The sequence below is a fragment of the Bos javanicus genome, chromosome 6 (genome assembly GCF_032452875.1).
Source record: "Bos javanicus breed banteng chromosome 6, ARS-OSU_banteng_1.0, whole genome shotgun sequence".
NCBI classification, from domain to species: Eukaryota; Metazoa; Chordata; class Mammalia; order Artiodactyla; family Bovidae; genus Bos; species Bos javanicus.
This window is the reverse complement of record NC_083873.1, coordinates 22,114,730-22,258,908: the sequence shown is the minus strand read 5'-3', so window position 1 is coordinate 22,258,908 and position 144,179 is coordinate 22,114,730. Positions and strand designations below refer to the sequence as shown.

General features: G+C 40.1%; 4 protein-coding genes across 24 annotated transcripts in view; all 4 read right to left on the bottom strand.

Annotated features, from left to right (window-relative positions):
- The window catches only part of SLC9B1 (solute carrier family 9 member B1), a 69,785-nt gene extending 26,091 nt beyond the window's left edge, over nucleotides 1–43,694 (bottom strand). The window contains exons 1-7 of one of the 15 annotated variants that reach the window (XM_061419521.1): nucleotides 43,547–43,692; nucleotides 43,156–43,214; nucleotides 19,383–19,453; nucleotides 18,753–18,822; nucleotides 16,773–16,911; nucleotides 1,887–2,057; nucleotides 327–469 (exon numbers count right to left, since the gene is read on the bottom strand). In XM_061419521.1, coding sequence (XP_061275505.1) covers nucleotides 327–469; nucleotides 1,887–2,057; nucleotides 16,773–16,911; nucleotides 18,753–18,821 — 522 coding nt within the window. In that variant the 5' untranslated portion in view covers nucleotide 18,822; nucleotides 19,383–19,453; nucleotides 43,156–43,214; nucleotides 43,547–43,692. The other 14 variants (XM_061419519.1, XM_061419522.1, XM_061419530.1 and 11 more) reach the window with 14 other exon arrangements.
- Nucleotides 43,695–48,742: 5,048 nt separating this feature from the next.
- SLC9B2 (solute carrier family 9 member B2) lies at nucleotides 48,743–114,373 on the bottom strand. Of its 6 annotated transcripts, none has more exons than XM_061419489.1 (14): nucleotides 113,318–114,372; nucleotides 112,843–113,125; nucleotides 111,417–111,507; nucleotides 97,266–97,400; nucleotides 96,434–96,611; nucleotides 91,670–91,840; nucleotides 84,384–84,526; nucleotides 83,411–83,538; nucleotides 81,162–81,337; nucleotides 76,472–76,578; nucleotides 74,446–74,595; nucleotides 59,455–59,563; nucleotides 56,217–56,353; nucleotides 48,743–53,482 (listed from the first exon to the last, which is right to left on the bottom strand). In XM_061419489.1, the coding sequence occupies exons 4-14, from the start codon at nucleotides 97,353–97,355 to the stop codon at nucleotides 53,264–53,266; spliced, it is 1,608 nt and encodes a 535-aa protein (XP_061275473.1). In that variant the 5' UTR covers nucleotides 97,356–97,400; nucleotides 111,417–111,507; nucleotides 112,843–113,125; nucleotides 113,318–114,372; the 3' UTR covers nucleotides 48,743–53,263. The 6 variants fall into 6 exon arrangements, with proteins under 6 accessions (XP_061275473.1, XP_061275475.1, XP_061275476.1 ...); XM_061419491.1 differs by having other exon boundaries at nucleotides 112,843–112,984; XM_061419492.1 differs by having other exon boundaries at nucleotides 112,843–112,917.
- Nucleotides 76,829–77,756, bottom strand: LOC133249304 (malate dehydrogenase, mitochondrial). The gene has a single exon (XM_061419498.1). The coding sequence runs from the start codon at nucleotides 77,697–77,699 to the stop codon at nucleotides 77,004–77,006; it is 696 nt and encodes a 231-aa protein (XP_061275482.1). The 5' UTR covers nucleotides 77,700–77,756; the 3' UTR covers nucleotides 76,829–77,003.
- A 1,636-nt stretch (nucleotides 114,374–116,009) lies between the features above and the next one.
- BDH2 (3-hydroxybutyrate dehydrogenase 2) lies at nucleotides 116,010–143,486 on the bottom strand. 2 transcript variants are annotated; one of them, XM_061419495.1, is made up of 11 exons: nucleotides 143,372–143,486; nucleotides 141,087–141,288; nucleotides 140,067–140,158; nucleotides 138,948–139,026; nucleotides 136,888–136,984; nucleotides 134,371–134,479; nucleotides 125,633–125,693; nucleotides 124,325–124,438; nucleotides 119,433–119,491; nucleotides 118,754–118,846; nucleotides 116,010–116,363 (listed from the first exon to the last, which is right to left on the bottom strand). In XM_061419495.1, exons 3-11 carry the CDS (start codon nucleotides 140,136–140,138, stop codon nucleotides 116,310–116,312), a joined length of 738 nt encoding a protein of 245 aa, XP_061275479.1. In that variant the 5' UTR covers nucleotides 140,139–140,158; nucleotides 141,087–141,288; nucleotides 143,372–143,486; the 3' UTR covers nucleotides 116,010–116,309. The 2 variants fall into 2 exon arrangements, with proteins under 2 accessions (XP_061275479.1, XP_061275480.1); XM_061419496.1 differs by lacking the exon at nucleotides 141,087–141,288 and having other exon boundaries at nucleotides 143,372–143,470.
- Nucleotides 143,487–144,179: the final 693 nt, after the last annotated feature.

The window sequence follows — 144,179 nt, the reverse complement described above, 5'->3', positions numbered from 1 at the left end:
ATCCTCTGTTAACTGAAAAGTAAAGAGCTCTCCACAGAAAAGCTGTAACTCCAAAATAATACAAATGTTGCATAAGGGACATCTATCTCTATGTAAATAATTAAAGACTATTACTAATAGAGATCTTACATCACAGTGATTTCTTCTCATATTAGTAATATGATCAGAAGTAGACACTAAGGCGCCAATATTTCTGCAAAATCTTTGTTCTTTGTCTTAGTTTTGCTCTACCTGAAACAACTGTAAGAAAAATTCTGCCTATTTTTCTTTTCCATAAGCCTCTAATATTTAAAATAACCATATTCAAGGTGTAATTGGAAATCTACCTGTGGATCGAGTCCAAGCCCAGCTCGCACTAGAATAATGGTAAGGGCGGTATTTCTTAAAGTTGAAGACAGTTCATTACTAATATAGGTGATATCACTGAGGAATGGAACATTCCTAACAGCAAAACCAGCCAGTAACATCCCTTAGAAGAAAAAAAAATAAACCATGTCTGATTCAGTTCATTTTTGTAAGACAGAAATCAGAAATGTTTAATATCCCTTCTTCAAACACACTGTATCTCTCATTACTTTGGTGAAGGATAGGTTACATACAAGTAGAGGAGACAGCATAAAGGAATGGAGATAAGAAATGATATACCTCAATGGTGTGAAACAAGTAATTCAGTATTGATGGAACATTAAGGACTAGTTGGGAGTGGGGAATGGGCAGGAGGGGCCAGATCATGGAAAGCTTCCTTTACTCCCTACTTTCCCTGGTTTTGGCAGAGTAAAGCACTGAGGGTAAGTTTTAGGCAGGAAGTGAGATAACGAGTGTTGCATTGTCTATGTGATGGTACTGGTAAATGAGATAGACATAAAACTAAGGAGGGACCAGAAAAAAGGCTCTGCCATAGTTCATGGAATAGTTAGAAACTAATAGCCTGAGCTAGGACTAGAGTGGAAGCTTTGGAGAAGTGGAAAAGAGATCCAGTAAATACTTGCGAGGTGCTGAAGGGTGTTATGAACACAGAAAGGGTGTTAGAGATAGGATGGAGTGATTACCTCTTTTGGCAGTAACTAAATATTAGAATGTATTGAATACTTAGAAGATATAAAACACCTCTAAAAGAAGTTTTTCTGCTAATTTTCCTCTTGTCTACCTGGAGAGTTACATAGCAATGGTGATGAAGAAATAGGATGTAACATTGTTTAGGCAGATGATACACCAATGAATATACATAGTGGAGATGCCCAAGGAACTCACCCAAGAACTATAAAACATTTTGGTGCCCTAGTCATGATAGTATTTGAATCTTGTAATTGTATTTGAGGGCCTCCCAGGTGGCTCAGTGGTAAAGAATACACCTGCCAATCAGAAGACGCAGGTTCGATCCCAGGATTGGGAAGATCCCCTGCAGTAGGAAATGGCAACCGACTCCAGTATTCTTGCCTGGGAAATCGCATGGACTTCTAGAGAAGACTTGTGGGCTATAGTCCATGGGATTGCAAAGAGCTGAACATGACTTAGTGACTAAACAACAACAAATTTTATTTGAGTTAGGTTATCTATAGAAAAATTTAGTTTCTTTCAAATTTTTCCTTTTCTATAAAAAATGTAAAAGTTAATTTAAAAATGTCCTATTAAATGATAAAGCAACAACAATCATATATTGAGCATATTTAAATTATTTAAGAACATATTTCAGGAAAAATCTGTGTATGGAGAATAAATACTTCTATAAGCAAGCTATATATACACATATATAGTAAGTACACATATAAAAAAGCTATATAGATCATATTACATTGAAATAGTTCTAAATTATATCTACTCTGACTAGAATATAGTCATAATTTACATATAAGTTAATGACAAATAAAAGCTAATTATTCACTTACCAAGAAGAGGAGGAATTTCAGGCACTGAAGGTAGTCTAATGACTTCTAAAAGTTTCCCCCCAATAAGGGCACAATAAAAGATAACTAACAGTCCAAATAAACTTCCATTAGGAAGAACTTCAGGGCCTGAGAATGCCCAGACTACACACCATATCATAAAAAGTATAGCTCCTGAAATATAAAAAAGCACATATTGATATATCTATCTAGACATAGATAATATACAGTAAGACATGAATCATAAATTACAAAGTCTTTGTCAACTTAAAAGAAGTATTTTTATTAAGAAATATTTTAAAACTATATGTGAATACTTAAAAGTGATAAACTTTCTCATTTGACTTTTTAAAAATGTCATAGCAATATGATGAGGTTTACTTCATTTTATATTTTACAGTAGTTTTTTCACAAGGAATAAGGTGATTGGTCATAATATGAATTCTCAAATTCATTAAAGTGCAGAGTGGCAGGGTGCCACATTTTTTAATGGCAGAAAACTAAATATCTATATTGAATGGATAACTCAGTTGGTGTTTGATACAAATTATTAAAGGGGATAATATGTGAGGTCTGATGGCTGGGCTCCCCTGGTGGCTCAGACAGTAAAGTAAAGAATCCACCTGCAATGCAGAGACCCAGCTTTGATCCCTGGGTCAGGAAGATTCCCCTGGAGGAGGATATGCCAATCCACTCCAGTATTCTTGCCTGGAGAATCCCAAGGTCAGAGGAACCTGGCAGGCCACAGTCCATAGGGTCGAAAAGAGTCAGACACATACACTGAAAGTTTAGCTCTCATGTATCCTTTCTTTTAGGCAGTTACTTGAGGATGTACACTAATAAAACCAGGAGGAAACCAGCAAAAGTGAAAGATTTTAATCTTGGAAACAGGGGACTGAAATCAGGAGAGCATTGAAAGCTCTAGAATACAGTTTTCCACAGACCTAGAAAACAACCACAAAGGTGGAAGCAGAAAAATGAAGGTCTCTGAGAGGAAAGTCTCCAAGAATAAGGAGGAATTTTTTAAAGTTTACAAAACTATGGAACAAATCAGTGGTTGCCAGGGGATTCCAGGATGAAGGAGGAATGAATAAGTAGAGCACAGGAAAATTTTAGAGCACTGAAACTATTATGTATGCATATCATTAAATACATATGTTAAAACCCAAAGAATGTATAATATGAAGAGTTAGGGTTAGGGTTATAAGTCATGTGAAGGTAACGTACAGCATGGTGACTACAGTTAGTCACACTGCATTGCATTTTTGAAAACTGCTAAGAGAATAGACCTTAAAAAGTTTTAATCCCAAGAAAAAATATTTTAACCACGTATGACAGATGTATTGTAGTGATCATTTTGTAATATGTACAAATATCAAATCACTGCTATGCACCTGAAACTAATCTAATGTTATATGTTAAATGTACTTCAATTTTTAGACATTTTCAGACAAATAAAAGCTGAGAGGATTAACTGCTAGAATAACTACACAACAAGAAATACTAAAGGAAGGTTTTTAGGCTGAAGGTAAAGTATACCATATGGAAGCTCAGACTGCCAGAAAGAAATGTAAAGAATCAGAGAATATGTGGAAAAATATAAGGGATTGTTTTAACTTAAAAAAAGAAAAAGACTTTTGCCTTTTTAAGTAAAAATAATACAAATGTAGAAGTAAAATATATGATAAATCTAGCACAAGAGCAGAAATGCAGTTCAGTTCAGTCACTCAGTCGTGTCCGACTCTTTGCGATCCCATGAACCACAGCACACCAGGCCTCCCTGTCCATCACCAACTCCAGGACTTTACCCAAACTCATGTCCATTGAGTCAGTGATGCCATCCAACCGTCTCATCCTCTGCTGTCCCCTTCTCCTCCTGCCATCAGTCTTTCCCAGCATCTGCTGCTGCTGCCAAGTCGCTTCAGTCATGTCCGACTCTGTGGGACCCCATGGACTGCAGCCTACCAGGCTTCTCCATCCATGGGATTCTCCAGGCAAGAACACTGGAGTGGGTTGCCATTTCCTTCTCCATTCCCAGCATCAGGGTCTCTTAAAATGAGTCAGCTCTTCTCATCAGGTAGCCAAAGTATTGGAGTTTCAGCTTCAACATCAGTCGTACCAATGAACACCCGGGACTGATCTCCTTTAGGATGGACTGGTTGGATCTCCTTGCAGTCCAAGGGACTCTCAAGAGTCTTCTCCAACATCACAGTTCAAAAGCATCAAGTCTTTGGCGCTCAGCTTTCTTTAGAGTCCAACTCTCACATCCATACATGACCACAGGAAAAACCATAGCCTTGACTAGATGGACCTTTGTTGGCAAAGTAATGTCTCTGCTTTTCAATACGCTATCTAGGTTGGTCATAACTTTTCTTCCAAGGAGTAAGCATCTTTTAATATCATGTCTGCAATCACCATCTGCTGTGACTTTGGAGCCCCCCAAAATAAAGTCAGCCACTGTCTCCACTGTTTCCCCATCTATTTCCCATGAAGTGATGGGACCAGATGCCATGATCTTCGTTTTCTGAATGTTGAGTTTTAAGCCAACTTTTTCACTCCCCTCTTTCACTTTCATCAAGAAGCTCTTTAGTTCTTCTTCACTTTCTGACATAAGGGCGGTATCATCTGCATATCTGAGGTTATTGATATTTCTCCTGGAAATCTTGATTCTAGCGTGTGGTTCTTCCAGCCCAGCATTTCTCATGATGTACTCTGCATAGAAGTTAAATAAGCAGGGTGACAATATACAGCCTTGACGTACTCCTTTTCCTATTTGGAACCAGTCTGTTGTTTCATGTCCAGTTCTAACTGTTGCTTCCTGACCTGCATACAGGTTTCTCAAGAGGCAGATCAGGTGGTCTGGTATTCCCATCTCTTTCAGAATTTTCCACAGTTGATTGTGATCCACACAGTCAAAGGCTTTGGCACAGTCAATAAAGCAAAATTAGATGTTTTCTGGAACTGGACGACGGTTCATGACATTGTACAGGAGACAGGGATCAAGACCATCCCCAAGGAAAAGAAATACAAAAAGGCAAAATGGCTGTCTGAGGAGGCCTTACAAATAGCTGTGAAAAGAAGAGAAGCGAAAGGTAATGGAGAAAATGAAAGATATACACATTTGAATGCAGAGTTCCAAAGAATAGCAAGGAGAGATAACAAAGCCTTCCTCAGTGATCAGTGCAAAGAAATAGAGGAAAACAACAGAATGGGAAAGACTAGAGAGCTCTTCAAGGAAATCAGAGATACCAAGGGGACATTTCATGCAAAGATGGGCTCAATAAAGGACAGAAATGGTTTGGACCTAACAGAAGCAGAAGATATTAAGAAGAGGTGGCAAGAATACACAGAAGAACTGTACAAAATGATCTTCATGACCCAGATAATCACAATAGTGTGATCACTCACCTAGAGCCAGACATCCTGGAATGTGAAGTCAAGGGGCTTAGGAAGCATCACTACGAGCAAAGCTAGTGGAGGTGATGGAATTCCAGTTGAGCTATTTCAAATCCTGAAAGATGATGCTGTGAAAGTGCTGCACTCAATATGCCAGCAAATTTGGAAAACTCAGCAGTGGCCACAGGACTGGAAAAGGTCAGTTTTCATTCTAATTCCAAAGAAAGGCAATACCAAAGAATGCTCAAACCACCGCACAATTGCACTCATCTCACACGCTAGTAAAGTAATGCTCAAAATTCTCAAAGCCAGTCATCAGCAATACGTGAAGCGTGAACTTCCTGATGTTCAAGATGGTTTTAGAAAAGTCAGAGGAACCAGAGACCAAATTGCCAACATCCACTGTATCACTGAAAAAGCAAGAGAGTTCCAGAAAAACATCTATTTCTGCTTTATTGACTATGCCAAAGAGCAGAAATGGGATCAGTAAAGTCATATTGTGCAAAGCTCTTTTATGTTATCTTCATCTGAGTGATCACTTTCCACTGCATATATTTGTCTACATTCATGGAGGTGTGTACACTTCCAAGATTTGTACACTTCTGGTATGTTGACTATAATTCAGTAAAGTACCATTAACAAGAAAAAGTTTATGAGATGATGGACAGTTTGGAAGAAACAGGAGTATGATGCTGACAAATTGGTTAAGTGTTAGCATTCCCCAAAATTCTGGAAGTTATGGACAAAGCTGTTATAAACATTTGTGTGCAGGTTTTTGTGGGCAAAATGTTTCAGCCCATTTGTGTAAAAAATACCAAGGAGAGTGACTGCTGAATCATATAGTTAGGGTATATTACGTTTTGTTAAAAACTGCCAAACTGTCTTCCAAATTGGCTGCACCATTTTGTGTTCTTAGCAGTGATGAATGAGAGTTCCTGTAGTTCTGTCTCCTCACCAGCATCTGGTGTCAGTGTTTTGGATTTCTGGCCATTCTAATGGGTGTATAGTGGTATTTTACTGTTGTAATTTGCAATTCAGTAATGACATATGATGTTGGGAACATTATTATATGCTTATTTGCCATCTGTATATTTTCTTCAATGAGGTGCCTTTTAAGGTCTTTGGTCCATTTTTAATCAGGTTGTCTGTTTTCTTATTATTGAGTTTTAAAAGTTCTTGATATATTTTATTTACAAATAGTAAATGCTAGAGAGGCTGTGGAGAAAAGAAAACCCTCCTACACTGGTAGTGGGAATGCAAACTGGTACAGCCACTATGGAGAACAGTATGGAGGTTCCTTAAAAAACTAAAAACAGAGCTACCATACAATCCAGAAATCCCACTCCTAGGCATATATCTAGAGAAAAGCATAATTGAAAAGATACATGTACCCTAATGTTCACTGCAGCCCTATTTATAATAGCCAGGATATGGAAGCAATCTAAATGTCCATCAACAGAGGAATAGATAAAGAAGATGTAGTACATATACAGAATGAAATATTATTCAGCCATAAAAAAGAATGAAATAATGCCACTTGCAGCAATATGGATGGGCCTAAAGAATGTCATAATGAAGTAAGCCAGACAGAGAAAGACAAATATCATATGATATTACTTATATGTAGAATCTAAAAAAAGTCTACAAAGGAACTTATCTACAAAACAGAAGGAGGGGATGGCAACCCACTCCAGTGTTCTTGCCTGGAGAGTCCCATGGACAGAGAAGCCTGGAGGGCTGCAGTCAGACACGACTGAAGAGACTTAGCACACATGTAAGCACAAAAGAGAAATAGAGTTATAGAGGTAAAAAATAAACTTACGGTTACTGGGGAGTAAGGGTGTGGGGAGGGATAAAGTGGTAAGATTAGGATTGAGATACACATACTACTATTAATATACATAAAATAAATAACTAATAAGGACCTACAGTATAGCACAGGGAACTCTACTCAATACTCTACAATGGCCTATACAAGAAAACAATTTTTAAAAGAGGGGATACATGTATATGTATAACAGATTCAGTCTGTTGTATATATGAAACCAACAGAACATGGTAAATCAACTATAACCCAATAAAAGTTAAAAAAGTAAGTTCTTGGTATATTTTGTGTATTTATCAGGTGTGTTTTGTAAATATTTTTTTCCCAGTTTGTGGCTTGTGTGCTCAATCTCTTGACATTGTTTTCACAGAGCAGAATTTTTCAATGTTAAAGAAGTTCAATTTACCAATTACTTATGGATTTCCTGTTTTTCCTAAGTAATCACCATAACTAAGGTCATCTAGATTTTCTCCTATGTTACCTTCTATGAGTCTCATTGTTATGCATTTTACATTTAGGTCTATGATCCACTTTGAGTTAATTTTTATCAAGGGCATAAGGTCTGATCTAGATTAATTTGTTTTGCATAAGTATGTCCAATAGTAGATCTACCATCAGACTATCTTTCTTCCACTGGGTTGCCTTTGCTGCCTTGTCAAATACCAGTTGACTATGTTTATGTGGATCTACTTCTGAGCCCTTTATTCTGTTCCATTAATATATGGACTTCACGTTAACCGAATCACACTGTCTTGATTACTTCAGGTTTATAGTAAGTCTTGCAAGTGAGTAGGGTCTGTTCTCCAATTTTTAATTTTTCTCCTTCAATACTGAGCTAGTTGTTCTTGGTCTTTTGCATATCTATATAAATTTTAGAATGAGCCTGTTGATATCCATGAAACAACACGTGGGAATTTTGATTGGAGTTACATTGAACCTATAGATCAAGTTGAGATGAGCTAACACCGTGACAATATTGAGTCTTCCATGAACACGGGAAGTCTATACATTTAACTTTTTCTTTAAATTCTTTCTTCAGAATTCTGCAGTTTTCCTCATGTAGCTATTATACACATTTTGTTAGATTATATGAAGGTGTTTCATTTTGGGGAGTACTAGTGTAAACGGTGGTATGTTTTTCACTTCAAATTCCATTTGATCATTGTTTGTAATTAGGGAAAAAAACCCTGAATTTGGCATATTAACCCTGTATCCTGCAATCTTATTACACTCACTATTTAGTTGTTACAGGAGTTTTCTTCCCTTGATTCTTTGGATTTTCTACACAGACGATCATGGCATCTGTGAACAAAGGCTGTTTTATTTCTTCTTTCCCAATCTGTATGCCTTGTATACCCTTTTAACGCTTTTCTTGTCTTATTGTATTAGCTAGGACTTCCAATACAATATTGAAAAGGAGTGGTGAGAGGACATTCTTGCAGGGAAAGCTGTTTTCTCAAGATTAATTATGATGGCAGCTGTAGATTTTTAGTTGATGTTCTTTGTCAAATTGAGGAAGTTCTCCTCTGTAATTTGTTGAAAGTTTTTATCATGAATGAATGCTGGATTTTGTCAAATGCTTTTCCCACATCTATTGATATGATCATGTGATTTTTCTTCTTTATCTTTTTGATGTGATGGATTACATTAAATTATTTTCAAATGTGAGCCAAACTTGCATACCTATGATAAATCCCACATGGTTGTGAAGCATAATTCCTTTTATATGTTGTTGAGCTCTATTTGTTAATAGAGAATTACATCACTGAGAATTTCTGCATCTATGTTCATCAGAGGTACTGGTCTATAGTTTTGTGTTTGTTTTTTTTTTTTCCCTGTAATGTCTTTGGTTTTGGTAGGAGAGTACTGCTAGACTCATGAGTTGGCAAGCTTCCCTCTGCTTCTATATTCTGGAAAAGACTGTAGAAAATAGGTATAATTTCTTCCTTAAATGTTCAGTAGAATTCACCAGTGAAATCATCTGAGCCTGATCCTTACTGTTTGGGGAGGTTATTAATCATTGATTCAATTTCTTTAACTGACATAGTCTTATTCCAATTTCCTATTTCTTTTTGTGTGCATTTTGGCAAACGAGTCCTTCAAGGCACTGGTCCACTTCTTCTAAATTATCAGATTTGTGGACACAAAGTTGTCTGTAGCATTCCTTTATTAACCTTTCAATGCCCATAGGATCTATAGTGATGTTCCATTTCTCTGCTATTAGTGATTGTGCTTTCTTTTTTCTTTGGAGAAGGAAATGGCAACCCACTCCAGTATTCTTGCCTGGAAAATCCCATGGACAGGGGAGCCTGGTAGGCTACAGTCCATGGGGTCGCAAAGAGTCGGACACAACTGAATGCCTTCACTCACTTTCTTTTTTCTTGGCCTAGTGAAAGGCAATCAGTTTTACTGATCTTTTCAAAGAACAAGCTTTTTGTTTCATTGATTTTCTCTATTTCTTGTTTTCAATTGTATTGATACCTTCTTTAATTTTTATTATTTCTTCTCTTTTGCTTAACTTGAATTTATTTTGCTTCTTTTTCTACTTTCCTAAGGTGGAGGCTTGATTCTCTGGTGGCTCAGTGGTAAAGAACCTGCCTACCAATGCAGGACATGCGGGGTTTGATCCCTGGATTGGGAAGATACTCTGGAGAAGGAAATGGCAACCCACTCCAGTATTCCTGCCTGGGAAATCCCATGGACAGAAGAGCCTGATGGGTTACAATCCATGGGGTCGCAGAGTCGGACATGACTTAGCAACTAAACAGCAACAAGGTGGAAGCTTAGATGGATTTTTAGATTTTTCTTCTTTTCTAATATATGCATTAAATGCTATTCTTTTCCCTCTTAGCACTGTTTTCAGTGTATCCCACAAACTTTGGTAAGTTATAGCTTCACTGTAATTTAGCTCAAAATATTCAGAAATGTCTCCTTTCTTTTTTGACTTGTGTTGTTTAGAACACATGTTATTGGTTAATCTCCAAGTATTTGGGGATTTTCCATCTGCCTTTCTGTTAACAAATTATACTTTAAGTCTACTGTGGTCTGAGAGCATACATTGTATGATTTTTATCTTTTAAGTTTATTAAGGTGCATTGTATGTCCCAGAATGTGGGCCTTCTTGAGCCTCCCTATTCTGAGACACAACATTACTGAAATTAGGCCAATTAATTACTCTACAGTAATCTCCAAGTACTCAAGTGAAAGGAAGAGTCACAGGTCTCCCATTTTAAATCAAAAGTTAGAGAGGAAGGCACGTTGAAAAGCCTAACCCATGAAGGCCCATGATGGGCCTCTTTTACCAGTTAGCCAAGTTCTAAATGCAAAGGAAAGGTTCTTGAAGGAAATTAAAAGTGCTACTCCAGCAAACATGCCAATGATAAGGAAATTAAACAACCTTGTTGCTTATGTGGAGAAAGTTTTAGTGGTCTGGATAGAAGATGAAACCAGCCAGCCATGTGTGTGTGTGTCTGTTCTTAGTCCTGTCTGACTCTTTGCAGCCCCATGGACTGTAGCCCGCCAGGCTCCTCTGTCCATGGAATTTTCCAGGCAAGAATACTGCAGCGGTTGCCATTTTCTACTCCAGGGGGTCTTCCTGACCCAGTAATCAAAACTGTGTCTCTTGTGCCTCCTGCACTGGCAGGCAGATTCTTTACCACGGTGCCACCTGGGAGCCCTCAAACAAGCCACAACATTCCCATAAACCAAAACCTAATAGAGCAAGACCCTATCTCTTTCCAAGTCTATGAAAGCTGAAAGAGATGAGAAAGCTGCAGAAGAAAATTTTGAAGCTGGTAGAGGTTTGTTCATGAGTTTTAAGGAAAGACACCGTGTCCATCACATCAGAGTGCAAGGTAATGCTGATACAGAAGCTGCTGCAAGTTATGCAGACTATTGAGCTAAAATAATTAAATGACAATGACTAAATGAAACAACAGATTTACAGTGCAGATAAAACAGTCTTCTATTGGAAGAAGACACCATCTAGCACTTTCATGGTTAGAGAGAAGTCAATACCTGACTTCAAAGGACAGGAGGAACTTAAGGGCTAATGCAGCTGGTGACCTTAAGTTGAAGCCAATTTTCATTTACCATTCCCAAAGTCCTAGGGCCGTTAAGAATAATGCTAAATCTAATCTTGAACAACAAGGCCTGGATGACAGCACATTTGTTTACAACATTTTTTTGTTTACTCAACATTTTAAGCCCCCTGTTAAGACCAACTGCTCAGAAAAGATTTCAAAATAATACTGCCCATTGACGATGCAAATAGTCACCCAAGAGCTCAGTTGGAGAGATACAATATATTCATGCCTGCTAACACAACATCTATTCTGCAGCTCATGTATCAAGGAGTAATTTCTCTTTTCAAGTCTTATTTAAGAAACACATTTTATTGATGCCATTGATAGTGATTTCTCTGATGGATCTGGGCAAAGTAAATTGAAAAGCTTCTACTCCTAAAAAGGATTCACCATTCTAGATGCCATTAAGAACATTGATGATTCACTGGAAAAGGTCAACATATTAACATTCACAGGAGTTTCGAAGTTGATTATAGCTTTAAATGGATGACTTTGAGGGGTTCAAGACTTTAGTGGGGAAAGAAACTGCAGATGTAGTGGAAATAGCAAGAGAGCTAGAAGTGGAGCCTGAAGATGTGAAGGAATTGCTACAATTTCCTGATAAAACTTGAACAGATGAGGAGTTGCTCCTTATGAATGAGCAAAAAAAAAGGCGGGGGGTGGGGGTGGGGGTTGGGGTTGGTTCTTAAGATGGAAACTACTCCTGGTGAAAATGCTGTGAATACTACTTTTGTACATCTGAGTTTCTGACCTATATCATTTCCTTCTCTCTGAAAAACGTTTAAAACTTTTGCAAGGCAGGTATACTGGCAACAAATTCTCTCAATTTTGTTAATCTGAGAATGCCTTTATTTCTCTCTCACTTTTGAAGGATAATTTCATAGAATACAGTTGGTGTGTATGTGTGTTTTGTCTCAACACTTTAAATATTTCACTTTTTGCTTACATAGTTTCTGAGAATAAACTAGATGTAACTTTTACCTTTGTTTCTCTATGGGTAAGGTATTTTTTCCTCTAACTTCTTTCAAGATGTTTTCTTTATCTTTCATTTTCTCCAGTTTGAGTATACTACACAGTTAAGTATAGTGTTTGAAGTTTTTTTAAAATAACTTATTCTGCTTCATGTACTCAAGCTTCCTGGGTCTATGGTTTGCTATTTGACATTAATTTGGAGAAAATTCTCAGTCATTATTACTTTATATATCTCTTCTGTTGTTTTCTTTCTGGCATTCCTATTACCCATATGTCACAACTTTTGTAGTTGTGCCATCGTTCTTGGATATTTGTATTTTTTTCCCCAATTTTTTCTCTGCTTACCAGTTTTGAAAGTTTCCACTGACAAATCCGAAGCGCAGCAATTCTTTCCTCAGCTGTGTATAATCTCCTAAAGAACCCATCGAAGGCATTCATTTCTGTTAAGTGTTTTTAGTTTCTAGCATTTCTGTTTTGCTTCTTAGAATTCCCATCTCTCTGTTTGTATTACCCATCTTTACTTACATGTTGTCTACCTTTCCATTGGAGCCCTTAGTGTATCAGTCAGAGTTGTTTTAAATTCATGGTCTGATAATGCCAACACCCTTAGCATATCTGGGTCTGGTTCTGATGGTTTCTCTGTCTCTTCCAACTGTGTTCTGTGCTTTTTAATACATGCTATATATTTTTGTTTAAAGGGGAACATGACGTCCTGTATAAAAGGACCTGTGGTAACGTGGTGGTTAGTTGTAGGGGAAGAAGAAGAGTTCTCTAGTCCTGTGATTAGGCCTCAGTCTTTTAGTGAGCCTGTGCCTCCTGAGCTAGAAATTTCACAAGTGCTCCTCAGGGTTGTTTTTTTTTCTTTTCTCATCCCCTTAGGTTGTGTGGGATGGCTAGAAAGGGCTGAAGTTGGGTATTTTTCTTCTCAGTTGGTTAGGCTAATAAAAGTCCCTAGAGGTGGTACTCTGATAAAATAATTTCTCTGAGGGCAGTTCTTGTTAAGCACAGAATGCTCTGTTGCTGAAAGTAGTTACTTTTTCTCTCCCTTTGACAGAAAGATCTTCAAGGTAAAACTCACATAAGAATATCCCCCCAACACCACAACAGGGCTACCCTTGGAGTCATTAACTCTCAGACTTGCCCACATTGAGCCTCCAGCTAATTTGTTAATTACATTTTATGTTTTCCTACCCTCAGCTAGAGAGGTTTCTCCTCTGTTAAACTATGATTCTCTGTATCAATCTCAGTTCAGTTCAGTTCCTCAGTCATGTCCGACTCTTTTTATCTGGGTTGTGAAGATCTTTTTTGTACAGTTCTTCTGTGTATTCTTGCCACCTCTTCTTAATATCTTCTGCTTCTGTTAGGTCCATACCATTTCTGTCCTTTATTGTGCCCATCTTTGCATGAAATGTTCCCTTGGTATCTGTAGTTTTCTTGAAGAGATCTCTAGACTTTCCCATGCTATTGTTTTCCTCTATTTCTTTGCACTGATCACTGAGGAAGGCTTTGTTATCTCTCCTTGCTATTCTTTGGAACGCTGCATTCAAATGCATATATCTTTCATTTTCTCCTTTGCCTTTCGCTTCTCTTCTATTCAGAGCTATTTATAAGGCCTCCTCAGACAGCCATTTTGCCTTTTTTGCATTTCTTTTCCTTAGGGATGGTCTTGATGCCTGCCTCCTGTACAATGTCATGAACCTCTCTCCATAGTTCTTCAGGCACTCTGTCTATCAGATCTAATCCCTTGGATCTATTTCTCACTTCCACTGTATAATTATAAGGGATTTGATTTAGGTCATACCTGAATGGTCCAGTGGTTTTCCCTACTTTGTTCAGTTTAGGTCTGAATTTGCCAGTAAGGAGTTCATGATCTGAGCCACAGTCAGCTCCTGGTCTTGTTTTTGCTGTGTAGAACTTCTCCATCTTTGGCTGCAAAGAACATAATCAATCTGATTTTGGTACTGACCATCTGGTGATGTCCATGTGTAGAGTTTTCTCTTGTGTTGTTGGAAAAGGGTGTTTGCTATGACCAGTGCATTTTCTTGGCAAAACTCTATTAGCCTTTGCCCTGCTTCATTCTGTACTCCAAGGCCAAATTTGCCTGTTACTCCAGGTAATTCTTGACTTCATACTTTTGTATTCCAGTCTCCTATAATGAAAAGGACATCTTTTTGGGGGTATTAGTTCTAGAAGGTCTTGGAGGTTATCATAGAACCGTTCAACTTCAGCTTCTTCAGCATTACTGGTTGGGGCATAGACTTGGATTACTGTGATATTGAATGGTTTGCCTTGAAGGCGAACACAAATCATTCTGTCGTTTTTGAAATGCATCCAAGTACTGCATTTCAGACTCTTTTGTTGACCATGATGGCTACTCCATTTCTTCTAAGGAATTCTTGCCCACAGTAGTAGATATAATGGTCATCTGAGTTAAAGTCACCCATTCCGGTCCATTTTAGTTTGCTGATTCCTGAAATGTTGATGTTCACTCTTGCCATCTCCTGTTAGACCACTTCCAATTTGCCTTGATTCATGGACCTAACATTCCAGGTTCCTATGCAATATTGCTCTTTACAGCATCAGACTTTACTTCCATCACTAGTCACATCCACAACTGGGTGGTGTTTTTGCTTTGGCTCCGTCTCTTCATTCTTTCTGGAGTTATTTCTCCACTGATCTCCAGTAGCATACTGGGCATGTACTGACCTAGGGAGTTCATCTTTCAGTGTCCTATCTTTTTGCCTTTTCATACTGTTCATGGGGTTCTCAAGGCAAGAATACTGAAGTGGTTTGCCACTTCCTTCTCCAGTGGACCATGTTTTGTCAGAGCTCTCCACCATGACCCATCCATCTTGGGTGGCCCTACACCACATGGCTCATAGTTTCACTGAGTTAGACAAGGCTGTGGTCCACGTGATCAGATTGGTTAGTTTCCTGTGACTGTGGTTTTCATTCTGTCTGCCCTCTGATAGAGAAGGATAAGAGGCTATGGAAGCTTCCAGATGGGAGAGACTGACTGAGGGGGAAGCTGGGTCTTGTTCTGATGGACGGGGCCAAGTTCAGTAAATCTTTAATCCAATTTTCTATTGATGGGTGGGCCTGTGTTCCCTCTCTGTTATTTACCAGAGGCCAAACCATGGTGGCTTCCCTGGTGGCTCAGATGGTAAAGCATCTGCCTGCAATGCGGGAGACCCGGGTTTGATCCTTGGGTAAGGAAGATCCCCTGGAGAAGGAAATGGCAACCCACTCCAGTACTCTTGCCTGGAAAATTCCATGGATGGAGGAGCCTGGTAGGCTACAGTCCATGGGGTCGCAAAGAGTCAGACATGACTGAGCAACTTCACTTTCACTTTCACACTATGATGGAGGTAATGAAGATAATGGCGACTTCCTTCAAAAGGTCCCATGCATGCACTGCTATACTCAGTGCCCCCAGCCCTGCAGCAGGCCACTGCCGACCCACGCCACAACCAGAGACTCCTGGATACTCATGGGCAAGTCTGGGTCAGTCTCTTGTGGGGTCACTGCTCATTTCTCCTGGGTCCTGGAACACACATGGTTCTGTTTGTGCCCACCAAGAGTTTGTTTCCCAGTCCTATGTAAGTTCTGGTGGCTCTGTGGTGGGGTTAATGGCGACCTCCTCCAAGGGGGCTTATGCCATACCCAGGTCTGCTGCATCCAGAGCCCCTGCAGCAGTCCACTTTTGACCTGTACCTCCACAGGAGACACTGACACACAGTTCTGTCTCAGTCTCTGTGGGGTCTCTGGGTCCTGGTGTGCACAAGGTTTGTCTGAGCCCTCTGAGTGTTTCTGGCGGGTATGGGGTTTGATTCTAAACACATTTTTGCTCCTCCTATCTGTATCAATCTGACTATCCCTAATTTGGGGGGCAGTGATTTGCCCTGTGACCTCAGTTCTTGGATGGAACTAAGAAGTGTTGATTTGTTGAATTTTCAATTTGTTCAGCTCTTTATTTGTTGTTAGGATAGAGTGATGATGTTGGACCAGAAACTGAAAGTATCTGCGATATTAACCTTTTATAAATATTTGGTGACAATGAAATGTTCTAAAATTTTAGTAGGGAAGCTAAGTTTTATACAACTTTTAAAGGCAACAGCTGTTTGAAAATTTGGGGCTTAAGTTTAATAAGAACATTAATATTGCCAGAAGTATAATGTTCCTTCTAGCTACCTTAAAACTAAATGTCAAAAGTAGGTTTTAAATAAAAATCTATTAATTGTTTCTAATTTCCAAAATTTGACATCAACAGTCATGACAAATACTAAAATATAGATCTGTTAAGCAGTTATTATATTTGACACATTCAAGGAACTATTTCCTCTTTGTCCACATATTGCTTATAAATATGAGCTGCTCGTGTGATTTGGAGTGTATAGATTAAGCAGCAGCTTTGGTGGCTTATTGGAGAAGGAAATGGCAACCCATTCCAGTATTCTTGCCTGGAGAATCCCCATGGACAGAGGAGCCTGGCAGGCTACAGTCCATGGGGTCGCCAAGAGTTGGACACGACTAAGTGACTTTCGCTCTTCTAATATTTATCAAATCCACATTTCTCATTTTCTACCCATTCACATTTCTTATTTCACATACCATTTGTAATAGCTTTATTCAGTGTTCCTTGTGGAGGACAAGAGCCCTTCTTTTCCATCTGTGGTTTTGTTTCCTCTGTGTCTGGCAAGATGGTTTCCTTAGTTTCTTCATGTTCATTAGCACTGGTAGCTTTGAGGATCTGAAGTAAAACAAAAAAGCTTCTTAAGAAATATACTTTCCCCCTCAGAGTCCAAAAGTCTGTTCTTTACATCTGTGTCTCTTTTGCTGTCTCACATATAGGTTCATGATTACCATCTTTCTAGGTGAGGGTGGGATGATTTGAGAGAATAGCATTGAAACATGTATATTATCATACGTGAAATAGATTGCCAGTCCAGTTTCAATGCAGGGTGCTCAGGGCTGGTGCACTGGGATGACCCTGAGGGATGGGATGAGGAGGGAGGTGGGAGGGGGTTCAGGATGGGGAACACATGTACACTCACAGCTGATTCATGTGAATGTATGGCAAAAACCACCACAATATTGTAAAGTAATTAGCCTCCAACTAAAATAAATAAATAAATTAAAAAGAAATATACTTTCATACAATTTTATGAGTGTAAGAAACCACCAAATCTCATAACTAAATTCACATTATTATTGTGAACATGGAAAATTAGATGAGCAGCCCTATTTACAAGAAATAAGTGGACAAAGAGGAAATTGTTCCATAAATTAGCTAGAAGGAACGTATCAAAGTTATTTAAACTGGATCACGACTAATCTATTGGAGTTCTGATGTAGAAATCATTTTCTGGAAGTCTGTCCAGTAGAACCATATTATTTTAAATTTTCTTATTTCAGAATTTATAATAAATTTACATAGATTAGAATGAAGTCTTTATCAGTTAAGTTCAGTCGTTCAGTCATGTCCGACTCTGCAACCCCATGAATCACAGCACGCCAGGCCTCCCTGTCCATCATCAACTCCCGGAGTTCACTCAAACTCATATCCATCGAGTCAGTGATGCCATCCAGCCATCTCATCCTCTGTCGTCCCCTTCTCCTCCTGCCCCCAATCCCTCCCAGCATCAGAGTCTTTTCCAATGAGTCAACTCTTCGCATGAGGTAGCCAAAGTATTAGAGTTTCAGCTTCAGCATCAGTCCTTCCAAAGAACACCCAGGACTGATCTCCTTTGGATGGACTGGTTGGATCTCCTTGCAGTCCAAGGGACTCTCAAGAGTCTTCTCCAGCACCACAGTTCAAAAGCATCAATTCTTTGGTGCTCAGCCTTCTTCACAGTCCAACTCTCACATCCATACATGACCACAGGAAAAACCATAGCCTTGACTAGACGGACCTTTGTTGGCAAAGTAATGTCTCTGCTTTTGAACATGCTATCTAGGTTGGTCATAACTTTCCTTCCAAGGAGTAAGCGTCTTTTAATTTCATGACTGCAATCAACATCTGCAGTGATTTTGAAGTCTTTATAGATAAAAGTAATTAAAATCAATGGTGAGTATTTTAAGTATTTTTAAAAAGGACTTTTTTTGACTCTTAAAAGCTGTAGAAACCCCTATTTTAAAAGTAAACAATTTATAATTCTAATTGTGACCAATTATTATTTAGTAAAATAAGACCAACAAAAGTTGGTCTAATGACTTACTCTAATGACTTACTCTATACACTTGCAAATATGAAAACCTGGGTCTCTTCAAATGTACAGCAGAACATTTTAATTAATTTACATTTTTCTTTACCTCTTATACTCTACTAAGTTTATTCTGGACATGGCAAGAAATAATAAGTCAAATTTCTATTATTTCTAAAATCTGCTTTAGTTCCAAAATAATCTACAGTTACCTTTTATCATGTTTTCATTCCTTTTCTTAATAGGGCCTATTAAAACTAGTTATTTTTAAATGACCACTTCTCATTTTTAAACCAAATATATGAAAAAACTTATTAACTTTAAAAAGAAATTTGAATGTTAGATAGGTTTTTACGTCATATGTTACAATATAGTTTTAAGCCTTTACCTCAGGAGTTGTAGATGACTGGACATTTTCATCCTCCAAGTGTTCATTTTGTGGTTCTTCAGTGTACATGCTAATATTTAAAAGTAATTTGAAAGAAAAAAGAAAAATACTATAAGTCCATTTGAAAACAAACATGGTTAAGTGGGATTAATTTGTTACCATAAAGTTTTATCACAGTCAAGTCAGATATCTGAATAGTCTAAATAGTCCAAATAGTTATGTTTAAAGTTATTAACCAAAGTCATGTGCATGAGTTTTAAAAATCGTAACACAAAAAATTTAATACTTCTCAGTAGCTCATAATCCTGGGCCATATCTTAAAGGCATGTATTAGAAAACTCAGTTCTTCATTTCATGCACTGAACTAGTACGTTTGAGATAATTTCCATAATCGATTTACTCTACTCAGTCAACTCCTGCAAAAAGATTTAAACTTAAAACCTACATCTATCAGAATAATGTCTTTATATGTGGTCCATTAGAAAGGTCTGTAGGTCCAACATTTAAACAAAATAAAATAGCTTTTATTTTGAATAAGAATGAACTAGGAAAAAAAAGAGTGAACTAGAACCACATCAAGGGAAGAATTATTTCTGGAAAAGCTTATTTGAAAACATCTGTTGTTTCTACCTTCTCTGTGATCTTTGCTTCTTTGAGGGAGAGTATCTTTGCCTTAAAAATATCTTTCAATTCTTGAGTTACTGTTGAGGACAAAATTAAAGATTTCAAGTTTTAATTTTAAGTACTTGATAAGAATGTGTTTCAAGTATCTATTTTTTTAAGGGCAAACAATTTTAATAATGAAAGTTTTTAATGAAATGGAACATTAACATCTGAGTAAACCATATACTAACCCATTCCAGTGTTCTTGCCTGGAGAAGCCCGGGGACAGGGGAGTCTGGTGGGCTGCCGTCTATGGGGTCGCACAGAGTCGGACACGACTGAAGTGACTTAGCAGCAGCAAACCATATGCTGGGTTCTTACAGCAACCCTATGGACCATAGCCCACCAGGCTCCTCTGTCCATGGGATTCTCCAGGCGTGAACACTGGAGTGGGTTGCCATGTCCTCCTCCAGGTAATCTTCCTGACCCAGGGATTGAACCCTTGTTTCTTATGTCTTATGCATTAGTGGGCAGGTTCTTTACCACTAGCGCCACCTGGGAAGCCCTGAATTTTAATAATGAAAGTTTTTAATGAAATGGAACATTAACATCTGAGTAGACCATATGCTGAGTGCTTACATATATTCTCACTTTAATAAAGCAAAATATTAGTGTTTAAAATCCTTAAAGAGGGGAAGGGAGGCTTAAGAGGATGGGGATATATGTATAATTATGGCTCATTTATGTTGTTATACAGCAGAAACCAACACAACATTGTAAAGCAATTATCTTTCAATTAAAAAAAATAAAATCCTGTAAGGAATCATAACTGAATTTATGACACTAAAACAGAAAATAACATTTATTTTAAAAATATGATGAAACAAATTAGATCTCTAAGTCCTTTTAAAGTAGAATTTCATTTTAAGGGAATATCAAAATTATTAGACTGACTACCTGTCATTAGCTGTTAGACCAAAATCTGAGTGTTCGTAAGCTCTGTGATCAAGAAATGTGGGTCAGTCACCTAAGCTGGGTCAAGTTCTGAAGGGATAGGCTGAGGGTTCAGTTCAGTTCAGTTGCTCAGTTGTGTCCAAATCTTTGCGATCCCATGGACTGCAGCACACAGGCCTCCCTGTCCATCACCAACTCCCAGAGTTTACTCAAACTCATGTCCATCAAGTCGGTGATGCCATCCAACCATCTCATCCTCTGTTGTCCCCTTCTCCTCCTGCCTTCAATCTTTGCCAGCATCAGGGTCTTTTCAAATGAGTCAGTTCTTCGCATCAGGTGGCCAAAGTATTGGAGTTTCAGCTTCAGCTTCAGCATCAGTCCTTCCAATGAATATTCAGGACTGATTTCCTTTAGGATGGACTGGTTGGATTTCCTTGCAGTCCAAGGAACTCTCAAGAGTCTTCTACAACACTGTAGTTCAAAAGCATCACTTCATTGGTGCTCAGCTTTCTTTACAGTCCAACTCTCACATCCATACATGACTACTGGAAAAACCATAACCCTGACTAGATGGACCTTTTTTGGCAAAGTTATGTCTCTGCTTTTTAATATGCTGTCTAGGTTGGTCACAACTTTTCTTCCAAGGAGTAAGCGTCTTTTAATATCATGTCTGCAATCACCATTTGCAGTGATTTTGGAGCCCCCCAAAATAAAGTCTGATACTGTTTCCACTGTTTCCCCATCTATTTCCCATGAAGTGATGGGACCAGATGCCATGATCTTAGTTTTCTGAATGTTGAGCTGTAAGCCACTTTTTCACTCTCCTCTTTCATTTTTATCAAGAGGCTCTAGAGTTCTTCTTCGCTTTCTGCCATAAGGGTGGTGCATTTGCATATCTGAGGTTATTGATATTTCTCCCAGCAATCTTGATTCCAGCTTGTGCTTCTTCCAGCCCAGCGTTTCTCATGATGTACTCTGCATATAAGTTAAATAAGCAGGGTGACAGTGTACAGCCTTGATGTACTCCTTTTCCTATTTGGAACCAGTCTGTTTGTTCCATGTCCAGTTCTAACTGTTGCTTCCTGACCTGCATACAGATTTCTCAAAAGGCAGGTCAGGTGGTCTGGTATTTCCATCTCTTGAAGAATTTTCCAAAAATTCTTTGGCTGAGGATTAGCACCATTAAAATATTTGAGCTCCAGTGCACATAAGTCATTAGGTCAGGGCACAAAGTTCACCCACTTAATAATTTCTGAATGTTACTCTTCTGGACTCTGAAGGTTAAAGCAGCAAAACAAAACAGGAATATAGGTTTCTGCTCTCATGGAGCTTACAGGAATATAGGTTTCTGCTCTCATGGAGCTTATATTCTATAGAGGGTAAGGGAAAAATAGTATTTTCAGACTGCAATTTAATACTGAAGAAAATAAACCAGCATGATGTTACACTGATCAAGGGGACATTTCAACTGTGACCTGAATGAGGTGACACTCTTAGTTATAACTAGGCAGATGGACTAGGAACACACAAATATAACATCAAGAATCATACAAGGATACATCAAGAATCATATCAAGAGACCAGGGAGCATATTTTAAGATCTGCAACTATGTCATCATTAGGACTGCGCTTCCCAGGTGGCACTGGGCTTACCTGGTGGCTCAGATGGTAAAGAATCTGCCTGCAAAGCAGGAGACCCGGATTTAGTCCCTGAGTCGGGAAGATCCCCTGTAAAGAGACTGGCTACCCACTCCAGTATTCTTGCCTGGAGAATTCCATGGACAGAGGAACCTGGTGGGCTACTGTCCATGGGGTCACAAAGAATCAGACACAGTTGAGTGACTAACATTTTTTTACTTTCCCACTGGTGGCACCAGTGGTAAAGAATCTGCCTGCCAATTCAGGAGACATAAGAGACTCGGGTTTGATCCCTGGGTCAGGAAGATCCCCTGGATAAGAAAATTGCAATCTACTCCAGTACTCTTGCCTGGAGAATCCCAAGGACAAAGGAGCCTGGCAGGCTGCAGTCCATAGCGTTATAAGGAGTTGGATACAACTGAAGTGACTTAGCACACATGCACCCACATGATTAGGATAGCAGGACCTGGGATCCAGGGGAGCAAACATTAGAACTTTAAAACCTAGATAAGGAGTCTGAATAATAAATGTACAGGTTAGAAGCTATAACAGAAACTTGGTATTTTTAAAGCAATATTTGTGCCTGGCAATTACTCAATGGTGTTTATGGTGAAAGTCACGCTCAGTCGTGTCCGACTCTTTGCGACCCCATGCACTATACAGTCCATGGAATTCTCCAGACCAGAATACTGGAGTGGGTAACCTTTCCCTTCTCCAGGGGATCTTCCCAACTCAGGGATCAAACCCAGGTCTCCCATACTGCAGGCAGATTCTTTACCAGCTGAGCCACAAGGGAAGCCCAATTATTCAATACTCTTTAAATATTTATCAAAAGTAGAACTGATAGGTCATATGCAAAGCAAGAAATTTGGAGCTGAGATAGAAGTGATTTATTTCCCTAGGCCTCAATTTCCTTATCTGTAAAATAATGGTATAATATTGCTTAATTTATTGGTTATTGTGAGGATTAAAAGATAACAGCTGACACAAGCTGTACTGTGCTAAACATTTAACATGAATCATCTCATTCGATTCTCATAACTCTATGAATTATTTACTATTATTATCCTTATTTTACAGATGTGAAAACTGAGACCCAGGAAAGTTAAGTAATTTTCCCAAAGTCACACAGCTAGCAAGTGGCATAGCTGGAATTTGAACCAAATACTCTTGAGTATTATTCAAATCCTCGTTAACTCTGGTATCATCTGTCTCTTTTAGTTATTCTGGTGATACTGCATTGCGGATTTGTTACATTTTCTTGATGACCAATATATTTCATATATTTATTGGCCATTTAAATATCTTCCTTAGTAAAGTATCTATTTAACTCACTTAATCCACTTAAAAAGTGAATTGGTTGACTTTTTCTAACTGATTTGTTGGGAACTCTTCATGTAGTCTAGAATGGATCTTTTCTTGAATATATAAATACCCATTTATATAGTCTCTGTGGCTTGCATTTTCACTCTGATGATGTCTTTGAATTAACAGAAGTTTTTAACTTAGTCCAATTTATTCTTTTCTTCCTTTATGGCTAGAGCTTTATTTTAGAAATCTTTGCCAACCCTGAGATCATAAAGGTATTCTCTTTACATATTCTTCTAGAAGCATTAGTGTTGTGTCTCTCACATTTAGGTCTATAATTCATTTGGAATTGATTTTTCTGTATAGTGTGAGGAAGAGATGAAAGTTCATTTTTTTCCCTTATGATATCTAATTGACTCAGCATGGCTCAGATGGTAAAGAATCTGCCTGCAATGTGGAAGACCTGGGTTCCATTCTTGGGTTGGGAAGATCCCCTGGAGGAGGGCATGGCAATCACTCCAGTGTTCTTGCCTGGATAATCCCCATGGACTGAGAAGCCTGGCAGGATACAGTCCATGGGGTCACAAAGAGTCAGACACGACTGAGCGATGACACGCAGCACAGCACATTCATTTAAAATACCATCTTTACCCATCACAATGCAGGGTCACCTCTATTGTAAATCAGATGACCACATATGTGTGAATTTATCTGGGGATTCTATTCTAGTCCACTGGCCTAGTTTTCTATCATTACGCAACACTACATTAGTCCATGTATAATACATATTGAGAGAGTTGGACTGACTTTTTGCATTTGCGTATAAATTTTAGAATCAAGTTGTCAAATCACAAATACACACACGTGCATGCACACACACACATGCACACATATACAACCTGCTGGAATTCTGTCTGAAATTGCACTGAATCTACAGATTAATTTGGGGAGAACTGATATTTTTTTTCCTTTGGTCACACTGTGAGGTTTGTGGGACCTTAATTCCCCGACCAGGGATTGATCCTGTGCTCTTGGCCAGGAAAGCACAGAGTCTTAACTGCTGGACCACCAGGAAATTCCCAGAATTGACATCTTAATAGTATCGAGTCTTCCAATCCTTGGACATTGTATATCCTTCCAGTTATTTAGATTTTCTTTAACATTTTGCAATTTTCAGAAGGTCTTGCACATCTTTCATTAGGCTTATTTCTAGGTAGGTTTATTTCTAGGCATTGATGCTTTTTTCAATATTACCAAAATAGTATCATTTTAGAAATTCATTATTTGTATTTACTAATATAATGCAGGCCTTAAAATTCACTTTATTCTAATAATCTGTAGATTCTTTTGGATTTTTTAAGTATAAACTATGTTGCTGGCAAATATGTTTTATTTATGCATTTAATCTCTTTTTCTTTCTTTCTTACAACCAATTGCACGTGTTGTAACCTGTCTTTATGTTGCCTCATATTCTTATTGACCTTGGTATTGTCTGTTTTCATGCTTTCCCTGTTTAACTATAGATTTGTTGGTAATAAAGCCTTACATTATTTATTCATCTGAAATGTCTTAATTTCACCTTCACCTTCACTTTCACCTTTCACTTTTACCTTCACTTTTGAAGGGGATTCTCACTGGATACAGAATTCTAGAAGTTATTTTCTGTAAGCATTTAAAAAATGTTCCACTGTATTCTGGGTCCCATAATTTCTGCTGAGAATTAAACTATCACTTTTACCATGGTTCCTTTGAAGATAATGTATTTTCCCTCCCTTTGGCTGATACTAATTAATCATAGTTACTATTTTAATTTTAATAAAAAATACATGATATAAAATTAACCACTTTAAAGGGATTAAGTACATTCACACGGGCTTCCCTGATGGCTCAGTGGTAATAGAAACCACCTGCTAATGCAGGAGACGTGGGTTCAATCCTTGGGTCAAGAAGATCCCCTAGAGTAGGAAATGGCAACCCACTCCAGCATTTTTGCCTGGAAAATCCCATGGACAGAGGAACCTGGCGGGCTACAGTCCATGGGGTTGCAAAAGAGTTGGATACAACTTAGTGACTGAGGAAGAACAACAAAATACATTCACATTGTTAAACAAACATCACCACTCTCCATCTCCAGAACTTTTTCATCATCCTAAACCAAAATTCTGCATCCATTAAACAATAAATCCCTATTCTTCCCTCTCCAAATCCCTTGGTAACCGCCATTCTACTTTCTGTCTCTCAAGGATTTGACTACCCTAGGTACTTCATATAAATATAATCATAAAAAATTGTTCTTTTGCATCTGGTTTATTTGACAAAATGTCTTCAAAATTCATCCATGTTGTAACAAGTTATCAGAATTTCCTTCCTTTTTAATCTGAATAATATTCCATTTGTGTATATACCACATTGTGTTTATCCCTTCGTTTATTGATGGACATTTGGGCTGTTTTCACCTTCGAAGCTATTGTGAATCCTGCTGTGATAACAAGGATGTACAAATAACTGCTCAAGTCTTTGCTGTCAGTTCTTTTGGGTACATACAAAGGAGAACTGATGGATCACATGGTTATTCTATAATTTTTTGAGGAACTGCCACACTGTTTTCCACAGTGACTATACCATTTTATATTTACATTAGTGAAACACAAGGGTTCCAATTTCTCCACACACTTGTTAATACCTGTTATTTTATTAATGGCCACCATAATGAATATGAAGTGGTATCTCACTGTGGTTTTGATTTGCATTTCCCTAATGATTTTGATGTTGAGAATCTTTTCATTGGCTATTCAAATATTTATTGGCTATTCAAATATCTCCTTTGAAGAAATGTCTATTCAAAGTCCTCTGCCCATTTTAAAACTATTTTTTTGTTGTTGTTGAATTACAGGGTTCTTTAAATACTATGGATGTTGATCATTTATCTGACATCTGGCTTGCAAACACGAATATCTTCTTTCATTCTCTGGGCTGCCTTTTAAACTCCGTTGACAGCGTCCTTCCATGTGCAAAGGTTTTTAATTTTGATGTTGTCCGATTCGTCTTTTTTCTTTTTGCCTGTACTTTGGGTATAATATTCAAGAAATCATTGCCAAATCCAAATTCATGAAGCTTCCCTCCTATTTTTCTCCCAAGACTTTTATAAAAGTTTCAGTTCTTAGAATCATAGTCATTTTAACCTATCTGTCTCCTAACTCAAAAATCTGGGTCATTTTTTAATCTGTTTCTATTTTCAATGTTCTGTCTTGGTTTGTGGTCATATAGTATTGTCTAATAGCTGGCATGGCTAATCATTTTTATTGAAAACTTGACATTTTGTATAAGAAATGATACAGTGTCTAAATGATATCTTCTTCCAGAGAGAATGTATGGAGCTGGGGAGTGCTGGTCACTTTAAGCAAATCAGGGACTGAGCTCAGTAGTGGTAGCTTCGTAACATTCAGTTCTACTTCTGCTCTAGTTCCTAGGGAATAGTTCTCTAGGTATTTTGCCTGAGATGATGCTCCCAACAAATTATGATAGTCACACTTATTTTTCCTAGATCTGAGATACATTACCATGTTCCCTTGGTTCACCCCTATTGTCTATGCCTTCCTGTCCCGGAATAATTGAATTAATTTTTCCAGGGTCACACAGCTATAAATAATGGAAGTGGGTCCAAAACCAGGCAGCTTGGTTCCCAAGCCCACACTCTTAAAACTAAAGTGCTTATACTATATCAGACAGTGTGCCAGATATAGACTAAAACTCTCACAGGCTTTAGATGCTCCCATTTAGAAAATGGCCATTGTAACTTAAATCTGTTTTTAAAAAGAAAGAGAAAAAAAATATATCAAATATCTAACTTTATGGCTTTTCTGTTTTAGAAAAGGAAGTATTAAAAATAAAGACCTTAGGGGGGCTTCCTGGTAGTCAAGTGGTTAAAAATCTGCCTGCCAACGCAGAGGACATGGGTTCAATCCCTAGTCCAGGAAGATTTCACATGCCATGGAGCAACTAAATCTGTGTGGCACAATTACTGAAGCCCGCACACCTAGAGTCTGTGCTCGGCAACAAGTGAAGCAACTGCAGTGAGAAACCTGAAAACATAATGAAGAGTAGCCCGCACTCACTGCAACTAGAGAAAGCCCTGAGCAGTAACAAAGATCACTAAGGTATCAACATACGAAATTAGGGTGGACACAAACACATAATTCATGGCAACGACCCACAGGATTCTGCATAGTGTTGTCCTTGGGTCCCCCTCAAGCCTAATTTCATACCATCCCACATTCATTTTTTTCACTTCTTGCCACTGTGTTTTTATGTTTCTACAGTTCCTAGAAATGGCTAGATTCCTTCTGCAGAGCCTTGTGAGTATGTGCTTAGTCACTCAGTAGTGTCCGACTCTGTGTGACCCCTTGGACCGTAGCCTGCCAGGCACCTTTGTCTCTAGGCAAGAATACTGGAGTGGATTGCCATGCCCTCCTCCAGGGGATCTTCCCAACCCAGAGATCGAACCCAGGTCTCCCACATTGCAGGCAGATTCTTTACCATCTGAGCCACCAGGGAAGCCCAATATACTTGCTTTCCCCTCCAACTGAAACACTCTGCACTACAAACTTCCCTTCATCTGGTTAACTCCTTTTTACCCTTCTGCTCAAGGACCATATCCTCAGAGAAATATTTATGACACCACCTCTGACCCTAGGCTAAGTAAGGTCAAGTATTTTATGTTCTTAAAGAATTTTGATCATTTTTTTTTTCAGAGTATTATCTCAGTTCGTAACCATGTATTCATTAGAGTGACTGTTTCATGTGTTTTTCTCATTAGACTACAGACTCTGTAATAGTGTCCTACAGGTCCTTGAAACTGTTCATTTTATTTTTCAATCTTTTTTTCACTTTATTCTTCAGATTGAACAATTTCTATTTATCTGTCAAGTTCACTGATTCTTTCCTAGTTCATTTCCATTCTGCTATTGAGTCCATTCAGTGAATGTTTTATTTCAGATACTGTATTTTTTAGTTTAAAATTTTTTACTTCTTTTTTAACTGTTTTTATTTTTCTGCTGTTAATATCTTTCCATTTATTATGACTATGCTTATCTTTACCAGCTGAAACACAGCTGCTTCGCCATTTTTATCTGATAATTCCAACATCTGTGTCATTTTTTGCTTGGCCTCTGTTGATTTTTTTATCATGTTCTGTCTCTTTATACGTCAAGTACTCCTGGAGTATATCCTGGACATTTTGTTGCACAGATTTTGGGTCTTACTAAAATCCTCCGAGGAATACTTTTTTGTTTGTTTTAGCAGACAATCAACTTGAGTTGGTACAGATCATAAGCTCTCCCTTACTTTCTGTGGGCATGTTCCAATTTCAGTTGTTTCCAAGCCTTTTCTATACTCTCATTAGTTTGCCGCATGAAGCTACTCAGGGGTTGGGCATTCAGCCACTGTGACTTGGGCAGTGTTTTTTTTGTTTGTTTTAAAAATTCTTATGTCAGTTTTTAAAGCCATTGCTATGCTGCTTTGGGCCTATCTCATTCATGCACAGCTGGAGGTGACACAAGACGTTTGGTTGGGTTCAAACACAGAATTAAGGAGCCCTATTCTCCAGCTTTCTCCTCTCCTGAATCCATACCTCCTCCCAATTCTATTTCTCTCAAGGTCTCTTTCCCTGGTTTCTCTAGTCAGAAGCTGAGGCTTTTCTCTGAGTTTTAGCTGTCCATAATTCCATAAATAGTGCCTGCCCTTGGGGAAAAGCCAAAAATCGAAAACAACTGTGATAACAATGATTCCTCACACTCACTTTGGACTATAGGGTCCATTTCCCAGATCTTCAGGCAATAAAAGTAGGTTTTCTATTATAGTTTTTGGCCTCCAGTGTGGGCCTTAAATAGCTGAATGACTGAGGCCTACCTTCAGGTTAAAGCCACAAGAGCAAGAGAAATTGACCTTCATAGTTTCGACTCTCCTTCCCAATCTACCTGCTTTTGTTTACTTTCTGAGTCCTCAGGTAGTTGCTCTTTGCATTTCCTTCAGTTTTGGGTCATGAGCAGTGAAAAAGAGGTTGTAGTGGACTTAACTCCATCTTGAATGGAACTGGAAGCCTCCGTACTTCAGGACAGTAGGGACCATATGGGGTTTTTTACCCTTGATCTTCTGGAGAAGGCAATGGCAACCCACTCCAGTACTCTTGCCTGGAAAATCCCATGGATGGAGGAGCCTGGTAGGCTGCAGTCCATGGGGTCACTGAGTGGGACATGACTGAGCGACTTCACTTTCACTTTTCACTTTCATGTATTGGAGAAGGAAATGGCAACCCACTCCAGTGTTCTTGCCTGGAGAATCACAGGGACGGGGGAGCTTGGTGGGCTTCTGTCTATGGGGTCGCACAGTTGGATACAACTGAAGCGACTTAGCAGCAGCAGCAGCAGCAGCACCCTTGATCTTCACAATACTTGATAAATGGAAGGCACTCAATAAATATTTGTGGAATGAACTGAGAATAAAAGTATACCAGATACTGAAAATACAACAAAAACATTCTGCATGGTTAACAGGAAGGACATCTTTGAAAGAAAAGAGATTCTAATATCAATCATAAGCATTTCAAATACATTAAGAAAAATAAAGATCCTTAAAGACTAAGATAAGAATAAGATCCTTAAAGACTATGCTGTAAAGATAGATAAGAAGTTAACAGGACAACTAAGAAAAAGATTCTGGTCCTACAGAACAAAAACTTAAAAGATTGGAACTTTTGAAGAACTAAGACTCTGCCTAGGATAGATTTTTGGCATAACTTTAATGGGGCAAGTTGAAGGGGAAAAACCAAATATGTGAGGAATGTAGGGATCAGAAGCTGACTGGGCAGAACACATGGGCCTTAGATCTCACCCCATTTTCCCTTCCCCCCTTTTTAATATTGTGCCTGTCTGCTTTCTTCTTTGCTCTAGATAGCTCCTTATCTCTATTTTCCTTTGGACTTCTCACTTTCCCTGGACACATCTTTTTTTTCTGACACTTTAAAAAATGCCTATTTCCTTAAGATGAATTTTGTAATTTAAAATGCAGATAAATTAATGAATTTTACCTTTCTCTTAACAGTTGGTTTTTGGGGGAGTTGAAATTTCTTGATAGAAAAACTCCTGTTAACAGTTCTGTGCAACTATCTGAAATAAACTTGACATAAGCAAAAGCCTTGTTGTGTAATTTAGAAGTAACTGTGGTAATCCAAGTGTCTGATGGTTATAGTGAATGTCTTCTTGTTAGGAGTGAAACCAGGCAGGACCCTGCAGGGCCTTTGCAGGCACAAACCACCAGCACCATGTCCTCCACTCCTTGATTGTAAAAAAGCTTTAGCCTCCTAGGCCTTCAGCAAGTTCCAAAGAGCGTACTTAATCACAGAAGTGAGAAAATACAGAAACAGAGGAAAACAGTCAAGCAAGATAAAGTAATAATAGTTTAGCCGTAAAACAAAGTAAAAGACCCTTAGTTCTTCCTCAAAGGCTACAGATAATATTCTGAGCCATATCCTTGAGTTGTTTTGCAGATACTAAACCCACTCCAGGATTGGGAAAATGGCAACCCACTCCAGAATTCTTGCCTGGGAAATCCCATGGACTGAGGAGCTTGGTGGGCTACAGTTCATGAGGTTGCAAAGATTCAGACATGACTCAGCAACTAAACCACCACCACCAAAACCACTACCAGGTGAAAGAAGTTAACAGCATGCTGCCCACAAGTTCACAGACCCAGACTGACTGCAACAAGACTGATGATGCCAACTCCCAAAGTACCACCCTGTTACCTCACCACCAACCAATCAGAAGGATGTACATAAGCTGACTACGTACCATTGACCATTACCTCACCGTGCCTTTAAAAACCCTTCCCTGAAATCCATCAAGGGGTTGGGGTCTCTTGAGCATTAGATGCCTGTTCTCCTTGCTTGGTGCCTTGCAATAAACTGTACTTTCTTTCACCACAATGCTGTGTCAGTAGATTGCCTTTACTACATATCATGTGAACAGACCCAAGCTTGGTTCGATGACAGAAGTACTCTCATTGTATATCTGGAATAGGAGTGCTCTGTGTACCTGGATAGCTGGCATAATGCAAGGAATTAGGGATTTGAAATCAGAAATATGCTATTTGTATGACCTTGGGTAAATAACAATCTTCTGTCATCTTTTAATGGGTATAGTACTATATATATACTTTTCTTACTTTGTGCTCACAGCTAGAGAAAGCAGAATCAAATTTGGGAACAATTATCCAAATTTAGGATAAAGAATCTGCCTGCAATGCAGGAGACACAGGTTCAATCCCTGGGTTGAGAGTATCCCCTGGAGAAGTAAATGGCAACCCACTTCAGTATTCTTGCCTGGGAAATCCCATGGGCAGAGGAGTCTGGTGGGCTGTGGTCCATGCGGTCAGAGTTGGACACGACTGAGCAACTAAACCACATCCAAATTTAAGTTTACTGGACATCATGCTTTTTGTAAACTAAAAGATGACTTTGTTGTAATTTTATTCCAGTATATTTATAATCACCTCAGTATTCAAAAAAAATTATGCTTTATTGAAGTAAGTTTCTTAAAATCCCTTTTGGAATGAGGTACAGTATAAATACATACATACTACATATCTTGCTATTGGGGGATAAAATGAGTTTTTTTGTTTTGTTTTGTTTTTTTAGTGAGATGTTTTTACAGCTCATAGCAAAAGTATGGTTATTCAATTGATAATTTTTATTAGAAGTATATACTATCATGATATTACTAAGCTTTGCTTTTAAAGTTGTGGAAAATTTTGATTGATTTAGAAGTTCTGTTTTCATCTGTTTTTATTACAATGTCTCTTTGTTCATATAAATAATGGACACAGCTTGTACTATAAAAGCTTGTACTATAAAAGAGCTGGGCAATCTAAGTTCTCTGCTTTAAATCTGTTACGGAGTAAATCTGTTTTATTTATTTTAATCTGTTAAATTGGAGTAAATTTCCTGGTACTTCACCTTCCTGTACTTCAATTCCAAACCTATACAATGGGGTAAGGTGGAAGGGTGTTAGATAATCTAATGCCTTTATCAGTTTTAAGTCTATGCTTCTATTCCCTTGGGCTTCCCTGATGACTCAGAGGGTAAAGCATCTGCCTGCAATGCAGGAGACCTGGGTTTGATCCCTGTGCTGGGAAGATCCCCTGGAGGAGGAAATGGCAACCCACTCCAGTATTCTTGCCTGGAGAATCCCATGGATGGAAGAGTCTGGTAGGCTACACTCCACTGGGTGGCAGAGAGTCGGACACAACTGAGTGACTTCACTTTCACTTTTCTTTCACTTTCTATTCCCTTATGGACCTACTGCAAAACAAACAGTGTGAGAAAATACCAATACATGCTGCTTGGGAACTTCACATCTTATATAAACATCATGTGTGTATACACACACACACAAACACACACACACACACACACACGTCTTCTGTCACTTAATAGAAACAACTTCTTGTCTTTCTCTTGGTGTGTGTTCCTGTAGTGTATAATGTACTTTGGGTTTATTCTTTTGGAGCAATGTTGACAATAGTGACATCTAGTGACTATACATATTATTTAGCAAAAGTTTATGGCCAAGTCTCCTGCATTGCAGGCAGATTCTTTACCATCTGAGCCACCAGGGAAGACCCTTCTAAATGTGGGTGATTCATTTTGTGACTTAGCTAAACACCTGAAACCATTCCTCATCTCTTGTCCCTACAGATTTAAGAAACATCAATTAAATTTGACAGGTGCACTAACTGGACACATAACATTTGAAGAAAATTTCTTCAAAAAATCATAATGTATACAGAATTATACATTAACTATTTTAAGAGAGATTTGAACTTTTTTCCTTCCTTTGAGAGTGGCAGTACAAGAGCTGAGTTCAGATGTGTTTCAATATGTAGTGCATGCCCTTAGCTACTAAGCATTAGTTCAGTCGCTCAGTCATTTCCGACTCTTTGCAACCCCATAAATCGCAGCACGCCAGGCCTCTTTGTCCATCACCAACTCTCAGAGTTTACCCAAATTCATGTCCATCGAGTCAGTGATGTCATCCAACCATCTCATCCTCTGTCGTCCCCTCTTCCTCCTGCCCCCAATCCTCCCAGCATTAGGGTCTTTCCAATGAGTCAACTTTTCGCATCAGGTGGCCAAAGTACTGGAGTTTCAGCTTCAGCATCAGTCCTTCCAACGAACACCCAGGACTGATCTCCTTTAAGATGGACTGGTTGGATCTCCTTGCAGTCCAAGGGACTCTCAAGAGTCTTCTCCAACACCACAGATCAAAAGCATCAATTCTTCAGTGCTCAGCTTTCTTCACAGTCCAACTCTCACATCCATACATGACTACTGGAAAAACCATAGCCTTGACTAGACAGACTTCTGTTGGCAAAGCAATGTCTCTGCTTTTGACTATGCTCTCTATGTTGGTCATAACTTTCCTTCTAAGGAGTAAGTGTCTTTTAATTTCATGGCTGCAATCACCATCTGCAGTGATTTTGGAGCCCCCCAAAATAAAGTCTGACACTGTTTCCACTGTTTCCCCATCTATTTCCCATGAAGTGATGGGCCCAGATGCCATGATCTTCGTTTTCTGAATGTTGAGCTTTAAGCCAATTTTTTCACTCTCCTCTTTCACTTTCATCAAGAGGCTTTTTAGTTCCTCTTCACTTTCTGCCATAAGGGTGGTGTCATCTGCATATCTGAGGTTATTGATATTTCTCCCGGCAATCTTCATCCCACTTTGTGCTTCTTCCAGGCCAGCGTTTCTCATGATGTACTCTGCATAGAAGTTAAATAAGCAGGGTGACAATATACAGCCTTGACGTACTCCTTTTCCTATTTGGAACCAGTCTATTGTTCCATGTCCAGTTCTAACTGTTGCTTCCTGATCTGCATACAGGTTTCTTAAGAGGCAGGTCAGGTGGTCTGGTATTCCCATCTCTTTCAGAATTTTCCACACTTTATTGTGATTCACACAAAGGCTTTGGCATAGTCAATAAAGCAGAAATAGATGTTTTTCCGGAAATCTTGCTTTTTCGATGATCCAGTGGATGTTGGCAATTTGATCTCTAGTTCCTCTGCCTTTTCTAAAACCAACTTGAACATCTGGAAGTTCACGGTTCACACATTACTGACACATATATTTGTTAAATGAACATTAGATAAAGTATATATGTCAATGTCTGGGTTCATATGTATGCCTTTAGAATCTTTGGAACTATTGCTGCCTTTCAGACAGAAGTCTTTTTGAGTTTACATCAAGATCATCAAGTGAAAACAAGTAACAGTATAATTCTTTCTGAACAAATTAATTTAAAAGTTATATTTAAGCTGTGGTACATATACACAATGGAGTATTTACTCAGCCATTAAAAAGAATACATTTGAATCAGTTCTAATGAGGTGGATGAAACTGGAGCCAATTATACAGAGTGAAGTAAGCCAGAAAGAAAAACACCAATACAGTATACTAACACATATATATGGAATTTAGAAAGATGGTAACGATAACCCTGTATGCAAGACAGCAAAAGAGACACAGATGTATAGAACAGTCTTTTGGACTCTGTGGAGGCAGGGGATGATTTGGGAGAATGGCATTGAAACATGTATAATATCATATAAGAAACGAATCGCCAGTCCAGGTTCGATGCAGGATACAGGATGCTTGGGGCTGGTGCGCTGGGATGATCCAGAGGGATGGTATGCAGAGGGAGGTGGGAGGCGGGTTCAGGAACATGTGTACACCCGTGGCAGGTTCATGTTGATGTATGGCAAAATCAATACAATATTGTAAAGTAATTAGCCTCTAATTAAAATAAATAAATTAAAAAAAATAAAAGTTATATTTAATGAGACTACCTTTTATAAAGAGCAATCAATCTAGATCAGTTTTTTTTAAGGTAATGATTAGCTAGCATTACTGTTTAATAAGGACAATACAAATCTGAACAATACTACTCCAATTCAAATGGACTCTGCCACTATTAAAATTTCTATGGATATTCAGTTCTCATTAATCAGATATTATCGTGAATTTTTATTCTTTTAAGGTGCCCAGATGTTGTCTCCACAATAAAATGGTAAGGTATTCCAGGATTCAGAGTATGTTTTATATTCTTGTCTTTTCCTTAGTACCAAACACAATGGTTTTTCTCACCTACAGTAGTAACTTACTCAGAATCAAAGGTTTTTCACAATATGGCATCAAACCATCTTGTCCGCTTTCTCTGTAGCTATTTTGACACTATATTTAAGGCAAACTGTTAACTGCTCGTCTATGTTTTATTTGTTTACTTTCATTTGCTTGGAATACCTTTCTATTGCATCTCTTTTTTTGCAAATTATATCTGTTGCTTAAGGGTTATTTCAAGAAAAGCTTCCTGCAAGGTACACCCAAAACTGGAAGTCATCTCTTTTGAACTCTCACATCATTTGGTCACTTCTCTACCCTCCCTTTCTCTCTCTAGTTGTTTATCCTTGGGCTTCTTTACAAGCTTCTTTCTATCTATCTATCCCTTAAATGTGGAAGTTCCTTGGGATTTTGCCTTATGCCCTTTTTTCTTATCACTCTATTTTTTAAGAAATTTACTTTACTCCCAATGGCTCTAATTATGACCAGTAAGCTGATGAGTCCGGGCTAGAGAAGCCCTCCTGAGATTCTATCTGGTATATTTACCAAAATATTGAATATCTCTACTTGACCACCTTTGTAAGTATCTTAAGCTCAGTCTATGCACAACTGAACCCAAGACCTTTCCCCACCAAATCTATTCCTTCTTCAGAAAATTTACTATCTCAGAGTAAAGCTACCATCTACCTAGTTGCTCAAGTTAGAAACTGAGGAGTCATTCCTTCTCCCCACTTCTCCTTTTCTGCCAACATTCAGTGAGTTACTAAATCATAACACAAGGTCCTAAATATTTAAAAATTTTTTCCACTTTTCTCCATGTAAATTGCCACTACCACAGTCCAGGCCATAAGCACCTTTCTCCCTAAACACCATAATGGCCTTTCCAATGGTTTTCCCCATTTTTCAAGCCTTGGTCCTCCCTACTGTAATTTTCATAATGCAGAGTAATCTTCTAAAATGTAGAGTGACCTGCTTAATATTCTTGAATAGCTTCCCATAGAAGAAAAACATCCAGACTCCTCAAACTCAGCTTACACAGCCCTCTGTTATAACAGCTAACTTTGTCCTTGTGTATCTCCTTATTCTTCACTTGGCATTCTAAACTTCAACTGTACTAAACTGTAGTTCTTCACTGTGGTCATGCTTTACATCTTCAAGACTTTATCAATTTTATATGTTGTCTCCTCACTCCACACCCTGGCTTTTGGCCCAGCTAATTCTACATAGTTTAAGAAGTTATTCTTGTAGAAGCTCCCTTCAGTCTGCATTCTTATGGTAGGATCCACCCCAGTATGATAACTGCATGTTTGATTACCATCCCTTTTTCACTTAATAAATATTGAGAGTACACTAAGTAACTGGCACTGTATTCTTCCTTATATAGAATTTAGTCAGTATAGGGTATTGTGGCAGAGAAGGAAATGGCAACCCACTCCAGTGTTCTTGCCTGGAGAATCCCATGGGAAGAGGAGCCTGGTGGGCTGCTGTCTATGGGGTTGCACAGAGTCAGACACAACTGAGGCGACTTAGCAGCAGCAGCAGCAGCAGGGTATTGTGGAAGCACATATGATATATGGTAGTGGTAGTTTAGTTGTTAAGTCGTGTCTGACTCTTGTGACCCCATGGGCTATAACATGCCAGGCTCCTCTGTCTATGGGATTCTCCAGGCAAGAATACTAGAGTGGGCTGTCATTTTCTTCTCCATGTACGATACATGGGATCCAAGAAATGCTTCTCAGAGACTCGCATTTTCACCTGTTTTCTCAGTAGACTGAATCAGTGCTGATTTCATAATCATTTCTGAGTTCTTTGAATTACCTAACATAATAAATGGTGGATAAATACCTAATCCCATTAACTGTTGGATTTTAAACACGTACAAAATGTTTTCACATTGTATGAGGACTCCAGGCAACCATGACTTTCTACTTAGCAGAGTTTTTCTTTGCTATCGCTTTGGATATAATGGAGTGTAAAAAGTGTAAAAGCAAACTGCTACTGTGAAAGATATGGGACTTATTATCAGAATACCATGGTTAATAATTTTGCTGCTTTCTGATTATGTGTCCTTTGTCAAGATCCTTAACCTCTCTAAGCCTCAGTTTTCTTATCCGAAAAAGGTAGTTATAAATTCAAATGAGATAAGAGAAAATGAAAGTATAACACAAAATGTAAAGGAGTATCCAGATGATATTATTATTATTGTTATTAGAAGGACTAGAGATCAGGTCTTCCTGTTATTGGCCATCTCAGCTCTATAAACAGGAGTTCCAAATCTCCTCCTTCATCTTCCCTTTAGCACCTAAAATGTTGGCTTTTGTACTTTAATAAACACATATGCATGGGAATGTTTTAAAAAACAAAGGTAAATACTGTATGATTTCACTTATAAGTGGAATCTAAAACAAACTAATGAATATAACAAAAAAGAAACAGACAGACATAGAGAACAAACTAGTGGTTACCAGTGGTGAGAGGGAAGAGGGAGGGGCAATATAGGGGTAGCAGATTAAGAGGTACAAACTACTATGTAGAAAACAAACAAGCTGCAATGATATATTGTACAGCACAGGGAATACAGCCAATGTATTGTAATAGCTATAAATGGAGTACAACGTTTAAAAATTGTGACTCACTATGCTGTACACCTGAAGCTTATATAATATCATATATCAACTATATCTCTCTAAAATAAAAGTCACATAACAAGTATTGACAATGATTTGGAGAAATAGGATCCTCCTCTACTGCTGGTGATAATGTTAAATGATACAGCCACTTTGGAAAACAATCTGGCAGTTCCTGAAATGATTTCACATAGTTACCAGATGACCTAGCAATTTTACTCTTAGGTATATTCTCAAGAAAACATATTTCCACACAGAAATCTATAAACAAATATTTATATCAGCATTATTAATAATAGCCAAAAGGCAGATCAACCCAAATATTCATCAGCAGATGAATGGATAAGCAAAATGTGGTACACCTACACAATGGAATATTATCCAGCCATTAAAAATACATGCTATGATAAACCTTGAAAACCTCATACTAAATGAAAAAAGCCAATCACAAAAGATTACATATTATCCATTTATGTGAAAGTATATAATAGGGAAATCTACAGAGACAGAAAGTAGATTAGTAGTTGGGTAGGGTTAGGAATGGAGAAGGCAATGGCACCCCACTCCAGTACTCTTGCCTGGAAAATCCCATGGATGGAGGAGCCTGGTGGGCTGCAGTCCATGGGGTCGCTAAGAATCGGGCACGACTGAGTGACTTCACTTTCACTTTTCACTTTCATGCATTGGAGAAGGAAATGGCAACCCACTCCAGTGTTCTTGCCTGGAGAATCCCAGGGACGGGGAAGCCTGGTGGGCTGCCGTCTATGGGGTCACACAGAGTCGGACACGACAGAAGTGACTTAGCAGCAGCAGCAGCAGCAGCAGGGTTAGGAATGGGGAGGACACAAAGTTTTTAGCAATAAGGCATGGGGTTTCTTTTTAAGGTGATGAAAATGTTCCAAAACCATAGTGATAGTTACTCATATCTGTGAATACACCAAAAGCACTGAAATGTATACTTTAAATAAACAAATAGTTTATGAATAGTATGATATATGAATGATAATAAATTTGATTTAAAACAAAAACAAAACACACACACACACAGATAAACAAGCCAAAACATTTAACAAGTAAATATTAAAGGGACAAAAGAGTTAGAAATACCAGTCATTGAAAATCTAGAATTTAGACATATGGAACAAAAAATATCAGGCCACAATTTTTGAGAAAATGTTAACTGGAAGTGTAGGTGGCACAAAACAGTAACAATTTGAATCATTTCTGTCAGTAAAATAGTACCACGTTATGCTAAGGCAGGATATGTGGGTTCAAGGACTAGGTTAGCCACTAACTTATCTACTGACACCCAAGTGCTGCCCACCCACCACTCTCATCTTTCAGTTTCTTGATCTCCTTGGCTCCTATGATCCTTTTTCCACCCTATCTTAGCTACACACTCACAAGGCCACAAACATCAAATGGCCACTCAATTCTGCCCAGCTATGCTACTATGCTTCTCTAGTATTGCTACAGATTGAATATTTGTATCTCCTCAAAATCCATATGTAGAAATCCTAACCCTCATTGTGATGGTGGTATTAGGAGGTGGGCCTTTGGGAGGTGATTAGTTCATGAGGGCAGAGCACACATGAATGTGATTAATGCTCTTATAAAAGAGACCCAGAGAGCTCCCTTGCCTTTTTCAGACACACATGAACCAAGAATTGAGCCCTCACCAGACACTGAATCTGCTGGCACCTTGATCTTGGACCTCTCAGCATCTAGAACCGTGAGAAAAAAATTCTGTTTGTAAGACAACCAGACTGTATTTTTCGTTGTTATTATAGCAGCTTGAACAAACTAAGACAAGTATGACTGCTTCTGTGTTCAAAATGACTATTTTTATATTTTCTCTTCACGTCTTAAAACTTTCATCCAAATGTTCCTTCTCCTACGAACTTCAGGCAGAAACTCATCTTCTGATCACTGAATCCACCCCTGTATCTGCATCTCTACCTATACTCGCTGCCTTTCTTCTCGTTACTATGTTTTATGTTCATGTTCCTAGGTCGACATTTCTACATATTCCCTGGACTCAATTCCCTCTCACTTTCTGAGAGACCCCACTTTTAAGAGATACATTTTCTCTCTTGTACAATATTTTCTCCCTCTACACTGGATCACTCCCATTAGCTTAAAAACATACTTAAGCATCCCCATGGTTAAGAATTCTACTTCGACCCCATATATGCCATTTCTCAGTTCTTCTTCATAGTGAAATATCTTGAGATATCCACGAGCTACGTCCATTTCTTCACATCACACATACTCTTTATTGCGCTTATCAAAACTCAGCAGTCATTTATTTTACATTACCTCTCAGCATGTGTCAGTACCATTAGCCATGCTTTGTCATCTTGGTTTCTTAAGTCACCACATGCTTCGGGTTTTCTTTCTATCTCACTGCTTACTCCATCTCCTTTGCTTGCTTCTTTTCCTCTGTTTTACCTCTAATCACTGGAATGCTCTCTATGAACACACTTTCCCTAGGCAGTTTTATCTATTAATTCATGCTGATGTCTCTCAACTTTGTATCTTTGGTCCCATACACAGAACTCAAAACTCAGAACTTTAGATTTTTAATAAGCAGATCAAATGTAAGGTGAGCAAAATAAAAATACTCCCCCTATACACATTTTCTTCCCAAGTTTTTACTATTTGGTAAATGGAAAAGTGTTAGTTGCTCAGTCGTGTCTGATTATTTGCAACCCCATGGACTGTAGCCCACCAGGTTCCTCTCTCCAGGGCATTTTCCAGGCAAGAATACAGGAGTGGCATTCCCTTCTCCAGGGAGGGGATCTTCCTGACTCAGGGATTGAACCCAGATCTCCTGCATTGCAGGCAGATTCTTTGATAAGTGGAAAAATCATGCACTAAAGCTCAATCAGTCCTGGGTGTTCTTTGGAAGGAATGATGCTAAAGCTGAAACTCCAGTACTTTGGGCACCTCATGCGAAGTGTTGACTCATTGGAAAAGACTCTCATGCTGGGAGGGATTGAGGGCAGGAGGGGAAGGGGACGACAGAGGATGAGATGGCTGCATGGTATCACCAACTCAATGGACGTGAGTTTGAGTGAACTCCGGGAGTTGGTGATGGACAAGGAGGCCTGGCGTGCTGCAATTCATGGGGTCGCAAAGAGTTGGACATGACTGAGCGACTGAACTGAACTGATTGAAGGCTCAATACAAAAATCCAGAAGCTTCTTTCTTTCACTCCTGTATTTAAAACATCATCAAGTCTGTAGGTTATGCCACCAAATATATCTCACACCCAATGATGTGGTTTATACCACATTAGCCAAAACTATGGTCATTCCTTCCTGGATTACCACATTCTGCTCCTACTCTTGCCCCCCATCCCCTATGGCCCATTCACCACATAACAGGTGGAACAAATCTTTATACAATAAATCAGATTGTATTACTCCCTACCAAAAAAACTCCCTGTTGGTTTCTCATCACACTTTTAATAAATAAATTCCTAGCTTATGGGTAGATCCCCATGACCGATTCAAAGCCCTACATGCTTGGGCCCCTACCTATGCTCTCCAAGCTCATCTTGTTCCACTTTTTCTACCTTCCAGCTACAGCATTCTTAATGATGTTCTTTGAAAGAGTCAAGTTCTTTCCTACCTTGGGTTTTTGCAATTGTAATTTCTTTTACCTGCAATATTCTGATCCCCAGTATTTCCTTGGCTGGCTTTTTTATGTCACTGAGGTCTCAGCACAAACATCAACTCTTCAGAGAGGCCTTCCCTAACCAATCAATCTAAAGTAACCACTCTCTGAGGTCCTCTCACTTCACACTGTTTTACTTCTTCACTGTACTCACCATTATCCAAGTTTCCTTATACATATACTGTTTACCTGTTTATTTTGTATCTTCATTAAAATGTAAGTTCCATGAGACAGGAATCTTGCCAGTCTTTTTTAACCATGATATTCACAATGCCTGGCAAATCCCCTAAAAATATCTCAGCAAGTCACTGACCTGAGCAAGTCACTCGACCTCTCCAGCTTATATTTGTGAGCTTACTATTGCTAGACTTACCTCTGGGTCTAGAGAATACAAAAGAAAATATGGTGTGGCTCCTTGAAAATCTTCCCTTTTAAATTATTTACTGAATGTATTTACTGTATATCGTACTATGTTTCAGTGTGCTGTGCTTAGTTGCTCAGTGGTGTCCAACTCTGTGACCCCCGGACTGTAGCCCGCCAGGCTCCCCTCTTCATGGGATTTTCCAAGAAAGAATACTGAAGTGGGTTGTGGTGCCCTACTCCAGGTGATCTTCCCAATCCAGGGATCGAACCCAGACCTTCCACACTGTACGCAGATTCTTTACCGTCTGAGCCTCCAGGGAAGCCTATGTTCCAGGGACGGGGAAGTACTATGTTCCAGGGACTGCCTAATCTCAGTGTTTAGTTCCCTCTTCAGTAAAATGGAGCTTTGTTAACCAACTTTATCTCACAGGTTGTATAAACAGGATGAGTATGAAAATAATGTACAAAATGGGAAGTGCAATAAAAATGTTACTTTATATATTGCTATTACTGCACCTGCCTCTATCCTTTTGTCTGGTATTGGGCAGGAGTTAAAACAAGAGAGTCAACTGACAAAACCAGTGGTATAAATTCTAGTACTCACAGAAGGTAGTAAATATGAATATCCATTTCATAGGCACAGTGACCAAAACGTCTGGGGTTTGAATTCTTTACGTGTGAGAGTAACGTGTTAATTTCCCATACTTCTGTTGCACAAATAACAATACTATTTATTCTTATGGAAAATTATTTAGTGGGGTCTGACCTTTCTCGGTGCGACCCAAGCCAATCTTTCCTCTCCATCATCCCATCTGATCTTTTATAGACTACAGGACACACACAGAGCGGCGTCGGGGGCCAGGTGCAGGCCTCTCACAAGGACTCCTACACGATAAGCCTGACACATGGTACCTGTGCAACAACAGCCCTCTATCCTTCAAAAGCACTGATCTGAAGGGCTTGTCCACGGCGATCAAAGCCGAAAGAAACAGGCGGGGTGAGGGGCGCGGGAGGAGGGAGGTGAGCCTTCCAGTATCAGCAACCAATCCTGGAGCACACCTTCAATCACAGGAGCTTGCGAACGTTCATTTGCAGATATTCACCATCTGTACGAGAGTCTGCGCTTAATAAAATTAATTTTTCTGTCAGTCTTGACTGACAAACCTCTTCTTTCTTATCTGCGAGTACTCCGTAAAATGAGAGAAAGAAATGGAAGAGGAACGGAGAGAATAGAGAGACACGTGGGGTGAGGGAGCAAAGAAACGAGTCAGAGAGAGGAGAGAAGAAATAAACATCTGTGCCTGTTTCCCTAGAGCCCGGCAAAGGAGCAGACGTACGCTCCTTAGAGCGAAGGAGACGGGAAGGCGTTCCTGGGCGCCACCGGAGAGGAAAGACCGCGGGAAACGAGGGACTAGTGCCGAAAGGGAGGGTAAAGACAAATGGGCTGTACCTACAATCTCTACAGCAGCTCCCGCTGCCCAGGGAGCGACGCGAGAGCACAGCAACCGCCGCCGGGCCCACGCGCAGCCCTGAGGCAAACGCTACAGATCGCCAGAGTATGGGCGGGGCTAATGCGAAGGGGCGGGGCTGCCGACTGCGGGCTGAGCTGACGCGTTTAAGTGGCGTCACGGTCGCCCCATCCTTGGGAGACGGAGGTTTCTGGGGCCCTCTGGAACCGCCTGGTGTGTTTTCAGTTTATTCTACCCGTTCCACGTCTCTTCAGAGTATTGACTTATTGTGTTGTAAAAGTCCGGAGATGGCGTTGACCTCAGAGGGCCGCTGAGCCAAAAAGCAACGCCACGGGATGCATGTGCCGGAAGTACCTTGTCAAAACTTTAGACGGTGTTTCTCTTTACGTCAATTTTAGTACAGCCTTAAAAGGAGCACTTTCTGGGGTTAGGACTGCGCTCAAAATTCACTGCCACTTTGTAGCTTTGGGGCCACAGGGAAATATATAATCTCTCTGAGCTTTGGGTTTTTCTTCTCTGTAAAGGATGTGGTGGTGTTGTGGGAATAAATTGATGCGTGGCAAGTGTCTGGAACAGAGCTTCAGTTCAGTTCAGTCGCTCAGTCGTGTCCGACTCTTTGCGACCCCATGAATCGCAGCACGCCAGACCTCCCTGTCCATCACCAACTCCCGGAGTTCACTCAGACACACGTCCATCAAGTCAGTGATGCCATCCAGCCATCTCATCCTCTGTCGTCCCCTTCTCTTCCTGCCCCCAATCCCTCCCAGCATCAGGGTCTTTTCCAATGAGTCAACTCTTCGCATGAGGTGGCCAAAGTACTGGAGTTTCAGCTTTAGCATCAGTCCTTCCAAAGAAACCCCAGGGCTGGTCTCCTTCTAATGGACTGGTTGGATCTCCTTGCAGTCCAAGGGACTCTCAAGAGTCTTCTCCAACACCACAGTTCAAAAGCATCAATTCTTCAGCCCTCAGCCTTCTTCACAGTCCAACTCTCACATCCATACATGACCACAGGAAAAACATAGCCTTAACTAGACGGACCTTTGTTGGCAAAGTAATGTCTCTGCTTTTGAATATGCTGTCTAGGTTGGTCATAACTTTCCTTCCAAAGAGTAAGCGTCTTTTAATTGCATGGCTGCAGTCACCATCTGCAGTGATTTTGGAGCCCAAAAAACTAAAGTCTGACACTGTTTCCACTGTTTCCCCATCTATTTCCCATGAAGTGACGGGACCAGATGCCATGATCTTCGTTTTCTGAATGTTGAGCTTTAAGTCAACTTTTTCACTCTCCTCTTTCACTTTCATCAAGAGGCTCTTTGGTTCCTCTTCACTTTCTGCCATATGGGTGGTGTCATTTGCATATCTGAAGTTATTGCTATTTCTCCCGGCAATCTTGATTCCAGCTTGTGCTTCTTCCAGTCCAGCGTTTCTCATGATGTCCTCTGCATATAAGTTAAATAAGCAGGGTGACAATATACAGCCTTGACGTACTCCTTTTCCTATTTGGAACCATTCTGTTGTTCCATGTCTAGTTCTAACTGTTGCTTCCTGACCTGCATACAGATTTCTCAAGAGGCAGATCAGGTGGTCTGGTATTCCCATCTCTTTCAGAATTTTCCACACTTTATTGTGGTCCACACAGTCAAAGGGTTTGGCATAGTCGATAAAGCAGAAATAGATGTTTTTCTGGAACTCTTTTGCTTTTTCGATGATCCAGTGGATGTTGGCAATTTGATCTCTGGTTCCTCTGCCTTTTCTAAAACCAGCTTGAACATCTGGAAGTTCACAGTTCACGTATTGCTGAAGCCTGGGCTTGGAGAATTTTGAGCATTACCTTACTAGCGTGTGAGATGAGTGCAATTGTGCAGTAGTTTAAGCATTCTTTGGCATTGCCTTTCTTTGGGATTGGAATGAAAACTGACCTTTCCCAGTCCTGTGGTCACTGCTGAGTTTTCCAAATTTGCTGGCATATTGAGTGCAGCACTTTCACAGCATCATCTTTCAGGATTTGAAATAGCTCAACTGGAATTCCATCACCTCCACTAGCTTTTTTCGTAGTGATGCTTTCTAAGGCCCACTTGACTTCACATTCCAGGATGTCTGACTCTAGGTCAGTGATCACACCGTTGTGATTATCTGGATCATGAAGATCTTTTTTTGTACAGTTCTTCTATGTATTCTTGCCATCTCTTCTTAATATCTTCTGCTTCTGTTAGGTCCATACCATTTCTGTCCTTTATCGAGCCCATCTTTTCATGAAATGTCCCCTTGGTATCTCTGATTTTCTTGAAGAGATCTCTAGTCTTTCCCATTCTGTTGTTTTCCTCTATTTCTTTGCATTGATTGCTGAGGAAGGCTTTCTTATCTCTTCTTGCTATTCTTTGAAACTCTGCATTCAGATGTTTATATCTTTCCTTTTCTCCTTTGCTTTTCACTTCTCTTCTTTTCACAGCTATTTGTAAGGCCTCCCCAGACAGCCATTTTGCCTTTTTTGCGTTTCTTTTCCTTGGGGATGGTCTTGATCCCTGTCTCCTGTACAATGTCACAAACCTCAGTCCATAGTTCATCAGGCACTCTTTCTACCAGATCTGGGCCCTTAAATCTATTTCTCACTTCCACTGTATAATCATAAGGTATTTGATTTAGGTCATACCTGAATGGTCTAGTAGTTTTCCCTACTTTCTTCAATTTCAGTCTGAATTTGGCAATAAGGAGTTCATGATCTGAGCCACAGTCAGCTCCTGGTCTTGTTTTTGCTGACTGTATAGAGCTTCTCCATCTTTGGCTGCAAAGAATATAATCAATCTGATTTCGGTGTTGACCATCTGGTGATGTCCATGTATAGAGTCTTCTCTTGTGTTGTTGGAAGGTGGTGTTTGTTATGACCAGTGCATTTTCTTGGCAAAACTCTATTAGTCTTTGCCCTGCTTCATTCCATATTCCAAGGCCCAATTTGCCTGTTACTCCAGGTGTATCTTGACTTCCTACTTTTTCATTCCAGTCCCTTATAATGAAAAGGACATCTTTTTTGGGTGTTAGTTCTAAAAGGTCTTGTAGGTCTTCATAGAACCGTTCAACTTCAGCTTCTTCAGCGTTACTGGTTGGGGCATAGACTTGGATTACTGTGATATTGAATGGTTTGCCTTGGAAATGAACAGAGATCATTGTGTCGTTTTTGAGATTGCATCCAAGTACTGCATTTCGGACTCTTTTGTTGACCATGATGGCCACTCCATTTCTTCTGAGGGATTCCTGCCTGCAGTAGTAGATATAATGGTCATCTGAGTTAAATTCACCCACTCCAGTCCATTTTAGCTCACTGATTCCTAGAATGTCGACATTCACTCTTGCCATCTCTTGTTGGAACAGAGCTTAGTACAAAGTAAACATTCAATATCCTATTATCAGTGTAAAACCTTTGCTTTGTCTCCTCGCCCCGCCCCGGCCGCCCCCCCCCCCCGCCCCCCGCCCCCGCACCGTGAAATCTTATGTGGAAACCTTCATATGAAACAAATAGAAGCAGAACTGCTCTTGAAGATGGGCCCAGAAAGTTTGGGTTCTCAGTGCCAAAGGTGGTCTTAAAGTTCCCTCTCTGGAATCCCCAAGCTTCCTACAACATAGACAAAGACAAATTACAGAAAGTCCAAACTTCTTAGAAAGACAAACTCACCTTTCCTTTTTTCTCCCTCTTTGATACTCCAAACGACTTTTTCTCCTGCACACACACACAAATTCCTTTTTGCCTCCATGTTTTTTCTTAAGTCATTCAGTTTATGGGGAGTGTTCCTTTACCCCTTTTCTTATTTATCATTTAAGATTTTATTCAAATCACAACTCTTTCTTAGATGACTAAGAAATTCTTGTATTGTAACCCCTTCCTACCTTCAGCATGGTATAGGTAGCTCATTTTCTGTTTTCTGAAAGTCAGAAAATAAGGACTGAAAGTCATTTTCTTCCTTGTTTTATAAGAGTAGACAAGGTCTTTTGTGATTTATAGGGTTAAGGACATGCTTTGTTCTCATGGTAGGAAAGGAAAAAGCAAGGAGACTCCCAGGGTTACTGGGATGAAGACCAAATGGTTAAGCTGGGAAGAAGGATCTTTGAGAGGAGCCTGCTTGCCTCCAAGACACTGCTCTAAGCCTCACGTGCCATGGACGGCTGGAGTTCAAGTGCTTTAGGGTTTAGTGAAGGAAAATGGGAGGCATATCAACAAATAGAGTTTTGAAATTCTCACCAGGTCAGAGGATTCAGGCCGTATTTAATTTTAGTCAACTAAAGCACGTGATATCACTTGCTCCCAAAATGGTAGGAAGCAGTTCCCATCTGTTACACAAAACTACATAGATTATTCATATAGAAATATATTCTGAAAAGTTTCAAAAGTAATGTCCTTCATTTACTTAAAGACGATATAATAAAAATTTAATAATAATCACTTAAAAATACCTAAAGAAACATCTGAAGCCTTTTTGGTAAGAAAAAAAAATCAAGGATAAGTTAAAAATAGTTAAATTGGTTATATTTGCAACAATGTCATCAAAAGCAAAACAAAAAACAAAAAACCTTTTGAGGAACAAAGAGAACCTTAATCATGATAGCAGTATTCCCTAAGTTTGATATGAAAGTTTCAAAAATATCTTCTATATAAATAGTTCTGTACTTCTGAAAGCACTTCAATAAAAATAGAAATTTGGCCAATGACCAGTTTGGTATGATTTAAGCGCCAACTTTCTTTTCCAGTCTTACTTCTCACTACTTCTCTTTATCAACCTTAAGTGTCAGTCATTTATTGTACCCCTGGCTTTAGTGTTTTCACACTTCACTAATATACCAACCCTCTACCTAGCTGTTCCTTTCTTTGCCTTACTCCCTAATATCAACTCATCAATCCAAATCATGTCCACTCTTCTAGATCCAGTTCACGTATCACCTTTAAGAAGTTTTCTTCACTGAGAACAGTTTTGAATCGTTCATTTGGATTACAGCTATTTGTACATATCTTACTTCCTTGAAAGCTTTCTGAAGGCAAGTATTAGAGTCAGTCTCCTACTAGAATTCAAGTTCCGTCTTGAATGTATTCTTCATCACTGTGTTCCCCAGGACCTAGCAAAACTGGCACACAGTAGGAAAGTTACAAGTGTATTTTGAGTGAATGAATGGATTTTAGAACATAAACTCTGTAAAGGCAGGGATTTGTCTGTTTTATTCATTGCAAAATTAATATTTGAATATTACAGGGCGAATAAGTAATTTTTGGAAGGCTTAGCATTCATTATATACAACAAAAAATTTTCAATCTATATATCTTCACAGAAGTCAAATATATTTATATTGCCTTTCACCCAACGAATTCAGTGGATGAGGTATCATTCTGAAAATAAGACATCCCCCAGACCGCAAAAGTAAAATTTAAAAGAATCAAAATAAAATGGGTGTTTGCATTAACAGTAGTTTCATTTTCTTTCTTGTGCTTTTCTGCCTTCTAGATTTTCTGCAATGGAAATGTATTATTTTGTAATCAGACAAAATAATCATTACTATTTTTAAAGAATGCAATGGGTGAGATCATTTGCAAACACATGACTGAGGACATTTTGAGAACACTCAAGTCCAGTCCATGTTATATGAAGTTAATACCAGAAAGGAAAACACGGGAAGGCGAAAATAACTTAAAAAGCAGAAACCTAATCAGTCTGCCTAAAGAGAAACAAACACTTCTCAGAGGAGAGGTTGACAGCACCCACCTTAGGAAAAAAAGGGTGTTGAAGAGAGCAAGTTTACAGTGTTTGCTTGGCGCTGTCCTTGAAAGTATGAAGCCCTTGATGTGTACTGAATTCTGTCCCCCAACTAAATTCATAAGCTGAAGCCATAACCCCTCAACGTGATGGTGTTTGGACAGGGAGAATCTGAGAGGTAATTAGATTAGATTAAGTCATGAGGCTAGAGCCTTCATGGTGGGATTAGTGACTTTATTAGAGGAGACAACAGAGAGCTTGCATATTCTCCTCCATTCCCATCCCCTCACAACCCCAGTCCTTCCACCACCCCGTGAGAACCCAGTGAGAAGGAGGCTATTAGCACGCCAGGAAGAGAGCTCTCATCAGAGCCTGATCATTGCTGGCAACTCTCACATTTGACTTCCAGCCTCAGAACTGTGAGAAGATAATTACTGGTTGTTTAAGTCACTCAGTCTATGGTATTTTGTTGTAGTAGCCCGAGCAGCTTAGATGCACTAAGTGGACTAAAATCTAAACTGTTATGCGGCAGGTAGGTTTCTGATACTGAAAGAGAATCTCCTCACTGATTCAGTTCATTACAATTTACTAAATGCCCACCCTGCTCCATACCGTGTAAAAATTGCTGAGGTTTCAAAGATGACCAAGATAAGGCTCCCACCCCTCAAGGGTTAATTTAATAGGCAACAAACCCAGAAACAAACTGAAAAAAGGGCTACAAGTACTCTGATAGAAGTATGTATATGATACACCTTTCTTTTAGTCACCCAGAGGTTAGAGCAATGGTTTCTATCTGTGGTGGGGTGGGGTAAGTTTGATTGGCTTGAGTCAGCATTCTGTATCAAGTTAACTCTGAGTTTACCAACCAAGAAAAGAGCTGTGGTTTACTTTGTGGTGACAAAACAAACCTGAGACTTCACAGTGAGTCCTGCAGAGACCAACACTGCACAGAGAAAGTGGAAGTGTTAGTCATTCAGTCCTGTCCAACTATTTGTGACTGCATGGACTGTAGCCTGCCAGGCCCCTCTATCCATGGGGATTCTCCAGGCAAGAATACTGGAGTGGGCCATTTCCTATTCCAGGGAATCTTCCTGACCCAGGGATGGAACCTGGGTCTCCTGCATTGCAGGCAGATTCTTCACTGAGCTGCCAGGGAAGCCCACTGGACAGAGAGCCACAGAGATTTGGTTGGTGGCTGCTCACCGAGGAGGGGTAGGTAAAAAGTCACCACATGCTCTGAAAATGGCATAGGCTATGGGCAGTCACTTTTGGGGATTTTCAACTATTTCTACACTCTGAATTTCCATTTCTAATTCTTTCTTGGGGCCTTGAATATTTACAACAACATTCTTATTTGCTTATACTAACTGTATTTTGTATTAGTAAGTATTGAAAGCCTGTTATGTTACATGGAGAAGAGTTACTGGTGAACATGGGAACCTGCACTAACTGCAGCACCCTTGGGTCTCCCATGCCTTTTGCTAAGTCCTAATTATTCCCACATCCTAGCCAAGGTCCTACTTTCTCTGGAGGCTGTGCCTAAAGTGCTGCTGCTGCTGCTAAGTCGCATCAGTCATGTCCGACTCTGTGCGACCCCATAGAAGGCAGCCCAACAGGCTCCTCTGTCCCTGGGATTCTCCAGGCAAGAACACTGGAGTGGGCGCCTAAAGTGCACCTCCCCCTGATTCATGGGTTACTCCTGCTATGAGCTCCCTGGCACCCCTGTACTCTCTGCATCATGGCACTTATCACACTGTTTTGCAACTTCTTGTTTAATGGTAGCTATCCTCAATCAGACTGTCAGATCCTTAAAGATGGTAACAACATTAGTCTTTATGATGTGCCTGGGCCACCAAAGGCTTTAGTAAATATTTGTTGGGTGACTCTAGTTTCAGAGCCTGTGAAAGTAGAGGACCAGATGAGCATTAAGTTTATGGTGCTACAACCAAGGCGCATCTGGCCAAGGAAGTTCACCTCTCTGAACTTTGGTATAAACTAGTCTGGTCCGTGTTGAGAACATAAACACTAAGGGAATACAGTCCCATAGAGGAACCAGAGTCAGGCTGACGTAAAAATGAAAACTCTCTGGCTTCCTATTATGTTAGATTAATAAAAATTAAGCTGGTTTCGAACAGCTTGAAAGTCATGATGGGAAGGGTTGGAAGAGTAGTCTGAAGGGTGAATGTACCCTATACTCACTTCTGTCAGAGTACTTATAGCCCTTTTTACAGATTGTTCATATGTTTGTCTCTATTAAATCAGAACCTTAGGTAGTCTAATGACAACATTATCTAAACATGATTATTCTAACAACTAGGCAGGAGCTGACCTAGAGTACAGGAACTTAACAAGTGATACAAAAAAGCAGAAATGGTCAGTTGATTAAGTGGGAGAAAATGAGACTTCTGAGGTAAGACTTTCTTATCTTCTCTACTGGCATGTCACAATTCCTGAAATTCTTGCCATGGAAGTCATTCTTTTGGTTAAAGTTACATCTTTAGATAGTCCTTATTAACCTGCAAGGATATGCTACTAGGTGATGGTAACACCCAACACGATAGTACTTCTGGCTCTCAAATCTGGTCTTTCCATTTCCCGGGAATGTGAATGCTTAGTGAGAGATAATACTTTTCAGCTGGGTGGGTGTGATTATCACCAACAGAATGTAAGAGGAGAGATGTATCTGCTGCCACATCACTTCCTTAAAAATAAATTGCTTGTCTTGGGCTTCCTTTTTTTCCCTTCTTCCTGAAGACTAGAAAGGGGACTTTTGTCCTAAGCTAGGGCACAGCAGAGTCTCAGGATGGAAGGACATGGGTCTCTGAATAAACCTCATGAGCAGAGTAACCCTGTCAACTGGTTTTGTAAGAGGAAAATAAAATTTTCTATTTAAGTATTTAATTTTTCATTTCTTCATTATAGCAGCTTATCTTACCCTGATTAATATGGTATTCATGAGGCTGACATAGATTTAAAAATTAGCTATCTCTTACCTAGAGAACAGGAAGAGCCTGAAAATGTGGGTCACAAAAAACAAAGGGCTAGGTCAGGACACTGCTTAGGTAGAAGGAAACTCAGATGAGCCACTGAAATGGGGGGCTCTGTGAAGCTAACTATGGGGATAGGATTTAGTCTTTGACACATGGACAGGTGCAAGAGAAAGAACCAATTAAAATATTTTGTGTACTTTAAAAAATTTTTGGTGGGAACAATCAGAAATACTACTTCATAGAAAGACAAGTAAGAGAGGTAGAAATGGAAAAAAGGCAGATTAAGAAGGAAGGTAGAAATGGATGAAGGATTGTGTTATGATATTTAAAAACAAAAAGAAAAAAGGGCCCAAAACAATTCAAGGCATGAAAGGTTAGGTGACCATGAATTATGAAATTGTGATGGTAACACTAAGTCAGAGCAAGCTGTTGGCTAGCAAAGCAGGACACTGAAATTAAATTGTGGTAGTACACTTAGGTATCGTGTGCTCAGTCACTTTGGTCCATGCAAGCCCTGGACGGTAATTTGCCAGGCTCCTCTGTCCACGGGATTTCCCAGGGAAGAATACTGGAGTAGCTTGCCATGTCCTCCTCCAGGGGATCTTCCCGACCCAGGGATCAAATCTGTGATTCCTACATCTACTGTGTTGTAGGCAGATTCTTTACTGCTGAGCCACCAGGGAAGCCCAAAGTATACGTGTCCCTATACAAGCTAAGAGATAATGATGAATAGTTATTTGAAGAAAAAAAAAATAAGGAAGGGAGCAGGTTGCAGACGTAGAACATTACCACCGTCCCGGTAATAGCTAAAAATGCTGTTTTTTAAAAAAAAGCCATACTCTGGTTCTATTAATTTACACTTAAACACTAAATATGTCAATATCCATCCGGATAAAACTAGTCTCTGCTAGTTGACAAAAGCAGGCACTGACAGCATGCTTCTGAGGGCTGTATTCAGCATTCTCTCTTTTCACCTCTAAACTTGTATAGACGTCTCTCCTTGATCTTCTTCATCTTTATTTTGTTCAGCTTTCTGGAGAAGTCTGGGGCCGAGCAAACCAATAAGTAGGCTTCCAACTGGGGCTGTGATGATGATGGACAAAAATGCCACTGTCAACACATCCATTCCATATCCTTCTAACTGTTTCTCTCCATGTGATCTTGCTGTGTCCAAAGCCACAGATCCTATTGCAGCCTAAGAAAGGTTAAAGGTAAAGTTGGAAGCATTATAAGACAAGCACATAGAAAAAAGGTGAATTATATTATCATTTGCAAAAACAAATGTTTTATTCTTTTGCTCAATTATGAAAGTTCTCTTAGTCCTCTTTCAAAATGTACTGCAGTTGACTTTAATGATCTGAAAGCTCTCCCTGCCCTTGCCAAGGGAAAGAAGGATGATTCATATGTACCTATTTGAATAAGGCAAACTTACAAAAATATCAGGCAGATATATTTCAAAACACCAGGCAAATACAGACTTAGGATATTAATTAACCATAACAAGAATATACTAAATTCCTCCTGAATAAAGATGAAAGTTACTGGTCATCTCATTCTTTCATCTTTAGGAATTTGGAATTAAGAAAAGATAAGATGAAAAAATGCAGTGATATTTATTGGAAGATAGTGAAGTTTTAAATGAAAAAACGTAAGAATATTGCTTCAGAGCCTAAACTAATTGTTAAACATTAAGAAACTTGAAAGTGGTAGGCACCTTTGAAACTTGAAGTTGATCTTATTAGGAATTTGATTAATTTTTTGCCTTAGGAATTGGTGAAATGTTTTATTTAAAATTTATCTATTGGGAGGTATTATGAAAAATCTTTTAGAGACAAAATGCAATATTATCAGTGCCACAAGGGAAAAATACATTAATCAACCTGGTTATCCCCTTATTTCACAGAACACAACAATGTTGATCTCCAGGACAACACAACAGAAGAGAAAATATCAGTGTGGATGAGACACAGCAGCAGAGACTACTAATTGCCCACGATATCTGAATGCCCCTTTACCCTTCTACAATAGAAGTGGCTGAGTTTTAGCTGGTCACATTGCTGTTCAAATGAGACTTCTTTTTTTCAGTCTTCTTTGCAAATAGTTGTAGCTATATATCTAAGTTTTGGCCACTGACAGGTGAGCGAAAGTGATAAATGCTTCTTTTAATTGTTCCCTGAAAAGAAACGGACCTTACTATTTTCCCCTTGCCACTGGATGGAAATGGTGAAAGCTGGACTCGTGGATGAAAGGCACAAGAACAGCAGTTACCTTGCCAGCTCTGGAATGGGCATTCTTGACCACTGGTTAGAAAGACATAAAAAGTCTCTCATTTAGTCCCTGCGTTTGAGGGCTCTTTGCTATGGTATATCACCTTGTGCCAGAACTAATTCAACATTTCATGAATGCTCAGCAAGAACTGCACACATTACAATACACATTTCCCTTTCAGTTCTCTGTTGTATGTGTAAATGTGTATGTGTGTGTGTGTTGAGAGGGTTTGTATGTTTACTAACATACATTAAATGAGATGTCATTTAAAGTATACTTCTTATGGGTCATAGACAAAAATAGTTTAAAGAACACTAACATGGAAAAAAATATATGAGAAAGTCTTGTTTCTTGTGCAGTGGCAAAAGAAGAAAAAGGGAAATTCTATACAATAATTGTTTGAGAACATGCGTTATTCAAGACATCCTGGATAATTTCTCCTTAGTTTAAAACTTGTTTTCAGAGCGGGAAAGTGCCATCCTTCAAATTCTAACTTTAGAAACAAATCTTTCATACCAAAGCAACTAGAGTGATTTTTTTTCTACATGCTAAAGTTACCAGAGGCAGTGTGGAGGCGGGAGACACAGTTAAAAGGAGAAACTACTTTTAGAGGGAGAAACTACTCTAAACTCTCTAAACTCCTATCACTGTTAAAAGGAAAAACTACTGTTAGAGGGAGAAACTCTACGTACCGTACTGTATTAACTTCATAGCATTCTTAGCCATTATGTTTATGTCTCAGATGCCTATGAATGTATAATTGAAGGAAAAACTTCTCTGGAATAATGCCCTAACCCTGCAGCCACACAAAATCTGACATATTGTTCCAGAGCAGCATACATATCTCTCAAAGCTTCCTAAATTAACATCTGATTTTCGTTTCATGAAACAAGAAATTTATACACTTAAATAATCACAAAATAATCAAGGATGAAACAAGTAAGTCTCATTTCTCGTAATTAGTTGGAGAATATACAAAACCTTCAGGGATATGTTACATTTGCAACAAACGATGATCTGTACAGTTCTAATTTAATTAGCAATTACAGGTATGCTACCAAATACCTGGCAAATCCTTCTAAGCACCTATTGGTTAGTGCCTTGTTCATCGGAGTGCGCAAATTGTGGGTCATATGATTGTTTGTCAGGAGGTTCAGCTGGTTTGAAAATTTTAAATATCAACTAATAATCAAGGAAATAAAGCATGTTCTGAGTTATTTCTCAATAAATCTTTCTCCATTATATATAAAGACTGTAGTCAAGCATAACTGATCATCAATCATATAGTCACATACATTTCAATACTAAGATGGGCTATGCTATTTATTGAAATGAAGAGAGTGAATAACTATCTCTGGGTTATTTAGAGAGCTCTGACTGATAAAATTTCAAACTCTTCCTTCCTGCTATGTACTACTACTTTCTAGTAGTATAGGGATTTATTGGATTTTTAGTTGCACTCTGGTGGTCTAAAGAAATTTAAATGAGCTGTCATACTTAATGAATCAATAAACCAAGAATAAAACTTTTAAAGAGTAAATCAGTATAAAATCTTATCGTAAATCAAACTTCATATACTTATTTTCACCAAATTTGAACAAGCTCTCTTATTAAAAATTTCAAGATATCATATAGAAATAGGAATTAAAATCCATCATTACCTGGACTGTGGCCTTTGGAAGCCATGCAAAAGAAATAAATATCTTTTCCTTAATGTTAAAACCAGCAAAACACACCATCAGATATGTGACCAAAATTCGTATTAATACTGCAATGCCCAGGGTGGCAACACAAAGACCTGTAAGAAATACTCAGTTTTCAGACATAAGGAAATACTGAGGGGAAGAAAAAACCCTGAATCTCATGGTTACTGATTCAAAATTCTTTCAACAGAAGCCTAAACACATTCAAAAAATTAAAAAAATAAAATGGCAAGGCATAATTTATTAAAACATCAATATTAAGGATCAATCAGACCACTTGTTTAAAAGAAGGTATTTCCCCCTGATTTTTTTAGTAAAATGTGAAAGATTTATTTAGACCTGAAGAGAAACCAGAGTATTCCCCTAAAATAAAAACAGAAATTAAACATATTTAAATTTTTACAAAGGAGATTTGAACATTATTTTATGCTTTATAGCAAGAACAACACTTTCTTTCATGTGTTTATTTTAAAAGAATTTATACAATAATAACTATACATGGCAGGATTTGAACTAGGTACTAGTACACAGAAATGTAAATACACAGACTCTGCTTCTATGAACATCAAAGACAGAAACATAAACAACTAATTAATATACTATAAGGCAAATACAGTTTAAACATACTGGTAAGGGGGCATAGGAGAAGAAAACATTAATGTTTTTAACAAAGTGGTTGAGAAGTCTTTACAGAACACGAAGAGGTGATATTCAAAATATTTATGAGCCATTATGAATGCAATGAGCCAATCAGAACAGAGCTGGCTGGGCACTGACCAATCAGAACAGACATCAGCACTCTACATCTATTTCATCATACTGGTGTGTATACTGACAGCCTATTAGCCCTTGTTGTCATATATAGCTACTTCATTCAATCAGCATTTAGAATTCTTTGCTGGTAAAGTTAAGTTCATCCTGATGTGCAAAATAAGGGATTGTGACTTGGCCATTGCAGGCTACTGGACCTGAGAAAGCCACAGCTAAAGTGACTGCTAACTAACAGGGTTAATATTTTAAAAAGTAACATTGGTTGAGTATTTACTCTGTGCCAGGTTCCACAGTCAGCTTTAAGTGCACTACTTTACTAAATCCTTACAAGCTGTGGGGTAATTAGGCTCATTTTACAGTTGAAAACAATTAAGTTCAAAAAGGAACAGAAAATTGAGAACAATTTTTTTCAAGTTGAAAAGGCTTGTAAAAGGGAAAGACATTGCAGGAAGCTCTAATGTAAATCTGCAATAAAGTTTTTTTTTTTTTTTAACAGATAAAAGTTTTGTAGCTTTTTGTTGGAGGATATTCTCTCAGGTTGGTATATTTTCAAAGGTATTTGTTGCTGAAATACAAGGTACAAAAGAGATAATACCATTCCCAGGAGGGAACATTGAAGGTTTGGGGAGAAGATGATGAGGAAGATTGAGACATATTGAGTTTAGAGTTTTGTGGGGCTTACAAGTGGTGATGTCCAAGAAAGCACTGGATATACAAATTTAGAGATAAAGATTTTGGAATTACATAGTTTATAATCAAAGTCACTGTGCAGATAAGCTCGGGAAAGTGATAAAGAGTGAGAAGCATAGGAGCAGCAATTAAGCCATATATACTGTAAAGACTCAAAGGGCACTAGAAAATACAAAGTTTCAAACTTCAATGTGAAAGTGTTTTAAAGAGGTTAATAGCATCAAATGCTGATATGAGATCAAGAAAAACAAAGACTCATAAGTATTCAGTGGACTTAATAACATAAATCCACTGGTAAGAGCAGGGTTGGCTGTGTGTTAGGGCAGAAGCTAGACTTAAATGCACTGAGGAAGAGAAAGAGAACTGAAATGGAAAAGCGGAATATAGGTACCCTTTTGGAAAAGTGGAATATAGGTACCCTTTTGGAAAAGTTTGAAAAGAGGAAGAGAGAGAGAGAATGGTAGGTGAGGAGAGCAGTGAAAGGAGAAAGGATGTATATACATATATATATGTACACATATCCTTTATAAATATATATGTGTGTACTTATTTAAATTTTGATTGTGATAAAACATACTTAACAAAAATCACCATCTTAATCATTTAAAAACTTACAGTTCAGTAAGCATCAAGTTAAACATTCATGTTTTTGTGCAACAAATATCTAGAATGTTTTCATCTTGTAAAACTGAAACTCTGTACCCATTAGACAACAAATTCCCATCTCCCCATTTCCAGGATCCCTGGCATCATTCTACTCTACATTTCTATGAATTTTACTCATATAAATAAAATCATACAGTATTTGTCTTTTTATGATTGGCTTATTTTATTTAGTGTAATGTCCTCTAGGTCCATCCATGCTATAGCATGAAGCAGAATCAGGGATGATATTATTTCAAGATAAGAGAGATTAAAATCCATTTAACTTCTGAAGAGGAGGAAACTGTGACAAGTCTACTTGAAAATGTATGAAAAAATGGGAAGAATCTATGCATGAGATTCAGAAAGAGGTGGCAGGGAACAGCAGCCCCTGCATGAATGGAAAAACAATGTGATGCAAGGAAAGGAGGAAATAATGAGTATATGTGCATAAATTAATTTTTAAATAAAGTGCTATGAATTAAGAGAGTTTTAACATGATGGCTAGCAAATGTGTGGGCTTCCCTTGTAGCTCAGTTGGTAAAGAATCTGTCTGCAATGCAGGAGACTCAGCTTCGATTCCTTCGTAGGGAATCCCTGGAGAAGGAAACGGCAACCCACTCTAGTATTCTTGCCTGGAGAACACCACAGACAGAGGAGCCTGGCAGGCTATAGTCCATAGAGTTACAAGAGTCAGACACCACTGAGCGACTAACCACCACAGCAAATGTGTGAATGAATAAAAGAATGAATGAACAAACATTTCTATTCTATGGGTACATATTATTACATATTATAGGACTCACTAGTTATCTTTAAGATTCTGGCTCTTGACCAGGGCAAGGCTACATGACCATTTTTACCCTTGGGAAAACAGACCTGCATTTTACTGATGGTAGTCAGCAGTGTCACTTTGCTTTACAAGGAACAATTTTAAAGGTGTAAAATGTACTGTCTTAGATTGACAAACATTATTTTCTAACCAACTACTCCAATAACAGGAATCAGTGGACACATACCTACTAAAGATATTTCAACTGAATATAGATAGAAAGAGTTGATTTTAGCAAAAGTAGTACTTTGAAATTCTTACCTATAGTTTCTGGTCTGAGAGCTGTAATTAACACCTCTGCTCCAATCAGTCCAAAGAGAAGGGGCTGAAAGATGTCCCAGGCAACTGCTATAACTTTTTCAACATCTGTCTAAAAGAAACACACACACACACACACACACACACACAGATTTTCATTATATGAATTCAGAAGTTCTAATAACTTTACTAATTTGAAATTTGAGTCAGTTTGACCTGTGACAATCTTTACCTCTGTATTATCTATAAATCAGTTAGTTCAAAGGCAACAAAAAATTGCACAAAGACAGTTCTAATACAATTAAGATATTATGTGAGATGCTTTAGTGTTGGTTTATACATAAGAATGAATTATAGAATCTTACAAAGTAATCTTAGGACTTCTGCTTCTGAATACACAATCTGTGTATGTGCATATCTTATAATCAGTATTATTATATTAATTATACTCATTTCATTTAATAGTTTAAAATTTTGTTAATTTTTACTTAACAATATGATTTAAAGGCTTAATATTTGTGCATATATCTAGATACTCACCTCATAATTGCTGCATAGTAATCTGTGGTATGGAAATACCATAGATTATTCAATAATTTCTTTATTTATAGGTCTTTGTTTCCAATTTTACCTTTATAAAAAAATGTTTATGGTTATTTCAAATTATGCACAAAAGCACAATCCAGGTATAACAAAGTGCTGTGCCAGTTATTAATTTATTGCTATTTAGCTCCTAATCTGCCATTCCTTGTTTCTCTGCAGAAAATGGAGCTGGGCCCTTTAAATAGTTCTCCTTTGCCAGCTGGTACCATATTTAAAAAAAGCAAAATGGCTGTCTGGGGAGGCCTTACAAATGCTGTGAAAAGAAGAGAAGCTAAAAGCAAAGGAGAAAAGGAAAGATATAAACATCTGAATGCAGAGTTCCAAAGAATAGCAAGTAGAGATAAGAAAGCCTTCCTAGGCGATCAATGCAAAGAAATAGAGGAAAACAACAGAATGGGAAAGACTAGAGATCTCTTCAAGAAAATCAGAGATACCAAGGGAACATTTCATACAAAGATGGGCTCTATAAAGGACAGAAATGGTATGGACCTAACAGAAGCAGAAGATATTAAGAAGAGGTGGCAAGAATACACATAAGAACTGTACAAAAAAGATCTTCACGACCAAGATAATCAGGATAGTGTGATCACTGACCTAGAGCCAGACATCCTGGAATGTGAAGTCAAGTGGGCCTTAGAAAGCATCACTACGAAAAAGCTAGTGGAGGTGATGGAATTCCAGTTGAGCTATTCCAAATCCTGAAAGATGATGCTGTGAAAGTGCTGCACTCAATATGCCAGCAAATTTGGAAAACTCAGCAGTGGCCACAGGACTGGAAAAGGTCAGTTTTCATTCTAATCCCAAAGAAAGGCAATGCCAAAGAATGCTCAAACTACTGCACAATTGCACTCATCTCACACGCTAGTAAAGTAATGCTCAAAATTCTTCAAGCCAGGCTTCAGCAATACGTGAACTGTGAACTTCCAGATGTTCAAGCTGGTTTTAGAAAAGGCAGAGGAACCAGAGATCAAATTACCAACAACTGCTGGATCATCGAAAAAGCAAGAGAATTCCAGAAAAACATCTATTTCTGCTTTATTGACTATGCCAAAGCCTTTGACTGTGTGGATAACAACAAACTGTGGAAAATTCTGAAAGAGATGGGAATACCAGACCACCTGACCTGCCTCTTGAGAAACCTATATGCAGTCAGGAAGCAACAGTTAGAACTGGACATGGAACAACAGACTGGTTCAAAATAGGAAAAGGAGTATGTCAAGGCTGTATATTGTCACCCTGCTTATTTAACTTATATGCAGAGTACATCATGAGAAACTCTGGGCTAGAAGAAGCACAAGCTGGAATCAAGATTGCCGGGAGAAATATCAATAACCTCAGATACGCAGATGACACCACCCTTATGGCAGAAAGTGAAGAGGAACTAAAGAGTCTCTTGATGAAAGTGAAAGAGGAGAGTGAAAAAGTTGGCTTAAAGCTCAACATTCAGAAAACGAAGATCATGCCATCTGATCCCATCACTTCATGGGAAATAGATGGAGAAACAGTGGAAACAGTGTCAGACTTTATTTTTTGGGCTCCAAAATCACTGCAGATGGTGATTGCAGCCATGAAATTAAAAGACGCTTACTCCTTGGAAGGAAAGTTATGACCAACCTAGACAGCATATTCAAAAGCAGAGACATTACTTTGCCAACAAAGGTCTGTCTAGTCGAGGCTATGGTTTTTCCAGTAGTCATGTATGGATGTGAGAGTTGGACTCTGAAGACAGCTGAGCACCAAAGAATTGATGCTTTTGAACTGTGGTGTTGGAGAAGACTCTTGAGAGTCCTTTGGACTGCAAGGAGATCCAACCAGTCCATTCTAAAGGAGATCAGCCCTGGGATTCTTTTGGAAGGAATGATGCTAAAGCTGAAACTCCAGTACTTTGGCCACCTCATGCGAAGTGTTGACTCATTGGAAAAGACTCTGATGCTGGGAGGGCTTGGGGGCAGGAAGAGAAGGGGTTGACAGAGGATGAGATGGCTGGATGGCATCACTGACTCGATGGACATGAGTTTGAGTGAACTCCAGGAGTTGGTGATGGACAGGGAGGCCTGGCATGCTGCAATTCATGGGGTCGCAAAGAGTCAGATACGATTGAGCGACTGAACTGAACTGAACTGAACCATAATAAATTAAAAGATGCTTACTCCTTGGAAGGAAAGTTATGACCAACCTAGAGAGCATATTCAAAAGCAGAGACATTACTTTGCCAACAAAGGTCCGTCTAGTCAAGGCTATGGTTTTTCCAGTAGTCATGTATGGATGTGAGAGTTGGACTGTGAAGCTGAGTGCCGAAGAATTGATGCTTTTGAAAAGTGGTGTTGGAGAAGACTCTTGAGAGTCCCTTGGACTGCAAGGAGATCCAACCAGTCCATTCTAAAGGAGATCAGCCCTGGGTGTTCTTTGGAAGGAATGATGCTCAAGCTGAAACTCCAGTACTTTGGCTACCTCATGCGAAGAGTTGACTCATTGGAAAAGACTCTGATGCTGGGACGGATTGGGGGCAGAAGGAGAAGGGGACGACAGAGGATGAGATGGCTGGATGGCATCACTGACTCAATGGACATTAGTTTGGGTGGACTACAGGAGTTGGTGATGGACAGGGAGGCCTGGCGTGCTGCGATTCATGGGGTTGCAAAGAGTCAGACACGACTGAGAACTGAACTGAACTGAACTATATTAAATATTGTCAGTAGGAAGGCTGAAAGCTATTACAAGAGAAGGTGCCCTTCCTGGTTTCTGTGGATCCTCCTGGCAAGATCTTCCAGTACAGGACTCCTGCAGCCCGGGTGTCTTCTCCAGTACCAGGCTCCTGCAGTGCATGGGGCTGGCAGCTTCCCTCAGGCTATTTCTAGGGTGGTTTCATTGCCACCTCCCATGGGCAATATACCTTTCCATGTACCCTGATGGGTGGATTTCCTTTGAGTTCAGAGAGCAGATTTCTAGTAAATTTTGTAGGCAGGGTGCCATGGTGATTTCTCTGTCACCTAGTGACCAAGGCTCTGACAAGGTCTGGATTCTCAGCACTGAGGTTGGGAGTATTGAGGTGCGAGGGAGAGGCAGAAGGGTATGCTTTATTTCCACCCTAGAAGTTTATAGCTGCTATTCCTCAATGGCTCACCAGGTAAAGAGTTCCCCTGCAATGCAGGAGACACAGGAGATGTGGGTTCAATCCCTGGGTTGGGAAGATCCCTTGGAGAAGGAAAAGGCAATCCACTCCAGTATTCTTGCCTGGGAAATCCCATGGACAGAGGAGCCTGGTGGGCTACAGTGCATGGGGTTGCAAAGAGTCATATACAACTGAGTATATAAGAACAGCACATATGCCTATATTTTTAGGGGTCTCTTTACATCTTACAAACCAACCCCTTGTTAACTGATCCCCAGGATGGTTAATAATAAACTTCCCTATTCCAGTTACTATGTTGGTTGATATGAGCATAACTTTATAAAACTTAATTGAAACATCCTCACACAATTGACCATGTAAAACTAAAGTGTCTATGGCAAGGTAAACCATAAAAAAAATAGTGATAAACCAAGAGAAAATAAATGTACTATGTGTAATAGATAAGGAAAAATACCCAATCACTAAGAAAAAGAGAGACCCTAGTAGAAAAATGGGCAATACAAATACACAAGTAGTCACACAAGAAACACAAATGGCCTCAAAGCATGACACTGAAACTCAGTAATCAGAGAAACACAGGTTGAAACAGTATACCATATTTTGGGGGAGGGCATAACCACATTGGGAAAAAAACTACAATGTAAAATATTTGTAAGATTGTAAGCATACTCTTGGACTAATTGGTAGGAGAGCAAACTGACAGTGGTTTTTTTTTTTTTTTTTGGAAGGCAATTTAGCAGTGCCCATTACAGCACCTAAGAATTTAGGTTTAACAGACTTTTTTCAATCAACATTATGAATCTATATTTTTGGTCCACAGTTTTACCCTTAAAATTACATGTTTTTAAGGATTTGCCCTTCTATATCTGTATGGAACTCTGACAGAGGATTACATTGCTTCTCTATTTTCTTCATTATTATTTCTGAAATGTTTATTAGGGTGAAGATTCTATTTTCTCTTAGCATATGTGAGAGGGTCAGTTGATTTATGTATCCAGTTCTATTCCTATATCATGGAAAAAAAAAGTTATGCTTCCATATCGTAAGGAATCAGATGAGGATTTAGGTTCAAATTCTGCCACCCATTAACTGCAAGTCACTTGCCTTAGCACCTCATTTTTCTCATCTGTAAAGTAGAGGTTTATATTAAAAGACATCCAAGATCCTTTATCATTTAATTACAATTTCTAGTTCCACCAAAAAATGTCCAGTTGCCAACATTCCACATATCTTTAAATTTTACTTTTGAATTTAATTCTTAGAGTATATCATAGCTAAACCTCAGACTTTAGTTGATACTTAGTTGTAAAGAACAAAATTTAACTCTATTAATCTTAGTTTTACTTAGGCTTTTGTTGACAGGACTAAATTGCTTAAGGAAAGTCCTCAAAAATATTTCAATATTTTATATATTCAGAACTCCAATGAGAGCAGAAGTCCTAAAGAGTTTTCCCTATCAAATCACTCTTATTTCTAAACTGTAGGCAAAGGCCATGCTTTGCTTTTTGATTGTAACACTTTAGAACTAACTGGATATGGGCTCCGTCAGATATGGGCTTATATATTATGAAATTTAAAAAAGGGAGAAGAGTCACAATGTAGCTTTTTTGTGTGTGGCTTTTTCATAGTTTCAAAACCAAAATGTTTATTTATAAAAGAGAATCAAGCCACAGAAATAAGATACCTATAAAAGAAGATGAGCTAGGGAATTCCCTGGCAGTCCAGTGACTGAGACTCTGAACTTTCCTTGTCAAGAGCACTGGTTCAATCCCTGGTTGGGGAAATAAGATCCCACAAGCTGCATAGTGCAGTCAAAAAAAAAAAAAAAAGATGAGCCCAAAGGAAAGAAGATTGTGTTGTCCATTAAAAGTTAAGGCCACTTTATACATCTCTATGTACCAATGCTAAGAATCTTCAAAAATATAAATCACTTTCAAGGATGGACAAAAAGGAGAAAGTTAAGAGAAATGAAAGTTTCATCACAGGTTAAATGTCTATTTAAGTGGATACCTCTCTTCTTAGAAGAATAATTCAATATTCAGAACATTCAAAATAAAACAGAAAACAAACCCCCATAACTATAAAGGTCATAAAGAAGCACTGAATTTGAAAACAGATGGAAAAAATAGGTGATAGAGGCTTAAAAAAGGTGAGTGCACTTGAATAAAATACGACAGACGGCAAGATGAATGATTAAATGGAAAACCAAGAGTAAAGTAAGAAGTAACATCAGAAACTATAGGCACAAGTGAATTTTATAAAATACTTTAGATTTTCAAAGTTTAACTCAACTACATTATTGCTATAGTGCTATTGAGTTTACAAATGCTTCATTTCCATTTCCCCATAAAACAGCCACAATTCTTTAGATGTTGTTATTAGTTTCTTCATATTGCAGTTGGGAAAACTGAGTATTAGAGAAGATAGGTGACCTTTGGGTGATTATGCAGCTCAAGAGTCATAGAACCAGGATCGGAATCAAGGTCTCTGTTAAATTAAAATTTATGTTCTTTTTATAATGCTGTGCTGCTCTGGAGAGTGCCTGCCACATAACTGAGTCAGTGAAGGTTCGTTTTCCTTTCTTTAGGGAAACAGTTTGGCGTATTCAAATGGTGTGTTCTCATCCTCGCTCTGCCACTTACTGGCTTTGTGACATTAGGCACTGTATCCAGTATTTCTAAGTCTTGGCATCCTCATTTGTAAAATGGTCTGATATCTACTTTTCAAGGTTATAGTAGAGAATAAATGTATGTAAAACTTCACTTGGAAAGAAATCTTTAAGGAAAAAAAAATACTTTGGAGGAAAGGTCCCAGTAAGAGATTTGTAGATCTGATCACATAAAAGTATATCTTTGTGTTAAAAAATAAACGATATAAAAAAGCACAAAAAGCTAACTTCATATATATAGATGTGTGTATATGTGTATATATATCTTATAGGTCAATAATCAATGCATTAAACTTTAGAAGATAATGCATAAAAGACTTAGCAAAGAAAAATAAAAAATACAAGGGGCAAAGTATATGAAAAAATATGCTTTTGAACTGTGATGTTGGCGAATACTCTTGAGAGTCCCTTGGACCACAAGGAGATTAAACCAGTCAATCCTAAAAAGGAAATCAATCCTGAATATTAGTTGGAAGGACTGATGCTGAAGCTACAATACTTTGGCATCTGATGCAAAAAGCCGACTCATTAGAAAAGACCATGATGCCGGGAAAGATTGAAGGCAGGAGGAGAAGGGGATGACAGAAGACGAGATGGTTGGATGGTATGACTGACTCAATGGACATGAGTTTAAGCAAGCTACCAGAGATGGTGAAGGACAGGGAAGCCTGGCATGCTGCAGTCCATGCAGTTGCAAAGAGTCGGACATGACTGAGTGACTGAACAATAACAATTAATCAAAGAAACATAAAATAAAACAAGATACCACTTTTTACCTGTCAGCATGGCTAAAGGTTAAAAACAATAATCTTCTAAGCCAGTGGCTCACAAAATGTGGGGCTTCCTTAGTAGCTCAGTTGGTAAAGAATCTGCCTGCAATGCAGGAGACCTCAGTTCGATTACTGGGTTGGGAAGATATGATTAAGAAGGGATAGGCTACCCACTCCAATATTCTTGGGCTTCCCTTGTGGTTCAACTGGTAAAGAATCCACCTGCAATGTGGGAGACTTGGGTTTAATCCCTGGGTTGGGAAGATCACCTGGAGAAGGGATTCCCTGGAAAAGGGAAAGGCTACCCATTCAAGTACTCTGGCCTGGAGAACTCCATGGACTGTAATGGGGTTGCAAAGAGTCAGACACGACTGCGTGAAATGTGGTCCCATTTGTGGTCACATTCACAAAATGTGGTCCCAAATTAGCACCATCAGTATCACCTGGAGACTTATTAGAAGTCAAATTGTAAAGCCTCACTGTAACTAAGTCAGAGATTTGAGGGCGGGGCCCAGAAATCTATCCCAGGAAGACTTCCAGGTGATTCTGAGGCATGCTTAAGTCTGTGAAACTATTCTAAGCTGATGAGGGTGTCATGATAAAGGTGCCTCATATATTACCAGTAGAAGAGTAAATGCATACTCTGTTTGCCATACTCTGGAAAGCTTTTTGGTAATGTGTGTCAAAAGCCTCAACTCATTCATATTATTTGATCCCCAAATTTCACTGTTAGGAATCTGCCCTAAGGAAATGATCAGAAACAGAATTCTAGCATAATTAAAAATAGCAGAGATGGGAAATAACCTAAATATTTAACTGTAAGGTAATTGTTTCAGAAAAATTATGGGGCATCTCTACGTGTGTGTGTATGAATGAGTATGTGCACTGTGGTTTGTGTGTGTGTGTGTGTATAAAGGGATATACATAGGAGAGTAAACAGAGGTATATATGAAAAACAAGGTACCTAGTTCTTTCACTGGGTTGTGGATTAACATTGATTTTATGTAGTCAACCAGGTTGCAGGCAATTCAGGCAAAGTTATGACACATGCATTCAAACAGATGCTCCGTTTTGGTTTATATATAACCAAATACATAAATGGTTATAAAGTGGTTCTATCTAACTCACATTCTATTTTGGAAAACAGTATAACTGACACAGCAAAATCTGCCTTTCCCTCTTGGTCTTCTGTGCCCATAGCTAGTGGTCACTTAGAGTAGGGATCAGTGTCCCCCTTGATTTCCCTGCTGCTAAAACTATTGCTCTATTCCAAATGATGTGGCTCTTTGTTTTTCAAAATCCTATCACTTATGAAGTGAGAGATTTAATTTTAATCACAAAGTTTAGAAGGATGTTTTTAATATATTTGATACGTGTCTCAATTTGACTCAAATAGGTGTCAAAATATAAAAATGTGCCCTGTGCAATGATGCTGTAGGTGTATAATCAGGTACAAGTTGCTCTGGAGTCAAACCCGAGCTTAAACACCAGTGCCACTTTTAAATTTTGTGACTTTGACATGTTTTTTTTTCTTTTAAGTTCTTCTGATTTACAATCTCTATAAAATTGAAATGGTAATACTTTTTCAAAGTTTCTTTTGTGAAAATAAGTGAGGATATTCAGTGCCTAGTATAACGGCTTACAGAATGACAATAATGGTCATTAGTTCCTTTCCCTCTTTTTACCAATGACAGTTTAATATAATGAGTTGGTTCTAACTTTTGAAAAATTTTGAAGAGGTGACAATAGAAACCATTTTCCTATAAAATTCAATGTGTATCATCAGACTCTAAATTCTATGTAATCCGCTGCAACCCAGATTGTATGTGTTTTATGTGTGTTTAAATAAATACATTAAATACACATGTCTATACATACACACAAATATAGCAGATCCAAGACTGACTGACTTGATTTGAAACGGTTGAATCTGCAGTGTAAAATGTGGATCAGCCATGGTTAGGAATTGAAATTTAGCATAAGAGAGAAAAGGACTTGATGTACAAAAATCCCGGTATAGAGCACTTGGAGGGGATGGGTTGGTGAGACAATCAGATTGGTAAATTGATTAAATGCTCCTAACCTTGTAATTTTGTGCGTAGAGCACACTGTGCTGTGGAAATAACTGTTCTTAGATTTTCATTGTAACTGGACTGTTCAGGTTGCCCAGAGGGAAAGAACATTCCTAATTCTAAAAAAATAAACTTTTATTTTGTTATTCCATTAGTTACTTATGTTTATTTTTATATTAAGAAAAAGACATCGGTGGCCTAAGAGTCACCTATATTATGTGCCTTATTCACTGTTCCTACTTAACATAAAATGTCAAGATTTGGTTCAGTTTCTTTCCAGGGAACTGTGAATGAGACTCTCCCCAACAATAAACTTGGTTAATGAAAAAAAAAAAAATTCAATGTGAAGAAACTTACTGTAAGCATATTTGAAAATCTTCCTATTAAATAAATGAAAGGAAATAAGCTAAAATATTTCAGTAGTTTACACCACTGTTGGCCTTAGGTAGAGAAATTGTAAACGATTTTTTTCTTTCCTTTGCTTTCTGACTTTAATGTGTTATTTTCCAAAATGAACGCTTTCACACTCAGAAACAAAATTAATATTATTTTATATACAAACATTATAATAAAATTAAATTATATATTTTAAATATTGAATTTTAATATAAAATAAGTTTTATAATTTAGTATGAAATAGTAGTTTCATACTCAGAAATAAAATTATTCTCTTTACTAATTTATTTTTTAACGCTGAGTAAAAGTTACCATTAAGAAGTTAAGGCGATGTTTGACAGAAAGCAACAAAATTCTGTAAAGCAATTATGCTTCAATTAAAAAATAAAAAAATTAAAAATAAAAAAAGAAGTTAAGGGACAGAGTCCAGTCTCAGTCACTATTTGGCTGCAACTCACAAGCAACTCCAAGTTAGAATGACCCAGCTGAACCTGTGGTGTTGGAGAAGACTCTTGAGAGTTCCTTGGACTGCAAGGAGATCCAACCAGTCCATCCTAAAGGAAATTGGTCCTGAATATTCACTGGAAGGACTGATGCTGAAGCTGAAACTCCAATACTTGGCCACCTGATGTGAAGAACTGACTCATTGGAAAAGACCCTGATGCTGGCAAAGATTGAAGGCAGGAGGAGAAGGGGACGACAGAGGATGAGATGGTTGGATGGTATCACCGACTCGATGGACGTGAGTTTGAGCAAGCTCTGAGAGTTGGTGATGGACAGGGAAGCCTGGCGTACTGCAGTCCATGGGGTCGTAAAGAGTCAGACATGACTGAGCGACTGAGCTGAACTGAACTGACATGTATCTAATTTCTTCATTAAACTGAATAGCATATGATCCTGTCAAGGTTAAATCTACAAAAATGTATCTTAAAATAAGTAAATAGCAATCATCTAATTTCCATAATACATATTAATAAAATGAATGACTGTATACTTATGGATGTTTATGGAGTTTATGGTGGCTCAGATGGTAAAATGCCTGCTTGCCATGCAGGAGACCTGGGTTAGATCCCTGGGTCGGGAGGATCCCCTGGAGAAGGGGATGGCACTCCAGTACTCTTGCCTGGAGAATCCCATGGACAGAGGAACCTGGTGGGCTACAATCCACAGGGTCGCAAAGAGTCAGACATGACTGAACGACTAACACTTTTACTTTCATACTCATAGCTGATTCACATTGTTGTACAGCAGAAACTAATATAACATTGTAAAGCAATTATCTTCCAATTTGTAAAAAAAGTTCTATCAAAGCACTAAAAAAAGAAAACAAATAATCTTAATGATCTTGAAAATGGGAAAAAAAAACCAAAGTAATCTTTTTTTTTTTTAACCTTTTGCCTGTGCTGCACAGCATGTGAGATCTAGTGTCCTGACCATGGATTGAACCTTCACCCACTGAATTGGCAGTGTGGAGTCTTAACCACTGGACCACCAGGGAAGTCCCGAAAATGTTACAGAAAACAGGCATAAGCTTTTGAATACACTGGCTAGTGAATATATGAAAAGATGATTAGTTTCACTCATAAAGAAATACAACTGGATCAGCAATGAGGTACATTTCTCACCCATTAGATTAGCACAGTATCTGATGACAGAAAACGGTTAAGAGAAGTAGATTCTCTCATATGCTATTGGTGAGAATGTACATTGGTACAGTCTTTTATTTATTTATTTATTTTTTAATTTTTGGTACAGTCTTTTAAAGGGGCAAATTGATATTATCATATCATGTGCAGTCTTTCAAAGAGCAATCCTATTTCTAGAAACCTATCTTATAAACTCAATAATACACTATAATTTGTTAAATTTCTTCTCACTGAACATTTAAGATGTTAGGATGTTACATCATAGTTTAATTGGAAGCATTATTTTTCTTTCTTGATAGCATGCAAAATAATAAGACTCGATAGTGTCCCAGTGTTCATGAAATATAGTATATGCAAGGGCATTTTATTGAAGCATTTTTTTACCTTAGAAAATTAGAAATGATCTAATGTCTGTTAGAGGGAGAGCAAATAAATAGACTTTAGCACAACTATCCCCTAGAGAAGGAAATGGCAACTCACTCCAGTATTCTTGCCTGGGAAATCCCATGGACAGAGGAGCCTGGAGGGCTTGAGTCCATGGGGTTGCAATGAGTTAGACACGACTTAGCGACTACCACTACTACTAGCACAACCATATAATGTAATACTCTGCAGCACTTACCTAGGATAAGAAAGGCAGCATGGAAGTAGGACCAAGACATGTGAACCTGGAAAGTCAGCGCCATGAATCAAGGCAAATTGGCAGTGGTCAAACAAGAGATGGCAAGAGTGAATGTCGACATTCTAGGAATCAGCGAACTGAGATGGACTAGAACGGGTGAATTTAACTCAGATGACCATTATATCTACTACTGTGGGCAGGAATCCCTCAGAAGAAATGGAGTGGCCATCATGGTCAACAAAAGAGTCCGAAATGCAGTACTTGGATGCAATCTCAAAAACGACAGAATGATCTCTGTTCATTTCCAAGGCAAACCATTCAATATCACAGTAATCCAAGTCTATGCCCCAACCAGTAACGCTGAAGAAGCTGAAGTTGAATGGTTCTACGAAGACCTACAAGACCTTTTAGAACTAACACCCAAAAAAGATGTCCTTTTCATTATAGGGGACTGGAATGCAAAAGTAGGAAGTCAAGATACACCTGGAGTGACAGGCAAATTTGGCCTTGGAATACGGAATGAAGCAGGGCAAAGACTAATAGAGTTTTGCCAAGAAAATGCACTGGTCATAACAAACACCACCTTCCAACAACACAAGAGAAGACTCTACACATGGACATCACCAGATGGTCAACACCGAAATCAGATTGATTATATTCTTTGCAGCCAAAGATGGAGAAGCTCTATACAGTCAGCAAAAACAAGACCAGGAGCTGACTGTGGCTCAGACCATGAACTCCTTATTGCCAAATTCAGACTGAAATTGAAGAAAGTAGGGAAAACCACTAGACCATTCAGGTATGACCAAAATCAAATCCCTTATGATTATACAGTGGAAGTGAGAAATAGATTTAAGGGACTAGATCTCATAGATAGAGTGCCTGATGAACTATGGAATGAGGTTCATGACATTGTACAGAAGACAGGGATCAAGACCATTCCCATTGGAAAGAAATGCAAAAAAGCAAAATGGCTTTCTGGGGAGGCCTTACAAATAGCTGTGAAAAGAAGAGAAGCTAAAAGCAAAGGAGAAAAGGAAAGATATAAACATCTGAATGCAGAGTTTCAAAGAATAGCAAGAAGAGATAAGAAAGCCTTCCTCAGCGATCAATGCAAAGAAATAGAGGAAAACAACAGAATGGGAAAGACTAGAGATCTCTTCAAGAAAATCAGAGATACCAAAGGAACATTTCATGCAAAGATGAGCTCGATAAAGGACAGAAATGGTATGGACCTAACAGAAGCAGAAGATATTAAGAGGTGGCAAGAATACACAGAAGAACTGTACAAAAAACATCTTCACAACCAAGATAATCACGGTGGTGTGATCACTGACCTAGAGCCAGACATCCTGGAATGTGAAGTCAAGTGGGCCTTAGAAAGCATCACTACACACAAAGCTAGCGGAGGTGATGGAATTCCAGTTGAGCTATTCCAAATCCTGAAAGATGATGCTGTGAAAGTGCTGCACTCAATATGCCAGCAAATTTGGAAAACTCAGCAGTGGCCACAGGACTGGAAAAGGTCAGTTTTCATTCCAATCCCAAAGAAAGGCAATGCCAAAGAATGCTCAAACTACTGCACAATTGCACTCATCTCACATACTAGTAAATTAATGCTCAAAATTTTCCAAGCCAGGCTTCAGCAATATGTGAACCATGAACTTCCTGATGTTCAAGCTGGTTTTAGAAAAGTCAGAGGAACCAGAGATCAAATTGCCAACATCCGCTGGATCATAGAAAAAGCAAGAGAGTTCCAGAAAAACATCTATTTCTGCTTTATTGACTATGCCAAAGCCTTTGACTGTGTGGACCACAATCAACTGTGGAAAATTTTGAAAGAGATGGGAATACCAGACCACCTGACCTGCCTCCTAAGAAACCTGTATGCAGGTCAGGAAGCAACAGTTAGAACTGGACATGGAACAACAGACTGGTTCCAAATAGGAAAAGGAGTATGTCAAGGCTGTATATTGTCACCCTGCTTATTTAACTTCTATGCAGAGTACATCATGAGAAACGCTGGACTGGAAGAAACACAAGCTGGAATCAAGATTGCCAGGAGAAATATCAATAACCTCAGATATGCAGATGACACCACCCTTATGGCAGAAAGTGAAGAGGAACTCAAAAGCCTCTTGATGAAAGTGAAAGTGGAGAGTGAAAAAGTTGGCTTAAAGCTCAACATTCAGAAAACGAAGATAATGGCCACTTCATGGGAAACAGATGGGGAAACAGTGGAAACAGTGTCAGATTTTATTTTTCTGGGCTCCAAAATCACTACAGATGGTGACTGCAGCCATGAAATTAAAAGACACCTATTCCTTGGAAGGAAAGTTATGACCAACCTAGATAGCATATTCAAAAGCAGAGACATTACTTTGCCAACAAAGGTTCGTCTAGTCAAGGCTATGGTTTTTCCTTTGGTCATGTATGGATGTGAGAGTTGGACTGTGAAGAAGGCTGAGCGCCGAAGAATTGATGCTTTTGAAGTGTGATGTTGGAGAAGACTCTTGAGATTCCCTTGGACTGCAAGGAGATCCAACCAGTCCATTCTGAAGGAGATCAGCCCTGGGTGTTATTTGGAAGGAATGATGCTCAAGCTGAAACTCCAGTACTTTGGCCACCTCACGCGAAGAGTTGACTCATTGGAAAAGACTCTGATGCTGGGAAGGATTGGGGGCAGGAAGAGAAGGGGTTGACAGAGGATGAGACAGCTGGATGGCATCACTGACTGATGGACGTGAGTCTGAGTGAACTCCGGGAGTTGGTGATGGACAGGGAGGCCTGGTGTGCTGCAATTCATGGGCTTGGAAAGAGTCGGACACGACTGAGCGACTGATCTGATCTGATCTGATGTTTTAAGTAAGTATATGTGTTTTAAGTAAAGACATTAAGTTACAGCTTTGTATGTAAAGGGAAAAGTATGTGCATGTCTGAACTCAGGTACACGTTTACAAATGCATAGAAACTAGCTTTTATGACTAAGCAATTTCATTAATTTGATGGTAAGAACATATCTGGAAAGAAAAATTAATCTGATCAGAAAGTAGTTGTGATCAGAAGAGCTTAAGATGAATTCACCTTTGTGCTGGCCCATCCTCTGCCCGCAAGGAAAGCTGTGACCAGCGTGCACAATCCTCCTGAGCCAGGGAAACCAAAATATGTGCTGCTGAACACAGCCAGCACAGATAGCCCCAAGACCAGGAATGCTCTCTTCCACACAAGGTTGTCCTAGAGGAGGAAAAAGGGTGGTTAGCTCAGTTATTTCATGCAACTGATTTCTAGTTATTGATTTTTCCATATTCAGGACGTAGTAGAAAATAAATATGTCTGTGTCTGAGCACATTAAGTGTGTGACATAATATTTACTTTCTTTTCCTTAGTAAAAGTAGAGTCAGCACATGTGTAAATGTAGGTTCCTCTCCCAGGAATACCAGCTATCCTTCTCTGCAGTTATCAAAGCAGAACTTCTCAGGGCTAAATGCAACAGCAGAAAAAAGCACAAGGGCTTTGGGGAGAGAGAGTCCGGGGTTAAAATTTTAGCTTTGGCACCACTGGTGTGCGTGGCTGGCCATGTTACTTAAACTCTCCAAGATTTTCTTCCTCTTTCCCAAAAAGCATCACATTACATCACAGGGATTCTGTGAAGGCTAAAGATATGCCATCTCTATGATTTTTAGGCTCTCCGTTCACTCTTTAATTTGATGCTTAAAAGTCTGTAAAGTGAGAGTAGTTTTTTTGTTGTTGATTTTTAAAGTCTTAGAAATGTGTACCTCTTTCCTTTCACTTTTCCCTGTTCGGTCTTTTAAACTTGATCACTTTAGAAGGCAGGCAGGCTTCTAGAAGTGCCTGGCTTGGAGGCATGCGGGCTCTGGCGGTGGGTCACCTGGTTCATTCCCAGCTCCACTGCTTTCTAGCTGTGTGACCTTGCTTAAGTCCCTCATCTTTAAGCCTCAATTTCCTCATCGGTAAAATGGTCATATTATTAGTACTCGTTTCATGAGTTATTGTATGGAGTGCCCTAGATCAGCACTTTACAACAGAACATTCAGTGACGATGGGAATTTCTGTATCTACATTGTCTGCAGTAGTGTTCTTTTTTTTTTTTTTAACTTTATTACTGGAGTATAATTGCTTTACAAGGTTGTGTTAATTTCTGCTGTACAACAAAGTGAATCCGCTGTATGTAGACACATATCCCAGCCTGCTCTATGTCTGTGGTGGTCATGCATAGCTAGTGGCTGCTAGATTGAACACGTGGCACTTTATTGTACATACCAGACCACTTTATACACAGTAAGTAAGCTATTATTTTCACCTTATTTTATTATTTAATTAGAAAATTCTATAATTTTCCTTTATTCACTCATAAAATCTTTTACAGACAATTTCAAATGGAGTTTTTTGGAACACAGTAAAAATTCAAACCAACATACATTCTAGTAATGATAGTTTTGATGTTCTTACTTCAAGTTCTAGTTTAGGTAAGTTTCTAATTCTATTCAAAATGCTCTGAAATCTCAAAATAATGCCAGTACTTGTGGGGAAAAAAGACTTTTAATCTTTATCTATTCTAAGAGACTTAGGAGAGTAAAGGAAACAAAATCTTTGCTACTATTAAGAAATCATGGTGTACAGTAAGGAACTTTGATACCTTTGGTGAGAAATACTGGACTATATTATGATGAGATGTTAGGTCTATTTGATAGTTTTAGAATCTAAGCTATTTTGATATTAAAAAAGAGGCCCCCAAAGCCATTTTATATCTTAATTTAGCTAAGTATCATGAATAATAATAAAATTAAATAATAAAATTAAAATAAATACAAAGATATGTATTATAGTATTTTAGAACTGGTATTATTTGTTTTGCAGTAGAATTTGAAGCATACAGAATATAAGTTGGAGAGAAAAATTCCAGGACTGTCTTACAAGCCTTACACATCTAACCCTCTTCAACATGGACAGCACTGATATTGCAATGAGCAGAGTTAAAATAGTGAACCATTTCTAAATCACATACTTCACATCAGCTTTCAGGAAGGTATTCTAGAATGCTTCTCTAATGACATTTTACAGCACAAAGTGCTCACAGATTATTTCTTACCTGGTCACTGCTTGGAAAATACTGAATAAAAAATCCAAGAACCAACCCAGTCACCACACCAATGATCACCTCCAAAACGCCTTTGAGAACATTAAAAACTGTGGAGCCTTAAAAACACATAAAAAGAAAGACTTCAGCCAGAATTCTAAATCCATAAACACACAGAGTTTAATCATTAACATAAAGCATATAACTACATACAAGGAAAAATTTACAGATATTTCCTGCTCTCTGCATTCTTCATGTGTCTAATTAAATGGGCCTATGTTAAGGAAAGTATGCATATTACTGGAGATTGATTTTAAAACGGGCATAAGTTATGAGTTATGTGTAATTTTTTTTTTTTTTTTAAGAAAATCAAAGCCTGCTTTTATTGATGCACCGACAGACTGACTGAGATTGCAAAGGGGTGGTTCGTTAATACAATCCTCCTCAACGAAGCAAATTGAAACGACAAAAGTATCTGAAACGGCTTTACAGTGACATGATGCCTTAATAAGTTAAGGAGACCGACTGCTCGCTAAGCGCCTTCTCATTTCATGTTCTTGACAAACTCCTCTCCTTTCTTGATGGAGGCTTTCAGCTCAGGGATGGCCTCAGCAATCATCTTCTCTTCGAAAGGGGAGACCTTGCCGATGCCTAGATTCTTCTCGATGCCCTTTTTCCCCAGCAGCAATGGTGTGGAGAAATACGGACAGTCCGTTTCTTGGGACTTAACGAAGGAACATTCGACGACGCCTTCCTTTCCATTCATCGCGTCCACGAGGGAGAAGACAAAGCGGGCTCCAGCGTATGCCATGGACAGGGTGGCAGAGCCCGCTCCGGCCTTCGCCTTGACCACCTCTGTGCCAGCTTCCTGGATCCGACCGGTGAGGGTGGTCAGCTGGTCCTGGGGAAATTCCACCTTGGGGGTGCACTGGGAGATCAAGGGGATGATGGTTTTCCCAGCGTGGCCGCCGATGACGGGGACGTTGACTCGGGCTGGGTCCAAATCCTTCAGCTCTGCGACGAAAGCGTTGGCTCGGACAATGTCCAGGGTAGTCACCCCGAAGATTTTGTTGGGGTTGTACACTCCGTGTTTCTTGAAAACCTCCGCTGTGATTGGGATGGTGGAGTTAACTGGATTTGAGATGATGCAGATCATGGCTTCCGGGCAGTGCTGGGCACAGGCAGCGGTCAGGATGGCCACGATCGTGGCGTTGGTATTGAACAAGTCATCTCGGGTCATACCTGGTTTTCTTGGGACTCCCGCCGGAATGACCACCACATCGCAGCCCTTCAGGCACCTTTGTCTATGCTTACTTCAGTATAAATTTACTTAACTTATTATTTACTAAGAAAACATGAAAGATAAAATTCAAGAATCAGGGCTTTGTTATATTGTATTATATGCATAGGTTGTGAGTAGACAGATCTAGTATTTAAACTTCCATTTAAGAGCTTGATATTTTAATAATAAATGTACATTGATTTTAGTAGCTCTAATATGTATAGAATATAGTAACATAAAAATTATTAGTTAGTTTTGTCTGACTCTTTGCGACCCCATGGACTGTAGGCTGCCAGGCTCCTCTATCCGTGGGATTTTCCAGGCAAAAATGCTGGAGTGGGTTGCCATTTCCTTCTCCAGGAGATCTTCCCTGGCCTAGGGATCTAACTGGGGTTTCCTACATTGTAGGCAGACTCTACCATCTGAGCCACCAGGGAAGGCCCCATGGTAACGTAAGACTCTGGCAATTAAAGTAAAACATCTTTTCTTACTACAGTGAGTGTAGGGGACTTACCCCTTCTCAAATATTATTTCTAAGAGTAAATCTGAAAATAAATTATTTTTGAAACTGCTCTTGGAAGAGCCTTTGTTGCTTAGGCTCTTTGAAATAACATAATATAGAGGTAAGTAAACTATATTTTCCCCCATAGCAAACAGGGTTTAGGAAACTTTAAAAAAATCTTTGCTAGCACATTGTGCAGAAAATTATACTAAAACTGCTCAACATATAAAGCCCTTCTCACATACTGTCCTAAGGAAATGTGTACCAATGAGTTATGTGGTTTCTTATTATTGTAGTTTCAGGTACAGAATATGTCACCCCGAAGTATGTCACTTTGGCATAAGGATTATTTTGAGCTGAAGGCAACTGGGAAGAATCAGATACAAGATAAGTTCTCTGTCTTCTCTCTATTTGCTTTTAAAAGCAGGATATGAATGTGTAAAGCTGTCCCTCTCGCCTCTCTATCAGGAGAGACAGAAGTTAACCACCAAGGCAACTGGGAACCCTAATCAGCCCAGGGACAGCACCAGAGGAATCTACATAACAAACTGCTAAATTAGCCCTTATCTAACCATAGTTTGCTCATGTATTTGCCTTTTCACAATTTGTTGCCTCTAAAAGCTCAAAGTCCTTTTCTTTTATCTTGCATTTCTCTACAAAATTATTGTTGTTTGCTAAGATGCTATAGAAACCCCAATTCTAACCATCCCAAGTTACTCAGCACCGTCTACTCCTGTGTGTAAGCATGACGCACAGGCTAATAAACTGCGTTTCTCTTGTTAATCTGTCTTTGGTCAGTCTGATTTACTGGGTCCTAGTCAATGAACCCAGGATCAGTAGAGGGGGAACATCTTTTCCTCCTCTACAGTTTTAATCATCTCTTATTAAAAAAAAAGAGAGAGAGAGAGAGAGAGAGAATTCCATGGTGGTACAGTGGTTAAAACTCTGCACTTTATTTGCTGAGGGCCTGAGTTCAATACCCGGTCCAGGAACTAAGATCCCATAAGCCGCATGGTGCAGCCAAAAAACAAAACAGAAAACTTAACCTCTGTAGTGATTTTTGTTTAGCAGGACGGCTCTCTGTTAGGTAATGGTGTGACTGACACAAGCATCTAGCTGGGGTAGTAGCCCAAGCCTTGAGCTAATATGATAAATAATTCACTATATATTTTCAATTTACTATAAATGTGTAGAAAGGAACCAATTAGTTTCAGTGTCTGATATAGTGTGTGCATGCATGCTAAGTCACTTCAGTCATGTCTGAGTCTTTGTGACCCCATGGACTGTAGCCTGCCAGGCTCCTCTGTCCATGGGATTCTTCAGGCAAGAATACTGGAATGGGTTGCTGTGCCCTCCTCAGGCTCTGATAAAGTAAGGTTGTTTAAAAAAAGACTTCTTATGTCCTGCCTCTGGTAATTCTGATTTAGTAAATCTGACAAGGCTTGGGATCCACATTGTAGAAGAGACTGCAGGGAGTTTCCATTCAAAAGGCCTAAGGACCACACTTCGTGCAGCACGGCTGAGGAGGCACAGCATTGCTGACTGCAAAGGTTGTTCAGGCTATCCACAGCCCCCAGCCTTGCAGACCCTCCTCATTGCTCTCCTTGCCCTGCTCTTTATTATCCCCTGGGATTCTAATGCAAACTCTAAAGCCATGGTTTCCATTCCCAGAGGTTCTGATTTAATTGGCCTAAAGGTGGTACCTAACATGAGTATTTTAAAAAACTCCCCAGGTAATACTAGTGTGCAGCTGAGGCTGACAACCATTATTTTAAAGGTGTATATACCAGGAAAACAATGAGAACATACTTCTGGATAGGTACAGCAGAATGAAAAGAGACAAAGTATAGATCTGACTTAATAGGTAAGTGGGAATCCTTGTTGTATTTTTTTTTTTTTTTTGGCTGCACCACACAGCTTGTGGGATTTTAGTTCTCCAATTAGAGATTGAACCCATACCTCCTGCATTGGAAGAGTGGAGTCTTAACCACTGGGCCACCAGGGAAGTCCCCCTCATTGATTCTTAAACAGGAAGGTAACCTTATGAAAGCCATGTTTTGACAAGATGAATGTTCCCATGACATAGGGCAGGGAGTGTATATATTTGACAACTTTGGGGCAACAGGAAGAGATGAAGTTCTAGGTAATCGGCAGAAATCATATGTAATCAAACAAACAAACAACAAAAAAAAAGGGACAATAACTACAGCAGGGTGGAGAGCCTGAAAATCCATGACCTTCTAAGGTGTGTTCCTGTGAGATAATCTGAAGATAATTACAATTAAGCTACAAATACATTTTGCCAATAGTATGAAACCACAAATCTTATCTCCCAATCTTGGACATGGATTAAAAAATGAACTTAAATTTATGCGGCACCAAAGGAGAGTGAAGTCTTAAATACTGGGAGAGAAAAAAATGCCTTCTTTTTTTATTACTACTTAAAATATAATGTGTCCATATCAAACACTAAGTATTAAAAAGATACCCATTAAAATCATTTGCTGCTATTACACATAAAATGTTAAAACTGTTCCTATTTTAGAAGAGTGCTGTTTCTTCCACTTGGCTTGCTCTCTGTCATTGTGCTCCTTGAAAATCTCCTCATCCCTTGTGTGAGGTCTCCAAGACCGAACTTTCCCAGAGGCTCCAAGCAAAAGCTGTTCTAATCCTTCTTTAAACTCTGAAAATTTGAATCTCCCCTTACTGAACTTACCAGACTGCTTGAGCAGTTTCTGTCTAGATGGTGAAGAGAGTAAAGACAGGAAGCTACTGGTCCTGTCTTAGGAATGGAACTAACCCTCGGGAGGTGACTTTTTCTAAGCTGCCTTTATCAAGCAACGATGCCATGCTCGTAACATCATAACCTATGTCTTTAGAGCACGAGAGAACAGCACGCTGTGAACGGATCGGTGTACCTGTGGAGAATGCCATGCCCAGGCAGGTGTTGAAGCCAGTGATGGCCAGAATGTCATCGAAGCTACCAGCAGCCATGAGTAAGGTGGGGATGCCTTTCTCAACACCATAACCTCCTTCCTGCAAAAGGAGCATTGAAGGCACCACGACAGCTGGAGACACAGCACCTAAAACAAAACTAAGCAGGCAGTGCTTTAGGCATTTATGACAGTATCTTACTACCGTTGCTGTTGTTATTAAAATTATAGTGCCCACTACTCTTTTAAAGATTATACTTTAGAAAACTATAGCCTTTCAGATGGCAGCAAAGAACCAAACCAGAAACATATGCACACATACAAGTTCCACAGAACACTTTTTCAAAGTGTGGCTATGGATAATCTATATTGGAATTACTTAGGTTGCCTAAAAATATATATTTATGAGTGTTATAAAAGACCTATTGGAGTTATGCCCCAGGAATCTTTTTTTAAAAAAGAAAAACAAAAAACCATTCATGGTATGAGGTCTGAAAAACACAGACTTTTTGAATTGGAACTCACTAAAATTAGGCATTCTAGGACTTTGTATGTAAAATAAAATAGATTAGAAGGAGAAGGCTGTAATGACACTGACTGTGATACTCATCATGGGAGCAGTAGAAACAGCAGAAAGCATTTGAGAGAGCTTACTGCATGCCAAACAGTATTTTAAGCATTTTATATATATTAAGCAAATTAATTCTCACAATAACTCCATGAAATACTTACAATAATTATCTTCATTTTTGCAAATGGGTAAATTGAGGCACAAAGAGGCTAAATGACTTGACAAAGAAGTTATTTGTGTAATGCAAAGTCACAGAGCTGGGATTTGAATCCAAGCCATGTAGCTCCAGGGTCGTAACCCTGAGAAGTAAGAATTTACTTCTTGTCTACTAAATTCTTACTAAGTACTTTCATATTTATTTGCTTCTCATGGCTCTTAACCACATAATCAAAACAGTCTTGTGACAGAAGGAGGAGGAAAACAATGCTGAATGTTGATCACTGTTACTGTATTTTTTATTCTTTGTACAGACTCTCAGATGAGACCTCGCATGTCTCTCACTAACAAGGAGTCACACAGTAAAGATCATGATTTCTTCAATAGTTTATTATAATCACTGCAAAAGTGAGACACCTTTGCTCTTTCTGCATGTGTGCTCAGTTGTGTCTGACTCTTTGAGACTCCAAGGACTGTAGCCTGCTAGGCTCCTCTGTCCATAGAATTTTCCAGGCAAGAATCCACTGGAGTGGATTGCTGAATTTCCTTCTCCGGGGGATCTTCCCAATCCAGGGATCAAACCCACGTCTTCTGCATCGACAGGTGGATTCTTCACCACTTGCGCCACTTGGGAAGCCCATAAAGTTAGACATACACTATTACACATACTATACTTTGAAGCTAATATTTAGATTATGCTAGAACATCAGCTGCAGAGAAGGCAATGGCACCCCACCCATTCCAATGCCTGGAATATCCCATGGATGGAGGAGCCTGGTAGGCTGCAGTCCATGGGGTCGCTAAGAGTCGGATACGACTGAGCGACTTCACTTTCACTTTTCACTTTCATGCATTGGAGAAGGAAATGGCAACCCACTCCAGTGTTCTTGCCTGGAGAATCCCAGGGACAGGGGAGCCTGGTGGGCTGCCGTCTATGGGGTCACACAGAATCAGACACGACTGAAGTGACTTAGCAGCAGCAGAACATCAGCTGAAGAATTGATGCTTTTGAACTGTGGTGTTGGAGAAGACTCTTGAGAGTCCCTTGGACTGCAAGGAGATCCAACCAGTCCATCCTAAAGGAAATCAGTCCTGAATATTCATTGGAAGGACTGATGCTGAAGCTGAAACTCCAATACTCTGGCCACCTGATGCGAAGAACTGACTCATTTGAAAAGACCCTGATGCTGGCAAAGATTGAAGGCAGGAGGAGAAGGGGACGACAGAGGATGAGATGGTTGGCTGGCATCACTGACTCAATGGACATGAGTTTCAGTAAACTCCGGGAGTTGGTGATGGACAGGGAGGCCTGGTGAGCTGCAGTCCATGGGGTCACAAAGAATCAGACACTACTGACTGAACTGAACTGAACTGAAGAACATCAGTGATGTATTTTCTGATGTCCTCAAGAAAATGCTATTATGTGTTCTCCTGTAAGGAATCAGTGAAAGCACTAAAATGTCTGTGCATATTTTCATACAACAACAACAAAAAAATCATGAATTACCCCAGCATGAATCCCCATTGCCATGGTAAACCCATGAGGAAGTGGGCCAGGACAGCAGATGTACACGCTTCTATGAGACAAGGACCCAAGGATAACCTTACACAAACACCCTTCAACTTCTTCAGGGCCTGAAATATAAACACAGACATATTAAAATAATTCTCTAAAGACCTGCAGAGATTATGACCTTAATTGCTTTTGCAATTAATGTGTACTCAGATCATCACACATTTTCTGGGAATGTTCTGCTTAGAACATCCTGTGTTCTAAGTGTTTAGAGAAAGCTTATCTATTCCTCATAGCAGCTACCCTACAATACAGGTAATATCATTATGCCCATTTTGTAGATGTACTCATGCAAAAAGGCATACATTAAAGTGCTTGGCTTCAGATCATGACATCAGTGAGCTGTGGATCTAGGTTTGCACCCAAGCAGGCCGCTTCCAGTGTCTGTGTTCATAATCCACACACTAGCTGATTTAATCCTCTGAGGTTTAGCTTTATTTATAATCTGTGGTCCCCAAATGAGGCTTGGGTGAAAACCTTTATCCCCCAAAATATTCATTCCCACAATCAAAATATACATGTAAAAAGCATTAATAATACCCATACTTGAGACTCATTCTATATACAAGGCAGTTTCCTGAGCCGTACTCAGCCCTAAAATCTTGTATGAGGCTTTGCCCACCAAAAATGACATCTCCTCTCTCTCAAGCATCATCTATAACTACAGCCAATATCTGTCAGAGAAGTGGAGGATCTTTATTCTTAGTGTTGTTGCCACATAGTAACTCCACTTTTCTCCAAGCAAGAATAGGCAACATCTTCTGGAGCAGTCCTGCATGGATTCTCTTCTTGCCCTGAGAATGTCATGCAGCATCCACCCCCATTCCCAAAGCTCAGTGATTCTAAATACTGGCAGTAGTGAAGGAGCAAAATTCCTAGTCAATAATTAGAAATCTGTACTTCGTACATTTGAATCAAGCCCAAGGCCAGCGCGGACCAGTATGACAGACAGGGCTATGCTTCTCAAAGCAGAAGACCACTTGTGCTTGATCTGTATGTTATCACTGATGACAGGGACATTTCTGATGAGAAAGCCAGCAAGCAGCATGCCTAGAATGGAGAGGTCAACAATTCTTTAGTTTTCAAATAAAGGCAGTAAGTTTTGGCATTTTAGCTATTAAAGAGACAACCCTATAATCCTAGGTAGGTAATATCAATACTTTCTTTTTTGCTTATTCGTTAGGTGAAATTAGGCTAAACTTTTAACTAAAAAAATGAAAATAATATAATCAATTAGAGGAGCTAATATAAGGTTTTAATATGCATATTAAAACAACAGATTAGAATAATTAATAATTCCTAATCTGAACCTGAAAGGGAGAAACAGGATACAGTATTTGGAAAATGTGATCAAATTCTAAATGTAAAAAATTTTTAATACAACATCCAGTTTAGTCATCTCTGTGTAAAGAGCAAATAGCTTATGAAATTATTGGCTATGTCAGGTTACCAGAAATATCAATAAATACCTACATGGATTCTATTTTACCTTCACATAATTTAATTAAAAAACACATAACCTGCTCTGCAAAGGCGTAGAGTGAGTTTTGATGAAATGTGATCTGCTCTGTCATGTCAGGTGGTAACTCTCTTTTCACTGAGCCATTCAATAGTCACCAAATGCCTTCAGTGTTTCAGATACTATAATAGGCGTTAGAGATATAATAATGAACAAAAACTGGGTACCACACCTCAACAAGCTTTCAGCCTCTAGGGGAGCAAGACAAATTGACAAAGTGAATTTTGCAGAAGCGGGAGGAAGTGCCGTATGAGCTGAGACGGAAGGGGTGAGTCAGAAGGGCCCCAAGGAGAGGGAAAGGGGTCAAGAGACTGAGGAGGTGAAAAGTCTCTGAAAGAGAAAGCAGTTTCTTCCAAGGTATGAAAAGGAAGTGTGGCATTTGGGGAAGGGCAGGTAGCTGAGTGTGACTGAGTAGTTTGTGAGGGAATCCTGCCCTCAGTGACAATACCACGTGTCGTACAAAGGGAAATACTTCTCCAGCAGATACTGTGAGGCCTCTAGCCTCTGTTCTTCAGCACTGTCCTCTTCTCACCATGCCCTTATAAGCACCACCCGTTAAATGACTGGACACATTTATGAGTGTTAGGATGTTTTGAATATAAGCTATGAGAACAGAAAAGAATCACCAGTGTACTTTTTTGTGACTTGCTCCTGACGCAGACAGGTAAAGAAGCACCCCTCCCAAGCATATTTCATTACTGACATTTCATCTGGAAGAAGGTCTCTAAGTTCTGAATTCTGCAGTCACGGTCTTTCTAGAATTTGTGAAAGTAATAACTGGCCCACAATAACTATTTTTAAAAGAATAATTATAAGAATAATACATGCCTATGGTAAAGTTAAAAATTACTGACAAGGATAAAGTGACAAGTATATGCCCTTCCTCAATTGCAACTTTTGATCTTCATTCCTCAAAGGTTTGTTTCCACTGTTAAGGATTTTCTGTCCATTTTCAGAAAGTTTCAATACCTATTTAAGCATGCCTGTGTGTGTGTGTGTGTGTGTGTGTGTGTGTGTGTGTGCTGGACACAAATAAAAGCACATTTATATACCACTGTATAATTTTTTCCTCATTTAACAATATATCCTGGACATATTCCTATGGAGGTGTGCACATACATATACACACACACGTGTGCGTGCACGTGCATATGTTTATGTGTATGTGTGTGTGTGTGTTTGCTTTATTTTTTAATAGTTGCAAAAGAATCTCATTGGAAGTACCATAATTTTGGGACCAATTAATGAACTTAAAAGATTTTTCACTACAAACGTTGCTGAAATGAGCACAGTTCACACATCAAGTGCTTATTAAGGGCCAAACCTTTATGATGCCCTGATAATACAGGGTAGAGCGAGACCAACATGGTCCTTGTCCACATGGAGCTCACATATTTGTAGGTTTGTATAAATATATCCACAGGATAATTTCTAGCAGTGGAAATATTAAGCCCTAAGGTACAGGCATATTTAATATTTATGGATACTGATGAATTATCAAGTCCAAAATATTGCACTAACCATATATTTTATTAGTATGTCAATCATTCCTTACTGAAACTTAAAATGTGGATCTAAACCAGCCCTAAATTATGATAGCATGTAACTACCTGAAATCAAAAAGAATAATAATCTAAAATGTTATGAGGCTTTCTTGGAATATTAAGGTAGAAGGGAGCATTTTTTGTTCCCCAAATGAAAGTGAAAGTTTCCCCGGGACTCAGTTTCCTTTGCCAGTGGTCTGCGTTGCTGGCACCACCTGACAGCAACTTGGCTGGTGTCCTCTTCTTGCCTTTAAGCCCACGTGGGCCTCTCTCTTGGTTGTGGAAGAAAGAAGACCTCCTTTGATGGAGGACTGTTATTCTTTTTTTTCTTAATTTGTATCATGGAAATTTTTTCAATAATAATTTGCTTCAAAAAATCTTGGAAGTAGATGAAATAAGATTGGCCATGAATTGATAACTCTTGCATATTTAAAAATATTTCCATTTAAGAATAAAAAAGAATAATATTCCTCTATTAAGACAGGTGTTCTTTCCTCCACAACCAACGGAGAGGCCCAAGTGGGCTTACAGGTAAGAAGAAGAACACTCAAATAAAAATCATCAGCACAGACCACTGGCAAAGGAAAGTGGTCCAGGGAAATTCCCTTCAGGTTCATTTTGGGAACAAAACATGCACCTTCATCCCCCATTGCCAGCCATTATTTCTTCCTTAGGGCTTTAAAAAAATACTTATTTATGTACTTATTTTGGTCGTGTTAGGTATTAGTTGCAGCACGTGGGATCTTTAGTTGCAGCGCGTTGGATCTAGTACCCTGACCAGGGATTGAACCTGGGCCCCTGAATTGGGAACGTAGAGTCTTAGACACTGGACCACCAGGGAAGTCCCTCTAGCAATTATTTCAATGAGTTTTTGAAACTATAGAACGGGCAATTAGCATACACATTCTGTCATAACAAGCCTTTATGAATTCAGATAATGTTCCAGTTTCAGATCCTGACCCTATTACAATAGTGATTTGAGTGACACTTAGTGGTAAAGAATCCACCTGGGATGCAGAAGATGCAGGAGATGTTGGTTAGATCCCTGGGTTGGGAAGATCCCCTGGGGGAGGAAATGGCAAGACATTCCAGTATTCTTACCTGGAGAAACCCCACTGACAGAGGAGCCTTACAGGTAACAGTTTATAGGATGGCAAAGAGTTGGACATAACTGAAGCGACTGAGCACACACTACTACAATAAGAACTGGTAAACTTTTTTCTGTTACAAGTATTAACACTGCAAAAAGGGACGGTAAGATACATCAGATATGTGACCTTCGAGAACAGTTTCAGTTACCCCAGGAGATTTCACGTGATCTTAAAGCCCAGGGATGTACCACTTGGCTACATGGTATATTTTGTTGTAATAACAGGCATAGAATGGGGAAAAAAAGATGAAGTATAAAGCACTTTTTCATGGATTCTGGAACAGCAGTCTCAACTTAGGTTGCATATTAGAATCACTTGGGGAGCTTTTAAAAATTCTGATGCCCAGGGCATATAGCACATCAATTAATTCAGAATCTTTGGGCACCAGCTTTTAAAAAGCTTTCTGAAATGATTCCTATGTGATTGAAAACTTATGATTATTAGACTATTTGAAAAACCTAAGATAACTTATTGGGCTTCCCTGGTGGGGAAGCAGGAGACCTAGGTTTGATCCCTGGGTCGGGAAGATCCCCTGCAGGAGGAAATGGCAACCCACTCCAAAATTTTTGCCTGGAGAATTCCATGGACAGAGGAGCCTGGCTGGCTATAGTCCACAGGGTCACAAAAGAGTCAGACACGACTGAAGTGACTAACTCTGTCTCTAAACAACTGATTAGAAATGCAAAATCTCAGGCCCCATCCTCAGATCTACTTAATTAGAAGCTGCATTGTAACAAGGTCCCAAGGTCATTTTTCTATGATAAAGTTTGAGAAACACTGATTTAGATATATTAGCAGCAAACACTTTCCGCCAAGGGGCAGATCAGATGAGAGACATCTTAGATTTTGTGGGCCACAGGGTCTCTCACTTCTCACTGGGGTGTGAATACAGCCAGACAATACATAGAGGAATGAGCATGGGTACATTCCAGTAATATCTTATTTACAAAAGATATGGATGGCCAACCTTTTATCATAGCACACAGGCATATCTAGGGCTTCTCTCACAGCTCAGTTGGTAAAGAATCCGCCTGTAATGCAGGAGACCCCAGTTTGAAACTGGGTCGGGAAGATGCCCTGGAGAAGGGATGGGCTACCTACTCCAGTTTTCTTGGACTTCCCTTGTGGCTCAGCTGGCAAATAATCCACCTGCAATGTAGGAGATCTGGGTTCAATCCCTAGGTTGGGAAGATCCCCTGGATAAGGGAAAGGCTACCCACTCCAGTATTCTGGCCTGGAGAATTCCACGGAAGGTCACAAGGAGTCGGACATGACTGAGTGACTTTCACTTTCACTTCACAGGCATATCTAGAAACAATTCATTTTAACAACAATGCCATTAATAAACTTCAGAGAATAAAAAGCACTCATGATAAGTAATATGAATTAAGCAAAAAAAGAAGAAAAAAAAAAAAACCCAAACACAAAATCCCTGTGCTGCTAAGTCACTTCAGTCGTGTCCGACTCTGTGCGACCCCATAGACGGCAGCTCACCAGGCTCCTCCACCCATGCGATTTTCCAGGCAAGAGTACTGGAGTGGGGTGCCATTGCCTTCTCTGCAAAAACCCTGTAGTTTTACCTAACATTGAAAAATATATTAAGAAATAGTGCATGATAAGATGTAAATAACTGACTTCCCTGGTGGCTCAGTGGTAAAAAATCTGCCTGCCGGTGCAGGAGACACAGGTTCTATCCCGAATCTGGGGAGATCCCACATGCCTGAGTAGCTAAGCCTGGGTGCCACAAGTACTGAGCCTGTGTTCTAGAGCCTGGGAACCGCAACTCAACTACTGATATCTGGGTGCCCTAGAGCCCATGCTTCGCAACATAAGACGCCACTGCAATGACAAGCCCAGGCACCACAACTAGAGAGTAGCCCTGCTTGTCACAACTAGAGAAAAGCCTGCACACAGATGAAGGCCCAGCACAGCCAAAAATAAGATAAGTGATAGATGATTTCCCTAAAGATGTAAATAACTCTAGTTCTTTTCATATTTAGCTTCAACTGCTGATCACAGAGGAGTTTCCCAGGTGGCACTAGTGGTAAAGAATCTGCCTGCAATGCAGGAGATGCAAGAGATATGGGTTTGATCCCTGGGTCAGGAAGATCCCCTGGAGGAGGAAATGGTAACCCACTCCAGTATTCTTGCCTGGGAAACCCCATGGACAGAGGAGCCTGGTGGGCTACAGTCCATGGGGTCACAAAGTGTCAGACATGACTGAAGTGCTGCTGCTGACCACAAATTCAAAAGCAAATATATTCATCGTCCTCGCTAACATAAAATAACAGAAAACAATTTGACTCAGGAAATGTGTGCAAATATATTTGTATGTGTAAAAGGTATGCAATTTTTAAATAAAAGTGATTTATGTATCTGTTAGAAAAGGACACAAAATCTCTTTTGTGATAGGTGACCCCAGAGATGGCAGCCCACCAGGCTCCCCCGTCCCTGGGATTCTCCAGGCAAGAACACTGGAGTGGGTTGCCATTTCCTTCTCCAACGCATGAGAGTGAAAAATCAAAGTGAAGTCGCTTAGTCATGTCTGACTCTTTGCAACCCCATGGACTGCAGCCCACCAGACTCCCCCATCCATGGGATTTTCCAGGCAAGAGTACTGGAGTGCGGTGCCATAATAATATGCTGGTAAATGCTTAATAATTAGATCTCCAAAGAAGTGTATTTATATGTATATATTTACATATTTGCTATAAATTTTACTGATATAAAGGATGTACAGAATATAGTTTATAAATATACAACAGTTATCACTGTGTCTGACTCTTTGTGACCCCATGGACTGTAGCCCACCAGGCTCCTCTGTCCATGGGATTCTCCAGGCAAGAATACTGGAGTGGGTTGCTGTGCCCTCCTCCAGGGGATCTTCCCAACTCAGGAATTGAACCTAGGTCTCTTTCACTTCACCCACTCCAGTATTCTTGCCTGGAGAATCCCAGGGACAGAGGAGTCTAGTGGGCTGCCCTCTATGGGGTCGCACAGAGTAGGACACAACTGAGGCGACTTACCAGCAGCAGCAGCTCTTGCACTTCAGGCAGATTCTTTACCAATTGAGCTATCCGGGAAGCCCTAAATTCTATGTAGCCAATTGATTTTCACAGAATGCTCTCATTGTTTTTCATTGTTGAATCCCATATTCATAACCAACTATGGTTGCAGTTCAACCGTGAATTGACAAAATCACATTACAAATAAATGCTTGACTACTATCTGGTTTAGCAAAGAAGTCACTTATATCACTTATGAGTGAGTATAGTGACATCAGGAATATCGGTTGATCGTTTTGTTTATGTTAATAAGATGAAAATGAAACAATGAAAATGCATGTTGGAACATCACTCATTTATCAATGATGTGAATGTTAATAACATATTAAGTCCTAATTTTTAGCACTTGCTGACTTCTGTTGTACAGATACTTCCACCATGGTTGATGTTAAGCTACCAACACAGTGTCAAAGAATGTGGATTTAGGAAGACAGTGAGAGGCACACCATAATATATTTCCATAATCTCAAGAGCATACATAAGAGAAATATTTAGTAAAATAATTAGGAAATGATCTGTTTTGAGTATGTATTGCTCTTGTTTTTATTGTAAGCTATTTCATTTAAATTACATATAACTTAATTTTTAAAAATTGCTGTTTAGGGAATTCCCTGGCAGTCCGGTGGTTAAGGCCTCAGTGCTTTCACTTCTGGGATCTGGGTTCAATCCCTGGTTGGAAGATTAAGATCCCACAAATGGCATGGCCAAAAAATACACAAATAAGTCAATAAAAATCTATTTAAAAATCTTCTTAACAACCTGCTCACTGATCTTAAAATGTAACAACTGGCTTTTGTTTTGGCTCTAGTACAGCAAATACAAAAATATTTTATATTTATCTCCCAAAGCTTTCCAAGCTATTGTTTTTAAAATATGATTTACTCTGAAGAAAACAGGAAGTGTTTAGCACTTACCCAGAAGAGGAGGCAGTGGAGGTAACGTAGGTAACTTAATGAGTCCAAAAAGTTTACCTCCAATGATGGCACAATAGAATAGCATTATAATTCCAAACAAGTTTCCTCCAGGAAGACATTCACTGCCAGTAACTGACCAAACCACAGCCCACAGAAGAATCACCATGGTAACTGAAATAAACCAGGAAAACTAGTTTCTACCAATGAGTTGTCATCTGCAGGTTTTAATATAATCCAATCATAAGAAATGAAAACTACAAAATTTTACAACACAAGGATGATGTATGCAAATTGAAAAATAAATCATTTAGACATTCAGAGGATCCCCAAAAAAAAAGAAAATGAATACATAATACAAATATTTATAATCACATGTAAGTTTTTAAAAAAATCAGTAAAATAAACAATTGGGCAATTATCAACTGTCTTAAAAAATAGGATATTACCAGTGACTCTGAATCTACCTATGCACCCCTCTTAATCCTATCACCCACTTCTTTTCACACTGTCAGACGAAACTACTATTTTGGATATTTTACAATTCCCTTATTTTTTCTTGTAATTTTACCATCAATATTCACTAGTTAATAAAAAAAGAGGAACAGTCGCTATCTTTATCCTCTTCACGGAACACGAGAACACCTGAACAATCATACTCCAGTATTTTAGTATTCAAGTTCTGCTTTGAATTAAACTTTATTGTTTAATTATTGCTTCTTTTCTATAGTCAATATCTGTTTAGAATTACCCACATACTTACCTTTTTTTGATCATCATTCATTATGGCATCTTAAACCTTTCATCTGGACAATTATTTTGCTGCCTGAAGTATTTCCTTTTGGAGAGGCATGTCTATTAGAATGTGAGATATGTTTCCCTGTTTGATAACCCTGTGTTCTACAAAATTGAACTTTGAAAACAGAAAGGCTCACAGGAAAAAGAATAGGGCAGACCACTCACAACTCAAAACTTGTGACCAAAGCACTAACGAAAACAACAATCCTAATAAAAGTACCAGCACAGTTATATCTCCACTAATATTTGTATCTCCCATAATCAACCTCTTCATTGCAGACTTAGACCCTGGAACCAGGGAATTTCTGGGCTGTTCAGAGGTTAGGCCTTGGCACTTTCACTGCAGTGTCCTGGGTTTGATCCCTAGCTGGTGAACTAAATTCCACATGCTGTGTGGCTTGGCCAAAAAAAAAAAAAAACCCCAAAAAACCCAACAACTGAAACGCTGGAATCACACTTGGTATTTCAAGATGTAGAATCTTGAAAGCATTTCCTCTAGATAGAGAGCAGTTTCACCAAAATCTGACCCAGACTGTAGTCTTTTCCACTAATCAAATGGTTTGTTGTTAATTTTTTTTTAACTGGGGTAAGTGTTAGCAAATTCTTCATCTACATGTGGTCTCATTAGATACCTTAACATTATGGCAAGTTTAAATGTTTGAGTCCCTAAGAGAACAACTAACTGCCTGAAAAGAAGGAATTTGCACAGGATGTTCAGCTTTTAAAAATGTTTTATCTTTAAAGTTAATAAAGCTTTATAATTGTAATACCTAATCTTTTACTTTGTACTTAATCTGTTATTGCTCAATCATGTTAAATATTAATATGCCAGGAAAAATTATATACAAAAATGCAAACTCCATATTACAGCAACACAATTACCTATTTGCCATTGCATATAAACTAATTCAGAGATCAAATTGCCAACATCCATTGGATCACTGAGAAAGCAACAGACTTCCAGAAAAACATCTACTTCTGCTTTATTGACTACACCAAACCCTTTTACTGTGTGGATCACAACAAACTCTGGAAAATTGTTAAAGATATGGGAATACCAGACCACCTGATCTGCCTCCTGAGATGTGTATGCAGGTCAAGAAGCAACAGTTAGAACTGGACATGGAACAACAGACTGGTTCCAAATTGGGAGAGGAGTATGTCAAGGCTGTATATTGTCACCCTGCTTATTTAACTTATACGCAGAGTACATCATGAGAAATGCTGGACTGGATGAAGCACAAGCTGGAATCAAGACTGCTGGGAGAAATATCAATAACCTCAGATATGCAAATGATACCACCCTTATGTCAGAAAGTGAAGAAGAACTAGAGTCTCTTGATGAAAGTGAAAGTGAAAGTGGAGAGTGAAAAAGTTGGCTTAAAGCTCAACATTCAGAAAACGAAGATCATGGCATCTGGTCCCATCACTTCATGGGAAATAGATGGGGAAACAGTGGAAACAGTGTCAGACTTTATTTTTTTGGCTCCAAAATCACTGCAGATGGTGACTGCAGCCAGGAAATTAAAAGACGCTTACTCCTTGGAAGAAAAGTTGTGACCAATCTATATAGCATATTCAAAAGCAAAGACATTACTTTGCCAACAAAGGTCCATCTAGTCAAGGCTATGGTTTTTCCAGTGGTCATGTATGGATGTGAGAGTTGGACTCTGAAGAAAGCTGAGCGCTGAAGAATTGATGCTTTTGAACTGTGGTGTTGAAGACTCTTGAGAGTCCCTTGGACTGCAAGGAGATCCAACCAGTCCATCCTAAAGGAGATCAGTCCTGGGTGTTCTTTGGAAGGAATGACGTTAAAGCTGAAACTCCAGTACTTTGGCCACCTCATGCGAAGAGTTGACTCATTGGAAAAGACTCTGATGCTGGGTGGGATTGGGGGCAGGAGGAGAAGGGGACGACAGAGGATGAGATGGCTAGATGGCATCACCGACTCGATGGATGTGAGTCTGAGTGAACTCTGGGAGTTGGTGATGGACAGGGAGGCCTGGCGTGCTGCGATTCATGGGGTTGCAAAGAGTAGGACATGATTGAGCGACTGAACTGAACTGAACTGAAATTTTATTTTATCATTGCAAAAACCCAGTTTTATACTAAGTTCAGAAAGGTAGAATTAAGAATTTTTTACTTTAATACTACTTTTTTTTAAAAAACCTATAATTTTCCTTTTCCTTTCTCATATTCATAACGAAGTTCTAAATACATAGTAAATGTACATTCATAAGGTTTCTCTGAATCATGTTTCATTCAATTAATAATTTATTATCTATAATTTTGAAAAATAGTATTTTCCCAGGTAAGATTTACTCCTTTAAGAAGAATAGTTTGTGTACTGAATACTTTGTGTATTGGGGGACAAGAGCAGTCTTGTCAGCCATGGAAGCAGAAGCACAAGAACACAAGTGAGAGTTGTTTATATATCATGAGTCCCCATTTCTCAAGCAGCTTTATAGATAATGATTACAGAATTTAAAAAAATTAGTCTCCAAGGGAATTCCCGGGAGATCCAGTGGTAAGGACGTGGCGTTTTCACTGCTGTGGCCCGGGTTCAATCCCTGGTCAGGGAACTAAGATCCCTGCAAACCACGCAGCTGAAAAAACAAAACAACCACGAAAACAAACAACAATGATGCCCTCCAAACCCTTCATCTTAAAAAAACAAAATCGTCTCCAAACCACATCATTCATGTATACCCTGCCCTTAGTGCAATCCATGTTTTTTGTACTTTATCTTTGGGACTTGTTGGAGACTTAAATATTTTAACTAGAAGGGTGCCATTACTTAAACAGAGAAAGTTAAAAAGGACAGAAAGATTATTACATTATCTATTGCTTTCTCAACCGGTGTATATTTTGGAACCTAGTTTTCTCTACAAATTTTAGATAAACTTTGAGGTTTTTTTTCCTTAAGGTAGTTTAAAAACTTACCTAATTTCATTGAAAACATACTGGAGCCTGAAGTATCATATAACATATTATGCTTGGCTTCCACTATCCTAGTTGAGAATGATAAAAATGTTTTTCAGAGCTCATAAATGAAGTATAACTATAAAGAAGTGAGTCTGATTTTTCAGTAAACATACTTTGAGATCAACATATTTATTGGGGGAAGCCATATATTTACTCTAATGACACTGTCATTACTCAATGAAGTTTTTGAACCTGTCTTTAAATTTGTGTTTATAGACAAGTTTCAATCCCCTTCTCCTTTTTCCTACCATATTACACACCCTCCAATATACATATAATATACATACACACACACACATTCTATTTGAACAAAAACAGCATTACTGAATCTGGACATCCATTTATTTACCAAATTGATAGAATAATGTTGAGATGCCTCCAAAAACCACATCCATTCCTAAAGGACAAATAGATCCTAACCCTAACAACATTCAAAATAGTGCTAAGATAATCCCTACCCCCCCAAATTTTAAGAGCAGCAATAAGCTGAACTGGAAACTAGGATCTTTACTTAAAAAAATGATGAATTCATTTGGAAGTAAAAACTGAGCTGTTTGCTCAAACACTACTGGCATTACTTAACAGTAATGAGAACTAATATTTATGCAGTGCTTTTCTGCTTGTCAGTGATTTCTCAATAATTTTTCCAATTGGAAGCCTTATATAACCCTGTGAAATTCCTCAGATACAGAAAAGGTAGATGCGTTTGATCTCTGATCTCTCCCTCTTCCTACTAGCTTTAACAGCGGTGACGGCGGTGCTCTGGAAAGCCCTGTGTTGAAGGTGGCAGAGCCTGTCAGCCTGGGACCCTGAAGGACTATGGAGCAGAGTTACCTACAATTATAAATCATTCACCGTGTAGTTCTTATGTGAGAGAGAAGTAACGTCTTTTTGTCCTTTAAGCCATATTATTTTGGAATCGATCATTATAACAACTTTATCTTTTACCCTCTTGTTCTGAATTCATCCTTACCATGTACATACCATTTGTTATTACTCTAGCCAGTAAACCACGTGGAGGGCAAGCGTGTATTTGTCTTCGTCTTTGCAAATGATTTGGTTCAGCTGGTGTTCCTTGCATTTTTTCATTGTTATTCAGTAAGTTACTTCCTTCTGTTGGTTCATTTCCATCTATACCTCTGAGGTTCATACCTGTTTCCTGCTGTGTTTAAAGCAATTAAACAATTCTTACAACTGTGTATTTACTGTACCTTTCTATAGTTACTGAGCTATCACATCACAAATCAAATTTCCGTTGCTAGAATCAAGGCTGACACTTTACAGGAGAAACAAACAGCTTCATTACTAGCCAACTGGTGAATGCTTGGAACAAGAACTATGCAAGGAGTACTTACCTCTGAGTCAATATTTGCAGCATTATTGAGTCACATAAAATTCCATTATGTTTTTCAATACCGGGTTTAAAAATTAGCCTATTTAAAACAACACCTCAAGGCAATAGCTACTAAATATGTCAGAGTGATTAAAAAAGAGACAATCATCTGTGGTGAAAACAAATTCACATTCATTCATTTACTTGAATTTTAAGCAATAAAGAAAGAGGTGGAAGAAACCAGCACCATTCTAGAGGTTAGGCTGGGAACATGAAGTATCTCACAGGCTCTCCATGTAGGGCCAGCTGCTGACTATCTGGGAAAACTAGTAATCACACCTACCATCAGTTTGGGGATTTAAGAATGGAGAGAATTGTTAACTGAATGACAGAGAATGAACAGAATACAATTCTGTCAAGGATTTGGAAAAATACAGTCCCCACCTTAAGGAAATGGTTGGGATGTTTTACATTTGATCATACCTGTCTTCCTTGGTATGAGGAGGCTGTGTGATTCACCTCTGTGGATGGTTCTGAATCTTTGTGCGCAGCTCTTTTATCTTGATTCCTCATGATTTATAATTAAGAATAAGATGATATAGGGAAGAGGAAGAAGATCTGTTTTGAAAGAGAAAGAGTATAGGTATAGAATAGCAATTTGAGATTTAAATAAATTATTTAAACAGCAATTTGAGCAATTTAAATGAATATAATGGCTAAAATAGGTTACACTATTCTTAACTTTCAACTGAATTTTGTTTTTTTGGATTACAGTATATTTTCCTAATTCTTACCTTTTTACCTTTCTTGAAAAAGCCCTTGTTCACCATCATATTTTTATATGATTTCTTTCCCACCCTACTTTCTGAGTTGTACTTCAAATAATCTTAGTAATATGTCTGTTATATTCTCCTCTCTAATGGGTCATTTTGAAGCAGAAAAGGGGCAGGTAGCTTTCCATTACTGACACGAGGAAATGAGGCACCGAAGAGAAATCTATGGATTCCATCATATTCAGAGAAACTATAGTCACTAGTTCCTGCTTAGTTCTTATTTCAAAATTAAAGTAAAAAAAAAAAACAAAACAAAAAACACAGCTCAAGGATGGAGCAGCCACAACATTTTAGACACTGATAAGTGGTAGGACAGTCTCTTGATAGTCACTTGGATCACGCAAATATTACCAAAGCGCATCCTTTATTCTCTACAGACTTACAATACACCCTCTCCCCCAAATCACTTATATGAAGTAACTAAAAAAACTGATAGGGCAGACCTGTAATTGGTTTCAGAAACACCCACTTCAATCTCTTCTCCCTTGGCCTCCCCTGCTATATAGGCTGAAAAACCAAATTTTCCAATTCCTATCGACTTCTGCAGCTAGAGGTGCCCATGTGTCATACTTCCACATAATAAGCTATAAGTGGGAGTCCCCGGGGAGGAGTTTCATTCCCAAACAATACGAAAAGGCCTTTCGAGGACAATACTGTTTACTCTTTGCCCTCTCATATTTCTTTCTCCTTCTCAGAATGTCGATATACTACTTGGAGGGTCAACAGCCATCTTCCAACCATGAGAATAGAAATTCCTATACCCAGGATAGTAGACAAGTAAGGAGGAGCCGGTTCCTTGATGACATCATGAGTTGTTGCATCAGTCTTGGACTGCCAAGCTTTGGAGTAATTGTATAAACCACTATCAGTCAAGTTTTCTTTTTTCTATTAACAAAACTTATTCCTAATGCAACAAATATGATGAGTATTATAACAGAGGTACAAACTATAAGTTTTGACAGAACCAAAGAGAAAATGATGTGAGAGAAGGGAAAATCTAAGTCTATACACATGAAAGTGTCTAATACGTGGTCAACGTTCATGACCAAGGATTAATCAGGACACCTGCCTCAAGGAGTCATTCTCTGTTTAACAAAATGCAAGATGTTTGCATTTAAAATTTCACAGAAAATTATATTCTTTCCACCATCACAACCATCACCACCATTTTTCTTCCTCACAAAACACAATGTTGGTCACAGTGGCATCTCAAAAAGCTTCAGTCTGATTTTTTATTATATATTATATAGTGCTTCTCTGCTGGCTCAGTGGTAAAGAATCTGCCTGCAATGCAGGAGACGAGGGTTCAATCCCTGGGTCAGGAAGATCCCCTGGAGGAGGAAATGGCAACCCATTCCAGTATTCTTGCCAGGAGAATCCCATGGACAGAGGAGCCTAGCGGGCTACAGTCCATGGGGTTCCAAAAGGGCAGGACATGACTTAGAATCTAAATAACAACATAAACTATATATAATAAATTGTGCTGCTAAATCGCTTCAGTCGTGTCCGACTCTGTGCGACCCCATAGACGGCAGCCCACCAGGCTCCATCCCTGGGATTCTCCAGGCAAGAACACAGGAGTGGGTTGCCATTTCCTTCTCCAATGCATGAAAGTGAAAAGTGAAAACGAAGTCATGTCCTACTCTTAGCGACCCCATGGACTGCAGCCTACCAGGCTCCTCCGTCCATGGGATTTTCCAGGCAAGAGTGCTGGAGTGGGGTGCCATATTTATATAATAAATACACATATATAAAAGATACATTATATATGTAGATATAGTTTTTAAAATTTAAATACTTAAAAATTTAGATTCATAATGAGAAAGAATGGCATTTTGACAGGAAAATGTGAGTTCAGAGAACCCTTGTCTTAAAGGCACAGAGGTATAAATGCCAGTGGAATGTAAGGGAAAACTCTTGAAGCATGTGGTGGGAAGCTGTGAGTATTAGGGAAGATGAGGTTGGAGAGTTAGGACACTGTATCCTGAACCAAGGCACTTGGCCTTCACCTTCTGTTGAGAACGAGCCCCTAATATAGTAAGTAATGAGGTCTACTGGCTCTGGATTTGGACAAACCTGGGTCTGAAGTCCAGCTCCCTCATAAACCAAATTTCTTAAGCCTCTTTGTAAGGACTTCCCTATCCAAAAAATGGAGACAAGAGTACTTCCAACCATGCACATGGTAGGCATTCAACAGTACTGGTTATTATCCACTCATACTCTTCCTTCCTAATTATCATACATCTCTAAGATTCTTTTTGCTTTTCCTATTAAAGCAGAATGAAATCTCCCCAGTCTTGAAGAACTGACAACATAATCCCACTGACTTTCTTTGATCATGCTTTTAACGTCTTTCTTTCAAGGCCAACTTCTTGATTAGGGGGTGTAACACTCACTACTGCCATTTCTTCACTTTTCTCATGAGTAGAATTCCATAACAACTCCTGAGCAGTAATATAAATGCTATAAAATGTGGGGATAAATATCTTTTCCATAGGGGATATTTAGAGTTTTGGCCAGCCACACATCTTTCTCCACCGTTTTTGGTAAGAGCACACTAATTTTCTCTTGTGGAATCCGCGCCTCCTCTATTCCCTCTCTGTTCGGTTCATGTGAGACTGTTATGCTACCCTTCCCAATCCCCATGCTCCCCCAGTGCTCTAGAAATGGGGACATGCTTGGCCAATGAGGGAACCTCTTCTCTGGTGACTTTGACAGGTTCAGGCATGAACATGTGACCCATACCTGGCAAATGAGAGTCAGACTTAGAGTGTTTACTGGAGCCATTAAGAGCTTTCTTTCTGTTGGGGTTACTAAGCCTAGACTTGTTGATGACAATCCTTGGTACAAAAGCCTTCTAAAGTATGAAGTAATTAGCCACAAGGCAAAGCAGGGTCTTATTATGGAAAGTCAAAAAGAGAAAGCTCTAAATTAACAATCACACTGTTGATGCATCTGGGAGCAGCTGCTTTTCAGTTAGGTGAGCCAATAAATTTCTTACCAGCTGGGTTTCTGAAACTTGCCACCAGTTAAGTTCTCAGTAAAAATTTTCATACCTGAATTGGCCTTGAAGGAGCCCCTGTATACTAACAGGTGATTAGAAAGATGATTTTACATTTTCATGAAAATGAAAAGAAAAAAAATGTATGTGGAAATATTTTGTTTTAAAAGGCATTAAAATATACTGTACAGCTTAGGGGTTTTCTTTAAAGATAATGTTAAAAGAAATAAAAATTTATCATTTAATAAAATAAGTATCCGTTACTCAGAAAATTCTTCACTTTCACTTTTTACTTTCATGCATTGGAGAAGGAAATGGCAACCCACTCCAGTGTTCTTGCCTGAGAATCCCAGGGACAGAGAGCCTGGTGGCCTGCCGTCTATGGGGTCGCACAGAGTTGGACACGACTGAAGTGACTTAGCAGCACTCAGAAAAGTAAGTGAAATGTTTTCTTTTTTAATGATACTAATTAAATGATATAGTTAAAGGACCTTAATTTCTTTTTAATATTTACTTATTTATTTGGCTGCTCTGGGTCTTAGCTATGGCACTCGGGATTTTTGATCTTTAGCTGCGGGCGTGCAAACTCTTGGTTGTGGCATGTGGAATCTAGCTCCCAGACCAGGGATGGAACCCAGGCCCTCTGCATTGGGAGTGCGGAGCCTTAGCCACTGGATCACCAGGGAAGTCCCCCTAACTATTTTTTTTAAAATTGTGTTCATGGAAGTCTTTAAAAGTCTTTGGGCCCAGTGAAGTTTCAAGAGAGCTATTTAGAATTCATCTGAGATGCTGGGAGTCTGAAATGGAAAAATTTTAAAGTGAGGAAATATGGAGAAACAAGATGGCTTCTCAAGGCTTCCCAAATGGCTCAGTGGTAAAGAATCCACCTGCCAATACAGGAGCCTCAAGAGACATGGGTTTGATCCCCAGGTTGGGAAGACTCCCTGGAGGAGGAAATGGCAAATTAATCCAGTATTCTTGCCTGGAAAATCCCGTGGACAGAGGAGCTTGGCAGGCTACAGTCCATGGGGTCACAAAGTGTTGGACACGACTGAAGTGACTAAGCATGCACATATGCAGATGGCTTCTAAGTAACTCAAAGTCGTTCATAGTTTGATGGAATAAGAAAAGTTGGAAAGGCCTTTGGAAATTACCTTGTCTGATCTCTTTCATATTTAAATAAGAAAATTAAAGCCTAGAGAAGCTAAATAATTTTCGTTAATGAATACAGCTAATATCTACCAAGCTCCATAGAAGAGCAATAAAAATTCGTGAAATGCGATAGTTCTTTAATTTGTATCTCTGACTTTATGTCATTTCTACCAAATCACTGCATTATTCTACTCATATATACCCATAGTTTATTATAACTTTGAAAACACATTTTATAAGTTAATAAAAATATTTCAACGTTCTATCATATTATGTTCAGCTTTACTTTTTTCCAATGTTATAAATGTTACAAACAAATTTTTTACTAATCCGTTTAAATTGCACACCATTGGTAACAAAATAAATAATATAAGAACTTTTATTTAATTCTCTTGACAAATATTGTTTATATATTTTGAACGATCAGTTAACTGGCAGGTGACAACTTGCCCTTAAATATGCCTTAAGATTTTAAGAATTAAGGAACTTCCATTTAAAAAATTCAGTTCAAATGAGATGCTTTGAGAGATTTTTGTATATCACAGAATCACACTGAGAACTAGAAAGGCAAGATACACTCTAGATAAATACTAAAAGGTCCCACACACAGAAAAACACATTTTTTTTCCTGTTTCTCAATCGGGATTTTGCTTTATTCAGACTGATACACAATCTGTAAACCATAGTAGAAAAACATACATTTTTCATCAAATGGTAAAATTTTATAAATTTCATAAATTCAGTAAAAAATGTTAATCAACTTTTTCTGTCTCAAATACAGATTTCAGTAGAAGAATGAGGCATGCCCTCAGCCCAAGGTCATGACTGTTAGGAGCACTGGGACTGCCCACTTATTTGTAGGTTAGCAGGTGAAAGTATTTTCTAAAAACACATGCAAAGGCTATTGGCTACTCACGTCTCTCTTTAGAAAGTGAAAGTGTTAGCTGCTTGGTCGTGTCCAGTTCTTTGTAATCCCATACACTGTAGCTCGCCAGGCTCCTCGGTCCATGGGATTATACAGGCAAGAATACTGGTGGGGTATCTAGCCCCTTCTCCAGGGGATCTTCCCAACTTCAAACTCCAGGCCTCCTACACTGCAGGCAGATTCGTTACCATCTGAACCATCAGGGAAGCCCTCTCTTTAGCATTCCCAGTATACAGAATTTCCTCCAGGATTGATGCACATACTCAGAAACTACGTTAGTTTACTTTGAGCTTTATTTTCCAGTATTAGGCACATATGCCACCAAAATTACAGAACAGTGGATTTCAAAGGAACAACATCTTTAGTTGTTCCTCCAAACTTGAGAGGAAACTGAAGATTAAGAATAGTAGATCAAGAATATGAACAGTACTGTCTGTTAACAGTAGTTGCCTTTGGGGAAGGAAATGGAATTGTTGGAATTTAATTTTTATTCTGCTTCTTTATTGTATTTTTACAATAAGATTTTAAAATGCAATTTAAAACACATTTTAAAAGAATTTGTGCAATTCATAGAGCTTTAGAGAAAAGAAAATGGTACAACTTCCCTTGGTAATAATATGTTTCATAGATAGAATCTGGTCATTTGATTTTAGGTAACTTAATCCCACCTGCCACAATATAAGGTAATTTTTTTGTTTCTGCAGTTTTCAAAGAAGATGAGGAAACTGCCTAGAATCCTCTACAGCAGTTTTCAAGTATTTTTTAGGTCAGAGATCCTTTATCAAATGAAACCTTATCCTGAAGTCCAATAAATGGGATAGATAAAAATGGAGTTGAAGGAGCTCTGTCCTCTCCCCCTGCTTCTTCCTGGTAAGTGAAGCACACTTTGAAAGCCACTCTGAAAATACACTTTCATATACACAAAGAGGTTTGTTAAATTGGTCTTTTTTTTCAGGTTATCATGTTAATATAAATGTTTAGAAGTACTTTCTATAATATTTCAGAAAAAATAAAAGAGCTTTCAACTTGCAAATGTCCACAGGTTCATGCTCAAATAAAATACACTTACTGCTATCAACTGAATTACTGCTGAAAAATCATTACATGGATAAAGACTGGTTGTTCTTGTTATTTTCTGTCTGTGGTATGGGCAGGCCAACATTATGTTGAGAATCTACATATACTGCTGGAGAACTCTATATGTTGTATTCATGCATTTGAAAAAGTATTTCTATTCACTAAGTACTCTATAATGATTATCATAAAAATCCACCTTTGGCGTTCCATCCATTCATGTGTTAAAAGTATAGAGTCTCCATCTCATACAGTATTTCCATGTAGAACATATCGAAACTTTCTAATTTCTGGACTCTGCTAACCAACTCTGATCTAATGTTCATTTCTCATCAGTAAGAAGCTCAGATCAAGTGAAAAGAAGGGCTTAAAATGTCGTTGCCAATTACTGAAAAGACTGCGAATATCTCCTTGAATAAGAACTCCCTTATTATGGCAAAACCAATACAATATTGTAAAGTAATTAGCCTCCAATTAAAATAAATAAATTTATATTAAAAAAATAGAAAATAATTAAAAAAAAGAGACTGATACAAAGGAAAAAAAAGAGAAAGTATTAAGTGTGCTAACCACATAGACCAATTTATCAAAGGAAAACAGCTACTATTCTGTTTGGTTAACTGATAGGGTGACTTGACTGAAACATCATGAAATAATGTTATTACTTCTGATAAGGAATAAAGGGAAATTATCCCTGGGGAAGAAGGAATCTGATATCTGCTGCTCTTTTTAAAAAATTCTTCCACCCAAGGGCAAAAATATTTAATTGAAAGTTTAAAATATTACTTTTAGGCTTACTAAAATAAAAATCTCCAGACACTAATCTCCCCAAGTGTGGCAACATGACTTATCACTTACCTAGGAGCCACTGCTCAGGTATGCCTGTGGATCCCTTCCCCACCCTAGGAATAAATTATGACTGGTCTAAATCAGCCTGTTATATCAGGCTCTTTGCCAGCTGTTGGTTTAGGACAGAGTATGATTCATTTCTTACCAATGAAAGTTGTGGGCAAACTTGTTGGGGACTATTGGATAAGAGTCTCCTTCCTGATATAAAGGCAGAGAGGCCAGGGAAGAACGCCTTTCTCCTTTTGTCTTGTCTTGTGTGTGTGTGTGTGTGTCTGTGTTAGGGGGGAGGATGAAGCTGTGGATGGGGGACTGTGTTTCTTGGAATTTTAGCAGCCATGATTTACCCATGAAGAAAAAGTCAAGATTAGTTCAGCAGTGGCCACAGGGCTGGAAAAGGTCAGTTTTCATTCCAATCCCAAAGAAAAGCAATGCTAAAGAATGCTCAAACTACCACACAATTGCACTCATCTCACATGCTAGCAAAGTGGTGCTCAAAATTCTCCAAGCTAGGCTTGAACAGTACGTGAACTGAGAACTTCCAGATGTTCGAGTTAGATTTAGAAAAGGTAGAGATCAAATTGCCAACATCTATTGGATCACAGAAAAAGCGAGAGAATTTCGGAAAACATCTACTTCTGCTTCTTTGACTTTGCTAAAGCCTTTGACTGTGTGGCTCACAATAAACTGTAGAACATTCTGAAAGAGATGGGAATACCAGACCACCTGACCTGCCTCCTGAGAAATCTGTATGCAGGTCAAGAAGCAACAATTAACCAGACATGTAACAACGGACTGGTTACAAATTGGGAAAGAAATACATCAAGGCTATACATTGTCACCCTGCTTATTTAACTTATATGCAGAGTACATCATGAGAAATGCTGGACTGGATGAAGCACAAGCTGGTATCAAGATTGCCGGGAGAAACATCAATAACCTCAGATATGCAGATGACACCACCCTTATGGCAGAAAGTGAAGAGGAACTAAAGAGCCTTTTGATGAAAGTGAAAGAGGAGAGTGAAAAAGCTGGCTTAAAACTGAACATTCAGAAAACTAAGATCATGGCATCCGGTCCCATCACTTCATGGCAAATAGATAGGGAAACAATGGAAACAGTGACAGACTTAGTTTTTTTGGGCTCCAAAATCACTGCAGATGGTGACTGCAGCCATGAAACTAAAAGACTCTTGCTCCTTGGAAGAAAAGCTACGACAAAGCTAGACAGCATATTAAAGAAACAGAGACATTACTTTACCAACAAAGGTCTGTGTAGACAAAGCTATCGTTTTTCCAGTAGTCATGTGTGGATGTGAGAGTTGGACCACAAAGAAAGCTGAATGTCAAAGAACTGATGCTTTTAAACTTTGGTGTTGGAGAAGACTCCTGAGAGTCTCTTGGACAGCAAGGAGATCCAACCAGTCCATCCTAAAGGAAATCAGTACTGAATATTCATTGGAAGGACTGATGTTGAAGCTGAAGCTCCAACACTTTGGCCACCTGATGTGAAGAAATGACTTATTGGAAAAGACCCTGATGCTGGGAAAGATTGAAGGCGGGAGGAGAAGGGGATGACAGAGGATGAGATGGTTGGCTGGCATCACCCAGTCGAAGGACATGAATTTGAGCAAACTCCGAGAGTTGGTGATGGACAGGGAAGTCTGGTGTGCTGCAGTCCATGGGGTCGCAAAGAGTTGGACATGACTGAGCAACTGAACTGAACTGACTGAGCTCATAGAAAGTCAACCTGGATCCTGATATCAATGTGCTACAAACCCTGGATCCACTTACCTTCATATATCTCATCATATGAGAAAAGAAGCTAGTATTTTTTTTTTTATATTTATTAAACTAGATGATTTCTTTTTTTTTTCTTCTTTTTTTTTTCTAATTTTATTTTATTTTTAAACTTTACATAATTGTATTAGTTTTGCCAAATATCAAATGAATCCACCACAGGTATACATGTGTTCCCCATCCCGAACCCTCCTCCTCCTCCTCCCATACCATCCCTCTGGCCGTCCCAGTGCACCAGCCCCAAGCATCAGCATCGTGCATCGAACCTGACTGGCAACTGTTTCCTACATGATATTTTACATGTTTCATTGCCATTCTCCCAAATCTTCCCACCCTCTCCTCTCCCACAGAGTCCATAAGACTGTTCTATACATCAGTGTCTCTTTTGCTGTCTCATACACCGGGTTATTGTTACCATCTTTCTAAATACCGTATATATGCGTTAGTATACTGTATTTATGTTTTCCTTCTGGCTTACTTCACTCTGTATAATAGGCTCCAGTTTCATCCACCTCATTAGAACTGCTCAAATGTATTCTTTTTAATGGCTGAGTAATACTCCATTGTGTATATGTACCACAGTTTCTTATCCATTCATCTGCTGATGGACATCTAGGTTGCTTCCATGTCCTGGCTATTATGAACAGTGCTGCGATGAACATTGGGGTACACGTGTCTCTTCCTCTGGTTTCTCAGTGTGTATGCCCAGCAGTGGGATTGCTGGATCATAAGGCAGTTCTATTTCCAGTTTTTTAAGGAATCTCCACACTGTTCTCCATAGTGGCTGTACTAGTTTGCATTCCCACCAACAGTGTAAGAGGCTTCCCTTTTCTCCACACCCTCTCCAGCATTTATTATTTGTAGACTTTTGATCGCAGCCATTCTGACTGGTGTGAAATGGTACCTCATAGTGGTTTTGATTTGCATTTCTCTGATAATGAGTGATGTTGAGCATCTTTTCATGTGTTTGTTAGCCATCTGTATGTCTTCTTTGGAGAAATGTCTATTTAGTTCTTTGCCCATTTTTTGATTGGGTCATTTATTTTCTGAGTTGAGCTGTAGGAGTTGCTTGTATATTTTGAGATTAGTTGTTTGTCCATTGCTTCATTTGCTATTATTTTCTCCCATTCTGAAGGCTGTCTTTTCACCTTGCTAATAGTTTCCTTTGATGTGCAGAAGCTTTTAAGGTTAATTAGGTCCCATTTGTTTATTTTTGCTTTTATTTCCAATATTCTGGGAGGTGGGTCATAGAGGAGAAGCTAGTATTTTTGAAGACAGCTTTGGCTGAATATCCTGATACTCAGCCAAAAACATCCTAACCAATACAACAGGTGACTGTTGCAGAGCCAGCTTTGAGAAGCTCAGGAAAGGAGCAGTGATGGGGAACCTTTGGCCTATACATGTCTCCCTGCCTTCTTGATCTTCATAGAGGACAAGCACTGCCTTTGTATTATTGAAATTTCTCAAAAAATACCTAGAAAACAACATTTCAATAGCTAAAAATCAGAGCCAAGTTTTTTAGCACCATTTTTTTTGTCATTAGAGATTACATAGCTTGTCATTTTATATATTTTTTTTCTGTCCTATCCCTGAAGTTTAGTTGTAATATTTGAATACTGAATTTTAAAAAGTTAGGTTTACAAACATTTGATTGTTTTCTAAACTTCTACTCATGAAGTAAATAAAACAAGAGCAACAAAAACACCACTACCATCGCTGTCTAAGGTTTTATATTTTACTTTCTCTACTTGGTAAAGTTCTACTAGTCATTCTCATAACTCAAATGTCACCTTCCCGATCAGTATTTCCTAACTTCATATAGACTAACTCTGTCCCTTTTTCGCCCTGAGGACTCATTCATTCATTCAACAAACATTTATTAAGCTCTTATTGTGTTGTAGTCCTTGTTTTGGGGATTTGAAATGTAAATTGTTCCTATACTCAAAGGTTGCTACCTAGTCAGAGAATGACAATTCATTTCCTAGGCAACCATAATGGAGTGTGGTAAGTTTTGATTTTAGGCACATGGGTTAAGCAACCCCATCTTTTCACAATGAGTGAAGTTCATCAGACTTTCACTGGGTCTCTATGGTGTGTAAAGCACTGAGATATTAAGATGACTTAGATGCAGTCTCTTCTTCTTAAGAAAGGGACAAAGATTGCTATGTGCTCACCAAACCTGTTTCCTCTGCTGCCTGGGCACACAGATAGCTGACATTTCCCAGCCTCCCTTGCAGGTCAGTTTGGCAAGTCCCCGAGTCTGGCAAGGGGATATGGGCATCAATGATGTATCGTACTTCCATTGCTGTAAGAAATTTCCCATGTAATCCTCCACATGTTCTCTCTTTTCCTGTCCATTTCCTAGAAACTAAGGACTCCAAGGCCTTAGGGGATTGCAAAGCCATAATATAAAGAGTTAGAGTTCCTGAATCACTGAGTAGAAGGCCACCAGCTGAACACCTGGTTAGATTTTATATGAGTAAGAATTAAGTTTCTACTGTGTTAAGTTACTGAGGTTTTTGAGATTATCTGTTATAGCAGTGGGTGCCACCTTAAGGTCATTTAATTATAACATAAGACGTGCAGGCATAGAGTTAAACAGGGGAGAGGAGATACTGCCCTGCTTGGCTCATACCTGAATCAAGCCTTGAAAAATGACTTAATCTTATAAAGAAAATAAAGACCATCATAGGCAGAGGAAACGCATGATTAAAGGATAAGGGGTGAAAAGAAAATTACATATAGGGAAGTTTGCGCACACCAATGCCAACGAGAGCATAATGAGCATAATATGCAAAATATAGAGTGGTCAGAGGAAAATCGACATGAAAGCCCTGAATGTGAATCCTTGTGTGAATTAATGAATCCTCCTAATTGGGCTATTTGGGGTGAGTTACTCAGTCAATCTGGATCATTTTCTTCATCTGCAAAATGGTGACAATGCCTATGTCGCAGAAAATCTTAAACCAGTACTAAGTACATCATGGAGTCCCCCCAAATTCCCCTAGTACTTTATCTTTCCAAGATTTCCCTATAATCTTATAGGAAAGCAGCACACATGTGCCATGCTGAAGAGCACAGATAAGAGACACTAGTAAACTCACACCTTTCATTCCTCCTTGTGAACTACAGAAACATAAATAATAGATTCCTAAAAAAAAACCACAAAGAGCTTTCATTTGTATTGGCCAGATATACTTAATAGCTTTATGCACGCATGCGTACCAAGACGTTTCAGTCATGTCTGACTCTTTGTGACCCTATGGACTGTAGCCTGCCAGGCTCCTCTGTCCATGGGATTTTCTAGGCCAGAATACTGGAGTGGGTTGTCATGCCTTCCTCCAGGGGATCTTCTAGATCCAGGGATCGAACCATAGTCTCTTACCTCTCCTGCATTGGCAGGTGGATTCTTCACCACTAGCGCCACCTGGGAAGCCCTAACAGCTCTATAAGGCTGTTAAAAGCTCTTCAGAACTTAACCACAATTGCACCCTCCTTAGCATGCATCACCCATGACTACAAAGAATGCTCCCTCATTACACAAGTGCATATACAGGTAGCTCCATGTCCCCGCACACCATCTTCCTATGCTTTATGTGACCAAAGATGTAAATTCTTTTCCCCCAGAGGAAAAATCTATCATTAGGGTTTGTGTGCCAACCAAGAACCAGTGCAGTCACTCAGTTGTGTCTGACTCTTTGTGACCCCATGAATCACAGCACGCCAGGCCTCCCTGTCCATCACCAACTCCCGGAATTCACTCAAACTCACATCCATCGAGTCACTGATGCCATCCAGCCATCTCATCCTCTGTCGTCCCCTTCTCCTCCTGCCCCCAATCCCTCCCAGCATCAGCATCTTTTCCAATGAGTCAACTCTTCGCATGAAGTGCCCAAAGTACTGGAGTTTCAGCTTTAGCATCAGTCCTTCCAAAGAACACCCAGGGCTGATCTCCTTCAGAATGGACTGGTTGGATCTCCTTGCAGTCCAAGGGACTCTCAAGAGTCTTCTCCAACACCACAGTTTAAAAGCATCAATGCTTTGGTGCTCAGCTTTCTTCACAGTCCAACTCTCACATCCATACATGACCACTGGAAAAACCATAGCCTTCACTAGACGGACCTTTGTTGGCAAAGTAATATCTCTGCTTTTGAATATGCTATCTAGGTTGGTCATAACTTTGCTTCCAAGGAGTAAGCTTCTTTTAATTTCATGGCTGCAGTCACCATCTGCAGTGATTTTGGAGCCCCCCAAAATAAAGTCTGACACTGTTTCCACTGTTTCCCCATCTATTTGCCATGAAGTGATGGGACCGGATGCCATGATCTTTGTTTTCTGAATGTTGAGCTTTAAGCCAACTTTTTCACTCTGCTCTTTCACTTTCATCAAGAGGTTTTTGAGTTCCTCTTCACTTTCTGCCATAAGGGTGGTATCATCTGCACATCTGAGGTTATTGATATTTCTCCCGGCAATCTTGATTCCAGCTTGTGCTTCTTCAAGCCAGGGCTTCTCATGATGTACTCTGCATATAAGTTAAATAAGCAGGGTGACAATATACAGCCTTGACATACTTCTTTTCCTATTTGGAACCAGTCTGTTGTTCCATGTCCAGTTGTCCACGTGTAGAGTCTTCTCTTGTGTTGTTGGAAGAGGGTGTTTGCTATGACCCAAGAACCAGTGGTCTCCCAATTATCAACAGGACTAGAGGGGACTTCCCTGGTGGTCAGGTGGCTAAGACTCCACACGCTCCCATTGTAGGGGGCCTAGGTTTGATACCTGGTCAGGGAACTACACCCCACATGCAGCAATTAGGAGTTAGCATACAGCAACTAAAGATCCAGCATGTCTCAACTAAGACCCGGCACAGTCTAACAAATAAATATAAAATAAAATAATCTTCATATAAACAAACAAACAAAATAACAGAACTAATGAACCAGATAGTGAGCAATCCCTTGTTACATAACATACTCTGAGAATGTTTTAAATGAAGAAATGTTTTACCTTATACTTGTCAAATAAGAGACTTCAGAGATAGTCTGTTCTATGGGTAACAAACTCAAGTTCCTTCAGGGGCCAACTCAAATATGCGGTTCTGTAGAAACAAGAGAGAACAGGGTCCAACTGAAGGCATTAAAATCACTGTCAGCCCCTGGATCTCATCTCATGGTTTCATTCCCCATCTAAAGAAACTGAAGAGATTAGGTTCGGGTGACTTTTGGAGGCTACATAGCAAACATATTATGCAGGGTTGAGTGGAAAACAGAAACCATGCCAAGTTATTTTAAGCCAAAAGAGATTTTATAGAAAGAATTAGGTGACTTGGCGAAAGGCTAGAGATTGTTGAAAGGGCTACGAGTGCAGGGTCTTGGCTGGGCCTCCAGGAGCAACTTCTAGAACACCAGTGGATGAGGCACTGGGGAATACACTATTTTTGCCACTATCAGGAGAAACCGTGGAGTTCAAGAACATACTGTAGCTCTGACCCCTGAGAAGCTGGGATCTGGAAGCTTATCTGGGCAAGGAACTTAGAATCTGTTTTCTGTCTCCCCGCACTGCCTCCTGATAGCCAGAAAGCTGATGATTCAATATGGCATGCTGAGACTGGTTACTCTAAGTCCGTCCCTACAGCCACAGTTCTGGAAACTGGACACCAGCATCTCGTGCACCTTCTGTGCCAACATAAAAGAGCCAAAAAAATATCAGGGAGACGGTCTCTGTCTCATCTCTGCCTCCGAGATCTCAGACAAGCCATCCAGAAGTCTAATTCACATCCAGAACTCTAAATGGACCAGAGTCTGAGAAATGTTTTCAGCTTTCCAGTTTCTCCTGTACAGGAAGGAATGCTAGCAGCAGGTAGGAATGAATGCAAGCGCCAAACCTCCATACCCAGCACAGCAGCTTTCTGTGTAGGCCCAGGAATCAGACCTCCACCACTGACCTGTCCCCACTTACCCTATCATACCTTCTATGGAAACCCCCCAAAAGCAAAAATCTAGTAAATAGGGCTGTAATTCTAAAGACCTTACGCTAAAAAATATGTGAACGGGTCATTTTATTTATATCATTAGGTACAGGGTAAATCACACTACCTAATTTAATTGTTATATTAAGTATACTGTATATTCTTAATATTATATATTCTTGTATATTCTGACCCATTGGATTTTGAGCTCCTGAATGGCAGAAACTGTATTTAATTCATATTTGTATCTCTTGTCCCCAGGTCTGCTCGGCCCAGAGAAGATGCACAGGCATTTGCTGAATTGAAGTTTTACTCTTGACTCACTAATAGAAACAGTAAACCAGAATTTCATGAGCTACAGTATAGCAGCGATAGTATCAGGAGGCGGTCCCGCTACAGAGGCATGGGGAAAGGGGGTTTTCATCTTTCAAAGTAATCAGAGGTAGATCTGGCTAAGCAAGGTACCTGCTCTGTCTCTGTCCACGGGTGTTCTGGATTTCTCGATGGGATGCTCAAGTTAGTGGTGTCTTCCCGCTTAGTCTTTTGGGGCAACAAAACACACCAGAGTCCAGCGTGAGATTACAAGGATGCCATAAGAAGCTGATGCCTGATAAGTAAAATACAGCCCCAGACTCAGCGTGAGCTCTGAGCGGGGCTTATTTATATTCCCCAATCAGCAGGATCTGATTAGTCTCAGCACATCAGGGGGGCTAACCTAGGTTAGCACTCCCGACAACGTCTGGTGGATCTGAGAACAAAATCAAACAAGTAAAACTTAACTCCAATAACAACAACGGTAGACAGACACACACAGCCAGCCAGCCAGCCAGCAGCCTCCACGCCGCATACAATCAGAAGGCGCTGGGCGCTCGGCCTCGGACAAAGCTGCAGCCGCGACGCCGCTTTAATTTACACTCACTGCCCTCCAGGAGGTACTCACCTCGAGCTCTCCGGCTCCGGCACCCGGCTCAGCCTGGCAGATTAGAAAAGGGGCTCGCAGGTCTGCGGGGGAGCCCGGTGGAGCGGCTTTCCTGGTGGCGCATCGCCCCAGGCGGCGCCGGAGGCTGCAGTTATTTCAGATAGAGGGGCGCGCGGCCCCGCCCACCCACGCCCTCCCCGCCGGTGGCGAGGGCGGTCCCGGGAACGAGGCCGGGCACCGGCTGGGTGGACCCGGCTGGGAGCCCGCTTGGGTTGGGGTTCAGGAGCGGCCGCTCCAGGCGTCCTCCGCGGGTTTGGGGCCGCCGGGAGCGGATGCACGGCTTTGCTCTGGCCCCGGAGAACCGCAAGTCCACCCGCCGGGACCCAGGAGCGGCGCCGTGCGTTTGGAGGCCTGGCTGGCCCCTGGAGCCCAGGCGATCGCCTCTCCCTGGGAAGCCACGGGTTGGCGGCCCAGCGTGCGCCGACCCCAGCGATGACGAGTTCCTGGGCGAGGACGCGCAGCGCTGCCGTTCGCAGAGTCGGGAGTGCGGCCCGCGCAACCTATTGCTGGCTTATCATTCACATCTACATTCTGGATTTTCACTCCACCTTTTTAGTTGTGTTGTTTAGAAGTGTCTTCTCAGGTGAGGCGGGTGGACCTCTGTTCAGATGACCGATTAAGTGAATGAAAGACTTGTCCTTTCCCTTTTTATGGCTTAACACTTGCCCTTCTTGCTGTGTTGTTTTAGATTTTTACGTTCCAAATCAGCATCCATTTAATTCTGCCTTCTATTTCCATGTCTTCCTTTCCTCTATCTTTTCCTCCCCCTTCTCTTTCACCTAATTGTGTTTATATGCGCCTGTGCCCCTTTCAGGGTAATTTTTATTTCTTTCACAAATAAAATTGTCTTACCCGTTTTCCCCTCCTTTAAGCAACGGCCAATTTTAGTCTCCAACAGCCAGAAATCATTCATTCTCCTTTCTTAGGACCTCACTTTCGGAGAAAGGGATGAACCTAGATTCCATCTAATAAGCATCTAAAGTGACTATATTCCTAAACGAACTCTTACTCTCTGAAAGCTTGCACGTTTCCTGTGACACCCAGCTTCCTCAGCACAGGAATGAAATATATTTTCCCATTTCTTTCAATTGCATGATCATTGATGTGTCACCCAATTTGATTAGCACAGCTTTGGAGAACATTGAACTTTTGGACTAGTTTTTTGCTTTTTTATTGTTTATAATGTTCTATAGTTTACAGTTGTGAGTTTCCCTGGTGGCCCAGTGGTAAAGAATCTGCCTGCAATGCAGGAGACACAGGTTCAATCCCTGGGTGGGGGCGATTCCCTGGAGGAGGGTCTGGCAACCACTCCAGTGTTCTTGCCCGGGAAATCCCATGGACAGAGGAGCCTGGCAGGCTGCAGTCCATGGGGTCACAAAGAATCGGACAGGCCTTAACAACTGAGTAGGCATGCATGCTTATAGTTATCTCTGAGAAAAATTCTGAGGGAGAATTTGTTAATATTTAGAATCCATTTTGTAGTATTCATCATGTATTTATTTAGAATTCATGTTTTCATAGCTTACATATATATGTATACTGACTCAGAGCATTAAGTATAGTTCATAGCATACTTAAAAGCTTCAGTGTTCCATTACTTCACTTGATAATAAGTTATAACATTCTGATTACATTACATCAAAAGAAACCCAAGTCATTTGGCACAATTCTGTAATTTTACAAAGCAGAAAACTAAAATCGTAGATAAATTGGATGACCTGGGGTCTCGGTGAAAAAACCAAGCTATACGTGCTCCAGTAGTGGAATACCTGGACCAGACCGCTAAAGCAAATCTTATAATCAGTGGACTCTTCAGACAGGCTAGTCAAAATATCCTTTGCTCTCAGGTTTAACTCACCCTCATCAACTGCATGTTCTGCTTCATACATACAATTTTAACCTTTATTTAACCTGTTATTGTCCGTTTCAAAATTGTCCTTGTTAATATTACAGTTATAAGACAAAAGACTAAGAATCACTGCTCATTTACTGAGATCTGTAGGTGCATCATACATATTGTTTGGCCTTCTGAGCTAACAACAAATAAAGCACAAACATAAAACTCTAAAAGAGCAAGAAAAAACTTCTCCCTACTAGTATGTTATGGAATTATTTTCTATGGATTTATATTGAAATGTTTATTTTCTTTAGTTTTATTTGTTTCTTGTTATATAATTCATTTCTATTTATTCATCCAGAAACTATTTCTAAGTTTAATGTTCTCTTATCTGCTATGTCAGAATTTGGTGAGGAAATCTATACTTAATCTAAAAATTATCCCTCAAACTGGAAATACTGTGTTAGTTAATTATATGTTTATTATGCCTATGTCAAATATTACTTTTTTTAATAAAGATTTTTTAGTTAGACTAAAAAAAGTACTAAGAAAAGTGATGGCATCCATTAAGTATAAATATCTATGATTATTTGTCTTTTACATAACAGATCAACAATATGTAGTCCTGAACCTAAAACCCTCTAGGTGTTGGTTACTGAGGCCAAACTCCTTTATACCTTTGGTGTTCATTTATAATGGTGTAAAATTTTAAAATGAGTACCCACATAGAGATCAATGCAGAACTGTACAAAAATATCTGAATGTTGGGAAATAGAAATAAAATAGAAATGAATACCGTTTAAAAAAAAAAACAACTATTTTTCTTCATATTCACATTTTAATTTTTACATGCTTACAAACTGAGGCTTATTCTTAAAATATTCTTTTTTGCAGTGAGTTCATTATCTCACCAAACTACAGTGATTTCAGAACAGACTATAAAGAGATTAATGTATTTAAAGACTCAGATTCTTGTGAACAATGACATCATCAAAAGGTCTCATTTTCACTGATGTGCCGTTAACTGGAAAGAGAGGATGGGTGAGTTTTCTTCGTAAGTAGGTTAACTGTGGTCAGGAAGGGCCCACCTTCCCAGCAGGGAGACCCTGACTGAAGTCACAAACTCCAGCCTCCATCAATGATGACAGGATTCCCCGTGATGTAGGCAGACTGCAGTGGTAAAGACAAGGAGACCAAACAGTTAGCCAGGTTGTGTTTCTTCAGTTTTCCTGATTGAGACAGCTGAACAGTTTATTCTCACAGTACTAGGAAATCTCACTTAACAAAGAGCAGTTAGAAAAATTTGAATTAAATTCCAGATGATTTAAAACTGCTGAGTGTTCTCATGATCTGGGGCTAACTGGATTCTTGCTGGTGTCTGAATTAATGTCACATTCTAAGAGTGTTTGGTATCAGAATCAGAAAGTTAAAATTCTGTGATACGGAGCCATTCCCTGAATTAGGATAAAGCATAGGCTAAAATAGTGTATTTTCATTTTGAAACTCAGAAGTATTCTAAACTAGCTGAGTTTTATGCCACTAATAAACTTTTGAACATCATAAAGTGTGTCAGTCATAAAGTGGTCATGTCAATCACCAAACAGAACTTTGTTTAAAAAGATGTACACTTAGTTAATCAATATACATGGCTAATTCCAGGAACTGAATAGCACTAAATGTATTTTTTAAAATTTATGTGAATAATAATTACTATAATCTATTCACCAAGAAAACAATTTATACTAGTTTCAGACATCTAAATCTGTACAAAACTAAAGGAGTTTAAAAATTTATGGGTTTTTTTCCCATAGAATTTTTATTTTTCCAAAGAATTAAAGCTGAAGTGATTCTTGTGGTAGAGATTTAGAAATATTTTAACTTAAACCTTTGGATAATGGATAATCAAGACTCAAATCTGTGCTCTTAGTTTTAAATACATCTGAAACCTAAAATAATGGAAGAGGTAGGAAGGAAAAGACATCATAACAGGAGTACAGAGTGTTGTAAAGTACAACATATGAAAACTGAGCATATAAAATGTTTAGATAAATGAATGGGTTAGTAGTCACTCTACCAAGAAACAACCCCCAGTTTCACTTAGTTTTTTTAAAAGGCAGGCTGTCTGATCACATATGGACTCTTCAGGATCTTTTTAAAAGGCAAAGGTCCTTTTGTTGTGTATTTCAAGCCAGAGTGTTCCCAAATATTTGCTAACCTGGAGTTGGTGATGGACAGGGAGGCCTGGCGTGCTGCGATTCATGGGGTCGCAAAACAGTCGGACACGACTGAGTGACTGATCTGATCTGATCTGAAGCTCTGGCTAAATCAGGGCAATTTAGCTTATCAGCAGTACCCCCAGATCAAACGAGCTTTTCTGAAGACATGGATTCAGAGAAATCAAAATGGTCAATATACTGGTTCCATCACAATCTGTCCAGCAGTTTTCTCAGCTATGAAAAACTGCTACAAATAGTTCTGAGAAGTAGTCACTACTCTGTCGCTAAAACATTTCAACCTCTGCGTTTGTCACATTCACCAACTACCGGATGTGTACAAGTTTCATTCAGGAGATGCTGACTGATCAGTAACACACCTCCTTACTCCCACCTACCCCTGCTTTTCTTTTTTTAGTTTCCTGGTTGGTTATTACTCAAAGGCATAAAACACAGGGGATGTTTTCGTGCTCTATACCTTATAGGAAATATTTCTAACAAAAAAGTTTCTGTTTTCACAACTGTATGTCATTGGTGGCTCAGATGCTAAAGCATCTGCCTGCAATGCAGGAGACCCGGGTTCAATCCCTCGGTTTAGAAGATCCCCTGGAGAAGGGTGTGGCTATCCACTCCAGTATTCTTGCCTGGAGAATCTCATGGACAGAGGCTACAGTTCATGGGGTCGGAAAGAGCGAGTAACACACACATACACACACACACAAAATATACAGCAGCCAATAAGGAAGAAACTGGTTACTAAATACATGCAAAGTGGAAAGAGACAGAACTATGAATTTCCATACATGAATATAAACAAGTAAGAATTCACAGGGGCAAAAAGGAGGATGTAGGGGGATTCTTCTAAACAAATCACTAATAAAACTGAAAGCACCAGATGCTAATTCTTTGCCTCCTGGACACAAATCTGATTTACCCTTTCCCCATTTTACTTGAAGCTCTCACAATTTTGGAGGTTCACTGGTTTGATTTACATTAAGTCACTGCTTAATCATTATATTGTTTCCCAAATTGGTAATTTTTGAAAAGAATGATAAAATTGAGCCATTTAATTTAATTAAATTGAGCAATTTGAATTTTTTTTCAATCTTTCACCGCTTCATTTGCTATCAGATTTAGCAACATGTAAAGCTGAACGAGGATAAGTTGGTGGCTGAAGTCAAAGTGGCCTTAATGTCAAGCAAATTAAGTCAGCACCTATCCCTACTTTGTAAATGCAACATCTTAGCACCTATATGTGATCACGTCCTAAATTACATTATTTTGATCAGCAAATTGTGGCCAAACGTGATTGAGGATAATGAACCCCCCAGGAGGAACAGTGCTCACTTCATCAGAGGCCAAGTACATGCAGAGCAGGGCTACTTCTTCTGCAGTTGCAAATCTTCCTGTTTTCTGTCTCTTTAGGAAATCGCTCAGTGCCTGTAACCAGAAACCATATTGGACATCAGTGATGTGAGCTGAACTATGAATGCTCCTGCAACACCTGTAGGAGGTCAAAGGCAAGAGGAATCTACAAAGGAACCACTGACTTGACTAAGTATGCATGATACAGGATACAGGACAATATCATTATTGATAATATCATTAACTGTAGACCAAACAGGACTATGGTAACTCCCAAGCTACTCAAACTATTTGTTTTATATTAAAACCTATAGACACCGTGACGGATCAGAAAGTTAGTACTAAAGAAGAGGGCATTTTTATGTTTTTTTAAAATGTGGTAAAATGCACATAATATACAATTTACCATCATAACCAAGTGTAGTGTACAGTTCAGCAGTGTTAAGTAGATCCACAGTATTGTGGCACAAATCTCCAGAATTCTTTTCATCTTGCAAAGCTGAAACTCCATACCTATAAAACAACTTCCGACCTACTTTCTCCCACCCCCTAGCAACCACCCATCAACCTTTCTGTCTCTACGGATTTGTCTACTCTAGGTAAGGAAGTGGAATTTTTTTTTTAAACCACAGGATTTAAAAATTTAAAACAGTAGCTATACCTCTTCAGGATTTGGTCTGGCTTGTATTCTTTCTTGCAGAGATGGGGTATCAACTGTTCCTAAATAAAAGGAGGGCATTCAGCTTGGTTACTTACTTAGACTGAAAAAGAAATTGGCAATTAAACTTTAAACTTGCTTTCTGTATAATTCAATGATCAGTGAAATTTTTCTTCATGACTTGGAGTGACAATTTCTCCTCTACCTGCCTGCCCTTTTATTTAACAGTCTTATAACTTCTTTAATAATGTTTCTATGATTTTCAAAAACACAAGCTATTATTCTTTGTCATACTAGGCAGGGATTATCGGTGAAGCACCCAGCATTCCCAGGACACACTTTGGTCTCATCACATTCACATGATACTTTATGGATAACTTAAGTGGCTCTACATTTTCCTCATTATCTTGAAATTCTCATTGGTTTCAAATTCCTATTTTAACCATTGTTTCATATTTCTCATTGAAAAAAATATAACTTTAAATTATTTTAATTAAAACAAGAAAAATGACTAAAAATGTTTAAATTGTGAGCTATCAGATGTAGCAATGAAGATCCAGCACCATAAATAAATGAATTAAAAAAAAATTTGTTTTTAAAAAAATCCCACTTAGTTCACATTCCTTACAGAACAAGTTCCCAGGCATTTTTGTTAATTTCTGTGATCTGCAAATTCTCTTTACAGAGCCTTTCTTCTGCTGACAAGACTACTCCAGGAAGACCACATGATCCTTCTAAGGTCATAAAAAAATGATCTCACGGTCATAGCCTCAGCTCCATCCTTAGACCATACTCCTGGGCGTGTCAGGGATTGGACGTTTGCTCGGAAACAATTTCTTCCTTTTGAAACTTTTTATGGGGATATAATTGATTTACAACGTTGTGTTAGTTTCAGGTTTACAGCAAAGTGAGTCTGTTATACGTGTACATACATCCACTCTTTTTTAGGTTCTTTTCTCTTGGAGGCCACTACAGAGTATTGAGTAGAGTTCCCTGTGCTATGCAGTAGATCCTCGGTTATCTACATCATATAGAGTAGTGTGTGTACATCGGTCCCAATCTCTCAGTTTATCTCCCTCCTTCAGAACCAGAATCTTAATTTTATTATCGTTTGCCATTTCTCTGGAAAGGCTGGGAATCTTTGAAACCTAAAAATCCTGGCTTCTTGCTGTTTAACAGCCCTGTCCTTAGCTTGTCTCTCTGCTCTCACACTTTACTGTGAGCAGGCGGAACCTTCCACAGGATGGGTGGCTGCTGCCTTGGCTATATCGCCTGGCTCATCAGGAACATTTTCCACCCTTCACAGTTACTGCAGGCAATAGTGTTGATGAAATTCTTATACCACATAATAAAAATCTCTCTCTATCCAATTTCTGATATTTTCCTCACTTGCCTCATCAACAGCCTCCTTAGAGTCCACAATTCTACCAACGGTGTGCTCAAGACAACCTCCTCAAAATTCTTGCTGCCCACTGGGGCAGATGCGCACCATATCTTACATGTGACCGGTCTTAATGACTAAGGGTTTCCTTTGTGGTTCAGACGCTAAAGAATCTGCCTACTATGCAGGAGACCCGGGCTCGATCCCTGGGTCAGAGAGATCCCCTGCAGAAGGAAATGGCAACCCACTCCAGTATTTCTTGCCTGGGAAATCCCATGGACAGAGGAGCCTGGCAGGCTACAGTCCAAGGGGTTGAAGAGCTGGACACGACTGAGCAACCAACACGTGAAGGCTGAGAGGCAAGCCTAGTCCTCTCCCTCGATTCCAGCCACCTGACTCCGCCGAGTCCCCGTGCAGACTGACGCACGCTGCCATCGTCCACACCAGTCTGGTGTTGAAGTGTCGTCCATCAGTACCATCCCAGACTCTCATTCCTTGTCACATTTTCTTCTGTGACTGGCTCAGTGAGTCAAAGCTAGTTCCCTGTCCCAGACAGTGTGAGGATATATTTTCCAGTCTTCCAAAAAGTCCAGCTTTAAAACAACCACATTTTCCAAATCATTAGACATTTTATTCCACTGGGTAAATGGCACCAAGAATAGCCAACAATATCACCAGTGTGTATGTTAAAACCTAGCAAAACTGTGTCTCTCCTGTCAGATCCTCCTCTTTCTTTTCTTAAAACAACATTTGTTTATTTATTTGTTTTAGTTGTGGCACACAGCATCTTCAGTTGAGACATGTGGCATCTGGTTCTCTGACCAGGGATCAAACCTGGGCCCCCTGCAATGGGAGCACAGTGTCTTAGCCACTGGACTGCCGGGAGAGTCCTGATCCTCCTCTTGGCTAGTGTTACTTGAGTTTACCTTTCTGGTCCAAGAAAAATTAAACAGAACACTTCAATCTTGGAAATTCTGCGGCTCGAAGGTTACTTGGTAGCTTCACCCCTTTTATCTAGTAAGTCAGTGGTTTTCAACCAAGGGGAGACCATGAAGGATGCCATCAGAATCCCCTGTGTTGCTTTCCAAACCATACACAGTGCTCCCCATCAACTCCTTCCCCGAATTCTGGTGTGCCCCTCGGGTTTGGAAAGGTCCCACGGGTCATTGTGAAATGCTTCTCCACCCCACCCCCCGAGAGCAGTTGTGAACTACGAAGAGAAACTTTGATTCTGGACATGCAATACTGAATTTGGTTTCAGAGAGGAAGTTGGTAATTCCTCTTCAGCACCCTGAACAGGCAGACCTCATTTTACTGCACTTTGCTTGACTGCACTTCACAAGTACTGCATTTCTTACAAATTGAAGGTCTTTGCAGTGCTTCTTTGAGCAAGTCTACTGGCAGCATTTTCCCAATAATATTTGCTCACTTCGTGTCTCTGTGTCACATTTGGTATTCTTGTAATATTTGAAACATTTTCATTATTACTGTATTCGTTTTTTTTAATTAATTAATTTTTTAATTGAAAGATAACTGCTTTACAGAATTGTGTTGGTTTCTACCAAACACCAACATGAATCAGCCATAGGTATACATATGTTGCCTTCCTCTTCTGTGGGAGGGAACCACCCTCCATCTGTGATCAGTGATCTATGCTGTTACTGTTGCAAAAGGATAATGACTCACTGGAGACTCAGATGATGGTTAGCATTTTTTAGCAATAAAATGTTTTTGAATTAAGATATACACATTGTTTTCTTAGGCACACTGCTATTGCACGCTTAATAGACTGCTGTATAGTATAAACATAAATGTCCTTTCTACTAATAATAATCTCTCCTTTTCTCCTTTCCTTTACATGAGGGGCCAGCATACTTTTTAGTCAACAGTGAGAAAGTATTTTTAGCTTCGAGAACCATTTGGTCTGTTACAACTACTCAGCTTTGACTTTGGCATGAAAGCAGACTTAACCAGTACAGAAGCAAACTGGGTGAGATGTGTTCCCATAAAACTGTGTTTACAAAACAGGTGGTGAGTCAGATCTGGCCTGCAGACCACGGTTTGCCGACCCCCTCTGTATAGCATAAAGGAAGGTATTAATCCCTCCTTTTTGCTTATGGGCCACCCAGGTGACTGACTTGCCTCAGTGGCTCCCTGTGTCCGAAGGCTCCTTCTCCTTCCTGCTGTGCTGGGAGTACAGCCTACTTTTCGCCTTTTCTCTGAGACGATCATCCTGGCCTGCTTCCAAAACACCAAGCCCAGGCCAGTTATGACTGTTAATCACAGGGTTTAGAATGGCCCCCATCCACACAAGTAGCATTTAAATACTTTGGATTTGTTAAATCAAAATGGCATCATTTGTGCTAAAGCCCATGATACCAAACCTGTATTTAATGCCTAACCTAACTGCAGTTTCAGTCTTTACCAGAAATAGAATCTTAATCAACCAGTCTGGAATTTTCTGGTCGGCACCCAGTGAGGTATCGGCCTCATGGGCCCTCTCTCCCCCCGGAGGAAGAAGAGGCAATCTGTACGATAAAATTCACGCCATCCCTTCCTCCCTAGACTGGAATAGGGCTTCCCAGGTGGCACAGTGGTAAAGAACCTGCCTGCCAATTGCAGGACATGTAAGAGACGTGGGTTCAATTCCTGGGCTGGAAAGATCCCCCTGGAGGAGGAAATGGCAACCTACTCCAATGCTCTTGCCTGGAAAATCCCATGGGCAGAGGAACCTGGCAGGCTTACAGTCCTTAGAGTCCCATAGAGTCGGACACGACTGAAGCAACTTAACAGGAACACAGCCTAGAAAATCCTTTTCTTTTGCCAATGACTTCCTTGCCCCATCCTCCTTTCCATAAAAACTTTCCATTTGTATAGAACTCCTTGGAGCATCCATCTAGTTGCTAAACAGGATGCCACCTGATTTATGAATCACTGAATACAGCCAATTAGATTTTCAAATTTACTTGGTTGAATTTTGCTTTTTAACACATCTGCAGGTTGTTCCTAATGACTTAGGGTCTTATTCCCAACTTACCGTTGGACTATTATCTTAATAACCCCCTTTTTTTTCTCTTTCTAAAAATTGTTTTATTTTATACTGGAGTATAGTTGCTTTGCACTGCTGTGTCTGTTTCTGCTGTACTGCAAAGTGAATCAGCTATATGCGTACATATATCCCCTCTTTTTTGGATTTTCTTCCCATTCAGGTCACCACAGAGCAATGAGTTGAGTTCCCTGTGCTATACGGCAGGTTCTCCTTAGCTATCTCTTTTATACATAGTAGTATATGTATGTCAATCCCAGTCTCCCAATTGGGCCCATTCTGCTTTCTTCCCCCTGGTGTCCGTGTTTGTTCCTACATCTGTGTCTCTATTAGCCTAGGCTCTTTTTCTTTCGCGCTTTGCCCAGTGACAACACAACATGTGATAAACTAGCCTGCATAGACGCCTTTCAGAGCGGCAGCCAGAAGGTCAGAAAGGTCAAGTTCACGGTCCCACAGTGCCCAGCTCACCTGGACACACACAGTTGCACCGGATACCCTGCTGGATGAAGTCTGCAGCCACGGACTTTGTGAGGCCGATCACGGCCGCCTTGGTTGTGCTGTACACGCACCTGTTCACAACGCCTAAGAAGGAAAGCAGGTGTTAGTCACTCAGGCGTGTCCGACTCTGTGCGACCCCATGGACTGGCTCCGCTATCCATGGGATTCTCCAGGCAAGAATACTGGAGCGGGTTGCCATTCCCTTCTCCAGGGAACCTTCCTGATCCAGGGATGGAAACTGGGCGTCCCGCATTGTAGGCAGATTCTTTACCACTGAGCCACCAGGGCATATCATACTTGAGAAGGAGGGGAGGAAGAAATAAAAAGCAGTCTCCTTTAGGAAGCAGGAGACCACTGTCCTGCTTCCTCACACTCCACCCTTTTAAAAAACTGATATCAGTTCTTCTCCATTAATAGGGCTAGTTTCTGAATCTGGGGACATAGTATCATTGTTGGCACAATTCAGGTGAGACTTCTGTGTTGAGATGCTACATTTAAGTGAGAGCTGTACCCTTAGCTTTTCATCATCAATTGGTAGAACTCTTAGGTGGATTCCAAATTAAAACAAACAAACAAACAACAAGGATAAATCAAAGGGAAACAAAACACAACTCAACCAAACCTATTTCTTTGTATTTCTCTCCCAGGAGGGCTTACTGTGTATCCTTGCTGAAAGAAGGAATGTTATCTCAGCAGTAGCTCCTCCATTCTAAACTTGAAAATCCACCTGTACCATCAGGCATCATCTCCATGTCTGCATCACAGACGTGTTTGCAGCTTGACCTCTCGCTGAGGGCTGGCTCACACGTCTTTGTGCAGCTCTCCCCAGTCCACAGGCAGAGGTCCATCTCTGGTACCACGAGGGCACTCTGTGCAGAGCTCTGTTGTAATCCTATGACGCTGCAGAAGACGTGTGCTTCCCCATCTCTCTCCCCCTTTGGGGCTGTGGATTCTCTGGGGTCAGGGGCATCTAGTGGATGTTCAGTACATCTTTTTTGATTAATTAAATGGATAAATGTTTCCTTCCCCCATTTTGATCTTCATTTCTATATCCATTTAGAGGGGGAAAAAAAAGGAGGGCAAAGCAAGCAAACTTTAGTTCCATGATTGGTTCATATTTAAGGCAAAAGGCTTGGTGCTTAATTCCAGTTTTAAAAAAAGCAGTTTTGAACTCATGTGTGGGTTACATGATCTCTGCTGTGCTTGTTCCCCAAACCCTTAAGCTCCTGAAGATGTGTCAGTCCATGGGTCATGATTCCCAGAGGAAGACACGCCTACCTTTGATGCTGGAAGCCACAGAGGACATGTTGATAATGTTGCCAGATTTCTGAGCCAGCATCTGCCAAAACAAAACAAAGACAAAAAACCCCCCAAAACATGCTATTCTGTAGGTTAAAAATTCTACCTCTTTAAAAGATGTACATTTGGTGCTTTCCTCGTGGCTCAGTGGTAAAGAATCCACCTGCCAAAGAAGAGATGTGGATTCGATCTCTGATCTGGGAATATGCCACATGCAGTGGAACAACTAAATCCAAGCACAGTAACTCCTGAGCCTGTGCTCTGGAGCCCGGGAGCTGCAGCTACTGAAGCCCACGTGAGCTAGAGCCTGCTGTGTCCTGCAAAAGAGAAGCCACTTCAGTGAGAAGCCTGTGTGCAGTGACTAGAGAGTGGCCCCCGCTCTTGGAAACTACAGAAATGCCCATGCAGCAACAAAGAGCCAGCACGGCCAAAAATAAGAACTAAACTGAAAGATGTGGTGGTGGTGGTTTAGTCGCTAAGCTGTGTCCGACTCTTGAGATCCCATGGACTGTAGCCCTCCAGGCTCCTCTGTCCATGGGATTCTCTAGGCAAGAATACTGGAGTGGGTTGCCATTTCCTTCTCCAGGGAATCTTCCGGACCCAGGGATCGAACCCAGGTCTCCCACATTGCAGGCAGATTCTTTACCAACTGAGCTATGAAGGAAGCCCAAAATAAAAGATGTACATTTATTATAGTTTGCAGAGCTACCTTATTAACAGTTAACATTAAACACCGTGAAGCAGCTTTAATGGTCTCACCCAGTCACTCCCGGGAACTGACGGCCTGTGTATACATCGGCAGGAACTTTACTCAAGGGGTTACTGCCTTCCTGGGGCATAAGAGCATCGGCAAGACCAAGAAGGGACCCTGAGCTAAATGAAAGGCTGATGAATGTTAATGTTACTGTGTGTTCCTGATGGAAAACTCTTACCATGTATCATTCTTGTTGACTACTTACTGTGGTCAGATACAGAGTCACGACCAGCGATTCAAAGACAGACGACTCAGTCCCGGCCTGCCTGTAGAACTACCAGTCTGATCCAAGTAGCCGATACAATCTGCAGCAGGAATGTTATCTCAGCAGTAGTTCCTTCATGCTAAACTCAAAAATCCACCTGTACCATCGTGCATCATCTCCATGTCTGCAGAGTCCGACACAGAGAAGGAGTCGGGTGTGGCGAGAAGGAGTCAGCCAAGGTTGCGGGGCACGCAGAGGATGGCTGATGTTTTGAAAGCTGGAATATTAGAAAGCTGCAGAGGCCAAAGGGGCTAAATTTAGGAATTTGGGTTTAAACCAGAAGGCAATGCGGTGGAGACAATGAGGGGTTTAATGCAGAGGGGAGTGGCATGCTCAGATTTGCAGGTTAGAAAAATTACCCTGTCTCATGTACAGGGGATCACTGGAAGATGATGCAGGGATTTAGGAAATGAGGGGCCTCAGCGATAAAGAATCTGCCTGCCAGTGTAGGTCAGGAAGATGCCCTGGAGTCGGAAATGGCAGCTCACTCTAGTATTGTTGCCTGGGGAATCCCATGGACAGAGGAGCCTGGCAGACTGCAGTCCATGGGGTCGCAGAGTCGGACACGGCTCAAGGGTAGAGACCAGAGATGTCTGTGGGCAACAGAGGTGGAGACAATCGAGGTAACTCGGATGGGACTTGGGACCTGGCTGCCTGCAGTGAGGGCTCTACCCCCCACCCCATCTAAGGCAGTGTTACCCAACAATACCTCCATCAGAATCCCCCATGGAAAGTGTGAAGGTCTTAAAAGGAGGGTGTGTGACTGTTCTGTCTTCCTAGACAGGGTACCCAGCAGCCAGTCAGTACACTTAATAAATCGAAACTTTGTGAGGGGCTAGGTTCAAGTGCAGATGGCTGAGCTCTGCCCCAGACCTAAAAGGGTACATCAGTAAAAAAAAGCTGCTATGAATTGAAAATGTTTTCAGAGGAACTTATACTTAATTGCCAGCTTCCCTGGTGGCTCAGACGGTAAAGCATTTGCTTGCAATGCAGGAGACCCGGGTTCGATCCCTGGGTTGGGAAGATCCCCTGGAGAAGGAAATGGCAACCCACTCCAGCACTCTTGCCTGGAAAATCCCATGGACGAAGGAGCCTAGTGGGCTATAGTCCATGGGGTCCCAGAGAGTCAGACATGACTGAGCGACTTCACTCACTTCACTTTATACTTAATTAAAAGACATATATGTGTTTTCAAGAGAATACACACCCGTGCAAGGGCATGGGCAGTCTGAAAGTGTCAGTCGCTCGGTCATGTCCGACTCTGCGACCCCATGGACGGTGGTCCGCCAGGCTCCTCTGTCCATGGGATTTTCCAGGCAAGAATACTGGAGTGGGTTGCCATTTCCTTCTCCAGGCCCAACTCAGGGATCGAATCTGGGTCTCCTGCACTGCATGCAGATTCACATGGGTACCCACCCATGAAGGTTTGAGGGGGAAGAAGTGAGAGTTGGAGAGAATGCCTGTCTAATGGGTGTTGCAGCAAAAATAGCAATGAAGCTTTTCCTCTGCTGAGAACAAGGAAAGGAAAAGAAACTGACCAGACTAGAGAAGGAACGTAAACGGGCCTGAAAGAGTTAATCACTCTCGGCTTAACTGCAACGGTTACTAGTCTGTATCTCACAAAACTAACCAGACACTATGTAAATTACAACCTGCACCTTCTGCCCCTTAACTCTATGTAAATTACATCGTGGACCAGGTGCTTACCTTCCCCCTTCTTTTGCAGACTACCCCTTGTAGCTTTTTGCATTTCAAAGAGGGGCCGCAGTATGATAAACCACAGGCAAATGGACCTGATTACTGGACTACCAGGCCCAATTATGGGCTACCTGATGCCAGCTCTGACTGTTTTGAAACCAGAAAAGAATGCAACACTCTCACTACTTCGCTCCTTATCACACACCCCAAACTGCGAGCCCAGTCTATGTGATGCCCTCAGATTCCGCACGTGGGGGGCTCAGCTCTTGAGGTCGTGGCCTGCTGTGTTCTCCTCCTGGCCCACTGGAGATTAAAGCCATTTTCCTACTTTCTCCAAGCTCTGTCTCTGTACTTATTTATTCTGCATCAGTGGGCAGAGAAAGTCAGGATTTTGGTGGTAATATGGGCACCAACTTATTGAAATCAGAGGGTGTGGGGATGGCTGTACGGAACAAGGCGGAGATGGTGAAGAGTCAGAATAAGTGCTGGGGGAGATGGAGGACACAGGGAGGAAAACCAGGACATGCTCTGTTATGAAAGGCAAGTACGCGGTTTCTACGGGGGAGGAGTCTCTGTAGGCAGTGAAAGGGCTCTAAGAAAAAAGTCACTTCCATTGGCGCAAGTTTCTCCAGCAGCTTCCAGAGAGGTGAGGAATGGAGAAGGCGAGTGGTTCAATGACCCAGAGATGAGTTTGCCAAGATTCTGTGTTTCCTTCTGGCACTCTTACTTTCTGTTTTGATACTTAGCTACTAACTGTACTTAAGAGCAGAAAGTCTAAAATAACCAAAGGTCTTATGTTGGATGGACTAAAGGGATACAAGGAGAGGCTGAGGTGACCCAGTGAGGTTAAGGTGGCAGAAAAAGAAACTATTTAACTCAACTTGCGTGTCTATATAATAAAGAGGGTCATAATAAAGAGGAGTCCTTGTAATAAAAGACCAGGAAAATTAGCAAAGTATAACAGTGCTGAAAACTAAGCCTTAAAATTATTTTCTTATCCATTTTAGCAAATAACATAACCTGCCTTAATTAATTTTCCCAGTTTCATGGAGGTATAATTGAAATATACAATCCATTTTTAATATACATGGAATACATGTGCTGTGCGTGCTCAGTCACTTAGTTATGTCTGACTCTTTGTGACCCCATGGACTGTAGCCCGCCAGGCTCCTCTGTCCATGGAATTCTCCAGGCAAGAATACTGGAGTGGTTGGCCAGTCCCTTTTTTAGGGGATCTTCCCAACTCAGGGATCGAACCTGCATCTCCTATGTCTACTGCATTGACAAGTGGATTCTTTACCACTGAGCCACCCAGGAAGCCCATGGAATATACGTAGCCCAGTTGGGGCTTCCTGGGTGGCTCAGTGGTAAAGAATCTGCCTGCCAGTGCAGGAGACAGACACAAGAGACGTGGGTTCAACCCCTAGGTGGGGAAGATCCCCTGGAAAATGGAATGTCAACCCACTCCAGTATTCTTGCCTGGAAAATTCCACAGGCAGAGGAGCCTGGTGGGCTATAGTCCATGGGGTCACAAAGACACGGACATGATAACGTGATTGAGCACACACACACACACACACACAGTTTAATATATAAAGATAGACTATTGAACAAGTTCAGTCGCCGATCTTCTGAAATGCAATAAATTCCCCAGGCAGTGCTTTGGAATACAGTCACCCGGGACATGTTACTGCTGCCCTCTAACCCTTGGACTATGCGCTTAGCCCAGGTCTGCCGGCTGATTCTAGAACCCACAGTCCTTGCCTTCCTCCCACGCTGCCTTCTCACCACCAGCTCAGCACCTGCTGTCTTGCTGTGAGTGCTCCTCTCTGGCAGGTGCAACAATAAAATGAAGTGCCTGGACATGGTTGTGCTGTCAAGCTTTGACTTCTCAGAGACTCCGGCAGGTGCTACAAAGATCTCTAAAGATTCCCTCTGGCTATATCTAGTTAGCCTACTGTGAGCTCTTCTGCCCTCACTGACCAGAGCTCAGCTCCTAAATTTGGCAGACCTTGGCTTGTCTTCAGTGATTCCATGCATGACCTCTACCCGGACTGACAACCAAGATTCATTTCTTCATCCAGCAAATGTCTGGTCAGCACCTCAATGTGTGAGGGACCCGTCTAAGATTCAGCAAAGGAGGAAAACCCCCAAATATCCAAGACACTCCCGGATCCTTGCTGTAATGGATCTTCTCTTCTGATGGGCCTTGGATTCTGCACTGACCTCCTTTTACAGTATTTTTAATTCGTTCTCTGCTTTTTCAGTGCTCTTTCAGTCTTGGAATGGTTTTCTGTATGCTTATTCAGGAACCCTGGAGTCCATGGGGTCACAAAGAGTCAGATACGACTGAGCGACTGAACAACAACAATAATTCATGAACAAAAATTTCCAGTATTATTCCTGTGTTTTGACCACCTGACCTTACAAATCTGCCTAGACTGCAAACTCTGGCTTCCCCTGGAAAGTTCTAAGCCGGTACATGTGCATCACAGTTAAGGAACATAATTACGGCTGGAAAGGATTGTGGAATCTGTCACCCTCATTTTAAATAGAAGAAACAGATGCTGAGGGAGTGTCATCTCCCAGGTCCCGTGGCGACTTAGGGGCAGAGCTCAGGCCTGCCTAAGGTCTTCCAACACCTGATTCCAAAATCCCGGGTCAGGCCCGTTAGCGTCACTTGACCAGTGACTTCTGATTTCTCATCCCAGTCATTAATATCTCTTGGGATTTTTTACACACGAGTGCCACTGGCTCACATGGATTATTGTTAAGTTGCTTTACCTCATAGGCAAACTCACTAATTTGAAAGTTAGCATTTGATATTTAAAAGTGAACACTTAACAAGTCTAAATTTTGGCTTCCACTGTACCTTACACCCACATCCTTCCCAGTGTCTATCAGACATTCAGTGTACAGATGTGCCGCCTACACATGAAACAGGCTTATCCATCTGACCCAAGCTTGCTCTTTTACCATAGCCTTTGCTTTTCCTCTGATCTTGAGTCTTCGAGTCTTCAATCTTCAAGAAATACACTCCAGTTCAGATTCTCGTGAACTCCAAACAGGCAAAAAAAAAAAAAATGCAATCCTGGGAATCCTGGTGGTCCAGCGGTTAAGACTGCATATCCACTGCTGGGGATGCAGTTTTGATCCCTGGTAAAGGGCGTGCTGCGATTTGTGGGGTCGCAGAGTCAGACACGACTGAGCGACTGAACTGAACTGAAAGGGAACTAAGATCCTGCATGCCGTGTAGTTTGGCCAAAAAGAAAAACTAAAAGGACAAAGTCTTTAAAATGTATATATTTTAAAAATTTGCTAGTTCAACATTCATGTGTACGTTAGTTGCTCAGTTGTGTCCAACTCTTTGTGACCCCATGGACTGTAGCCCACCAGGCTCCTCTGTCCATGGGATTCTCCAGGCAAGACTACTGGAGTGGGTAGCTGTTCCCTTCTCCAGGGGATCTTCCCGACCCAGGGATTGAACCCAGGTCTCCCGCATTGCAGGCAGATTCTTTACCATCTGAGCCACCAGGGCCAATCCAAAGATTCCTTCTAGACGCAAAGAAGTAGATTAAAAAAGTTCCTTCATTACTAAGTCAATTTCTCCAATTTTCCTTTTAGCTTTCTTCTGTATCCTTCTTGACATTAGGCTTAATGTCCACAGCAAAGTATCAGCAACTGTGTTGCCATCAAAAAACTCATCTCCCGCCCTGGGCTGGGGCAGCATTCAGTGTGCCAGTCATCTAACCCAGCTGGGGTGGAGGAGAGGGGCAGCTCTCCTGCATTTCAGTTCAGTTCAGTCGCTCAGTTGTGTCCGGGTCTTTGCGACCCCATGAATCGCAGCACGCCAGGCCTCCTTGTCCATCACCAACTCCCGGAGTTCACTGAGACTCATGCCCATCGAGTCGGTGATGCCATCCAGCCATCTCATCCTCTGTCGTCCCCTTCTCCTCCTACCCCCAATCCCTCCCAGGATCAGAGTCTTTTCCAATGAGTCAACTCTTCACATGAAGTGCCCAAAGTACTGGAGTTTCAGCTTTAGCATCAGTCCTTCCAAAGAACACCCAGGGCTGATCTCCTTTAGAATGGACTGGTTGGATCTCCTTGCAGTCCAAGGGACTCTCAGGAGTCTTCTCCAACACCACAGTTCAAAAGCATCAATTCTTCGGTGCTCAGCTTTCTTCACAGTCTAATTCTCACATCCATACATGACCACTGGAAAAACCATAGCCTTGACTAGACAGACCTTTGTTGGCAAAGGTCATGGTGTCTCTGCTTTTTAATATGCTGTCTAGGTTGGTCATAACTTTTCCTCCAAGGAGTAAGCGTCCAAGGAGTAAGCGTCTTTTAATATCATGGCTGCAGTCACCATCTGCAGTGATTTTGGAGCCCCCAAAAATAAAGTCTGACACTGTTTCCACTGTTTTCCCATCTATTTCCCATGAAGTGATGGGCCCAGATGCCATGATCTTCGTTTTCTGAATGTTGAGCTTTAAGCCAACTTTTTCACTCTCCTCTTTCACTTTCATCAAGAGGCTCTTTAGTTCCTCTTCACTTTCTGCCATAAGGGTGGTGTCATCTGCATATCTGAGGTGATATTTATCCTGGCAGTCTTGATTCCACCTTGTGCTTCTTCGAGCCCAGCGTTTCTGCATTTCACTAGGGTTCAATTTACAACCCTGAACTGAGCCTGTTCTGTGCAAAGTCCACCTTGTTCATTGTCTGAGCCTGTGCAGTCTGCTACTGCTGGCTCATAAGCTCATCTGAAGTCAGTGTTTTTCATGTTTCTGTTCCCCTCCCCCAGAGCACGTAGTGTGGCGCTCTCAGTTGAAAGGCACTTAATGGTTCTTTGTAAAATAAATTTAAAACAGTGATGAGTTGTGTGAAGGCTGGTGAATGTGAGGGCAGCAGACTCAGGAGGAATATTCTCTCTTTAGCACACGCTGTCTCTCACCTTGCTGGTACCTCTGTGGCTCGGCTGAGAGCAGGAGTGCAAGGGTACTGAAAAGCAATGAGTGTGTGTCTAGACACTGACGTTCAAGAAGGGGCCCAGGACTTACCTGGTGGCCCAGTGGTTAAGACTCTGCCTGCCAATGCAGGGGACAAGCCAGGACTAACCCCTGGTCTGAGAAGATCCTACACGCCGCAAAGCGACGAAGCCCGTGCGTCACAGCTGCTAAGCTGGCGAGCCGCAATTACCGAAGCCCGCACACCCAGAACCTGTACTCCGTAATGAGAGAAGCCCCCACAACAAGAAGACCTTGCAGCAGCACTGGAGAGCAGCCCCAGCTCGCCGCAACTAGAGAGAGCCCCTGCACAGCGACAGAAAGTCACTCCAGCCATAAAGGAAGAAAGGAAAGAAAGAAGGGGCCCAGCTTCTAGGGTTCAAATCCCGGCTGTAACCACTTCCTAGTTAAATGGCTAGTTTTTGACTAGTCACATGACTTCTGGCAAGTTATCTAACCCCCCAGCTTCATCCCTCCACACACTGGACGTGATAAAGCAGCACCTACCTCATCAGGCTGCTTTGGTCCCACAAGCCTCCTTGCTGCCAATCCCAGATAGCTGAACCTTCGGCTCCCTCACTCCCCTGGGACTTCTATGAAAGTTACACTTTTTCAGTGAGGCCCTCCTGGACCTCTCTGATAAACTAGCATCTTTTTAATTCATAGTACTCACAACCATCCCACATGTTATACGTTTATTTGATGACATAGTGTCCCATCTCACCCCTCAAACACAGGAGCTTCATTATAGAAAGGACTTTGTTTAGCTCTCTGATGCCTTCTTCATCTGAAATGCAGCCTGGCCCATAGCCCTTGAGTGAATGAAGTGGAAAGTTAAACGAGTTCATTTCTATTAAATGTCTTGATATACATGTTCAATACAGGTTAGTCAGTATGTGAGCTATTATCAGACTGGGGATCCTCTCTGGATGTCCAGTGTGGAGACCCACTTATTTCCTGGTGCTTATGCTAGCGATGCTGGTCACCTTACCTTAGGAAGAAAAGCCTTGATCATCAGGTACATGCTGCGGACGTTGAGGTTCATCGAGAAATCCCAGTCTGTCTCCTCACAGTCCAGGATGGTTCCGTGATGGACGAAACTGGAAGAGTGATTAAGCAATGGGGAAAATGATCATCCTAAAAAACTTCTATTGAATTTCCTTATCCTTTTCATTGTTCTTTATTGGCTTAGACCATTGTCCCTTCCATTACCAAGACGATCAACAAGTCAAACCTAGTATCACTTAGTATATTAGGTGAAGTATTCTAACACCATAAGCTAAAAAAGTTTAAGACCAAAAACTTCTTTTAAAAGAAAGCAGGAGTTTGGAAACTAAGAAACGTAAGAAATTTTATACCAACTGCACAGGAAAATCACTGTCATTAAAAATAAACATGGATTTCTTGGTGGTCCAGTGGTTAAGAATTCAGGTTCCAGTGCAGGAAATGTGGGTTCCATCCCTGGGCAGGGAACTAAGATTCCACATGCTAAAGACAACTAAGCCCGCTTGCCTCAAGTAGAGAGTCCGTGGGCCTCAATGAAAGATTCCTGCATTCTGCAACTAAGACCTGATGCAGCAAAAATAAATACATATTAAAAAACCCGCAAAACCCCAAACCCAAAGCTAAACAAATGAGAACACGCCGCATAACGATCATTTCAAGAGCAAGAGCGCCCTCTGGTGGCACAAATTTAACATTCTCAAGGGAAATCAAAACTCCAAGGAAAATTTCTCGGGCAAGAATACTGGAGTGGGTTGCCATTCCCTTCTCTAGGGGATCTTACCGACCCAAGGATCAAACCTGGGGTCTCCTGCATTGCAGGGAGATTCTTTACCATCTGAGCCATCAGGGAAACCCATTTAAAAAAAATAAAAAACAAAGGAGAATAGAATGCTTAACTACTATTTCAAGAGCGCCCTCTGGTGGCACAAATTTAACATTCTCAAGGAGAAATCTAAACTCAAGGAAACAAGTCTCAACATCTCAGGGTAGCAAAGCAGTACCCCTACTCTACAGTTCTAACATACTGAGTAAACACTGCAGAACAAAGCAAAACCTTTAATATAAACTTCACTCTTTTGAAGTCACATTTCCTCAAGGAAGCTTTCTAAACACTTGAGTCCTATTGATTTCACTGTCCCCGGACCAAAATTATGTAATTAATTATAAAAGATTGTTGGTTCTGATTCCTATGCACCATTGTATTTCCAGTTCAACTGAATGACATCAAGAATCACACGCTCTATTTCTGTATCCTTTAGGTTGCTGAAAACTTAACAGATGCTCAGAAACTAATTTTGCTAATTGTTTTTTCCACGGTTCTGTGTATATCCTCATATGAGGGATGAGCAGGTTATTTATAAACCAGATCATCACAAATTGTTGCTCTAATTTAATTTTCATACATTGTAACATATGATAAATTATGAACGCAGAGATTTTTTTTTTCCACTCTGAATCATGATTAGGTACAACCATAAAACTATATTAGAACATTCTAGGATTCTTCTACCAATGCAGGAGTATAAATTTAACACTACCTAAGAAAAGTGGGACATCTGGAAGGTATCTACTGAGATCCTATTTACTCACATCTACTGATATGTCTGAGAAGGGAGAGTGGGTTCCAGCGGTGGCTGTATCTACATGTAGCTGCTCCAGTTCTAGCTTTACATGTGTGGTTCAGGAAGCTTGGTACCACCCCCATGACGTTCAGTTAAGCCATTCTCTTTGTGTTGTGTATAAAGGTACAACGTGAACCTTCTTTTGCTGGGATTGACTGTCCCAATAAGAAACACTGAGCTTGGGAGGTATAAAGAACTTGCTGCTGCTGCTGCTAAGTTGCTTGTCGTGCGTCCGGACTCTGTGAGACCCCAGCAGGCTCCACCATCCCTGGGATTCTCCAGGCAAGTGGGTTGCCATTTCCTTCTCCAATGCATGAAAGTGAAAAGTGAAAGTGAAGTCGCTCAGTCGTGTCTGACTCTTTGCGACTCCATGGACTGCAGCCCACCAGGCTCCTCAGTCCATGGGATTCTCCAGGCAAGAGTACTGGAGTGGGGTGCCAATGTGCCAAAAAATTGGGGACATTCACATCTCAATAATCTGAGTACTTGGCTTCTTTTAAATGTACTCTGATAGAGGGTCATTTTAAAGACACTCTACTGGAAAAGTTTTTCATATTATTTTATCAGTCTTAGTAGAGCATCAGTGACAAGTCCGTTGGCATGAGCCTGGTACCAGGCCTGAAAAGAGCAATAGCTTCGTGTTAGTGCTGGTGCCCTGAGTGACCCTAACTGCCTGTAGACCCCAAGCCTATGTCAATGTCTACGGCTGTTTTACTTGCTGATCTTAATTGTAATAAAAAATTATGTCCAAAATTTTAGCCATATTCCCCAAGGAATATATTATGGTTCACAATGAATAATTTTGCTTTATCAAAATTCTTTGTGTGAGAGTTGCAGAAAGCTTTCTGTAAGAAGAGTGGAAGTGAAAAGTTGTGAATTACCCAGCAACGTTAAAGAGAACATCAAGTCTCTCAATGTCATTGGCAAACTGGTCAATTTGCTTCTTCTTTGTGACATCAAGGACCCGAGTGTGAATACCTGAAATATAAAACAAAGGGCATTATTTGCCTGTCTCCGTAAAGGATGCTTAGCTTTGAAGATTCAGCTATTTCCAAGTATGAAGATGGTAATATCTGTATGGTAGGCTTCGTAGGATTGCTGCCCATTCGTAGGGTCTTCATAATCTTAAGACTATCAGTAAAAATCTTGAAGTCTCCCTATTTGACCTCCCAATAACAGTTCTCTTTCTTCTTCCCCTTCTCTCTAGTCTCTAAATTGAATGATAAAGGTCTTTTCTGAATAAAGACTTCACAGTGACATGGGGATGATCGATAGCAGATGCTTCTCAGTAAGCCAGCAGTAATTGCTGCGAGTCAGCTCATTTCAGCCCATTCTTTCCCTCAGAGGCCAAGTCCCTGCTACAGTGATGCTGGATTCTGTCTGTGTGAAGGGTAAAGGCAGGGGCGGTAGATAAGGTATTGTTTTTACTTGTGTATTTTACCTTTATGTTAATTCTATTATTTTTCAGAAATGACTCTGCTGGCCAAAGCTATCATCACTTATTTCTGCACCAAATTACAAGGAGAAGAAATGAGAGGCCAGACAAAGGGATGAAACACTTGAACACCGGCCACAAGAGATCTGGCATGCGGGTGTGAGAGACACACACCGCACCAGCTACTCAAAACCCCCTGAACATTCTCGAACGGAAGCAGCAGTCACTATTTTTATGTTTTTTTTTTTTTTAAATAATACATGGTTCATCATTCTGTTTTGGATATAGAAAGAAAAGTTTATAAACAGAAGGGAAGACTGAAACCGAGGTTCAGAAAGGCCTCCTTTGTGCTGTGCTTTTCTATTCCAACAGCTTGATTTGTTGGAATTACAATTCAAGATAGTCTCGTGCAGTTAACTAGGCCAGTGCAGACAACTAGGTCAGTGAACTGATCTGTGCTGATCATGGAACCTGTTCCATTCAACTTCTAAATAAGTGCTCTGTTCTGATTTCTTTCAGAGTCACCTGAACCTCTCTGATATTGGAGCTAGGTTCAGTGTGGTGTATGTAGTAAGTGGTAGAAAGAAACTGGTAATCGCACATGCCTGAGTGACTCTCTGCAACCCTGTAGACTTTGGTCCACCAGGCTCCTCTGTCCATGGGATTCTCCAGGCAAAAATACTGGAGTAGGTTGCCATTTCCTTCTCCAGGGGATCTTCCTGACCCAGGGATAGAACTTGGGTCTCCTGCATTGCAGGCGAATTCTTTACTGTCTGAGCCACCAGGGAAGCCCATAGTATAAGGGGTAATAAACATCTAAATAATCTCTTAGAGTCTCTGGTTGTGATACGTAATGTTAGGGCTGAGCTGTTTCCAGTATAGTAGCCACTGGCTGCATGTGGCTACTGAGCCCTTGAAGTGTAGCTAGTCTGATTGGAAATATGCTGTTAAGTGTAAAATACACACAGGTTTCACAGATTTAGGAAAAAAATGTAAAATACCCCATTAATAATTTTGATCGTGAGTACGTTAAAATTACAGTATTTTAGATATATTGAGTTAAATAAAATATATTCTTAAACTTTTCACCTGTTTCTTTTAACATTTTAAATGTATATTTTACTAGAAAAAATTATGCCTGTGACAAACATCATGTTTCTCTTGGACACTGCTGCCCTTAGAGGAGGGGGGCTCAGAAGTAAGAAGTTGTCATAATGACTGTTAAATGGTCATGTCCGACTTCATAATTAGCTATTGAATCCTTTGACATGTTGGATAAATAAAAAATTTTAAATATGCACCTTAAAAACTTCGTTCATACATTTAAGTGTACAGATTTTTGTCTGCAGGCTCACAGAATACAAACTGGGTATCAGAGAATCTGGCTCTAAAAAGAAGGCCCATGGAGCTGAACAGCTAAGGAATTTTCTTTCAACATGTAAAGTGTTAATGCTTTATAATCCCTTGTAGACTCCAATGTCAAAATCAAGCTATGGAGGTGCTTACCTGGGTACTTATCCAGTTCCTGAAGTTTGGATTCATTGATATCGGTGGCTATGACTTTGGCACCTTCTTTTGCAAAAGCCTGGTAGACACAACGCACAAATAAATCCTTTGTTTACTTGGTTAAACTGCTCTCGTGAACCGAGAGTCACTTAGCCTCTCCCCTTTATCTTATTGTCGCTATTATTTTCCCCAAGAAATAGGTGAAATTTCACACTACCTAGTCTCACCTCGTTCTTCACATTTTTAGTCTGTTTTATCATTAGTTAGAACAATGTGACATACACTGTGCTTGCCAGTTGACTTTGTCCCTTTGTGTGTGTGTGTGTGTGTGTGCTCAGTTGCTCAGTCATGCCCCATGGACTGTAGCCCACCATGTGCTCTGTCCATGGAATTCTCCAGGCAAGCATACTGGAGTGGCTTGTCATTCCCTTCTCCACGGGATCTTCCTGACCCAGGGATCAAACTTGAGTCTCTTCTGTCTCCTGTATTGGCAGGTGGATTCCTCACCACTGTGCCACCTGGGAAGCCCGACTTTGTAATGCCAAATAAATATATTTTTTAAAAAACTAGGATTCAGTTATTGAACACCTCTGAAAATACTACCTTTCTTTGATTTTACAGCCTGCATTCTATTTCTGAGCAGTGACTAAAATCCAAATAATAAAAGAAAAATGGGTTATTTCAACACTTTTCCTCTTAATAAAAGTGGATTATTAGCTCAGGTGGGGGTTTCATGTGAGAGAAGTTGATACAAATTAGAAGGCAAAGATAACTTGATAGTCTCGTAAGTCTGGAGTCCTGCCTCTGAACTGACATAATTTCAGAAAACAATGCACTTCTGTAGGGCCCCTTCAGTGACTTTATTATGGTGCAGAGAAACTAAGGCAGACAGACAAGTTTCTCAGCTCAAAGGTTATCAGTGATGTCACAGGATAAATGTGAGGTATTCATTCCTTCATCTGCCTGGAGTCGGAGGAGTCACTTTCCTTTCTTGTAACTTAAGACAACAGAAGCACAAAAGGAAAAAAAAAAAGAGCAGAACTAAATAACCGTGGTACCTGGCCCCAGAATTCTGTACCACAAAAGTGAGTAAGCAAACAACAAAAGATAACAACTTACCAATGCGGCTGCCCGGCCGATCCCCTGAGCAGCAGCCGTCAGGACAATGACCTTCCCATCAAGTCGACCCATCCTGGAACCTGCGGTTTAATCTACAGACATGTATTTAATGGCTTATACTGTAGCCCATGGCCTTGTGCAGTAACATTTAGAAGGAATGGTTCAACAGACTCCTTTAAGACCCTGAAGACACACACCTTTGTCAAATATTCCCACCACCTGAGAAGATCCCCATCAATCTCCAAGAATGCTTGCCCTAAATGCCTAGCTTTGCATATAAAAACATTTAGCAAAGCCCTGGTAGCTCAGTCAGTAAAGAATCTGTGCAGTGCAGGAGACACAGGTTTGATCCCTGGGCTGGGAAGATCCCCTGGAGAAGCGAATGGTAACCCGCTCCAGTATCCTTGCCTGGAAAATCCCACGGACAGAGGAAGCTGGAGGGGTGCAGTCCATAGGGTCACAGAGTCGGACATGACTGAGCGACTATCACACACTGAAGTGGTAACTGACAGACAGACATCAGACTTTAAGCCATCTTCAGGTCGTTTCAGCCCCTGCTGCTGATACAGCCCACCACCGTTCTCCCCGCTGCCCCTCCCTGCAAACACTGCGTGGGTCCTCCCTGCTTGGGACTGCTCCTTGTTTCCTCCCTTGTACACTTTTCTTGGGGTCTGTACTACCAATCATCTGTGGTTTTTCCGGGTCTCTTGGGACGATTTCACAGTTGGCTTCAGAAAGTCATCGAAAAATAAGAGTTGGAAAGTTAGAGCCTGTCCAAGCCCCCCTTTTACATCTGAGGGAACTGATCTGACCTGCTCAAGGTCACAGAGCTGGTCAACAGCAAAGACAGGACTAATGTCAGGTCTCCTGACTCTTCCGTAAGTGAACATCCTACCCCACAGTGCTGCTGATTCAAGTCTGAGCATTCAGCAGTAACACTTTAACAGACACAAATAGTGATTTTTAAAAGGGAGGACTGAGGACGTCTGACAGAGGGGAAATAGGATCTACAGAAGATACCTGGTCAATGCTTGGACTGTAACAGATCGCAGGGTGACAGGAAAGGCTAGTGATGAGGTTACAGGGAATGAAGAGTCAGGTGATGATCAAATGAGGCTGTCTGCAGGGAACCGAGTTCTTTCTCTCATCCTGCAGTTCTTAGTGTATGCCTCTGACCACACAGCAAGGCACAAAATGGCTGCTTTCTCCCAAGACGTCACATCTGCATTCCGGGCAAAAGAGAAGGAAAGGAGCAAAAGACAGAAGTCTTTCAGAGACCTTGCTTTTCTATTTTGGGAGGACGCCCTCCTCTGAAATTCCAGCCCATGTTTTGTTGGCCAGTTTTAGCAGCAGAGGCTAAGAATTTGAGTTTTATTTTCCAGTTTTTATAAAGTGAAAAGGGTAGGGGTTGGGGGAGCTAACAAATAGCACATGCACAAAATAACCTTCCCGGTCTGCTCATTACCTGTCTGATAAAGAGTGCAGAGAGCTAGCTCGTCTAGCCTGGAGGGCTCACATGATCCAGTCATTTCTTTTTGAACTTATTTCTGTTCTCGTCAGCCAACCTTGGCTTTTTGTGGTAACTCGCATACACTTTCAAGCCTGCAACCTTTGTCCCAGCTCTCCACGCTGAGGGCTAGGTACTCCTGTGGGCAATCGGTACTGGAGGATTTGAGAGCATGACACGACCAGATGTGTATTCTGGAAAGCTCACTGGAGAGTAGGCCTGGGGAGGGACTGAGCAGGGGGTTTCCTTTGGAGGAAACTGCAGTCGTGCAGAGGCGGTGGACAAATAAAGGGGTAGAGAGCAGCGGTGAAAGAGGGTGTTTAAGAGCTGACCCAGGGCCTGGTCGCCAGTGCACTGATTTCAAAGAGATTACGTGGTTCGCCTAGTGTTTTACGGCTAGGAATTCAAACCCAGGCCTCCTGATCCTGGATACAGAGAAGACCTTGTGGTTCTAAATCCCCATAGGGCGCCAGGGCCTTGCGGCTCCGCGGAATTGGTACCCGTAACTGATCATGATGCCAGCGCTGCGGTCTGAAACCCATCTCTGAGTGTGTGCCGAGGCCACCGCCCCCGGGCCATTTCCGGTGGACTGCCAAGGCGAACCCAGCTCGGGGACACGCCGAGCCCCTCCCGCCTGCCGTGGCGCTCCTCCCGCGGACTGCAAGGGAAGCAGGATGCGCGCACCCCGCTTTGCCCCTCGTCCACTCCCCGGTTCCTTCACGGTCTGACGGCTCTCCCAGCTCCAGTTCCCTCCTTATTTTCTCCCACACCAGCATTTCCTCTAATAAAACTCGTGCGTGTGTAACTTTCTCTAGGAGTCAAGTTTCTTGCAGGACCTGACTGACGGCGCCTGGTTCTAAGAACTACCCCCAGGGACTAGCTTACTACTTCACTAATGCTCTGTGATTGACGGAGAAGCAGGACTTTCACAATGGCCGACCTACTTTGATGCAATTTTAGGTTTTTTTTTTTCCTTCTTACATGAGTGATACATTTTAAGTTAAACCATGGTTAAAGTTAAGTTAAACATTCAATATAATATTTTAGAAAGTAAGAAACCCCAATAATCCTTACCCGCCCCCAATCCTGAGCATGATGTATTAAAAAGCTGCTACTTTACACTGCTGTCATCAGTGACTTTTGGCCCATGGCCCTGTGAAGGCACATGCCAGGAAGCTTTGACACCAAGAGAAGCGCTTAGTAAAAGCGCTTGAAGCACAGGGTAGCTGTTTTGCTCACTGATGGCCTCCTCCAAGCTGTCCTCCCTGTCTTTCTGGGGTCAGATTTTAGAGCCAAAGCCTTATAACTAGATAAACTGAACGATTACACGAAGACACATTTATTTGGAAAAATGAGTGCAAACATAATCTGAAATGGCGAAATGAGGCAACTTTCAATAAATTCAACGTGAAAATCAGACAAGATGGATTGCTTACTCCAAATATTAGAATCTAAGTGCTATTTTTTTTATTTGGCCCACCTTCCTTATGGGATCTTAGTTCCCCGACCAGGGATTGAACCCCCACCCTCCGCAGTAAGAATGCAGAGTCCAGAGACACAGATCATTTACAGGAATTCTTGACGAACCGGAGAAAGGATGTCTACAGTAGACTTCTTTGGCTATTTTGAAAAACTTACCAGAGATTCAAATTTGTTAAACATCCCCCCTTACTCCGAACTTACGGCTAAAACTAATCCTGAAGAACAAAGTAACATCTGAAAATTACAACTCTCCTTCCCCGCCCCCCAACCCCACCCCGCCACCAAAATTTCTTTTTTAATATATCGGGAAACTTACTTTAGAGCAGCAAATTCATGGCGTCCTCCAGATCACTGCGCTGGCAAGAAACTTAAGACCTTTGTGCAGAAGCAAGTCAGGTGCCTAGTAATGCCTGTTGGGATCTGTAGTTCAAGTTTCAGTTTTTAGAAAATTAGGCGCACATTCACATATTTTATGTGTATGTGCTGCCATCTAGTGGAGTTTAGGTAGAACTGTTAACTCCGACTGCTAGAAGGAAAAAGTGGAAAAGCATTTTACTGGTGTCTTCAGTTCAGTCGCTCAGTCGTGTCCGACTCTTTGAGACCCCATGGATTGCAGCACGCCAGGCTTCCCTGTGCACCACCAGCTCCCGGAGCTCATGTCCATCCAGTCGGTGATGCCATCCAACCATCTGGTGTCTTAAAATGTGGAAATCACTTCCTTTACGAATTTTACAGAAGTCCTGCTCTTTTATTTGCACTTACTATGTGCTGCTCTGGGGGCACTCGAGAGAGAATGAGCCAGGAGTTGCATATGAAAGCAACAAAATAGAAGGAAACCAGGTCCTTGAAGATCCTGGAGCCTTCCTTCTTGCACCCTGACCTAGATTGTTTTGAGGCGGGGAAATTCTCTCGTGCTTTTAAGGTACGGGTATGGTTATTTTGTCACACGCAATCTATTCTAACACTCATTACAAACGTAGTGGCAGAACGCAGTCATCTTGAGTGCACTGCGGGGGCTGAGTCGGGGAACTTCGAAGTGCATGCTGGGTAAGAGCCAAAAATCAAGTTTGGTTAAAGAGAATGGAAATATCAGATGGAAAAAGATTTACTAGATCATGTGAGCC

Coding starts and splice junctions, on each gene's coding strand:
- LOC133249304 (XM_061419498.1), bottom strand. CDS start 77,699: ATGACCCGAGATGACTTGTTCAATACCAACGCCACGATCGTGGCCATC.
- SLC9B2 (XM_061419490.1), bottom strand. CDS start 97,355: ATGAGGAATCAAGATAAAAGAGCTGCGCACAAAGATTCAGAACCATCC. Junction 83,539..84,383: donor GCCTTGGGCTTGATTCAAAT/GTACGAAGTACA, acceptor TTTATATTTCAG/GCCCTGAAGAAGTTGAAGGG. Junction 76,579..81,161: donor GGGCATGGCATTCTCCACAG/GTACACCGATCC, acceptor TGTGTTTTTAAG/GCTCCACAGTTTTTAATGTT.
- BDH2 (XM_061419495.1), bottom strand. CDS start 140,138: ATGGGTCGACTTGATGGGAAGGTCATTGTCCTGACGGCTGCTGCTCAG. Junction 139,027..140,066: donor TCGGCCGGGCAGCCGCATTG/GTAAGTTGTTAT, acceptor TGTGTCTACCAG/GCTTTTGCAAAAGAAGGTGC. Junction 116,364..118,753: donor TGTACTTGGCCTCTGATGAA/GTGAGCACTGTT, acceptor TTACCACTGCAG/TCTGCCTACATCACGGGGAA.